The sequence below is a fragment of the Ictidomys tridecemlineatus genome, chromosome 11 (genome assembly GCF_052094955.1).
Source record: "Ictidomys tridecemlineatus isolate mIctTri1 chromosome 11, mIctTri1.hap1, whole genome shotgun sequence".
NCBI lineage: Eukaryota > Metazoa > Chordata > Mammalia > Rodentia > Sciuridae > Ictidomys > Ictidomys tridecemlineatus.
In genome coordinates, this window is record NC_135487.1 from 102,736,507 (window position 1) to 102,878,481 (window position 141,975).

Consider the following 141,975-nt stretch of genomic DNA (forward strand, 5'->3'; position numbering starts at 1 on the left):
TTCTGCCCAGCTGAGTATCTGCTGGCCCAGGTCAGAGAAAGGAATAAGGAGAAAGTGAGAACCATTGTCTTTCTCCTCCTTCCTTCCAGCACCTCTATTCCCTGAGGGTCAGAGGATCCCCTGCCATCTCCCCACCCCACAGGAAATCAAACCCAGCTGAACCCAGGGGCACAGAGAGGTGGCCCTGGGCCAACAGAAGCAGCTGTCTTAGGTGTCATCTTGCTGTGGGGGTGGAGAGGAGCTGGACTTTTAAGGTCCCCTCTGAGACCAGGGTAGGTAATCCGAGCCTTTTCTGCCCTTCTTGATCCCCTGTGAGAGAAGTCTCTAGGGTTCCCTGTGAGCCAGGTCAGTGTCAGCCTACAGGCCATCTCTCCAAGCTCCAGGACAGGAAGGGTTGAGGTTTCAACTCAACCCTTGTATGAACTCCAAGGAGCTTGGCCAGTGCTGCAGCCGCAGCCCTGGAGAGAAACATAGCCCAGAGTGTCAGAGGAGGCAGCCACCAGGCACTTCCCCCACAGACAGACTGGGTATTGATCCTGCTTGCTCGCCCCCTCCCTCTCTCCACTTCATGGCGCAGCTAATGGCCTGGAAAAGACTGGCCAGCTGTTCCCCAGCTGTGACATAATGAGCCCAGGGACGATCAATGCCCGTTCCGGTCTCTAATTAGGCCGGGAGCTGGCTGGGGTGAGCATGTAGCCTGTTTCCTGAGGGCGCCACTTCCACTCCAGTCCCCAGCTGCTGTCTGCTGGCAGCCACCTGGGCCCACGCATCTGCGCCCTGGAGGAGTGGGCAGGGCCCTGGAGTGACCCTTGGGAGAGTTTCTGGCCCAGAGCTCCCTCTCCAGCAGCAGAAGTCAGTACTCCAGAACCATGCTTCAGGGAGAACCTGACCTGAATATGAAGCCCCCCACCAATCCCCTGCAGCTTGTTGGCACACCCCTCTCTCTGTCTGTCACTGTACAGTGGCCTTCAATTCTGACCCTCCAGTTTCCTTCACTTGAGGCCTTGCCCAGGACCTCCACACCTTACGTCCTGGATACCCAAGCCCCAGACTGCAAGGAAGAGACTGGAGGCAAGTTTGGCTGCTAGCCCAGCCTCCCTCTGCTATTTATACCCTCAGTCCAGGGAGGGATGGATCAGCTTCTCTGTGTACTCACTGCAGAGGAGGAAGTGAGGGTGGAGAGAGAGATGGCAAGCGGAAGGTGTACATTGAGGCAGACTCAGAGCGGTGGGGGAGCAGGGGCCCACGGCCAAGAGGCTCCAAGACTTGGAGAGTTTTGAGAACAGGATACAGAAAGCAAAGGAGGGAGAGAGATCAAAGGAGGGAAACCAAATAAGAGGCAGAAAAAGGGAGAAAATGGGGCATCAAGGAAGAAAGAGGAGATGAGATAAAAGAACCAGGACACACCCTATTCTTGGAGGCTCAGGCCCCAGGTGCCCGGATCAGATGCCATATCAGGGAAGCCGAGGTGATGGGTAGACAATGTCCAGAGGCCTGCTGTGAAATTACAGGAGTTGGGAGGGAATGATTGGGTCAGAGAGGAACAAGAAGCAGCTATAAGGACATGAACAGAGGCAGATCTGAGGAGATGGAGATGAGCAGGGCAATCCAGAAACAGAAAGGCCAGACAGGCACCTACCCTGGAATTGAGGCTGCAGGCTCCACTCCTTGGAGGCAAGATTTTGTCAGGGGGCTAGGATCAGGAGTCAGAGCAATTTGTGGAGTAGAAGAGACTACTGGGGAGTCTGGGAGTTAAGGAGACCTGGGAGGGAAGGAATCTAGGCTTTCCTCCTGATTCTACTACAGTGCAACCCAATAAGATCCCATGGCTTTTGGGGTAATCTGGCCTGGCAACGGGACATTCTTCACCCAGGCTCCAAGTCTCCTGCCCAGTCAAATGCAAACCAATCAGATATAACTTGTCAGAGGGGTCTTTCTAGTATTCAGCCAAACCTAGTCATCCCTTTCTAGGTCCCTTCCCAGTCCTACCATTGCAATTTTTTCTGACCATAATTCCCAGAGAATGGCCTGGTTTGGAGAGATCAGAAGTACCCACAGACATTTCCTGCACCCTCCCACCTGCCTAGACCCTGAGCCTCTGAAGCTGTCAGGGCGCTGGAGAGAGAAGCCATGCAAGGACAGGAGCTGCTGACTCAGACTTGAAATCCAGAGCAGAAAAGAACCTCAGAGAAGGTATGGAATCCTAGCTCAATTCCTCATTTGAAGTTGGGGATCAGTGAAACTAAGAGAGGAGCCCCCAGTGCACTACCCTCTTCACATGAATGCACTCTGCACTGACTGCTCTGGGTTGCTTCTTGGACCCCAGTTGGCCAGATCTGCCTCATAACATCCTAAGAATAGGAGGGATTTTCTTTTTGGACCCATGACTTTACTGCCTGCCCACCTTGCAGCTGAGACCACAACAGTGTAAAAAGATCAGGTCCCACAAGATGCAAGTCCCTAGGAAGGAGAAAGCAGGTGGGGGTTGGCAGGAAGATGCCTGTTACTAGGATGCTGACTCTTTGCAGCTCTGTAGCAACACTGTCCTCTTGTGGCTATTGTCTGTTAGTGCAGCCTAGAGGTCCTGCAGTCTGGAGACCCTGAGATGGAGCAGGTGGGTCCTCTTTCCTTCCCAGGTCCTCCCCATCCAGGGATTCCCTGCTGGAGTATGAATTGATTTAGACCCTTGAGGGCTAGGCCCCTAGAGAGACAACTCACACACGCCATTCTAAGAGGGTCGCAGGAGGGTGGGTGAAGTCACCCCTTTGTGAGGGTTCACTCATGAAGCCATCTGTCCATCCCAAAGGAGCCTGTGAGAGTTCTGAGTCTGGGGGGTATAGCCCTCCCTTGAACCAATGGGCATTAAAGTTGAATAAGGGGTCTTCCTGTCTTTATCTGGGCCAGAGATCCAGGGACAGTACTTTGGAGGGAAGAGGAACAGCTGGGAAAGGGACTACAAGGCCAATATCACGGAGCCCAGCAGTGTCCAAGGAAGGAAAAGTCAGGATGCCCTAGGGCTCAGCATAGACTGGCCTTCCTGAGGATGAGATGCTTAGGGACAGCTGTCCAGAGATGCCACCAGACTGAGAGTCTGAACTTTGTGGAGTGCAGCTCTTTGTTATCAGTACGAGCTAAGGAAGTTGAGCTTGAACTGCCATCTCAGGCTGGAATAACCAGCTGAGTGGTCCAGGGTGCCATGTTCCTGCAGATCAGGCTGGGTAGCTTCTAAGATACCACCAACCCACAGGGAGAATTTCCAGGTACTCAAGTTGCCACTCCACCCGTCTCCACCTCCTCCCCCCAAAATGGGCATGCAAGTCAGAGAGCCCCGCCTGGAAAAATGAGTATAATTTGATCTCTGTATCTCCTCATCTGTATCTCCTCATCTCTGACCTGCCCTTCCCTCTGAGTTCACTCTGCCATACTTTCACATGCCTTAGCTCCTTCATGACTTATAAACTTTTGTGCTCTTCCTCTGGGCTTGAACAACAAGGAAAATTCCCAGTCTCTAGTTCAGTTCCTTGCTCTGGAACTTGTGGCTTCAGTAAACACAGAACAACTGACTTACAAAAACACAGGAGATGGACACATCTGTGGCACTGTGACTCTCTGCTCTAAACATTTTGCCATGCTGACTTCCCAGGCTAGCTTGCAAGGTCTTCCAACAGTCCCACAAAAAAGTTTTCTCACCTTTCTGTGAGAAAACTTCTCTCTTATGCACAGATTATTTTTCAGTCAAACTGGACAACTCATAGTGCCTGATATTTCTTAAACTTAGCATTCTCCATGATCTGGGATACTCCCCTTCTTAGCCTCCACCTACTGCTCCCAGTTAATATCCCATACCAACGAGGAATTTCTAATGTTCTATATATAGCAAGGAGGATGACTGTGGTTGACAACAATTAGTTGAATGGTTCAAAATAGTTAATAGAGGGGATTTTGAATGTTCCCAACATAAAGAAATGATAAAAATCTGAGATGATAGGCCAATTACCCCAAACTGATCATTACACACCATACATGTATCGAAATACCATACATTACCCCATAAATATGTACGGTTACTATGTGCCATTAAAAATACATATTAATAATAATTAACAAAATAAAATCTTAGCCTTCTTTTAAGACCCCCCTCATGAAGACTTCCTAGACTTCCTGAAGGAGCAGTTTCATTTTTTCCTTTGAATCTCTCCAGCAATATGATTATCCCTTGAAACTTATAACCTGCTTTGACCCATCGTACATTGTAAGCACCAAGAGGGAAAGGTTTGTATTCATTTAATCTCTGTCTCTCTTTCCCTCACTCCTTCTACAGAGCTTTGCATGTAGCAGAAAATTGATAAATATTTCTGGACTTGAGCAAAATATAGCCTGTAGTTAGGACTGCTGGGAGCAGAAGGAGTGGGTGGGTGCCCCTAGGTTTCAGTAAACTATATGAGTGTGAGCAGAACAGGGAGGCGGGGACTTTGCACAGAGAGGTGACAGGGAGCCTGAACCCCTTCAGAATCACACCAGGGAGGAGAAGCATATTGCTGAAGAGCATGGGAAACTACAGGGCCTTGGAGATGGGGTGGCTTGAGGAAGGAAACTAAGTATTGGAAGGGACCCCAGGTTACCCTGAGACAGGTCTGTGAAAACTTACAAAAAGAGGAGGTAGGGTTTTTTTGTTTTTGTTTTGTTTTGTGTGTGCTGAGGATTGAACCTAGGGCCTTGTGCTTGTGAGATAGCACTCTACCAACTGAGCTATTTCCCCAGCCCCAAAAGAGGGGGTAGGAACCTGGAAGCTTTGTGGGGGCATGGGGTAGAGCATATGGAGGAACAGGTTAATGAGGAGAAGGTTCAGTGGTCTTGCTCAAGCTGCCCCTGATAGCCAATGAGGGTGGCCACTCAACCTGTAGGCCTATTTATGGTGTTGCTAAGGGCCCAGGAACTGTTTGGAACTTTCCTTTAGGGGTCCATGGTTGAGGCCTGGCTAATGGTTAGGAGGTGGGCAGCATGGCCTGGTCTGCACATGTGCACTGTGGATGTTCCTGCCACTCTTTTGAGCCTGGTTCATCCGAGGCCCCCAGTTTCTAATCTGGTTGGGAAGGATTTATTTTTGGGTCCCTGTAACCTAGCAATGGGCTCACATGACCAGTGGCAGCTGCCGGCTGAATATACTGTTGGATCTCTGCTCCTGGCAGGGGGTGTGGGCCAGACTGTGGGGGAATAAAGAGAACGGAAAGGCTCTCACCTCAGTCTTCCTGCACCACCCCAGTGCCTCAGCCTGGCCCCCAGATGAGGACAGGGGAAGGTGGGTGCCTGAGGAGCAGGCCCCGTGGTGCCGAGCTGTAGTGGAAAGGCCCCAGCTGTGAGCCTACTTCCTGGGTGGGAGAGTTGGCTGTCCAACATGGATGGAAGTGGGTGCTGAGGGGACACAATGCTTGCCTCCTGGGGATGAGGCCAGACTGGGGAGTGCTTTGTATTTTGGGATCTCAGGGGCTTCCCTGGTTGCTACTGGAATCCCAACATCTTGCTTCTTCCCTTTGTTTCTTGATAAATTGTTAATATTCCTGGGAGAGAGAACACATTAAACTGCTATCATTACCAATGGATTTATCAACCTCTTTCCTCAGAGCAGGTTTTGACAGAAGGCAGAGAGAACACAGAGGGAAGACAGTGGTTACCTCTAAGCAGAGGGGCTACAGGGAAGGAGTTATGGGCTCACAGAAAACATTCAATATTTAATAAATGGATACATGGATGAAAGGTAAACTTGGTCAGTTGCAGTATCTCATGTTGGCAGGAAAGGGTGGGTGGAGTGAACAGAACACTGTCAAGAGGGGCTTGTAGGCAAGGGTGGGATAGAGTTGTTTCAAGAAGCAAGCCTAGGATGGACAGACCAGTCCTCAGCACCAAGGGCTTCCCATGACACTGGGAGAAGGGGTCCTGGTCTTCATCCTATACCAGGGAACCTGGGCGTATGTGGTGGACCATGGATCTCTGACATGGTTTGAGGGACCTTACCCAGTTTTTCTATCATGGTTTTCTCATTCCCTTCATTGTGCTAAGCTCTAAAAGGAGGGATTCGCCTGGTTGTGGTGGTTGGGTGATGTGATGTCAACAGCTACTCCAAACCCTGATTGAGATAATCTAGTGATGTATAGCATAAGAAGTACCTCCCCAGACTGGGCCCTCAGGAAGTAGCATTAACCTGCATGCCTGTAACCCCAGGGACTCAGGAGGCTGAAGCAGGAGGATCACAAGATTAAGGCTAGCCTTTGCAATTTAGCAAGACCTTGTCTCAAAATAAAAATAAAAAAAAGGGCTGAGGATGTATCTCAGTTCAATCCCCAGTATAAAAAAAGCAAGCAAGCAAGAAAGAAAGACAACAACAACAACTAGCACTATCATCATCATCATTGTTATTAGTAGTAGTATCAGTGGCCACTGAGGCTTGGCCAGGCAGTTCTCTCCATGCCTACCCACCTCTCTTTGTCTCACTCTCTCTCTCCTCTGAACCAAGATGGTTTCCGACATCCAGGAGGAGCTCTGGGACACACCACCTCCTTGGTACCACCTTCCTCAATAGCTCTCTGGGAGAGGCCTCATGACCTTGGCTGTTGGCCACTACACCATCTGTTTGGCCAGCCATGGCTACCATATTAGCTCCACCAACCCTGAGCAGCAGCCGTGATAGGGTGGGGAACCCTATCACCCTACTAGATAAGCTGGGGAGTGACAAATTTTGCCCATCTTATAGGTAGGAAAACTAATGCACAGCTGCCAACTCGCAGGTTTTCCAACCAACCAGTAGAGCAGAGACAAACTAAAACAAAGTTTTCTGACCACAGTCCAGTGCTTTTTCTATAACCCCATTCCAAAGAGCCTTGTTTGCTCAGATTCTCCCTGAACCCTCTTGGAAGAGGGCCACGCCAGCCTGAGGTCCTACCTAATGTGTCATGTCAGAACTCCATGGAGGTTATGGGGAGGGAACAAACACTTTGATTTCAAACAGACCTGAGTTTGAATATTGACTCTGGCCATATTTGTGGAAAGTCACCTCACCTCTGGTACCTATAAAACAATATATGAGTATGGGGGTTGAAAATGCTGTACTTTAAAGGACTTTCATAATAGCTCAAGAAATGGTAACTAAGGATAGCAGAAAATGGTTCTGTGAGCTCTGAGCTGGCCAGTGGCCTCTTCATTGTTGATCAGGGGCCTGGGCAGCCACCCTTCCCTTCTGAATTTGCTGGGTAGTTCGCTATTCTTATGACTTGAGTTGAGTTTAGTAAATAGTTCTAGAATTCATGTTCTTCCTTTTTAGAGACAGAAGGAGTTCCTGGTTGGCAAGCATAAGGTTACGAGGTTCTGGAGTCAGTAGCATGTCTGAATTTTCTGCATAGGCTTATGGCTCTGCCAGGTGGAACTGTGTGATTTTGAGCAGTCTCTTTATCTCAGGAATGTGGATGCTTTGGTTTGTAGAATGCCTGACAGCTCTTGCTGTGTCAGAATCTGACCCTTGCTATCAGTCATGTACCTGAGAAGCTGTAGTTTTCTTCATAGTTAGTGGGAGGTCATGTCCCTAGATCATCTCTAAAGTCCATCACATGGATAGTGACTCTCCATGGATGATGTTCCTCCAAGCCTATAAATCTAGACCAATCTGATCCTTTCTGAATACCTGGCTCCCACTCTGCCTCTAGAGAGCAGTGTGGTTAAGGTGCATTCTCAGAGAAATGTTAGATCCCCTATCTCCACCAATCTTACAGCTCCACTCCAAATAAGCATAAAATCTAGGAACATAATAATGTGCTTTTTTCAGGTATGTGTGAAGGGGAAAATGTAGGGTTAACACAAAACCTTCAGCTCCCCTTTAAACCTGACTGCTACCCTTCAATCTGTCTACTGTATACACTTGGCATGTTCCAAAGGAATTAAACTTTGGGCCATTCCCTGGAGCCTCCCCTTCCCCGTCCTAACCTTGGAGTCCTATGCATGCACTGACCTACCTGCTAAAAAGCACATTGGTCCCGATGTCATACAGAACCATGAGATGACAAGGCTGTCAGGAACCTCAGGGATCATCTATCCTATAATCCCTTTGAACAGATAACAAACAAAGTCCAAAACTGGAAATGATTTGCCTAAGGTCATACAGCCAGTGAGTGCCTTAGCCAGGCCTTGAATCTGAATTTCTTGACTCCAAATGCTCTCTTTACTTCAGGAAGGTCTCTCCTGCCTGTCATCACCTGGTCCCATGAAACTTTTAAGAAGCAGTCCAGCAACCTGAGAGAAGTGAGAAGCACTGGGCTCACTCCAGAGCACTTCACCTGGGGCACTGATGCCCAGCTGTTTGCTTCAGAAGTGGCTCTAAGGGGCTGGGTGGGAAGCAGGAGGCCATTAGGACCCAGAAGCATTTCGAGCATCCTGTTCTGCCGGCTGCCTCTCACGCTCACTGCAGTGGTTCAGGCTTCAGCAGCCTTGGAGAAGCATCAGCTGAGAGGAGCTATCACATGGGAGCCGGGAGCTGCTCAGCAAAGGTAGGAGTTGCCGACTAGGCCAGGAATGGGCCAGACTCAGGGCCTGGTGGTGAGTGCTACAGCACCCTACGGAAGGGTAGCATTCAAAGGACTAGCTCATCTTACCCTATGGTGGGCAGTTTTGTTAGGGGATGGGCTCCCAGGTATCCCAAAGGCGATAATAGGGTGTCGGCATCTCTGGAGCCTAGAGATGGGGGTTTGATGATCTCCTGCTGGTGGGAGTAGCCACATTCTACAACAGACAGCATTCTCCATCTGTCTTGTTCCATGTCATAGAGATGGGCTCCCCACATCTTAGGAATTGGTTCTTTGGCATCTAGGCTGATGGGAAACTGTGCCCTGGGTGTGGGCAACTCTGCTTGGGAGAGGTGTTGAAGCTTCCTAGAAATCTCCCCTTGGCTCAGGAGGGGTATGAGCTTGCCTGAAGGAAGACTGGGCTCCGATCCTTGGGAAGGAAGCTCTGTATCTGAGAAACAGGTACATATGAATCTCAACAGCACTTCTGTGGCCTTGGGCTGGGCACTTGTGTGCATCCTGCATCCTGAAACAAGGGTATTTGTTACTTGACTATGCCCCTGCTACAGGCCAGACCTCAGTCCCTATGGTGGCCAAATCTTCCAGGAACTAAGAGGTCCTGGAGGTGAGGTGGGTGATGTTGGAAGGAAGCAGTGGGAGGATGAAAGCATCTGTTGGGGTAGAAGGCATGATGACATGAACTGGAAGTGGAGCAAGGCTCCCTGGACTACCCCTATAAAAGATTACACCAAGGCCCGGCCCTCTATAAGGCAGATGGTCAGAGGGAGTACCCAGTTGCCAGGTATATTGGTCTGTCTCTTAGGAGTTAAATAGGATTCCTGGAGTTTGGGAGTCATTGTGGAAATACTAGTAAGACTGAAGGGACTCTGAGAAATGTCCAATGCTTGTTACCTAGGGCTCCATCATGGCTCTATGCACCCCTCCACGTCCACATGGAAACCATGTCTGCCTCTCTCATTCTGGGACCCTGGCTGAGCCTTGCTAGATTAGACTCTTGCATGCAATCCACCCATGGTGGATCTTTCTATTATTAGTTACCATGGACTCGGAGTCATGTCTTCTGGGCCCCTCATAGGTAGAAGAGATGGGTAAATTGTGGCATAAGAGGCAAGGATGCTTCCTCTAGTATTTCTGGTGTTTTTCCTGGTAGACCATCTTAACAGAAGCTGACATCTCCACTTTTCTGCCCTCTCTTCATGTTCTCTGCAGACCCTGAGTCTATGTGGCCTTCTCAACTGTGAAATGAGCTTTCTGCTATCTCTGGAGAGAGGCATGTCTCTAGGCAGATGTCCAAAGTTAGGGCAGTCTTGAATCCAAGAGCCTGGGTTATCCTTTCCAAAAAAGAGTCCCCTGGCTGGCACACAGATGACTGACAGAATATTCTTGGAGTTTGTACTAGGAGGTAGGGATTCACTTTGAGTCAATTTGAGTCTGATTCAGTTCACAAAATTACATTGAGCACCTATTGCACAGTATGTTAGAAATTGGATTAGTGTGAGAGTCATGGTAACACCAAAACCCATGATTATTTTAAGATGATAACTGGAGAAGAGTGGGCCCTGGAGGCCACATTATCTTCTTCATATAAGTCATGGAGATGGTAAGTTTAAAACTTAGCAACCACCAGGCCCTCTGTATCAGGGAACTCACAGAGTAATCAAATGTTATCATGTGTAGGATTTTGGAGGTCATCTAGTCCCAGCCTCCCATTTCACATATGAGGAAACTGGCCCAGGAAATTTTTAACTGGTCTACAAAAAGACCATCTGATTGGGCTGCTGCAGTTTGCCTCTAGGTTGCATAAGTCATCATACTATATTGAGGGAATCTGCACTGCAAGAATGATATGTGTAAATGAAAAAAAATTTAATTACATTGGGCAACCCATTTCAATTATATGAAAACTCAAGATGGATAATGACACACATAAAACAGATGTGATATTGACATTTGATAAGGAGAAATGAGAGATGCTGGTTTCTTCCAGTCTCCATGTCTGCTTTATGCTCACCACTTCATGATCATGCTGCTATCTGGGCATCTTCACCTCATGCCTACTCCAGTACCTATTCCTAGTCCTTGTTCTGTGACCCTGGTGACAGTCCAGAACCAAGAAACCCTTGGGCCAGGGATCCTCAGAGGGTCAGTCCAATGACAAGATATGGGAAGCTGGGAAAGTGAGAAGCAGTTCTTCTTCCATCCACAGTGGCACAGTGGCCTTGAGAAGCTAGAGTAGGTAGAGAAGGGCAGCTTTCAAGTGAACCAGTTTCCTTCCAGCTGGGACATTCTATTTTCACTGTTTCTTTTCAACATTCCCAAAGTGATAGCTCTTTGTCTTGGGAGTGGTGATGTCAGAAGAGACAAAAGCACAGTTCTCTTTTTCAGGTGACAGCCCTATAGCAGTGAGAGACATTTTTTAGAGATAGTTCATATTCAACAATCACTAGAATCCTACTGTATTTCAGTTGGTGTAAAGGGCACCTTCATGCACATCAGGGTACCAGACTGACCAGGTAGGTACCTAGACCTGGACATTTACTAGCTGTGTGAACTTGGGTAAATGCCTTAACATCTTTAGCCTCAGGTTTATTCCTGGAAAAATGGAGATAGGAATACTATTTGTTTTATAAGGTTGTATGAGGACTAAAGTGAGTTAATATTCATCGAGAGCTTAGAACAGGGTTGGACATGTGGGAAGCCTGTGATTAGAACTGTGGTTAATGAATCTTGCTGGGCCTGTAAACACAGTTGTGAAGTAGGTACTATTCCCTTCATTTTACAGATACCTTTATGAGGAAACGAGTCCAGAAGAGTTGCAGAGTTAGTAATGCCCAGACCTGGAACCGGAAGCCTAACCTTATGCTCCTTCTACTCCCTATTTGGAGATCAGAAATCGGGAAATTCACATAAGCAGCCCTAAAACTGCGCACTGTTCCAGAACTCAGCAGGACCTGGGAAAGGCAGACAGAGGATTCAGAATCTCTGGATAACAGCTCTTGAAAGGGGAGAAGGGTATGGAGAATGGAGGAAGGAAAGTGGAAAAGGAAGAGCCAGAGGTCACTCAGGAGGGGGAGTGCTATTGAGTGGTCAAGGCTTCATCTCTCTCATGTCTCCTGCATCTTCCCAGTTGTCAAGGCCAACCTGGGAGCCACCTCCTGCCAGAACAGGGATAGGAATTCCTAAGACTGCAGCTGCCTGGCCTGGTGCTCTGGCCACAGAGCAATCCAACTTTGAAGGCTGGTGATAAGAGGCTCCAGCAGGAGCTCCACTTACAATATTGGAAAGCCTGAGTCTGGGCTCACCATCCCAGGGTTGTGAACTAGAATGGGGGATGGGCCTGTGACAGGAGGTGCCCTGGGTGTCCTCTTTCGGCCCCATGGAGTCCTCGCCCATCCCTCAGTCATCGGGGAACTCTTCCACTTTGGGGAGGATCCCTCAAACTCCAGGTCCCTCTACTGCCAGTGGGGTCCCAGAGGTGGGACTGAGAGATGTAGCTTCAGAATCTGTGGCCCTCTTCTTCATGCTCCTGCTGGACCTGACTGCTGTGGCTGGCAATGCTGCCGTGATGGCCGTTATCGCCAAGACACCTGCCCTCCGAAAATTTGTATTTGTCTTCCACCTCTGCCTGGTGGACCTGTTGGCTGCCCTGACCCTCATGCCCCTGGCCATGCTCTCCAGCTCTGCCCTCTTTGACCATGCCCTCTTCGGGGAGGTGGCCTGCCGCCTCTATTTGTTCCTGAGTGTATGCTTTGTCAGCCTGGCAATCCTCTCTGTGTCCGCCATCAATGTGGAGCGCTACTATTATGTGGTCCACCCCATGCGCTATGAGGTGCGCATGACACTGGGGCTTGTGGCCTCAGTGTTGGTGGGTGTATGGGTGAAGGCCCTGGCCATGGCTTCTGTGCCAGTGTTGGGAAGAGTCTCCTGGGAAGAAGGAGGTCCCAATGTACCCCCAGGCTGTTCACTCCAATGGAGCCACAGTGCCTACTGCCAGCTTTTTGTGGTGGTCTTTGCTGTCCTTTACTTCTTGTTGCCCCTGCTCCTCATCCTTGTGGTCTACTGCAGCATGTTCCGAGTGGCTCGTGTGGCTGCGATGCAGCATGGGCCACTGCCCACGTGGATGGAGACACCCCGGCAACGCTCCGAGTCTCTCAGTAGCCGCTCCACTATGGTCACCAGCTCGGGGGCACCCCAGACCACTCCACACCGGACGTTTGGGGGAGGGAAAGCAGCGGTGGTCCTCCTGGCTGTGGGGGGTCAGTTCCTGCTCTGTTGGTTGCCCTACTTCTCTTTCCACCTCTACGTTGCCCTGAGTGCTCAGCCTATTTCAACCGGGCAGGTGGAGAGTGTGGTGACCTGGATTGGCTACTTTTGCTTCACTTCCAACCCTTTCTTCTATGGGTGTCTCAACCGGCAGATCCGGGGGGAGCTCAGCAAGCAGTTTGTCTGCTTCTTCAAGCCAGCTCCAGAGGAGGAGCTGAGGCTGCCTAGCCGGGAGGGCTCCATTGAGGAGAACTTCCTGCAGTTCCTTCAGGGGACAGGCTGTCCCTCTGAGAACTGGGTTTCCCGGCCCCCACCCAGCCCTAAGCAGGACCCACCTGCTGTTGACTTCCGAATCCCAGGCCAGATAGCTGAGGAGACCTCTGAGTTTCTGGAGCAGCAACTCACTAGTGACATCATCATGTCGGACAACTACCTCCACCCTGCCCCCTCACCCCGGCTGGAGTCATGATGGGACACTGGACACTTGGAGGGAGATGGGGCTGGAGGCCAGTTGTGATTGCAAAGACCGCCTTGTGGGACCACCTTTTTCCCAGCTGGGCTGCGACTGGGGTCTCCGCATAGTTTTTGCTTAGTGTTTCCTGGGTCGAAACCAGAGCCAACAAGAGGGATATGTGGCAAAAGTCATGGACTTGGCTGTGATCTTTGACTACTGGGGGAGGGAACCTGGGTATGGTGAGACAATGACGAGAGAAAAGGGTCACAAAGGTGAGGTGAAGCTTCTCAACCAGTGAACTTTCCATGCCTCAGGAAACAGGGAAACTCTATAGGTGTAGGAGCTGGAGGATCAGGGTAGCAGGGAAGGTTGGGAGTTATTCTGGGGACCACTGAGGATATTTTGCCTTTCAATGTAATTGTCCGAGGCAGTAATTTCACCCAAGCAAAGGTAAGAAAATAACCTGTGTCTCATTCCCTATTAGGTTTAAAAAGACTGAAACTTCAATCAAGGGTCATGAGTTAATAGATGATTTTTTAGTTTTATACTTGAAGTTTCCTTAACACAAGAGGAAAAACAGGGTACTTTCCCCACAGAGTTTAGGCAGGAACAAGGGGAAACAGCAATTAGGGTACATGGAATAGAAGACAGGAAAGGTGACTGCAGCTCTCTTTCTCCCATTCTTCAGGAAAAGCCTTCTGATTTTTCTGCCTTTCTCTTGCATGTAGAAGATCAAGCATGGGAACTGATCTCAGCAGAGATAATAAGACAGGCTTTTTCTCCCTATCTTTTCAGATGAATAACTAGAATGATTAAAGTTTGGATAGTTGAGAGTGGGGGTTAGCATTTTAATTAGTAAAGTGGCTGGATACAGACAGATCAAGTAAATTACCCTGATCAATAATATTGCAAATCTTCTCTTTCCAGGACTGGCCTCCCTGATCTCTCTCCTCATGGCAGTGACCCACCTCCAGCCCCCTGGACAATCGGGTACAAGAGACTAAGGTTGGGCATGGGAAGGGTGGGGTTTCCATGGTCCATTAAATGCTTCCCTACTCTCATTCATCGCTCTCAAAATTAGCTTCAGTAACAAAGACTTAAATCTCTTTCCTATTTGCAGCCCTGGGTTGGAGAGAGGGCACATGAGTTGGGCTGAGTTATTTACTGATTGAGACTCTAGGAACTGTGTTGATTGGCTTTGGTGATGGTATTTGCAACAGAAAGGGAATAATTGCAAACTGGACAGGAATCTGGGTCCACCTGTCTCACTTCCCTCAGTTGAATCAGGTAACACTAAAGGGTCATGGCAGGGCCCAAGGGTGGTGTGGTCTATATTTGAACAAATTCTTGTTCTGAGCATCACAGGGAGAAAATGGCTTGGTGGGAGTGGGGCTGTCTCCCCTTTGAACAGCCAATAAATAATTTTATGATAAAAATTATACTGATACCAACATTGACTCCTTCAGTTCAATTCAGTACATAATAGTTTTAACACCCATTATGTCCTGGGACCCACACAAAGAATGTGTGGGCCCCTGCCTTCAAGGAGCTAATAATCAGATACTTTGTATCTTTATAGAGTATTTGAATCTAATAAAGCATTATAAAATATTTCTAAAATATGCTTGAGAAATATGTTAGACTATATCCACAGTTCTAATTTCTGAGAGTTCATTGCAGTAGTACATAGAGGTTTCCTGCAGATTGTGGAAAGTGTGGGAGTTGTAAATGAAATGAAACTGGGCAAACATAGATTTTCCCCTTTTGAACTAGAAAAATTTGTAGGTTTCTGTCTTCCTACCACTAGACTATCATTCTAGTACAGTGCCTATTACACTGAAGAAATCCCTTAGGAAAAAAATGTATATATAGCAAAGGAGTGTCCTTTGTGATTCAAAATCTGTTTACCTCTATTTCCTTTTAAGATAAAGTCATAGGAGGAATCTCCTTTCTAGACAGGGTAAAAACTTTTCAATCACTAATCATCTAGTAGATCTGAGGTATTGCCAGCAGATGGCAGTGTGATTCTGGTGGAAATAGGAAAGGCATATGAGGGGGGGAGGGAGAAAAGGGAAGGCATTAAATATTGCTTGGCAGCCATTTTGTAAATTTATTTTGGCTTTTCTTTTGACATTGTCCTCCAACCCTTCCTTCACAAACATCAAAGAAGAAAAGTTTTAAGTGCAAGGATCTCTCTAATTTAGACTGGAATTACCTGACACTGTGAACTCACTGACATTTACTACAGAGTTTGACATAAATAGATTCATTTGCAATTTGTTTTTCCCTGTAGGAATGGATCATGAAGGAAATTAAAGAGTTTCTTTTATTATGATGAGAACTTCCCAACATTTTCTGCTATGACCAACTTCCAGGAGTTTTCTAGTCACCAGGATGGCTTGGTAAAGTTCAGTGTGTAATTCTTAGCTCTGAAAGCTGTTCCTGGGTAAAACCTGACCTCCCTAATACACTGAAGAATCAGCAGGCTGAGGAAACCAGTCTGTCAATTACTTTTTCTTACATTCTAGTGATATCCAGGTGACTTCCAATACTAAATGAAAACCTTAGGCCTTTTGTTGTATGATGTCCCCAGAGCAATATCTTCTAGGGGGCAATGTAGAAAAGGGGTTAATTTGTAGTCAGATCTACTTACTCACTGTTTGAACTTGGGAAAGCTGCTTAATTTCTCTGAGCCTATTTCCTCATCTGTAAAAATGGGGATCATAATAACCTACCTCACAGGGTTGTTGTGAGGATTAAGAGATGAGACATGGAAGCGCCTAGCCATAATTGGTAAATAGGTACTCAATAAACATTGGTTTTTCTTCCCTTTCCTCTGGCCCTTTTTCCCCAGAAGTGTTGATAATGGAAAAGTATCACAAAAAACTCATTTCATTCTAACATCAGTTAGAAGCAACTGGGGACTTTAAAAACTTTTAAGAATTAGCATAAGAGTTATGATGCATGAGGCTGTTTAAAGTGGTTCTAATTTTCTAATTAATGAATCATCATTATATAGACCTTTCTGTTGGGACTTTGTATTCTTTTAGATTCTTTATTCCCAAGTGATTTTTAATCACAGGAAAAGATTTTAGGGGCTGCAAAGAAGTCCCTCTCCCTAGAATGCACCATGACAGTACCTGTGGGGCTGTCTATCGGTAAAGCTAATTCAGAACAGGCGCCACAGTACTTTCTAAGGTTATCAGTGAAAAGGTATTCGTATGGGGCTTTCACAGATTTATTTTCAGGTGACAATAAAGCCGAGAGGCAATTTTTACCAGAACTTCCCTTTTTGTGTGGTATCACAACAGAAAATTTTAGGAGATTAAGAGGATGCACTGATTTGTTTCCGGGTGGGGATGACTGGACAAACTACACACCTTTCAACTGGCCTTTTGTAAAGCCCACAGCAACTTAGAAGTAGTACCATAAGGACCAGAATATATTTTAAGAGCAGGAAGCAGTGGGCCAGAAGACAAGGCTTGTCTTAAGTAGCATTGGTGTTACAGATCTCAGATATTATCAGGCATGGCCAGAGCTTAGGCAGGGCAATGTGTTCTTACTCGATAGATCAGACTGAAGCAACTTAGGCAGAAAAATGTCCAACACCTGGGCAAGTGCTCTGGGCCGCCAGAACAGAACCTGAGACCAAAGGGGTTTTAAGCCCAGCGAGAATTTAACAGTAGAAATGGACATGTTGGCTGTGGGTTCTTATTTGAGAATCCCAACCCCCAGCCTCCAAACCCGCTGTGAGACCTCAGAAGAGCAAATGAAAAGGAGACCCCGGTTTTTATACATTTACCCAACAGGTAAGGGGGGATTAAGGTTAGGAGGTGCGCACCAAGCTTCACAGAACCTGACAGATCCGCGGAACCCTCGCCCTCCCGGGGCCTTCCGCTTTCGGTCTCATCTCCTCTCTTAGAGCGGGAGTGGTTCAAGTGGTAACGGCCGCAGGGCGTCGCCGGAAGTGTCGTAAACGCCGGATATCCGGTTTCTCGGATCGCTAGTGAAGCTGACGGAGAGGGCCGCCGCCCAGCAGTAGACGCGCTGTCTGAGCCAGCGGAGAAGCACTTTCAGCAGAGTGTGAGTGAGGCCGGGCCCGGTTCCCTCTCCCGCCGCCGCCATGGGCTGCACGTTGAGCGCCGAAGACAAGGCGGCGGTGGAGCGGAGCAAGATGATCGACCGCAATTTGCGGGAGGACGGGGAGAAAGCGGCCAAAGAAGTGAAGCTGCTACTACTCGGTGAGGGGCTGGGGGCGGGGTTGGAATGTGGTCGGGAGAGCCTGGCTTTTCCGAAGCCTGAGAAGGGTCTAGCCTGACCGGCGGAAAGTACCCCAAAGGGATCTGGAGGGCGTGCCGGGGTATTGAAGTTGGTGGCTGAGGCCCGAGAAGGCGTGTTGAGGGGTGGAGTTTGAAGTAGTAGGAATTAGGCTGGAGAGGGTGTAACTCCGGACTGGTATGGCTTTTAAGAGAGTTTGGGAATACGGAGTTTTGAGACTGTGTTAGGAATTTGTGAAAAGCTCGTAAAGGAAGAGCCTCTATTAGGGAAGGTTTTACCTTGGGTTGGAGCATGTTGGTAACTCAGAGGACGCGGAAGCGTATATGTTGGGTTTGTACAATGGTTTGGGAGTTTGAGCGTGGTGATACTTGATGACAGAATAAAGCTGCAAGACTTGAATGTTTAAATGGAGAGGCTTGGACAGAATAGTCACATAAAGACCTTGTCATTTGTTAGAGTATTTTGAACTGTTATTAACGTGTTCAAACATGAAGGTATCTATGTATTGAGATAAATGGTAAGTTCTTAGATATAAAGGAAAGGAGCTTGGGTGCAGAGGCAGACTATGCTTTTTTTTACTTTTTTGTACCATTCGTATTCTCAAGATTTTATATCTCCTTTTGTAAAAGGAGGGGGATGGTATGAATTAAGGAAATTCAAAGAATGGCTTGAGTTTTGTGGCTCTTTGGTGGACAATAGATTACACATTGGAAATTGCTGAATAGTTGCTATGGGTGGTGTGCAGTGGAATGGAGTTACTTTAGGATAAATTATGGAATTGGACATTTACTGTAAGACTAATAAACTTCTGGGGAGCTGGTTATCTCTTGTGTTCTCTTTAAAGGAAAAATACTGCCTTTAGGACTACTTCATGTTACCTGATATTTATTTTAACTGATTTTATGTACAGTCAGAAGCATTTTACTTAGCATGATTTAGTTTTAAACTTTTATAAATCATATGAAGTACTCTGGTATTAACTTATCAATAAATCAAGCCATGTTTCTTCATTGTTAGTATTTTATAGGGGTCTGTTAGAGTAAGTAGGAGTCATGGTTTCTGTAAGCAGTAAAACTTTACTTTTTAAAATAAATTGATTTTTTGAGAAAAAGGAGTTACTTTAGGGAAGTGCCAGATTTTCACAATGTAAAGCTCCAAAGGACAGAATACAACTTTATAACCCAAGACTCACTTTGTACTCCATTTTGTACCAAGTACTTCTCCTAGTCTCTTTATTTTATTTATTTATTTATTTATTGAGTACTGGGAATTGAGCTCAGGGGCACTCCACCACTGAGCCACATCCCCAGCCCTATTTTGTATTTTGTTTAGAGATAGTGTCTCACTGAGTTGCTTAGTGCCTTGCTTTTGCTGAGGGTGACTTTAAACTTGCCATCCTCTTGCTTCGGCCTGTCTAGCTGCTGGGATTACAGGCTTTATACCGTCCATATCTCTTTGTTAATGTATTTGGTTGTTAGTAGATTGTAGAAATATTAGTGACAGCTTCTTTTGGATACAGAGGAAAAGTTGTACATTGAAAGGAGCTTCCAGTTTGAATACCAGAACTTCCAGAAGGCATGAATTTGAATTGTAGTTTTGGACTGTCTTTGTACAACAGCAATCTTCTGTGGATGATCATTTCCTTGGAGCATAGTAGAAATTCCTTAACTAAGTTAATGTTGGACATTTGTCTTTGGGGCCCCTAAGAAGTTTGGTATAAAACACAATATCCAGGACATTAGCATTTTCTTTATTGATCAGTTGGTTATGAAATTAAAGGCATATTCTCATCTTTTGTAAGTGATTTGATTTATTTACATTGACCATAAGAGAGACCCTCAGGACACTAGCCTATTGTAATATAATTGTAAACTGTGAGGCTTTTTAATGGCATGGTGTAGCAGTCAGAACTTGGGCAAGCAGATCTTTTCCAAATGTCTGGAAAATTTTTTATTCAGGACTTTACAAATAGTGCATTTAGTTAAAAACAAAATTAAACACATGGTGACTTACAGAACTTGAAAAGCAATAAGTAAAAATCAAAGTACTAAAACTTTGCTTTTAATTTTTACCAGCTTCATTGTTTTTCAAGTGTGATTTTTATACAGTATTCTTGAGTAAGTTAAATCAATAAATTCAAATAGGTTGTAAAAACAGCTGCTCTCACTTGAGCCATATCATAATACATATCTTTAAGTTAAAATTATCTTTCATGCTATTTCTATAAGCATAGTACACCAACATAGTATCCAAGGTTTTTTTTTTTTCTGTAGAATATCTCCTTTGATGTGCATGCAAACCTTTTTTATTTTTACTTCAATACTATGAAAGTATCTAACTTAGTTTAAGTTGAATCTATCTACTTATCCTTGTCTCTTCTGGCTCACAATAGATTTTCTTTCTTACTGGGATATAGTTTTTTTTAATATTTATTTTTTAGTTGTAGTTGAACACAATATCCTTATTTTATTTATTTATTTACTTTTATGTGGTGCTGAGGATGGAACCCAGGACCTTGCACTGCACATACTAGATGAGAGCTCTACCGCTGAGCCACAACCCCAGCCCACGGATGTAGTTTTGAATAATGATGGATAACATGGGTTTCCAATCTTAATTCCCATTTGCTAGATATAAACTTGGAAAAGTTATTTACTTAATTTCATTCTGCCTCAGGTTCTTTAAAATGGAGAAAATAGAGAATCTTCATGGTGTCGCTGTATGGATTAAACATGAAAACAATGTGAGGCAGAACACAGCCAGGCATATAGTACTACCTCAGTGAATATTACCTGTTACTGTTATGAAATTAAAGTGTATGTTACAGACTATAGGTAACACAGAAATTTAATTAAGATGCTAGTATGGGCTAAATTAGCTAAGACTTGAGTATTGTAATTCTTCCTTGATTACTTTTGGTTTGAATTTCTTTCTAATTGAAAAGATCTCGGATATGCCAAATTAGTGTTTAATCACAATTTTCTCTTGAAAGAGAAAATTATATTATGAAAAGCTTCCCAATCAGTGTGTAGTAGATAAGATGGCATACAGATGAGCTGTTTGCAATTTTTTTGTAATTTTAAATTATTTTTATAATAGTTGAAATATTTGAACAATTCTGATGTGATTCTCTAAACTTCCTGAAGTTAGTAATTTGAAAAATATTTATTAGAAAGATTTATTCCAATTTAATAAATTGTAATACTTTGTATTTTTTTTAGTCATAATTTCATAACAAAGAATATTTTTCACCAAACCTGTCCAGTTTATTCCAATGAGCCTTACAAGTACTCCTTCTCTTCTTCCCCCTTGACATTGGGGATTGAACCACTGAGCTATATCCCCAGCATTTAAACATTTCTTATTTTGAGACAGGGTCCTGTCTTTAAACATTTTTTTTATTTTGAGACAGGGTCCTACTAAATTGCCCAGGGTGGCCTCAACCTCACTGATAGTTGAGATTGTTGGCATGTACCACCACTCCCAGTTTATCATTTTCAGTGTGCACCTGATATAACTGAAGTTGGGAAGCACTAGTGTGATTAATAAAGGCACTACTTTTGAATAGAAATAAAACTGAATTAAATTTCTACCTTTATTTACCACTATGAGATCTAGAACAAGTAACTCAACCATATGCATCAGTATATTCACCTATGTAGAGTTGGGATGATAATACTTGTTTCATAATGTGCAATGAGGTAATATAAAATGCTTACCATTGTTGCCTTCCAAATAATATTCACTCAATGACAAGTTTTATTCCATGTTTGTGAGGCTTATCATTTTAGCTACTTTTTCCAGAGATATTTCAGAAAAATATTCAATTATTTTTCATATTACTGTGTTCTTTCCCAAGCTTTTCAAAGAATTTTATATTCTTGGGGTGAAAGGAATTAAATCTATGGCAAGAATTAAGTTGCATGCAGATAATTGCATTAAAAACCTATATTGTAGGATATTTGAATTTATCTCTAATCCTGTATTATATAATTGGTCATATTTAAATTTGCAAATTACTGACTGAGTGTGCTGGAAATAAGACTGTCCTTTGATACATATGCTATTATATTCTTCTATAGGAGGGTATTCATTATAACATTTGCCATTTATTTGGGATAAGGTTTATAGAAGTTAAATTTATTGTGAGGATTTGTGTTATATTGGGACAAAGAAAGAAAATGGCATAACAGATAAAAGTACGTGTTGCAAAAAACTTTTTTATAGGCACTTTCTTGGTATCTTTTTTTTTTTAAGTTGTTGATGGGCCTTTATTTTATTTATTTATATGTAGTGCTGAGAATCGAACTCAGTGCCTTACACATGCTAGGCAAGCGCTCTACCACTGAACCATGACCCCAGCCCATCTTGATATCTTTTACATAAGTGCATTCTTTTGCAGACTGAAATATGGTCCTTTTTTGGACACATGTCATAATGTGATCTTCCCTGACCATGATATTCTTGTCATACAGTGATGACCATAGAATAGGGTGCTCAGTATTTAGATTTGAAAGGGCATGTGACTTTATAATCAGGGCTGCAGCTATATTTCCTTTTTCTTTTTTGGAGGGGGTTGCTGGGAATATTGAACCCAGGGGTGCTTAACCACTGAGCAATATCCCCAGCCCTTTTAAAAATACTTTATTTAGAGACAGTTTCACTAAGTTACTTATTAGGGCCTCACTAAGTTGCTGAGGCTGGCTTTGAACTCATGATCTTCCTGCTTCAGCCTCCTGAGCTGCTGGGTTTACAGAATTACTGGATAGCAATATTTCTTAATAATAATAATAATTTTAGCTCAGTATACTTATTTGCACTATTACAAAACTTTGTTTAGATTTTAGGCACTTGTTTCTGATAACAGTGGCTCCTGGTCAGGAGTCCTCTTTGGCAGGTTTGTGAAATCTGAAGCAATATGCTGTTTACTCTGTCCCTCCTCTAAACAGCTGAACTGCTTCACCTTCTTGTTTCTCAGGGAAAAAGGAGTTGGTTGATCTCTGAGATATTTCCTTTTTTTCCCTACCATCTTCTCTGTTCCTTCCTTGGTTTCTTCCATAGCATGCTTGCTTTTTTAAAACAACAACAACAACAACAAAAACATGGGATGCCTGCTACTCATTAGGGCATCAGAAGATCCATGAACTTTGAAAAAAAAATTATTAACACAATTTATGGTTATATATGTTTTCGTGAGGAAGGGAACCATTTTATTTTTTCCTATCAGGTTCCTCCTGGGAGTTTTTGAGAAATCTGTTTTCCCCCAGTGCATAATAAACTTGCTGCTACTTATTCCCAAGTCAGTACATCCCAGAGAACTAGCCTTCCTTCTTTACTTCTCTTCTCAGATCCACTTGTTGCAAACTTTTCTCTTCCAACACCAGCATTCACATTCAACATTATCTATACTTGGGAAGGTTGTGGCTCAGTGGTAGAGCACCTGCCTGGCATGTGTGAGGCACTGGGTTTGATCCTCAGCACATATAAATGTAAATGAATAAAATAAAGGTAATGTGTCCATCTAAAACTTAAAAAAAAAAAAAAACATTATCTAGACTGAAAACTGGATTTATTTTCAACTCCTCTCTTGCTCCCATCTCTTTATTATCTGTCAGTTGCCCAGTTCTGTCACTTGGTCGTTACCAGATTCCAAATTCTCTAGACCAGCAAAATTTAGAAGAAAAAAATGTTTTTGGTAGACCTAGGATTCCAGTTTTCTTTGTAAATACATTTAAAATATGTTTCACACACTATTGTCCACTGTGATTACCATTTAGTTCCTTTTACCATGAAACCTTTTTGATATTCTGAATTGGATATGATCTGTCCCTCTCTCTCTCTTTTTTTTTCATTTGTTAATTGTTTATTTACCAAGAAAAACTATTCTTTAGGCCATATATTCATGTTTTATAGTTCTGGAGCACAAATCAGTAACAAACTTCCAATGACCACAATCCAAAGATTTTTTTTCTCTTGATAATATATTTTATTTCAAAATTCAAGGGATAGTTTATACTTTGTAAAACCTCATTGTGCATTATTTTGATTTTTCAAGTTAGAGCATATATATGAAGGAAAAGAATTAGTACCATCTACAAATAATCATCCCATTGAGCATTTGGACATTAAAAAATTTTCAGATGACTCTAAGTCACAATTGCCTCAGATCTACAGTATACAAAGAGAATTCCTCATTAGATCCGTTTACAGTTCACTTTTTCAAAAGTCAATAATCCTGCACATAGTCTCATAGGTTTGCATAATTGAACACATAAACATGTAAAAATATGTCTGGAGAGAGACCAGTAAATTCATCAGTGTAAAATATACACAAAGATATTTTTTATTTTTTTAAATTTTTATTATTGGTTGTTCAAAACATTACATAGTTCTTGACATATCATATTTCATACATTTGATTCAAGTGGGTTATGAACTCCCATCTTTACCCCGTATACAGATTGCAGAATCACATCGGTTACACATCCACTGTTTTACATATTGCCATACTAGTAGTGTCTGATGTGTTCTGCTGCCTTTCCTATCCTCTACTATCCCCCCCTCCCCTTTTTTTTAATTCCAGGATCACTTTGCACTTTGAAAGATACCAGCATTCTTCATCTCCTCAGAATCTTTTTTTTTTTTTTTTTTTGTGCTGCTAGGAATAGCCAAGTACTCCACCAACTATGTTACATCCCCAGCCCATCCTTAGACTCTTTCATAGAATCATAATTTCTGTAGAAATCTTTACATGATTTCTTTCTTGGTTCAGTACACCAAACTTATAGAGGGCTGCAACCTCCAGGGTGACTGAATGCTCCAGCAGTATGAAACCCCAGATGCTTGGCCAGAAGGCTCTGCCTCTGAGGATTTGTCCAAGTGCTGGAAGCTGTGGCAGCTACTTTCCTTCACACCAGCATCCCTCCTGATTGATGGAGAAATGAATGGTGTCCCTCTTCTTGAGATTTCATGGTACTTTTTTTTGCCAATTAGTGTCTGCCTTATAGCATAGTTATTTATATATGTAGTTGCTCCTAACTATATATGGTTCTTAGTTCAGGAGAACTACATATTTCTCATATATGTGTATTTCGGGACCTGATATAATGTTAAGAGCCTGTAAGAAATAATATCACTCATATCATACAAGTAAAAGGGAGTTCTATTGACAGAACACAGTAGATGACTTCTTAGGCATTAGACATCTCAGGAGAGATAAGAAATTAAATACAAGCAGGTTGCATTCTCATGGACTGTGACACTATTCCCCACCCCCATTTCTCCTTCAGGAGAATGGCCACTTGCTGTGTTCTGTTAGCCAAGTCATCAGTTCGTATCAGCTTTCTCTGCTCACTTCTGATACTCTCCCAAACCCACCAGTATTCAACTTTGGCTTATTCTTACACCTTCTGTGGCTCACATGCCACCTGACCTGGTATGTTAAGTGTTATCTGTCATCTGGCATATACTTCCAGGATCCCCCCATTCCAGGATCCTGGGAAAGAATATCAGATTGGTTCAGCCTTGTTAGATCCCACCAGTCTAGTTTTGAAGCAGGCAGGGTTGTTGGGGTATTGTGAATTTTATAAAGCTGTACTTTATAAATTTTTATAATTTTATAAGAGCTAGGGTGGGTCACTATTAGAAAGAATTAATAATTAATTAATAGATGTCAGTGCCTACCACTTAGTAGACATTCACTAAATATAAATTGAATATAGTGAAATTAGATGGAAATATTGAGGAACTAAACATATTACTGCTCTAATTTCTCATTAATTCATGAGAACATGTCTGCTCATTTTCAATATGGTTATTTTGTATAGTTCAGAGAAAACAGTTCAATTCACCTTGAGGTAGGGTGTAGGATTCTATTTTAAGCTCCTGTTATCACATATCCAATTGAGAATACTTAATGTAAACTGAATTTAATTACCTTCTATTTTACTTTAGAAATGTTTAAAATATACATAATCAAATGTATTTTGGGAGGTTCATGCATCATCATCACCCCTGTTTTTTCTTGCTAATTCCCCCCGTAAACCTTTTATGAACACCAAAAAAAAAAAAAAAATTGTTCAAAAGTAAGAAGAGAAGTAAACAGGTTATTTTGCTGGTTATATTGTATTTCTAGGTTTTTCATAAGGAGTAGGTAAAAACATTTGGCAAAGTAGATTTTGGTGTGGATAGGCTTTAGCTGTTTTGTGCTGTTTTTTGTTTAGTTATTTGGCTTAATTTCATTGGAGATTGGGACTTTGGAGGGAAAGGGGAAGAGGGGATACTTTAAATGTTCAGGAACTAGAATATTAGCTGCTGCAGGCTGGACGGCGGGGCCCGCGTGAGCCTTGGCTCCGCTTCTGCCCGCTGCTGTTTTCACCTGCTGCCTTCCTGCTGGGCGCTTTCGCGGGTCGCTGTCAGTGCACGCCGGCTTGCGATGCTGCAATCCGGCTGAGCACAAAAACACAAGCCAGATGGAACTGAAACAAAGTTTTATTTTGTGAGAGGCCGTGTGCGTCCCCCTAACAAGCCGGTCCACACACCCACACACGTGTGTCCCTACCGGACCCGGGGGGCTCCACTTCCCCCGGAACACCCTCCTACCATCCTTCCCCAACCAATGGGAACTCTCCAGGAGTCTTGTAACTTGAGTCCCCAAATGGGCCTAAGTGAACAGTAGGAGCCCAATTTCCATATGAATGTAATACTTTGCAGTGGCTCCTAGCATCTGCCCCCTTCTGTTTAATTAAGCAATGGCAATGTGGCTAGGGACCGTGCCTGGTAGGTTGTCCAATTTAACATGTGGTTCTTACCCGTCATGGGAGAACTGACTTTTACACGTCAGTTTCCTGTCTTAGGTTGAATCCACTGTAATCAGATCAACCCGTCACTGACTACCGGTCTAGCATAGCCATGCTTGTGGATAGGCCTAAGCACCAGTGGGGGGGTGAGGTTCTTGCCTCACCTCTGTTGGCCCCCAAATTTAACTTTGGTGCCAGTGGGGGGGTGAGGTTCTTGCCTCACCTCTGTTGGCCCCCAAGTTTTAGACCATCACTAGTAGAAGGGAGGAAGATACAGAAATGCCACGACACCAAGCCAATTGACGGCTCCTTAGGAAGAACAGTAACACTGGTGACACAGCAGCTAAGATATTTCAGCACTACCATAATTCACTGTATCAACAAATAGAGCACAATGCATACAGGTGATACATAGTCCAGGCAAGTTGTGTAAGCAGTTCAAAGTGGAGGAGTCTATCAATATGTCCATTTCCTCCCAAAGTAAATTAAGTCCTTGATTGAGCAGTTCAAAGTGGAGGAGTCTGTCAATATGTCCATTTTCTCCCAAAGTAAATTAAGTCCTTGATTGAGGATACTTATTGAGTTATATTGATTGATGTATCAGTTTATATAGTTTACTGTGATAGCTATCATAGAAGTTGTAGTTTGGTTTTATCTTAGTCTTCACCGGCATTGGGATGGAGATGGGAATTCTGGCCATGGTGCTAAAGAGACATTATCTTGAACAGAATTGTTAAATATAATGAAAAGGAAAGGTGAAAGTAAACAAACAGATCTGTTAACCACCTTTAAAAGCAAAATTTATAACAGCTGTTTACCTAATTTAAATTAAACCATATAAGTCACGTGATTTTTTTTTTTTTTTTTTTTTTTTTTTTTGGATCCATTTATATCTATTTATACATGAGCGCTCCTTATAAATGAAATATGGACATACACACATACAGACATACAACACAAAACAGTGCATACATAACATAGAACATATAGGACAATAGTAAATAAAGGCCTTGTAGCTATACCTAGGTGAAATCTCCATTGCAATGTTTAAAAACTTTACAGTTAAAAAAAAATAAAACACAGTCAAAAAATAAAACTGATCAGAAAAACATTAACCTAGGTTTGTATGAGCTCAAAAAGAAAGAGAAAATAAATAAATAAATAAAATAGAACCTTATGATGTGGGAAAAATGTAATAATAAAATAGATATTGAAAAAGGCACCGTGGTAAATCACTGTTGTAGATGTAAGAATAGCCAAGCTGGAGCTCTGGATATCAGCTGTTATGGATTTGAGTCAAATCATCTTCTTTTTCTGTAGAAATTGTTTTAGTTAATCTCTCTGGAATCCAAATTGGTTGCTGTTCCTCCTGTGGAAAAACACAGACGGAGCCCCGACTCCAGACTATTACTGGGTCCGGACCTTTCCATTGTCCTGTTAGAATATCTTTCCAAAGTACCTTAGGCTTATGTACATTTTTCGGATACATATGTCTTTCCGCAGCACTAAGTCCTGATGAATCCAAATTTAGAAAGTTTAGAGTAAAAAGGGTTATTTTAAGTTTATCTTTGGGGGATATATACCCTTTTCCAATTCCTTCCTTTTGTTTTAATAAGTACATTTTAATAGTTTGATGAGCTCTTTCAACTATGCCTTGACCCTGTGGATTGTATGGGATTCCTGTTATATGAGTAATGCCAAATGATGAGCAAAATTGTTTAAAAGAGTTAGACGTATAACCAGGAGCGTTATCAGTTTTTAACTGTTTAGGAACACCCACAGTGGCAAAATTTTGTAAGCAATGAGCTATAACATCTTTAGTTTTTTCTCCGGCATGAAGGGAGCCCATTAAAAATCCAGAAGAAGTATCAACTGTAACATGTAAATATTTTAATTTTCCAAATTCTGGCAAGTGTGTAACGTCCATCTGCCAAATATGGTTAGGTATCAGTCCTCTAGGATTGACTCCAAGATTAACTTGTGGTAAAAATGTCACACAATTTTGACATTGTTTTATTATATGTCTGGCTTGTTCCTTAGTTATTTTAAAACGTTTTTGTAAGGTATTAGCATTGACATGGAACCTTTTATGAAAATTTATAGCTTCTTCTATTGTGGAGAAAATATGTATGTCATGTGTAGATTTATCTGCTAGTTCATTACCCAAACTAAGGGCTCCAGGCAACCCTGTATGTGCCCTGATATGTCCAATAAAGAATGGATCTTTTCTGTCCCAGATTAGAGTTTGTATAGCAGAAAACAAAGAGAAAACAGTAGAGGAAGGAGAAATCCTACCAGCATCTTCAAGGGATGCTATAGCATTAACTACATACTGGCTATCAGAGAATAAATTAAATACAGAATCTTTGAACATCATAAAAGCTTGTAATACTGCATTGAGCTCTACCTTTTGAGCTGATTGTTTGGGTACTAAAAATGTAAAAGTTTGATCAGGGGTAACTACCGCTGCTGTACCATTGTTTGACCCATCAGTGAATATATTTGGAGCATTCATGATAGGGTTTTTTTTTGTCATTTTAGGAAAAACTACAGGATGCTTAGACCAAAAGGACAACAAGGGATTAGATGGCAAGTGATTATCAAATGAGACACTAGATTTACACATGATTATTGCCCAAGTATTTAACTCATTAGCTAACTCATCAATTTGATCCATAGTATATGGAGTAATAATTTTATTGGGAGAAATCCCAAACACTCCCTTCGCTGCTTTTATCCCTTTGAGTATTAATTGTCCTACAGCCTCAGGATATCTAGTAAGAATAGTATTAGGGGAATACGATAAATGTATCCACAATAATGGACCTTCTTGCCAAAATACTCCTGTAGGAATATTTTTTGTTGGTAGTACAATAAATAATAAAGGCAAACTTATATCAATTCTATCCAAATGCATATTTTCCATATATGTTTCAATGATTTTTAATGCCTTTCTTGCTTCAGGCGTTAACATGCGGGGTGAATTTGGATCTGATGGACCTTTTAGGATATCAAATAAGGGTCCTAATTCTCCTGTTGGTATGCCTAGGTAAGGCCTTATCCAGTTTATGTCTCCCAATAATTTTTGAAAGTCATTAAGTGATTTGAGTTGATCTACTCGTATTTGAATTTTTGGTGGACGGACCATGGTTGAGGATAATAAAACTCCTAAATAATTAATTGGAAAATTTAATTGTACTTTATCTATTGCTATGTCTAGATTATAATTTTTTAGTAAGTTTGTAAGTGTGGCATAACATTCTAGCAATGTGTTCTTATCTTTATGTGCTAATAACACATCATCCATATAGTGAAATATTTGTAGTTCAGGATTTTGATTTCTAAGTGGCTGGATTGCTTTATTAACATAAATTTGACACATAGTCGGGCTGTTCGCCATCCCCTGGGGTAAAACTTTCCACTCATATCTCTGATCAGGACCTTCATGATTTAGTGCAGGGATAGTAAATGCAAAATGTGGACTATCCTCGGGATGAATTGGAATTGAAAAGAAACAATCCTTAATATCTATAGTTAACACATGCCAGGTTTTTGGTAAAGCAGACAATTGGGGAATCCCTGATTGAGCAGGTCCCATAATAACCATCTCATTATTAATGGCTCTTAAATCTTGTAATAATCTCCATTTACCAGATTTCTTTTTAATGACAAAAATGGGAGTATTATGGGGAGATACGGAAGGTTGTAAATGTCCTTCCGCTAATTGTTGTTTGACCAGATCGTGGGCTACTTGTATCTTTTCTTTAGTCAGGGGCCACTGAGGAACCCACACTGGTCTTTCTGATTTCCATGTAATTTTGATTGTCTCAGTGGCCCTTTTTGAAAACCCAATCCATGTTTATTTATTTCTTGATCTATTTGAATTGGTGCTATCATATCTTGATCTTGTTTCCTTAATCCTTTTTCTTTTCTAAAGCCTTGTTTAGCCCTACTAGTGGGCGCGTTAGAATTGACGTTATTTGTTAATGTCAATCCTAATTGATCTAGGACATCCCGTCCCCATAAATTTATGGGAAGATGGTCCAATACATAAGGCTGTATAGTTCCTTCACATCCTTCAGGATCCCTCCAATCTAATACCATAGCACTTCTATGGGGGTTAGTTGCCACTCCTAGGCCTCGAAGCGTTTGAGTGGCTTGTTGCAATGGCCAGTGCTTTGGCCATTCCTGACGAGATATGATGCTGAGGTCAGCACCTGTGTCCAGCAGCCCATTAAAATCATGTCCTTGAATATTTAATTTTAGCATTGGGCGAGAATCTAAATTTAAAGAAAGCATAGCCCAATCTACACCTGTGGAGCCTAATCCCTTGGAACCTCTTTCTACATTACAACTGGAAAATTCATCATGTAGGCTGGGTATTATTAATAACTGTGCTATTCTATCTCCTGATGAAATTACGGATATACCTCTTGGAGAACTGGCTATAATTTTTATTTCACCCTCATAATCGGGATCAATTACCCCAGGACTTATCATAAGTCCTTTTAGTGTAGAAGAACTGCGTCCTAATAATAAGCCTACTGTTCCTTGGGGAAGAGGTCCTTTTATTCCTGTGGGAATGATTTGAACTCCCATCTCTGGAGTTAATACTGCTCTGGCAGAGGCACAGATGTCCAACCCTGCGCTCCCTCTAGTTTGTCTGATGAGGGATCTGATGGATAGTGCGTCCTGGGCACTACCTTGATGGTGCTGCTGGGTTCCTCCATTGCCCCGTATATTTGTGGCTTTGGGCCCCGGGGCATTGGGCCCTCCAATTCGTTTTTTGACAACGGGGCCTGATACCTTTCTCCACGATATTGTGGGTAGACACTTGGTCTTTGTCCATTTTTTGATAACGGAATACCCTCTATGGTGGTTTGAGAACGGCATTCATTAGCCCAATGTCTCCCTCTATGGCATCGTGGGCAAATACCCGGGATTCTACTCCTTTGATACCTAGCTTTGTTAAACCCTCCTCCTATGGGGCAATTTCTTTTAAAATGTCCTTTCTGATTGCAATTATAGCATGTTTTTGGTTTGGTATCTAAAGCCTGTTTTACTTCAGCTGCCATGACTTGTCCTTGTTCATCAATGTCGCTACATAATTTAATATATGTGTTTAAATCTCCATGTTTCCACGGTCTAATGACCTCTTTGCAGCAACGATTTGCTTGGTCATAAGCCAGTTGTTTTATAAATGGCATTGCCTGTTCTGTATTTTCAAATGTCTTAGAGGCTGTTTCAATAAGTCTAGCTACAAAGTCAGCGTAGGGCTCATTAACTCCTTGTGTTATCTTAGATAGTTGACCTTGTAAATCCCCTTGTCCCTTCAAAGTTTTCCATGCCTTAATTGCATTCATAGTGATCTGAGCGTATACGCCAGGATCATATCTAATCTGTTGCCTCTGACCCTCATAAGGTCCTTTCCCCAATAGCATTTGAGAATCTCTTTCAGGATAACCTGCTGCTGCATTTCGCCTAGCTGTCTTCCTGCAAAATTCCTCATTGGCAATTTTCCATAATAAATATTGTCCTCCATTTAGCACAGAGTGACACACGCTAGCCCAATCTTCTGGTGTTAAGTCCCAGCTGGTAATAGATTCGACCATTCTGACAGTAAAGGGAGCCGCAGGCCCGTAGGTTTGTACAGCTTCCTTTAATTGCTTTACTATTTTGAAATCTAAGGCACGGTAAACTCGTTCCCTTTCTTCTCCCCGCTCAACTACAGGGCATGCTAACTTTTGGGGTCCTGCCTCAGGATTCTGTTCATCACCTATGGAAACTGAGGGCTGCTCAGCTACAGGTGAAGCTGTTGGTTGAATTACGCCCTCTGGTGATGGAACGGAGTTAGTACTAGCCTCCCTATCTGAGGGTCGTTTTTTCCCTAAGCTTGCCTTCTTCAATTTTTCTTCTGTCTGACTAGCTTGAGGGACCTTTTGTTTTGCTTGACCTAATAAGTTTTCTGCCATAGCCTGGACCTCTAACAATTTACTTAACAGTCTTTCGGTTTGTTTTTTACTAGATTCTAATCTACTATAAAGGTAACGTAACCCAATAAGGTAGGATAGAAGAAAGCCAAAACAGAATGAAACAGAAACGGAGAGGAGAAAAATGATTATATCAATTTTTTCTTTCTCAGGGCCGAATAACTTAAAACCTTGAGCCAACCATTTTTCCCAATTCGCCTGAAAAAATTGTAAGGCTAGAGAGCCTGAAATAAAAGCAGAATAAATCAAAACAAAAATACCCATTCTGTCGCCTTTCCTTAGGGGCGAGCGATATCACTCACCTATAAATTTTGGGCGTTCCCCGTACAAGGGCCACCAAAATGCTGCAGGCTGGACGGCGGGGCCCGCGTGAGCCTTGGCTCCGCTTCTGCCCGCTGCTGTTTTCACCTGCTGCCTTCCTGCTGGGCGCTTTCGCGGGTCGCTGTCAGTGCACGCCGGCTTGCGATGCTGCAATCCGGCTGAGCACAAAAACACAAGCCAGATGGAACTGAAACAAAGTTTTATTTTGTGAGAGGCCGTGTGCGTCCCCCTAACAAGCCGGTCCACACACCCACACACGTGTGTCCCTACCGGACCCGGGGGGCTCCACTTCCCCCGGAACACCCTCCTACCATCCTTCCCCAACCAATGGGAACTCTCCAGGAGTCTTGTAACTTGAGTCCCCAAATGGGCCTAAGTGAACAGTAGGAGCCCAATTTCCATATGAATGTAATACTTTGCAGTGGCTCCTAGCAATTAGCAGTAAATACCAAAAAATAAAAATGTTACAAATTTCATTATAAGAAATGTCTAGACCAGTGGCACTAATTTTGTTTGGGATTACTGATGTTTATTTTAAATGTATTTTCTAGCCAACAGAATATAGTATAACTAAAACACATCCCTGATTATACAATTCAAAATAGGAGATTCCATGTTATACAAGGCAAAGAGCCTGAAAATTGAAAGATTAGTCCTAATCTTTGAACTTCATTTTTCTTTCACTCAATTGGTGAGGGATTTAAATTGATCTTAGGGTCCCTTGATGGTGAAGTTAATATGATTAATCAGATAGAATATTTAAGTTATAAAAGGGTTATTTTTGTGTTATTTTTCTTATTCTTGAGTGTGATTGAAATCCTTTTAACCCTACAAAACTTCTTGAGAAGATAGTTAAATTGAAGTTAGAAAAATGCCTCTGATGTAAATGTTCAAAAGAGAATACAAAGAAAATAAATTCTACTAATATTTGGATTTCCCTCAATTTTAATTGTCTTCATTTTAGTGTAGCTCTTTTGCAGTGTTTAGCAAGTTGGAGTTATCGTTAAGCTTTTATCTATCCAGACTATCCTGTTACCTGCTTAGTGATCAGCTGTATTATTTCTGTAATTCAAGCTGCTTGAACTGAATAACATTGTGGTAGGATTGCTGGTTAATTGTTCTAGTTTTGATATAGTGCTCTATGTAAATAACATATTCTGAAATAGCCTATTTTTGTTCTTAATGTTTAACAGAAATTAATACATCTGATGTAAACTAAGCCAAGAACAAGGGTACCCAAAGACCAAATTTGTTTGACTGTACCTGAGTGTGGCTTAGAGATATTAGAAATAAGTTTTTAGGAGAAGCTAGTTTTTAGTCTGAAATTCCTTTGATTTCTAAATTTAACTTGAAAGATACTTAAAGGTTTAAGGAAGATTGTTAAAAATTAGCTGAGATTTTATCATGTTTATTGATCCTTTACTGTTTTGCTGCTGTGGGCTTTTCTTTTTGTCACTGAGTCATATTTTTAAATTGATAAAATTTTAATATTCATGTAAAAAAGTTTTTTGAATGATGTATTTTAATGTCTCAGAAATTCTTGTTATTTAACTCAAAAAGTAGATGATATTCTGATTTTTTTCTAGCTGCTCTTGTAAATCTACAACTGTTGAATTGGACATGTCTTGCTATGATCCAAACATTTGTATACTTTTATTCACTTGGCCTGCAAATAATACTTACCAGACTGGTCATATAGGGATCATTTCGACTGGATATATTTAAGATTATTAAGGTAATTTGATTCTGGTCATCTTGTAATTACTTTTCGTATAAATATTGATATGTAACCTATTTTTACTAGGTCAGGTACTAAAAATTGCTTTTATTTTTTCAAGCTGAATTTAATTTTTTGTTACTGGATTGAGCCCAGGGGTACTCAACCACTGAGTCACATCTCTAGCCTTTTTTTGGTGGGGTACTGGGGACTGAACTCAGGGATATTAAACTGCTGAGCCACACTCCCAGCCCTGTTTTTAATTTTATTTAGAGACAGGGACTCACTGAGTTCCTTAGCACCTCACTTTTGCTGAAGCTGGCTTTGAACTGGCGATTCTCCTGCCTCAACCTCCCTAGCTGCTGGGAGTACAGGGTGTGCACCATGGTGCTGGGCTCTAGTTATTTTTTATTTTGCGACAGGGACTCTCTAAGTTGCTGAGGCTGGCTTTGAACTTGGGATCCTCCTCTGCCTCAGTCTCCCAAACTGCTGGGATTATAGGCATGCACCACTGTACCTGGCTCCCCTCTGTTTTCTCTATTTCCCCTAGAACTGGGGAATCATTAACTTCAAAACAGAGCACTGTTTGATGTAATGACATAATTACGGCTGTTAAGTTACTTAGAATTTCTGAAAATAATAATGTTAGTACTACTTTAGTTTATTGGTGTAAATCTTTTAAACCATTTTGCAGCATTAATAAATTCTCACATATTTGGTTCATCCCAGAATATGATCCAATTCTAGGGTACTGCATCACATTTAGCCAAGGCTACTTTTTATTGAGCTTTTTGATTTTCATTGTTGTGCCATACAGTGGGAGGCTCATTTATTATTTATGATTATGTATCTCTGATTATCTTATGAAAAAGGCACTTTCATAGCTTAGTGATACAAATAAGAAATAGACAAGACTCTTAAGCGGGAGGTAGATGTACAATTAAACAATAGAAATATATGTGGGATGTGATTTGAGAGGGAGTCAATTTTGTAAGGTGGAAGAAAAAAGATATTCATATCAGGAAGTCCTCTTGGAGGATGTTACATTTGAGAGGACCTTGAAAGATAAACAGGAATTCTTAAAGCAGAGACAGGAGAGAATTGTATTCAGACAGAGGGAATAGTATGCATTAAGGCTCAGCATGAGTGAGCAAATAGATTTGACAAGAAGGATTGGTATAGGAGGAGGATAGGAGATGAGGCTGGAAAGATATGCAGGAGATTTGGAGAGTATTTATTTGAAAATTTTAATAGCTGTTTTTTAAGACATATTTTATTATATACACACAAACAGAATTAACATATCAAAGTCTTTAGACTTTGCTTTGTTTTTATTACTTACTTTTAAAAAATAGAAGTAAATACATATGTGAAACCCAGTTTTGTCTTAACAACAATGGTGAACATTTATATGTTAAAGGAAATTGAAATAGGCCCTTACCTGGCAACTCAATTTGTAATGTTTTCCTATTGGTGAATTTTTAAAGTGTGATATATTAATTTACATTTGATTAAATAGATATGTAGAAAAGTGTTCTGTGCTGCTATCAATGTTTCTGGGTCCTAGGATTTGATTCTGATATTTTTAAAGGTGAAATTATGGGATATTGGATTTTTTTTGTTTGTTTGTTTGTTTGTTTTGTACCAGGGATTGAACCCAGGGGAGCTTAACAACTGAGCCACATCTCCAGTCCTTTTCTCCTTTCTCTATTTTGTTTAGAGACAGCATCTCGCTGAGTTGCTTAGAGCCTTCCTAGGTTGCTGAGGCTGGCTTTGAACTCATGATCCTCCTGCCTCAGCCTACCAAGAGGTCTGGGATTATAGGAATACGCCACCTCTCCTAGCAGGATATATGGATTTTGATGAATGGATTTAGTGTTACTGTTAACTTTGGAGGACATCCTCCACTATAATGGAATTATTTGTATAGACTAAACTAGGTCTTTGGATTATTTGTACATTATGTTGTTCATGGCATTTCTGTTACTTTTTACCCTAAATAAATGAATGTTTTCAGTCATGTCATATATAAAGACCATATATAATTTAGTATTATTAGCAAAATGGCTTTTTGTTGCTTTGCTTTCAAAGAAATGAAGAAACTTACTCACTAGAGGCCAAAATTTGAATATTAAGGCATGCAGAGGATAATCATCCTCCTTGCTGACAAATGGCTGCTCCTTTAAGCATTCTTCTGTTCTGCATAGTTGAGGAAGAAACTTGGCTTCTCCTCCTTCTTGGCCAGTTGTCATTACTAAAGTTACTTTGTTCATATTCTCAAGAGGTGATATTTTGGTAATATTTTGGGAACTGAGTGAACTAACTGTTTCTCTTTTAAAATCAAACCAACAGCTTCCTCAAGTGATTTATGAATGTAAAAATGGTTGATTAGTGATCTATTGCTTGGTTTTATAAGGCTTGTTACAGGTTCATGTTCTTGTAATTGGCAAAACACATCAAACTCTGAACAAATCATACACTGCCATGTAAGTTATGGATATATTTTAGTTGGAGTTTTTTTTTTTTATCTGCCCTTCCCTCCTTGCATACTTACCCTCTAGAAATATTTAATATAACAGTAATTGACATTGAGCATACACATTGATGGCTTCAAAGATAAATGGTAATATTTAATTTTTTTTGAGGAATAGGTACACAGAAATTTGTTTTATTACACGTAACAAATATACCCTTTTATTAGCATTTAATATTTAATAAAAACAACAAACTTTTTAAAGGCTCTCCCCAAAAGTAATACTAATTTCCTTAAAGCCAATTTCATCCAGTTTCCTTTATTTACTTATTTTGTTGTAAGGAATAGAAAACTCATTCAAACTAGCTTACAAATTGTTAGAATATAGAGAGATTTTTGTGGGAATACAGAAAATTTGAAGAACTGGTTGCAGGAGCTGAGGCACCCGTTTTTCTTCTTGCCTTCACTATATCTGCCTCCTTTTGCTTTCTTATCTTCACTTGTTCCCCTCTGCCTCTTTCTCTTTTTTGGTCCCTTTGGTCCTGTCCATTCTTTATTTCTTTACTAACTTTCTCTTGGCATGCTCTCTTTTTACTCTAATGGCTTCTTTTTTTTTAAGTCTTTCTGCTCATTTGTCTAGACACTTTCCAAATTAACCTTTCTCTGAATCTTTTCCTTATGACCTTGGTGTAAATGAGGCTCTGTAAAGGTAGTGTGAGCATGTTTTTTCTTTCACATATTGTGAGCTTTTAGTTTAGGATAAGGTTTTCTGTATCTTCTGGCACATATTTCTCAGATAACTGATTTTTCCTGCTCACCTTTTGGAGGTAGGTTTCACAGGTGTAAGCACCTGACAGCCTATGATTGGGTGATTACTCTGTCAGGCATTCATTACTGATCCAATCATGGAAGGAAATTGGCCCAGATTATGTGGATGATTGACTACTAAGGGGAGTTAGGATTTTTCTAGAAGGGAGTTTATGGGCAGGCAGGTATTCTGAAATTCTGTCTAAATGAATGTGGTGGTGCATGCCTATAAACCCAGCAATTCAGGAGGCTAAGGCTGGAGATTTGCCAACCTCAGTAATTTAATGAGACTCTAAGTAACTTTTTTTTTTTTGTACTGGGGATTGAACTCAGGGGTCCTCGGAACAACTCCCCCCCTCCCATTGTAAAAATTTAATTCTTTTTAAAAAAATATTTATTTTTAAGTTGTTGTTAGACACAACACCTTTGTTTCACTTATTTTTTTATGTGGTGCTTAGGATGGAACCCAGGGTTTCTCACGTGCCAGGAGAGCGCTCTACCCTAGCCCCCATTGTAAAAATTTGAGACAAACTCACAAAGTTGTTTAGGGCCTTGCTAAATTGCTAAGGCTGCCCTTGAACTTGTGATTCTCTTGCCTCAGCTTCCCAAATTGCTGGGATTACAGGCCTGTATCCTGCTAGTTAAGTTTTATAAAAATTTTCTTATATATATCCACCATGTGGCCAGCGCAGTGGTTTCATTAATGAGGTTCTTGGCATAAAAGTTAGCTAGCAGAGATCAAAATAAAACACACAGACTCAGTTACCTTTTTCTATGGCCAGGTCCGACACGGCTCCCCTCTCTGGTTTACACGTCTAACCGCCCGGTAGGGCAGCAAGGATTACTCAGGGCTAGCAGGAGAGAGAGAGAGGGAGCACGCCAGGGAGTAGCCTTTTATTGGGGAACAAGAAATTCAGGGGAGAATTCCATCCAATGAAGGTTGGGGGGGGGCGCACTCCAAGGTCAGGGTCAATGATTGGGCCCCCCGGGGTCAGTGGTCAGTCACACCCCCACACAGACGGGTTCTCTCATCAGGAGAGGGCCAGGAAAGTTCCCACATAGCCGGAATGCCTCAGACCCAAACCGGGAGTCGCCCAGTCATGTGTGAGAATGGCTCCCCACATATATATCCTTTAAGCCTTTTTAGTGATTGGTATGTGATTGCTTCCTTGAAAAAATCTTTTTTAGAAGAGAGCTCCATCATCTCTGTCTTAATTGAAAGTTCACTGACTTACTTAACCCATAAGATACTTATTCATTCATCCACTAAGCGAATATTTAAAGAGTGCTCATTATATTTTTTGTACTCTTGTAGGTGTTGGGGTTACAAGGAAAGATTTGTAGCAGTTTATGCTACTGGAACAGAATGGTAGTACATGCACGGGAGCTAGGACAGGGTTTGAGATTAAGTTTAGAGGGAAAGGAGGCTGGTGAGTCCAAATTTATTCTCATTATAGTAGTGGGCTGAGAATTGAAGGCATAGCCAGGAGTGGGTGTAGAGTTGAGTAAAGATAGCCAAGGAATAGAAATCTGTTTCTGTTAACTGCCCACATTAAAAATTCCATCCATCTCAGCTGGCACTTAGAAAATAAGATTAGGCAACCACTGACTATCATAGAAACTTGAGCCATTCATCCTACAGATAATTATTAAGTGCTTATTCTGTCCTAGTTTTGGAAGAGGGGGCTATAGAAAGAAGGCAGTTGTTTGTACTTTTAAGAATTATCCTTTTAAAGAGTTTAAGGATAAGTGGAATTCTAAACAGGCATAGGTTCGAATAATTACAAAAAAATTAACCAAATACGAGTGTAACAGTGTTTGATCCTATCCTATAGAGCCAGGTTAGGCCTGGTCAGGGTACTCTTAAGGGTGAGGTACACAGGCATGGAAGGGTTAAAGATTTCATAATTATTTTAATCAAAATCAAGAAGACCATTTAACCGTTTATGAGAAGCCAGGAGATGAGGAGCTAGGAAGATAGTCATATAGTGTTTTTAGAATAGCCAGAGCTGGGCTAGAGATAAAATTGAGGTGCAGTGACTGGGAGGGACGATCTGCAGTTTAATTTTGGAAATTAGCCCCTGGGACTGATACTGAAAATGGATAATCTTTGCCAGCCATTGGGATGGCAGTAGAACTGTAGGAGAAGTGAAGAAGACTTCAACAATAAATTGGAGTTTGACTTGAATAGGGGCATCAGGAGTATTTATACATACAAGGCTTAGGATGTTTAGTTAGAGAAACAGTGAGGTGAGTAAACAATTATTCTGTTATTTTGGACTAAGGAAACTTGAACTTTGAACTTTTGATGACCAGCAGTTCTGGGCACAGAGGAGGCATATTTGTTGAAAAAAAAAAGTGAATAATAATTTTTATTTGCTCAATGACGTTTTTTCCCAGCTGTGATTCTTCTAATCTTTCCTTTTAATTAATTAAAAAGCAACTGATTTTTGTAGTTAGTACCTTGAAAAGCACTTACATGATATGTCATTGTTAACCTTTGTCTGAATTTTTACTGTTAGGCTACTTACTACCTATTAATATGAAGGAACCAGCGAGAGCAATAGGTATTCTCATTGGAAATAGCATGGACTGTGTTCCTGTGATCCTTAATTGTAGGTATTTACAATTCTTTTCTTTTTTTCTCTTTTTAACCATAGCAGTCTAACTTGAAGGCTCTGCTAGTTTGAGTCTATATATAAAGTACCTTTGAGCATGAATAATAGGAGTTGACATCCCATATAACTCATCCTTACTGTCATGTACTCTGATTCTGTCTGCTGTTGGTCCCTTCTGGAGCCAGGAGTGCATGTTGGAGAACATGCTAATAACTGCATTATGGTAGCTGTTGTAAATTGAGTTGATAGGAAAGTAGGGAGCCATGGTTTGATTCGAGACTTCTGTGTGTCAGAATAAGAGATTTAGTCAGCTTTTAGTGTTATAGTAATTATAGTCATGGAATAATAGAATATTAGAGTGCAACTATAGATCACATGTAGGCCTCCATGTTTTTAATTTTTTTGTAGTTGTGTATGGACAGAATGCCTTTATTTTATTTGTTTATTTTTATGTGATGCTGAGGATCCTCTATCTTTTATATATAAGGACATAAGACATTGTGAAGTTAGGTTATTTGCCCAAGGTCACCCAAGTAAACTTGGTAGAGTTCGGACTAAATTTCACTCTTCTGTTAGAGTTTGTAACATGGTGTCATTAGCTTTAAAAAAGGAGGAAAAAAAATCTTCTTAACTGCCTGTGTTTAAATGAAAAGTGAGAATATGTTAGGGGAAAAAAATCTAGTTAACTTGCTTTAGAGGAGGGGCTGTCCATGCCTATTCTAATTATTTTTCCATATGTATGATAATGGACCTATACAAGAGAGAGAGTCTTGGTCTAGCATTGGCTAGAAGGTTATCCAAAAATATTGTTATTCTGGTACTTCATTGTGCAGACCTCTGGAAGAGGGTTTGTGTTCCAGTTATAATTCTGAATTATTAAAATTTTCAGTATTTCTCCACAGTAACAAGTATTTATTTAGAAGCAAAAGGAGGTGTTTCAGGTGCCACTGGAATGCCTGTCTCTCAGGTGGTAAGAGGTATAAAGGAAACTTTAAGGAAAAGCAATAGAGACAAAGGTGGGTTAGAAAACTGTGAGATAGGAAGCTGTAGACAGAGCTTAAAATATATTTAAGGGGGGGGTGGTGGAGAAAATAACTAATGCTTTGACGTAGTTTGCTGTAATTTTTAGGTTATAAATTGTTTATGTGTGTGAATTCAGATCTGATCTAGGGTTTTATGAAATAGTGAAATAGCTGCTGAATATTATGCCATTTCTACTGATATTTTGAACTAACATCAATATCGGAGTTCTTATTAAAAGAAACTTTGGCAAGCCTTGACATTTCTTGATGATATTCTGAACAGTGAAAACACATTCATAAATAATAGTAGGCTAATATTTATTGAACATTTACTACATGTCAAGCACTTTTAAGCTTTTTCTATTAGTCCTTGTTTTGTGCTTGAAAGACATGAATGGAAGAGTATAATATACTCAAGTATGTTATAAATATACTCAAGTATAAAAAATAAGTGTTTATTTTTTTAGTTGTAGTTGGACACAATACCTTTATTTTATTTATTTTTTAATATCAGGCATTTAAAAAAATAGACTGATTTTTTAAAACCCATAGTGTTATATGTGTGGAAGGGGCAAATAATATGATACCTGTTCTTAAGGGATTTCTTTAAAATTAAGAATATATTTAAGTAAATACAATGATTCGACAGTAGAGTATGTACTGGTAAATTGTTTTTCATCTTACAGTGATGGTGATTATGTGCATATTCCTCTTGTTTTACTTGATTATTTATAATTTTCTAAATTAATTTTACTTCTTGATTCTCTGCAGATTACTTTGCCTTTTTTATTAAGAATGAGACCATCTAACATAGCTTTTTTTTCTCCTTTTTCTCTCAAAAATCTTGTCATTTTTATTTCATCCTTTCTTTGTATTTATATAGGATGCCCTTTAAGTAGATACACTTTTAAGGATAATGTTTCTAAGTTTAACTGATCCCGTTCCCTTTTGTTTCTGGGACGTTCCCAATGTTTTCTCCTACCTATAGTCTAAACCCGGCCTAGTGCCATCCCTTCTGCCTACAGAATCATCTTCATTTCCTCCTTCTCTAAGCCATAAATTGTCTCTGAAGTAGTCTTTGCATCTACCCCATTTTTAAAAAAGTTATTTATTTATTTTTTAGTTGTAGTTGGACACAGTACCTTTATTTTATTTATTTATTTTCATGTGGTGCTGAGGATCGAATCCAGGGCCTTGCATGTGCTAGGCGAGTGCTCTACCACTGAGCCACAACCCCATCCCCAACCATAACCCCAGCCCCATACCTCCTGATATTACTTTCCTTGGTGGGAATATAGGCAACTTTTTTTTTTTGAGAGAGAGAGAGAGAGAGAGAGAGAGAGAGAGAGAGAGAGAGAGAGAATTTTAATATTTATTTTTTAGTTTTCAGCAGACACAACATCTTTTTTTGTATGTGCAACTTTTAATGAAATTTTGAAGGAGTATGGCCAAAAAGATGTAGATAAAATAAGAAGTCCTAAACACCACATATGTAGTGGGGAAAGGGGTGGGACATAGGAAAACAACTTGGGGAAAACCTAAGAGTGAGATATTTTTGGAGACCCTACTACTAGAACAGTGGACTAGGGGGGCTGAGGTAAAACAGAAGAGCCTAGACCTAATAAGAAAGAATTATGAAAAGTGTTTGAAGAATTTGGAAACTGTTAAGCTGATGCTATTTGGAAGTAATTGGAGAAGGCCTTTGAATTTAAGTTTGAGAAAATTACAGCAGTAGCACATAATAGGCTGAGTGTCAGGCTCCATCAAACATGAGAAGTAGAAATTTAAGAAAAACAAAGGAAGAGAGAAGATCTTGTTACAGCTTGATAAGGAGAAAAAACCAAATGGGTTCTAGATGACTCTTATATTTCGTACTTGGGAGATGGATGAGATGGTAGCGCTTTTCATAGTGATCTTAGAAGCTTAATGGGTTAAAGATGTTTAGTAAACAGTGATTCACTTTTTTTTTTTTTTAGTTATACATGGACACAATATATTTGGTTTTTTTTTTTTTATTTTATGTGGTTATGAGGATTGAACCCAGGGTCTCTCACATGCGAGGCGAGTGCTCTACCACTGAGCCATAACTCCAGCCCCTGATTCACTCTTCTTGTGTATAAAATACCCAGGAACACCCATGAAACAAATCCTATATTTGGTTTTGTGAGCAGTAAGAAGTGCCTTCTTTCATGAGATGGAACTGGATGCCTAATAAAAGCTTGTGGGAGGCATATAGTGTAATAATAAAGGGAAGAACAAGCCAATACTTTCTTTCTTTTTTTCTTTCTTCCTCTGTTTCCCTCTTTCTCTCTCTCTTTGTTTTTGTTTTGTGGTGCTGAGGATTGTACCCAGGGCCTTGCATGCGCTAGCCAACTGCTCCACTATTGAGTTGTATCCCCAGCCCCAAACTGATGTTTTTTAAGGGAGCCTTGGAAAAGACTTTGTTTTGTTTTAAAGTTAGCACTTTAATAGAGTAGAACTTAATGAGATAGGTGGATACTGATGCTAAGATTGATAAAATTATTGATGGCCATTCAGAATAGTCCAACATGAAAGGCAGAAATGCTGTTTTCAATATATAAAAGAATGGTACACATTTTATTAACCTATACTTTTTTAGCATATAACCACTTATTAGTATAGAATGATCTGGAAATAGTTTTATACAATTTAGACTATAACTCATATGCATTTGTATTCTTGTTTTTGAAATTAAATCATTAGTTTTCCTAGATGTATATATGGAAGAAATTCACTTCTTTCAAATAGTATCTTAAGAAAGTCACTGTGTGCTGCTGAATATTAACTGTATTGTTCTATCCCTGATTATGGACCATAGTAATAAGAATAAAGTCATATATAAATGTAAATTTTTTTCTTTTTTTTTGTATTGGGGATTGAACCCAGGATGCTTTACCACTGAGCCACATCCCTAGCCCCCCCCCCTTTTTTTTTGTATTTTATTTAGAGACAGGGTCTTGCTAGGTTGTTTAGTGCCTCACTAAATTGCTGAGGCTGGCTTTGAACTTGTGATCCTCCTGCCTCAGCTTCACAAGTTGCTGGGATTACAGGCATGCACCACTGCACCCGGTTTAAGTGTACTTTTTAATTCTGCAAGAATGTAGCTTGTTTAAAATTTTTATATGGTTTAAATTATCTTTTAATTTACATTTTTGGTTGATGAAGTTGAAATATTTGGTAAGGGTCATACTTATTTGTTCAATAATATTTAAGTAATTTATGTCAGGCTCAGTTTGAGGCTCTAGAAATATAGAGATAAATAAGCCTTGACCAAGCATATATCTTAGTAGGGAAGACAGGAAGTAAGTAAATCTGTTGTGTGAAAAAATGATATATTCTGTGAAAAAAAATGTAACTGGGTAAGAAGAGAGTGTGATGGGGTGGAAGCTATTTAGGTAGATTAGTCGGCGAAGGCTGTTGAAGGAAGCAGAAATATGAGTGAAGAAGAAAATCTTGCAAAAATATATTCAGTTGGTGGGAAGAGTAAATGCAAAGAATGAGTCAGGATCTGGCTCAGTGAGAACCAGTTTGGTATGTTGGAGGAAAAGTAAGAAAGCTGGTCTGGCAAGAGCAGTGAGAGCAAAGTGGAGACTAAAGGAGATGAGGGTGAGGAGGTAGGCAAGGGCTATTGAAGGTTACTGCCATGCATTTTAAGTGTAAATGGAGGCCTTGGGCCAACTCTGGTCAGAATTGTGACGTGATCTGATTTACTTTTTTTATATATATATATATATATTTTTAGTAGTGAACACAATACTTTTTATTTTACTTATTCATTTTTTTGTGGTGCTGAGGATCAAACTTAATACTTCACATGTACTAGGCAAGTACTCTACCACTGAGTCACAACCCCAGCCCCAGATGAACTTTTTACACAGTTTATTCCAGCCACTAAGTGAAAAACTATAAGAAAGGCATGGTCTGAAGCACTGGCCCACTTAGAAGCTTTCATTGTCATCTAGGCCATGTTTTCAATGTGCAAGGAACAAACTGTTTTTGTATGTTTTTATTTTTTTAAACAAACTAAGCTTTACTAATATTTAATGTATAGATCAGCACTGGAGCTCCCATTCTATGTGCATGTTAGTTATATTTCAAGTTAGTTCACTTGCCATTTTTAGCCTGAGCAACTGGATGAATGCTGGTGCCATTAACTGAGAAGATGAAGGGAAGAGTAGAGATTGTTTTAGATGGGGGTGGGGAATTAGTAACTCAGTTTTGGGCATTTTAAATTGGAGATGCCTATAAATATCCATTGTAATTTATTCAGTAGGTGATTTAACTATACGAGTACAGATCCAATATTAGAAACCAAGATTACAGATCCATGTTTGGGAGTAAAAGAGGCAGCATACACCACTTTGGAGCCAAATTCTGTGAATGTACATTACAGTTATGCAATTTACTGTATAATTGTGGGCATGTTATTTGATATCTCTTTGCTTCATTTGCCTTGTCTGTAAAATGAGGATAATAATATCAACCTCACAGGATTGTTGTGAAGGTTAAATGAGCTAATAGGGCAAACTTCTTAGAGCAGACTGACATAATTGTTAGAGGTTAAATATTACTATCGGCTTATGAATGGTGTTTAAAACCATAATTCATAAGATTAGATGAGATAACTTAGAGTGTGGATATAGATAGAGAAAAGGACTGAGGAAGAAGCCTTAAAGCAATACATTTTTTAGAATTCAGGAATTGGAGAAGAGAAACTGAGGAGTCAAAACCAGAAAGGTGTGGTAGCTGGAAGCATGCCTAGAAAATAAAGTATTTCAAGGGAGAGAAGTCATCAACTTGGACAAATCCTGCTTGAGAGACTGAGTAAGATGAGAAATGACTATTGGGTTTGTCAAGATGGAAATTGTTGGAGACCTTGAGAAATGGTTTTAGTAGATTGGTGAGGATAGAAGCCTTATTAGAATGGGTAAAGGAGAGAATTGAAGGTACAGAATATTGAAGGTACAGCGAGTATATATGACATGTTAGAGGAATTTTGCTGTAAAGAGGATAAATGGAGTAGTAGTAGAGGAAAATAAGTGAGGTCAAGGAAAGGTAGAGATGAGTGTGGGTGTGTATTGACTAAAGATGAAAAGTCAGTATAGCATACGATTTGTATGAGCTGATCAGGATTGACCCAGTTAGCGGAGAAAAATTATCATTTGAGTAATTGATAACATTAGAGCAGATTGACATCATACTTTGTTAAATATTATTATCAGCTTATGAATGGTGTTTAAAACCACAGGAAATTGCAGCAGTCGTGACTGTGAGCAGGTAAAATGAAGTAGTGTATAAGGAGAGGGTTAGTCTCTAAGACATCACAGAGCCAGTTCATCCATTAATGAGGGTCAAGAATACTAGTGGAAGTGCAGATGGATTGGTACATATGGTTATGGGAAAATGAGATAATTTTTCCTGGTTGTTTTAATTTTTACAAGATGGGGCAGAATCATCAGGGATAATGTTGGAGAGAGAGGCAATGGTGTTGGGGCATTTCGGAAGGTGAGAGAATGAATTGACTGGGGAAGATCTGGAAGGCAGATTGTCAAGGAGTTCAGAAGGCCTATTTGACATAGTGATTGTTAGCTGAAAGTGATTCTGGTTTTGCAAGGAGGGAAGTGTGGTTTTAAGGGTCTGGAGGAGATATACAGTGAAAAGGTGGTGAAGGCAATACTTTTAATTCTTCTGTTTTAATGAGAAGTCAAATGTCTCTTAAGTCCTATGATGAGAATATTGCTTTTGAAATGTTCCTCCAGTTCATGGGCATGGCAAGTAGTCAACAAAGGAATTAAATAGTCATTAATTTTTGCCTATGTTCAGTGTATAATTATGTTTTATGATGAGTTACTAGAAATGCTTCTGGAATATGCCTGTTTTACACAAATTATAGCAAGCAGGCCCTTGTCACTTTGAGTAGATTATACTTTGTTGCTGAGTTACATGAAGAAAGTAAAATGTTTTAATGGAGAAGCTCCATTGTTTTTTCCTGATAGACATAACAGTCTCACCCAGTTACCCTAGGACCTGTGGTTTTCATTAATTTATAGTTATCACCTATGTTGATTTCATACTTTTATGTATGAATTCAGAGAAATTCAAAGTCTGTTTTTGTTTTATTTCAGGTGCTGGAGAATCTGGTAAAAGTACCATTGTGAAACAGATGAAGTAAGTTGGAACATGGCTTTTTGTAAGGCTAGATTTCCTCCTAATGGGTAAAAAGTCCATAGTATCTTTTCATTTTAGGTCCATGGTATTGACTTGTGGTTTTCTTTTTAAAGAATCATTCATGAGGATGGTTATTCAGAAGAAGAATGTAAACAGTATAAAGTAGTTGTCTACAGCAATACTATACAGTCCATCATTGCGATCATCAGAGCCATGGGACGGCTAAAAATTGATTTTGGGGAAACTGCCAGAGCAGTAAGTGTTTCTCTTTTCTTCTTCACTTGCTTTTATTTAGTATGTGCAAGTTAAGCAAAATTTTTAGGTCATATTTTAGGGAAATAAATTTAAGTAACAAGGTAAGATGTAACAAAATACCGTGTGTTCATTTGAACAGCATTAGCAATCTACTTTAGAAAATATTAAAACCACCATAGGAGTATAGGAAATGGGATTTTGTAGATATACTATAGATTTCTGTGATAACTTCTATTCAGTTGCTTCTTTTATAGCACTGTTGACATTTATTTTTTTTAAATATTATTTTTTATTTGTAGTTGGACACAATATCTTTATTTTATTTTTATGTGGTGCTGAGGATCGAACCCAGGGCCTTGCACGGGCTAGGCGAGCGCGCTCTACCACTGAGCCAAAATCCCAGCCCCAGTTGACATTTATTTTATAGTAATTAATAATAATAGTAAATTAAAAGGAATATTGCCATGATACATAGCTCTATTTTCTGAGGTATAGAGATTAAAAGCAAAATCGCTTTTACAGAATAAACTGTAAAGACACGAGCACTAAGTCCATTAATTTTGGGGGGCGATTTTAGAATTCAGGAATATGACATCCCTATACTGCATTGAACCATAGGCTTTAGAAATGTATTGTACAAAGTTATAGATATTCTTTAATGCCTTTCTCATATCAAATATTAAAAAGCTGTATTGATTAATTATATTAATACTTAGTGGACCTTGAAGGTCTAGTTTGAAAATTAGGAGATTAGATGCCAGTGGGGAGAGAACCACTGTGAAGGTAGGAGATCTTTTATTGTCAGCCAAATTTCAAGGAAAGTATAGATTATTTCCTAGAAATAAGGAAGTCTTTTTTTTATAAATTTTCTTTCTTTGTACTAACTTTTCTGTGCATTCGAGGCAAGAACACTACCAACTGAGCTATGTCCCCTGCCCTCTTCCTCCCCTTTCTAATTCTTCTCTATTACTCACTCTGCTTCTCTTTTGTGTTTGTTGTATCTGATAACTAGTTAGTAATACTGTATGTATTCTCTACCCTCTCTCTGTTGGCTTTTTCTCCATCTCAGTTATTTATTTCTCTTAGATTCTTCTTTTCCCTTCCCCCTTTTTCTTTCTTTCCCCTTTCTCTTTTATTTATTTCCTTTATCAAGTTAATGTTATTAATTTTTACGTCATAACACTCTTATATCACTGGATGGAATTGACATCATTATTTATTTCCTTTATCAAGTTAATGTTATTAATTTTTACGTCATAACACTCTTATATCACTGGATGGAATTGACATCATTAATTCCTGTCAGGCTCCTAAATCATCTAGCTTTCCAGTACCAATTATCCTACTCTACAATCCTATGTAGTTTTGTTGTTTTTCTTTTTTTTCTTTTACATATAAGGATTTATATTTGCAATTCCTCTGTTCCTTTAGTTTTTCTGTGATTGCCTAGAAAATGAATGGAAAGAATAGAGCTGAGTTTGGGATAGATTCCTTCTTCATATCTGCTTAAGGTTGAAAGTATGAAGCTCATTGTACATTGTAAAGAGGAACCTCTTTATAGACCTATAAAGAAGGTTTATTGTGGGGAATCAAGAGCAGGTTGGTGAGAGATTAAATGGTATGGGAAAAAATGTTTCTGCCTAAAAGTATTTTCAGAATCAGAACAGCAAAAATATGTAGTAATAGAATATCATTGTATTTAAAAAAAAACAGTAATGCTTCATGAGATTATTTGAATACCTATATGAGTATAGATAGGTCAAATTTCAAAATCAAGGGATTGCAAAGTTTTCAAATGTTAGGTAAATCATTATACCATATGTATAGAAGGGCTTGCTCACTGTTGAGTGAGTTTGACAATTTGTGTAATGCCCAAGTCTTTTCTCAGTAATTGATTCTTTGTTTTAATCTTTTATCTTTGAGGGCTAGAAATGTAACTCAGTGGTAGAGCACTTGCCTAGCATGAGCAAGGCCTGTGTTTGACCCTTAGTACTGCTCAAAAGAAAAAAAAAGTATATCTTTGAAAAGAGAGAAGGATAATATAGATCTTAAATGAATATCTTTAAAGACGGTTCTGCCCTAAGTGTTACTAGAGATGAAAGAACACAGGATAGGATTTTTTTTTTTAAGTTAAAATAAATACCTTTATTTTATTTATTTATTTTTATGTGGTGCTGAGGATTGAACCCAATGCCTCACACATGTAAGGCCTCTACTGCTGAGCCACAACCCTAGCCCCAGGATAGGGTCTTAAAGGAGGGGATATTACTAGGCAAAAACCATTAATACCAAAGGCCCAACCAGAGTTTGGCAAAATTGTACTGTGGGCAGTTTGTTTTGCTTAGGTTGATGTACAAGTTCAGATAATGAATGGTCAAGTTTTAGGAGATTTGGTTATGATTTTATCTGTGATTTGAAATGCCTTTTACCTATTTATTTTGTCTTGATGATTACTGAAAATACAAATGTGATTGCTCCCATTTTCCCTTTACTTTTTCTTTATACTGTATGTGTGTATATATATATATATATTTTTTTTTTAAGAGAGAGAGAATTTTTTTTAATATTTTTTCAGTTTTTGGTGGACACAACATCTTTATTTTTATGTGGTGCTGAGGATTGAACCCAGCGCCCCGCGCGTGCCAGGCGAGTGCATTACTGCTTGAGCCACATCCCCAGCCCCTGTATGTAAATATTTTTAATATCTGCATTTCTCTATTATCTTGAGGTAGACACTAGGTTTGGGTAGGAAAATAATTCTGTAAGAGCCTTTTTATTTTTAAACTTATAAGGAGGGATAGATAGAATGAAGTAAAACTTAATTCCCATAGCTCTTTTCTGACCTCTATACCTCTCACATATTTTTGCTTAAAAGCTATGATTCATTTAAAACACTGTGTGCGACTCATGACATTTTGTTCACATCTTTCTTTGTTCCCTTCTCTTAGGGCATTGTTGTTATTTTGTGGGGGAAATCTATGGATTTTTAAATTTTTTCCCTGAGGGTTTTATTCTTCCCTCTATTCTTCTAGGCTTTTTAAATGCCTCAATCTCCTCTGCCTGTCTGTTGTCTGGACTAAAAGGGAAGAAGAAAATAATTTTTTCTTTAAGTTTGATTATTTTATATTCCCTGTAGCATGTTAAAAACTTTAGCCCCCCCACTCATTTTTTTAATGGTGAATTGTACCCTTACATAATTATGGGATTTGTTGTTACATATTTATACATGCATACAATATAACAATATAATTTGGTCAGTATGGCTCCCCAGCTTTTCCCCCCCTCCTTCTATCTACTGACCTCCCTTTGATTTTCATGAGACCCCCCCTCACCTTTCTTTTCCTTTTTTCTAGCTTTCACATATGAGAGAAAACATGACCCTTGACCTTCTGAGTTTGACTTATTTTGCTTAACAAGATGATCTCTAGTTCCATCCATTTTCCTGTAGGTGACATTATTTTATTTCTTTGTGGCTGAATAAAACTCCATTGTGTATATATACTACTTTTTCTTTATCCATTCATCCATTGATGGACACTTACGCTGTTTCTGTAGTTTGGTTCTTATGAATTCTGCTGCTGTAAATATGGATGTGCATGTATCACTGAATATGATGACTTTAATTCTTTAGGGTAAATACCAAGGAGTGGCTTAGCTGGGTCCTATGGTGGTTCCAGGTCTAGTCTTTTAAGGAACCTCCATACTGATTTCCATAGTGGTTGTACTAAGTTCCATGCCACCAACAGTGTAAAAGTATTTTTTTCCATCCTCTTTAGTGTGTATTATTATTTGTATTCTTGATGACTGTCATTCTTATTGTTGTGAGATGAAATCCCAGTGTAGTTTTTTAAAAATTTACTTATTTTCATTAGGTATATATGACAGCAGAATGCATTTTTGATTTATTGTACACAATTGAAGCACAACTTTACATTTCTATGGTTGTATACAATCTAGCGTCACACCATATATGAAATCATACATGTACCTAGGGTGATGATGTCTGTTTCATTCCACCATCTTTCCTACCTCCATGCACCCTCCCTATCCTCCCTCCCCTTTGCACAAAGTTCCTTAATTTTTCCCGTGCCACCCATGTCTCCGGTATGGATCAGCATCCATTTATCAGAGAGAACATTCAGCCTTTAGTTTTTTTGGGATTGGCTTACTTTACCTAGCATGATATTTTCCAACTCCATAATGCAGCTGCATCAATGTTCATAGCAGCTCAGTTCACAATAGCTAAACTGTGGAAGCAACCTAGATGCTCTCTAATAGATAAATGGACAAAGAAACTGGTATATATACACAATGGAATCTTACTCAGCAATAATAGAGAATAAAATTATGACATTGCAGGTATAAATGGATCTCAGTTTAGTTTTGATTTGCATTTCTCTAATTGCTAATGATGTTAAACTTTTTGATATATTTGTTGGCCATTTGTATTTCTTCTTTTGAGAAGTGTCTGTTTAATTAATTGCCCATTTATTAATTGGATTATTTATTCTTTTTTTTAATTTATTTTTTCTTTATATATTCTAAATAGCAACTCTCTGTCAGAAGAGTAGCTAACAATGATTTTTCCCCATCCTGTGGGTGCTCTCTCTCTTCACATTCCTAATCATTTCTTTTGCTGTGCAGAAGTTTTTTAATATGGTGCTATTCCACTTATTAACTCTTGGCATTATTTCCTGAACTTCAGGAGTTCTACTGAGAAAATAGTTGCCTGTGCCTATATATGCTGGAGTGTTGACTCTATATTTTCTTCTAGGAGTTGCATAGTTTCTGTTCTAATTCATAACTCTTTGAGTCATTTGAATTGATGTTTTGTGGAAGGTGAAAGATAAAGGTCAAGTCTCATTCTGGTTTTATGCTAGCACCATGCAGTTTTTGTTGCTATAGTTCTGTTAGTATAATTTGAAGTCAGGTATTGTGAAACTTCCAGCATTACTTTTTTTTGCTTAGAATTGCTTTGACTATTCTGAGTCTTTTATTCTCCCAAATGAATTTTAGGATTTTTTTTCCTAGTTCTGTGAAAAATGTCATTGCTATTTTGATTGGGATTGCATTGAATCTATATTACTTCTAGTAGTATGGTCATTTTAACAATATTAATTTAGCCTATCCATGAACATGAGAGGTCTTTCTATCTTCTGAGGTCTTCTTCAATTTTGTTCTTCAGTGTGTTCTATAGTTTTCATTTTAGAGATCTTTCACTTGCTTGGTTAGATTTATTCCTAGGTCCTCCCTCCCCCCAAGATTATTTTGAATGGAATTGTTTTTCTGATTTCTATCTTAGCAGATTCATTGTTGGTATACAGGAAAGCTATTTATTTTTATGTGTTGATTTTGTAATCTGCTACTTTGCCAAATTTTTTTATTAGGTCTAGCAGTCTTTTGGTGAAGTTTTTTTTAGATCTTCTAGGTATAGGATCATATCTTTTGAAAACAGTGATGATTTGACTTCTTCCTTTCATATTTTTTATCCCTTTTATTTCCTTCTTTTGCCTAGTTGCTCTGGATAGAATTTTTAGCACTATATTAAATAGGAGTGGTGAGGATAGACATCCTTGCCTTGTTCCAGATTTTAAAGGAAATGCTTTCTTTTTCCCCATTTATTGTGAGGTTAGCTTTATGGTGTTGAGTTAGGTTCCTTCTATCCCTAGTTTCTTCAGTGTTTTTCTCAGGATTGGGTGCTGAATTTTTCAAGCTTTCCCTGCCTTTATTGAGCTAAGTGATTTATGACCTTACTTCTTTTTATGTGATAAATTACATTTATTGATCTTTGTATATTAAACCATCCTTGCATCTCTGGAATAAGAACAAGTTGGTTGTGATATACGATATTCTTATGTTGTTGAACACAATTTGCTAATGTTAAGTATTTTTGAATCAAGTTCATCAGAGATATTGGTGTGTAGTTTTCTTTCCTTGATATATCCTTATCTGGTTTGGTATAATATGATACTGGCTTTATAGAATGAATATGGAAATGTTCCATCCCTTTCTATTTTATGGAATAATCTGAGGAGTATAGGTATTAGTTCTTTAAAGGTTTGGGAGAATTTTGCTGAGAATCCATCTGGTTTAGGGCTTTTTTTTTTTTTTTTTGGAAAGCTTTTTATTACTGCTTCTATCTCATTACAAGTTATTGGTCTGTTTAGGTTTTCTGTATCCTCTTGATTCAGTTTTGGCAGATTATATTTGTCTAGAAATATCCTTTTCTTCTAGGTTTTCCAAAATTAGAATATGTTTTCATGGTAGTCCCTAATCTACTGGATATCTGTGATGTCTGTGGTGATTTCTCCTTATTCATCTCTAATTTTATTAATTTGAACTTTTTCTCTTTTTTCTTTTGGTTAGTTTAACTAAGAACTTATTAAACTTAACCTCTTAATGTGCTAGTCTTTTTTTAAAAATATTTATTTTTTAGTTTTAGGTGGACACAGTATCTTTATTTTATTTTTATGTGGTGCTGGTGTCAGACCCAGTGCCTCATGCATGCTAGGCGAGCACTGTACCACAGAGTGGTGTACAATTCCAGCCCCAATGTGTTAGTCTTTTCATTCCTATTTTTAATTGTAGGCTTCCCTTAAAAGAATGGGCATGCCATTTTCTTTCAGTAATCATGAGTAACCAAAATGGTTATTTTTCTGAGGAGGGTGGTATGGTGAGGAGAAATAGGGAGCAATAAAATCATTCCTCAGCTCAGTTCTGGACTTAAGACTGTAGTAGAGTGAGAATGGGAAAAGAATTAATTATAAATTCTCCCATGGTGCCTTGCTAGAAAAGGTCTTTGTAACACTTCTAAAGTATGACTCTGTGTGTGTGTGTATGTGTGTGTGTGTGTTTAATGAGACAATAATCAAGTTTTAAAGAATGGAGAATCATCTCTCTCTCTTACCTGCTTTCTTCAGGATGATGCTCGGCAATTATTTGTTTTAGCTGGCAGTGCTGAAGAAGGAGTAATGACTTCAGAATTAGCAGGAGTGATTAAACGGTTATGGCGAGATGGTGGGGTACAAGCGTGCTTCAGCAGGTCCAGGGAGTACCAGCTTAATGATTCTGCTTCATAGTAAGTAATTTTGCTTTATGAAACCGTAACAGAACAAACATCATGGCCCTAGAGAAAGTTCAGTGCCCATCTCTAAAGAAATGTTTAAGTAATAGAAACTCTAGAAGTTTATAGGATCCTTTATTAAAGATTATCTCAATTTAGGAGTATAGAGGACTTGGTCATTTATATGATTTGGAGAAAAGAGTTCCCTCATGGAATATAAATGGGAGATTTGGCACCACAAAATTAGCTTCATGGTATATTTATAACAAGCAAGCAAAGGAGAGACATCCAGTGTAGCTGAGCCTGGATCTCTTCCAGCTCTATCTAGTAAGTTCCCTGTGCATAAGGGCTTGGCACTGATAGCAGCTAGAGGGGTAAATTAGAATTGTGACACTCCTTTTCATGCAGCCAGTTGTCTGTGTATGGGCTGCATGCTATGATTTCTCTGGTACTAGTCACCACTTACAAATGTTTTGCCAGATTACAGTAATAGACTTTATTATAGAAAGAGAACATTGAGTCATAAAATGAAGTTTGAAGCCTTTTTTTGTTAAGGAAATTTTCTTAATATTAGTTTTAGAAAATTGGTAATTAATACTTAGGTTGCCTATTATATGTCATTCCATTTTGACCCTGTACACATTTGTTTTAAGATCTATAGTTATTGGTTTTTTTCATTAAACTTTTTGGGGGAACTTGTTGAGTACTTGATATCTGTGTCCTTCTCTGTACTAGATAAGAGCATTTAAACATTAGGTAATTCCTCCATTATTATATTTTCCTATTTTCCTCATTCTTATTTTATCATATATTGTTATAAGAAATTAAATGATGTTTGAGAAGCTTGCTTATGACTTTGGAAATATTTCAGGATTCTTGCCCAACTTTTAATAACATTTTTTAGTTGGAGATATTAATTTAAATAATTCTCCCATGGTCATCAGGGATAGATTTTTTTCTTTTTTTTTAAATTTGTTTTAATTAGTTACACATGACAGTACAATGATCTTGACATAGGGGTAGATTTTAATTGCTTTTTTCTATCATAGATTCAGTAAGCTCTGGATCTTCAAACTACATGTAATTTACAAAGTTGGGTTTTTCCCTCCATAATTGTTCATCTAAGCTTGACTCCTTAACATTAATGGTAATATTTGGTTACATAGAAGATCTTTAATGATTCAGTTATATTGGTGCCATGTGTTCTTCAGTTTTTCAGCCTGGAAATCGGTGGAGAATTTGGCTTTGTGTCCCCCTGCCCACTACCACCACTGGGATTGAACTAAGGAGCACTCAGCTATTGAGCCACATCTCCAGCCCTATTTTGTATTTTATTTAGAGACAGGGTCTGACTGAGTTGCTGAGTGCTTCTCTTTTGCTGAGCCTGGCTTTGAACTCTCAGTCCACCTGCCTCAGCCTCCAGAGCTGTTGGGGAGAATTTGACTTTGAAGCAATCTTTTAGTTATTCCACTGAACAAAAATTAAAATTTTTTTTTTTTATAATTTGTTTTTGACTTAGTTTAAAAAAAACAAAAACAAGCTAGCAGCTGTTTTCCCAGTGGTAAAGCGCTAGTATACAGGAGGCCCTTGGTTTGAAAACAATCCCTACAAATTTATAATCCTGCTTCCTGAATTAAAACAGGAAATGTTCATTCTTACTATAGTTTTCATCATTCAAATGCCATTCTCTAATGTTTCATCAAGAGGTTAAACATGCAAATAACCTATTAGGCTTAAATGACAACTTTTGACAACTTTGGTTTTTCTACTGTAAACTTCAGAAATTTTTCTTGAATAACATTGTCATATTGTTTTATAAATTGGCCTGCACAGTGTAATTCTGTAGAATTAAAACCACTTTTGTTAGTGTATGCATAACCTACTTTAAATGTCCTATGCTAGGTTTATAGTTTTCCTGATTAATATTCCATGATACTGAAGATCTGATTTTGTTTTGCTACTTTAGTAACAGGTTCAGAATCTACTTTTGGCAAGGAATTATTTAGTCTGTTGACTTGCTATACACATGATTTGCTTCATCAGGTAAAAATAAATGTATTTATTTTTTAGTTACCTAAATGATCTGGATAGAATATCCCAAAACAACTACATTCCAACTCAGCAAGATGTTCTTCGGACAAGAGTGAAGACCACAGGCATTGTGGAAACACATTTCACCTTCAAAGATTTATACTTCAAGTAATTATTAGCCTTTTTGCTAAATAAGCCTAACACAAACATTAACCTTTCTTACATTAAGTAAGCTTCTAAGATTTGTCTAGGCAATATTCCTTTGTTTAGAAACTTATCATATTATTAGCCATTATCTGAATGTTTTAACTAATGGGAGCCCAAACATTTCTTTTTTTGTCCAAGTAGAATAAATTATTTGATGCATTTGGAGGAAACTAAATTCAGAATTAAATTGTAGTTCACCTACCAATAGAATCAATCATGTGATTACCAATTTGTATTACTTTTAATTTTATTCTCTTTAGCTACTTTTTGTTAGTCTTGAAAACAGACATTGAATCTTTAGAGTGATAAAAATACTAAATGAACATAACTTTCTGAATAGTTATAAGGCTTCGTTCTGCCATTTTTATATTAAATTTGAAATAACAGTGTCATTCCTTTCTTACTGGTTTCCATTTTACTTTAAGGAGATAGATCTAATATTGTGATGGGTCTTGGATTGATGTGTGCATAGAACTATCAACTAAGTTCTTAGTATAGCACAGAAAGGAAAAAGAACTTGAGGGAATAGGTCTTTAGGGGCAATATAATGACATAAACAGTGATTGGATTGTTTTAGAGAGTAAATTCTAGTATTCTAAAACAAAGAATTTTCTTATAGAATTAGTAATTAATTCTAAAACAAGCCGCAGCTTGTCTCTGTGTTAATGGTCTTTTATAAATAATAAAACAGTCTCTTTGATTCCCATTTTCCTTTGAGATTAGGAGTGAATTTTTCCCCTTTGATACATGATGTACTTTTTGGTTTCTTCATGCTTATAGGTAGAATAGGATAGCATTATTCTGTACAAAGGTAAATAACTACTGCCACAGATCCTTTTAGTTTTCTTTTCTTTGAAATAGTTGCCTTCCAGAATTTGTGAAATCCATAGATATTTATGTATTATTGGGTACCAGTTGTGGTCTTGAAATTGTAATACACCAAACAGATTTAAAACCTGCTGTAGTATATTAATAGTTAAACTGAATGTTTTTAGAATAGGCTACTTATCATTCTGATGAATTTATTTAACAAGAGCAGCAAAACCCACATGGAATAGCTAGTGAAACCATAGGAATGAGATGTCTCTTTGTGTACTATAAAATTAGCAATTTTTTATAATTAAGTGTTCTGACTATTATTTGTTTAGTGTGGGAAACTTGTTGATGTCATAGATTGTTCTTTAGTTAAGTAAATCCTGTCTATCGGATCAGTAGCAGATTGAATAAAAGTGCCACACCACTTTATTATTGGCATGTAGAGATATCTTGTTATGAAGTACTATCATTTCTTCCTTTTCCTCTTCTCTCTAGGCAAAACCACTATCCATTTATTCAAACATTTATTGAGCATCTACCATATGCAAGGCATTGTGTAATTGCTTACTTGCCTCTCAGTTATGAGGTAATGTTTATAAAATGTTGATCTGTCAGTAAATGATATTGTAAATGTTAATATGTACTAAAAGCCCACCTTGGAACTTCACAGTGTTCTACCAGATTTATGGACTTTATGGAAGAAATGCGGGAGTAAACTGGAATTATTCGTGCACTGGTCTCCCCTTGAAAGAGTTCCATGGTGAAATATGTGGTATTAACCTTCCTACAACCTGTGATCTGACCCTTTGTTAAAGCCCGCTTGTTATTGCATCATTTCAGGTGTCATGCATGACCAAAGTTGAATAAAGAACTGTGCAAGAGCTGGGTGCGATGGTGCACACCTGTAATCCCAGCACCTTGGGAGGCTGAGGCAGGAGGATTGCGATTTCAAAGTTAGCATCAGCAAAAGCAAGGCAACTCAGTGAGACCCCCTCTCTCAATAAAATACAAAATAGGGCTGGGCATGTGGCTTAGTTGCCAAGTGCCCCTGAGTTCAACCCCTTGTTCCTTCCCCACCAAAAGAACTATGTAAGATCAACCAAAAGAAGGGTTGGTCACAAATAAGATGAATATTCCCTTTCAAATGTATATCAAGAAAACACTAACTCTATCTTATATCTTTCGATCTCGGGGGGTGGTAAGTAATCCTGGAAATTTAGGTCCTTAGATATTGTAGATCTGATACAATAAACCAGTATAGCAGAATTTAGCCTATAAAGTTGTTATCATTGTTATCAAATATAGATTTTGAGAGTCTTATTTATCTATTTACATGCATACCTCATCAGATCCAGGTGGCAGCTAAAAGACATTGCTGAGTATAGGTGACCCTGGCATTACAATAAATAGGTGAGGACACTATTCACAGAAATTCAGCACTTTACTAGAGAGTGGTGGACTAAAACTAATCTGTGGTGAAACAAAGTAGTTGAATAATTGAAACTTCATGTTATTATTAATTAGTTTCAAGAAAGACTTGGAGCTGAGAAATAACTGGTTAAGGAGTTTTTAAAAATACCAGGTTCTTTGTCCCACCATAAAATATAATTTATTATTATTTTTTCATAATTTTTCTCTCAAATATTTTGACTTAACACAGGGAAAACTAACTTGTGAATCAGTAGGAAGATGTTGGAAAGCCGAATACAAATTGGAGACTTAGAGACAAATCATTCTGAGAGGCAGGGTGGTGGGATGGATGAGTATAGATAGATGCTAGAATTCTTTAGAGTGCTTGAGTCTAGATCCCCAGTCCCCATCTTTATAGTAGTGTGCTTTTGAGAAAACTATGACATATCTATGCCTTAATTCCTTCATCTGTAAAATGAGGTTGATAACAATAGTACTTTTGGGATGTTAGGACAGTAAAGTGAGTAAATGTTTTTAAGGTGTCTAGGGTAGTGTCTGGCACAATGGTAAACACTCAATAAATACTGGTTTTATTATGATTGCTGTTATCTTAAGCTGTATTGTTCAGCTCTTCATTTTTTCCTTTCTTTGTCCTCTCTTTCCTTTAATTCATTTCTGTGCTTATTCTGCTGACTTTTGGCATGTCCAATAAAAGATTTTATAGGGAAGAACCTCAACTATATCTAAATGAGAATTTAAATTATTCCTAAATTTTATTTTCTCATTTTGCTGTTTTTAACTTTTAGTCACAGATAATTATTTTGACTACATTTTATCTGCTCCTTGTTTGTCTTTTCTATTACAAGTGAGATTTTGAATATGTAATAATGGAAATATTTTTAATCATTACAGTTTAGGGGTTGTATAAATATGATCTTGTTGAATTTGTGCTTTTTTCTCCTTGCTCAGGATGTTTGATGTAGGTGGCCAAAGATCAGAACGAAAAAAGTGGATTCACTGTTTTGAGGGGGTAACAGCAATTATCTTCTGTGTGGCCCTCAGTGATTATGACCTAGTTCTGGCTGAGGATGAGGAGATGGTATGTTGAAGCTTCTGGTTAAAAGCCTGTCTCATGCAGTCAGGAAATGGAAAGTAACTCTCAAAATAACTGGGTGTATCCATTTGTTCACTAAAGCATAACTTAAGATCCTTAGTTTTTCTGTGTGTCAGTGAGAGTAGATTTTCAAAATTAATTGTTACATCTCTTAAAAAGATGTAATAGCCCTCATTGAGTATGTGGTCAGGGATAAATGGTTTTCTTGGTTTTTCCTTCTTCTCACCAATAATTATAAAAATGAGGAGTGAATCATGAATCCCTTTCACTGCTTTAAAACCTGTTAGTCTGGTTTTTTATTAAATTAAACCATTTTTTAATCCTCTTTTTTACTTCTGACCTATTCTTCTTTTGGGGGTACTGGAAATTGAACCCAGGGGTGATTTACCACTGAGCTTTTACCACTGGAGCTACATCCCCATCCCTTTGTATTTTTCATTTTGGTTGTAAGTTCTGTGTCGAAGGAACCGCTGAGCTAGAGCCAGTCCTCATTTTGGGATAGGGTCTTGCTATGTTATTGAGGCTGGCCTTGACTTTCAGTCCTCCTGATTAAGCCAGTCCCCATCTTTTTAGTCTTCCTGCTTAAGCCAATCCCCAGTAGCTGGGATTACAGGCATATATCACCATCCTGGTTTGATTTATCAATTTTTGATTGTTTTTCAGAACCGAATGCATGAAAGCATGAAATTATTCGACAGCATTTGTAACAACAAATGGTTTACAGACACTTCAATCATTCTCTTCCTTAACAAGAAAGACCTTTTTGAAGAAAAAATAAAGAGGAGTCCATTAACTATCTGTTATCCAGAATATACAGGTATGGGTTCATGAAAGATTTTATTGGCTATACATATCTTAGGTCAATACTTCAGTGACATTCATCCAACCAGCTTTTGTTGTGGGTGTTTGTTTATTTGTTTTTGTGGTATTGAGGATTGAAGCCAGGGGCCTTTACTACTGAGCTACATCCCCAGCCCTCTTTGTTTTTTATTTTGAGATGGGGCCTTGCTGAGTTGTTTAGGGTCTTGCTAAATTGCCTAAGCTGGCCTTGAACTTTCAGTCCTCCTGAGTCAGCCTCCTAAGTAGCTGAGATTACATGTATGTGCCACCATACCTGCCTGTTTTTTGTTTTAAATGTTTCATATATGCCCTTAGGGAGAGTATTCACTAGTATTGGTATCAGCATTAAGCACAATGATTAAGATCCCCTAGGAGCTGGGGTTGTGGCTCAGTGGTAGAGTGCTTGCTTAGTGTATATGAGGCACCGAGTTTTATTCTCAGCACTGCATAAAAATAAATATAATAAAGGTCCATTGACAACTAAAAAATATTGTTTAAAAAATCTCTTAAGTTGAGTACTATTGACATAATCAGGTTTTCTATGTTCACCTTAACTTTCTAACCTCATTTTTTGAGGAGAGTAAACAAGGATAAATATTAAAATTTGGTATATGTTCACAAAGATAAGATGCATTGTGTTCAAGAAACTCAATCTGGTTTTAGAAAGAGAAACATAATTTTATTGTAGTGCAAAATGTGCATTGATAGAAGTAGAAAGGAAGGAAGGAAGGAAGGAAGGAAGGAAGGAAGGAAGGAAGGAAGGAGGGAGGGAGGGAGGGAGGGAGGGAGGGAGGGAGGGAAGGAGGGAAGGAGGGAAGGAGGGAAGGAGGGAAGGAGGGAAGGGGTTCCCTCCTATGGAGTCAGCATAGTCTTTTCTTAGAAGAATGGCACTTGCATGAGCTGTTAAGAAGATGAATTAGAAGTCATCAGGCAGACAGGAATAAAAGCATTTTTTAAAAAGGAAATAGCATATTTGACAATATGGAGGTTACAAAAATGACAGGACTTGTTCTGGAACCTTGTGTTATTATAGGAATTTAAAGTTAGATGGTCAGGAATGAGCTAATGGAGAGACAGTGAAGAACAGTCGGAAGATTTTAACTGGGGTGCATAAGGTAGCATAAATACTGCTTTTGAAAAACTATGCAATAAATGATAATAAATATAGCTAATAGGGGAGCTGAATTAGGAAGAACTTTGCCAGAATGTAGATAAAAACTTTTGGTGGGGACCCAGGGATCGCTCATATAAGCCAAGGCCAAGAATATAGATAGGTCTTTGAATGAAATTGGAACTAGGAAATATAAAGCTGTTAGGTATGCAGGAAGTACTTTTTATCCTTATCTGTTTCCCTCCTGCGTCTCTTCTTTATTCTTCTCTTTCTCTATTTATCAACTTTTTGTTTTACTTAGTTTTACAATAAAAGATGGCCTTGCCTGAGGTTTTGTTTCTTCTCCCATTAGAAAGGTTGTGTTGGGATTGCTTGGCCTTAAGTTTGAATTCCTGAGATAGAAATTCTGGCCATAGTTCAATCAGGCTAAAATCTATGGGCTTAGTCATTGGAGGTGGGTGGTACAAACATGACTACCAGGGCTTCACCACTATGAAACTTGGAGGTCAGAGTCAGGTATTCCCAGGAGAGAACTCTTGTTAGCTGAAGCACTATATGTGCTTTCTATAAGAAAGGGAAAGGGTATGGCAAGGGTGAAGAAATGGGAAGAGTTAAAGGAACCCATGTTTCTGTCTCAATTGGATATATGTGCTATGATCTGAATTCATATTTAGGATAGTTATTTTGAAATATCTATGGAACATCCAGATGGAGATGTGTATTAGGTGGCCTAGGAACTTTGGAAGAAGTTGAGTTAGATATGTGTGTGTGTGTGTGTGTGTGTGTGTGTGTGTATCCATTTTGTTGTTGTGAATTTGACAATCCTAATTTCTTTTGTGCAATTAGTGAAATTAGGTGGGAAAAGAAGGAATTAAGAGTCTAAGAAGGATGGATAGATAAACAATTGTGGCATATACATACAATGAATGTGATTTAGCCATAGAAGGGAACAAAGTACTGATATATCCATCTTGGATATATGTCAAAAATATACCAAGTAAAAGAAGCCAAACATAAAAGATCACATATTATGTGAATTCCTCTTATGTAGAATATCTAAAATAGTTAAATTCATAGAGATAGAAAGCATGTAGGTGTTTACCAGGGGAGGAGATATGGATAGCATGAGGAGTGATTACTTAATGGGAACAGGGCGTTTCTCTGGAAGGTAAAAACAAGTTTTGAAACATTAGAAGAATGAGAGTATAACATTATGAATATATCAAATGATATGAAATTGTATGCTTTAAAATTGTTATGTTGGGTGAATTTTCCTTGATAATTAAAAAAACAAAATGTGTAAGTAATCTTTTTGTTTGGGTATTGGGGATTGAACCCATAGGTGCTTAACCACTGAGCCACATTCCCAGACTTTTTTGTATTTTATGTTGGGATAGAGTCCCATTAAGTTGCTTATGGCCTCACTAAGTTGCTGAGGTTGGCCTTAAACTAGTGATCCTCCTGAGTCAGCCTCTTGAGCTGCTAGGATTACATGCATGTGTTACCTCACCTGGCAGAGTCATTGGTTTTGGACAGAAGGAAAGACATCTCTAAGTCCAGAGAGCAGATATTGGTAACTTTTAAAACTAGCTGGTAGGCTAAAAAGTTGAGGTATACTTTAAATCTCATAGCCTCTATTTTCTCAAGAAAGTAGGAATTGACATCTGTTCAGATTAAGGAACAGAGGGAGGTGAGAATTAGATGAGTTTATAGAAAGGAGCCAAGTTTTTAGGATGGGAAGAGAAATCATACTGAAGTAACAGGGTTAGCATTAATTATGAAGGGCCTCTGGGAGACTTCACCAAGGCAAAGAGCCTTCATTATCATATCCATTTTGTTGTTGTGAATTTAACAATCCTAATTTCCTTTGATTTCATTAAAGATTCTCACAGTTCTGCTGAGCATGGTGGTGCTTGTAATCCCATCGGCTCAGGAGGCTGAGGCAGAAGGAACATGAGTTCAAAGCCAGCCTCAACAAAAAGCAAGGTGCTAAGCAACTCAGTGAGACCCTGTCTCTAAATAAAATACAGAAAAGGGTTGGGGATTCAGCTCAGTGGTCAACTGCCCCAGAGTCCAATTCCTAGTACCAAAAAAAAAAAAAAAAAAAAAAAGATTCTCATAGTCCTGATTTACCAGTTACCCATTTTGACTGAATATGATTTACATGTCACTCATTTGCGTCCTTTAATTTACTGTGGGTTTCCTAGTCCTGATTTACCAGTTACCCATTTTGATGAATATAATTTACTTGTCACTCATTTATGTCCTTTAATTTACTCTGGGTTTCCTACAGAGTTCAAGAAACCTACTATAGACATTTACAAAGTTGTCTTCCTTCAGTTCTTTAAATATTTTCTTTAATTTTTCTTTTTTTGATAAATTCTTCTTTGTTATCAAATTTTCTTTGTATTCTTAGTGGTTGATACTTTTGGTCATGCTTGATGTCATTGAAAACATCCTCTGGTTTAGTGGAATAAAAGTGTGTAATGGCTTTGTTGAGTTTCCCTGACCTTGTATTCGATTTAAAAAACTACTATCTCCATAAAGGGCACAAGATGGTGTAAAAGGCAAATATTTTGGCACATGCCTGCAATCCTAGCAGCTTGGGAGGCTGAGGCATGAGTATCTTGAGTTCAAAGCCAGCCTCAGCATCTTAGTGAGGCACTAAGCAACCTAGCAAGACCCTGTCTCTAAATAAAATATAAAAAGAGCCTAGGGATGTAGCTTAGCGGTTAAGTGCCCTGGGTTTAATCCCCTATACCAAAAAAAGAAAAAGTTATAGATGTTACTGAAAACAGGGTTTACTTGTGGTTTCTGATCCCTCCTAAAAATAACAGGCTTTATTAAAATATAATTCAGAAACTATAAAATTCATCTTTTAATGTGTATAATTGGGATCCTCTTACCTTTTGCACCTGTTGGTTTATCCCTTTGGTTGTTTAAATTATTACTTTTAACATTCTGAGGCTAGAGGCTGGGATTGTGGCTGAACGGTAGAGCACTTGCCTAGTACTCATTTACTCAACATCCCTGACCCCAGAGGCCCTGGGTTCGATCCTCAGCACTACATAAAAATAAATAAAATAATGGTCTTGTGTACAACTACAACTAAAAATTAAATATTAAAAAATGGGGGGCCAGGGGCTGGAGTTGTGGCTCAGTAGTAGAGCACTTGCCTAGCATGTGTGATGCACTGAGTTCAATTCTCAGGACCACATATAAATAAATTATAAAATAAAGATCCTTGGACAACCAAAATAATATATATTAAAAAATAAAACTCTGAGGCTAAGCCCTCTTAAAACTGGGATGATTTTGAAAAGAAGTATGCCTTATCCTTTTGAATTGTTCATTTTAAGATCTTTCCAAGTAGCACAGGCTCTCTTTGACCTTTTCAACAATTATGTTTTCTAGAAATGCACCCTCCTACTTCCTTTGGTTCCCTTTATACTTTCTAGATTTTTTTCAGCTGAAATATGTAAAGAAAGGGGATAGAAAAATTTGTTATTTTCCTCAGTCTTTGTGATTATTTTATTTTAGTTTTAATGGGAGATTGCACTAATGAAGAATATAATGAAGAGATATAAAATTCTGTTGCATCATGTTCCTTTTTTTCATAAGGAAATGGATGGCCTGACTTAATTGAGTTCAGCTGTTATAATTTGCACTGATAATATTGAGTATCTGTTTTAGGTTCTAATACATATGAAGAGGCAGCTGCTTACATCCAGTGCCAGTTTGAAGATCTGAACAGAAGAAAAGATACCAAGGAGATCTACACTCACTTCACCTGTGCCACAGACACCAAAAATGTGCAGTTTGTTTTTGATGCTGTTACAGATGTCATCATTAAAAACAACTTAAAGGAATGTGGACTTTATTGAAGAGGGTGGATGTTAGTAAAAGGTAAAAACATCATACAGTTTTGCTAAAGTGCTATAGTATAATCTCTTGGCTTTGTAAACTTTTTCTAATTAAGAATGTTCTTCTTTTCTAGCTACAGCAGTGTGGAGTGTTGAGACCAGACATCTTTTGCTGTCTCATGGGGCAGCTGCAAGCATGACGGGACCAGGGAATGGCAGAAGCATGCAGAATCTTAGCACTCTTTAGCACAATTTTCTGTATTAGGGAACTTTTAATTGACATGAGATACTCAAGTCAGACATTGGAATTGGGACAGCTGTAAAGCATGGTTTCATCATCAAGACATCACTTGGATTTTATAATCTTAAATTTTAGGGCAGATCTGAAGTTGAGGTGCTGCATTCCAGAACTTCAATATGTGGCTTACTTTTTTTTTCCCCCTTCTTAACAAATCACCAGTAATTCATTTCTGAAGTTTTTTTCATCAAGAGAATAACTCATTACTAAATTTTACTTCTTTATTTGCAAAAGAATCTTTATTAAAACACAGTCTTAACTATGCATATGTCACCAGATTATCTTGAAAATATTCCTCTTAATAGGAACTCTGTTTTTAATTCCTGGTGTGGTCAGAATATACATCAATAATTACTTAAAATTCTGTCCAGTTATAGGGGCTATAAATACAGCTTTTTTGAATGCAATATTATACTGTTGTGTTCAAAGTAAACTATGGTGGTTTCTAAATGGTAATTACATTGGAGAGGTCGGCAATATGATTCTAGCTCTCTTTTTTCTTTAAGCTTATGTGGTTGAAGGTTAACCTTGTTTTATGCTAATTACCAAATTACTAGGTACATGCTGATGTAGTATGATAAAGTCAGCTTCTTGGATATGGACACACCCAGGGCAGCTGTTAATTAAAAATATAAATTGCTAAATTCCAAACAGAACCAGTGACTTTGCTGCTACATATCTCTAAATTGACCACTTTGATATTCTTGCTTGTTTGTCTCAGTCATAGGGAGTTTTATATAAGGTGTCCCTTGTTTTCCATCTGTGGTCTTTTTTGTTGAGAGACATCTATAAAGTATCTTAACAGTGCATGCTTTTACTTTGTAAATGTGGTGCCAAATCCCTGTTTGCCATTGTTTTACTGAAGTAATGTTAAATGTAGTAATCCTTAGTAAGTTCTTTTACCCAAACTGTTGCATTTTAGGACTTTTCCACTTTGTCATATGTACAGATTTTAATCTGTTATAGTTGGCAGCAGTATTAAAATGGTGAGTAAAGAGTCCAGGTTTGCTCCTGTTTGTAACCAGTCTTTTTTCTGGAAGCATTGTCTTCTGTTTATTTTTACCACTGCTGAGTGTGCTTCGCCTTTGTCTGAGTGGGTTCAGGTAGAAGTGTTCCTTCATAGATTGTTCCCTTGGTGTAATAGTATTGTTGAATCTTGACTTTATGGATGAAGGTTATATGTCCTGTCTGTGTACAAGTAATATGCAGTCATAATCTGTCCTCCAGATTTGCATTTTGCTGGCATAGAGCTATATTTACTTTAGCCTAGAGGTCTTTTTTGTTTAATGTACAGCAAATGTCATTAAATACTGAGCAGACCATTTGAGAAAGGCAAATGAAGAGAATGCATTTTGGGCATTTCAAATCAGTAATTTGAGCAGTGCCTTTTGGGGTCCAATCATTTTTAATTGGATTCTGTTTCATCTTTTGCTGTGGCCTTATTCATTGAAGGTTGGTGGTTATCAAAGCTGCTTCAAAAAGCAAGCCATAGCAGTTCAGGGTCTTCAGTGGGAATTTTTTTTTTTTAAACTTCTTATTCTTTTTGGAAAATCATAACTAAGCAGATGGTATAGCTGTATTATGAAACACAGTTTTCATTAGGTGTAGAAAACTTGATCTGAAAGAAAATTATTAGCTTCAATTGGTGTTTGACTTAATGTAAATATGGGTTGATAGGTCTAACTCGTTTTAAATATTTCCTTTCCTTACTGTATTCTTCTGTAATATAGGATCATTTAGTAATTAGTACCAGTGAAATACTCTTTTTGTAGTTTTTCTATACTCTGGGTTTAATGGAATGGTATTGTTGAAAATCTAAAATAATAGATAATCCAAAGTTAATTTTACTTTGAAATGCATTTTGTATTTTCATTTGAATGTCTATCTGATGGGTGTTTTTTTTTTTAAGCCCTTCTATTAACAAAAATAGTCCTCCACTTTTCTGTCTTGACAACAGTCTCTATTTGCTTGAAGATCATTCCTACCATACCATCTCAAGTAACTTATCTAAATATACATCCCTTGAGGATAGATGAGAGGCAGTTTAAGCCAGCGGTTTTCAAGTATGACTTGAGTCAAAATTACCTGGACATATCTGAAAAGATTGAATTTTGTCTGGTAGAGTAGTAATTTGTAACTTTCAAAAGATGATTCTTATCAGCTAGGCATTCAAATTACTAATTAATATTTTGAAATAAAAGATCTTTTCTTACAACAGAGCCAAAAATGTGGGGGAAACATCACATCTACTAGCCTGGACAGAGATTGCAATTTTTAATCAGAGAAGTTAAAAGTTACTCTCCTCCTCAACCCGGAATGCTAGAGATTTGTAATGGATAATGTTTCTGAATTTGGGTGACCAGACTTTTGGGCCATCTAAGAAGTTGGCATAATTAAGAAAATTAAAATTTGAACCATAAATACACCCTGGAGGGCTGGGGTTGTGGCTCAGTGGTAGAGCACTTGCCTAGTATGTGTGAAACACTGGGTTCAATCCCCAGCATCACATTAAAAATATAATAAATAAATAAAGATATTGTGTCCATCAACAACTAAAAAATATATTTCTTAATAAGAACACCCTGGAAGGAAGGATTGCAACAATAATTTTGTGGATAGCCACTTCTTCTCCTGATTAAACATTGGACAGAGAGATGCATTCTTCTTGATGGACAGGCCTCCCTAAACTTACAAATTCAAGCTTAGATTGATTCCACCTCCTGGAATGAAAATTCCAATGCCCATTATTCATCAGTAGGTAATGATGATATTTTCATCTTGGGACAGTTCAGATTCTAAATTTCTAGTTCAGTATAGCATTTTATTATTTTTTCTGGTAGACTTGGGACAGTTCAGATTCTAAATTTCTAGTTCAGTATAGCATTTTATTATTTTTTCTGGTAGACTGTTATTTTTCACAAGGTATTATAATCATAGGTGAAACAAAATTTTTAAAACTTTGTTTTTTTTATGTTCACATGTGTTCATATGTTACATGTGCATTTTTAGACTAAAAAACCTGTTAGAAAATTCTAAGTTATTACTCACCCTGTATTCTTTTTTTGGGCAGGGGCTGGGATGGGAAGGTACCAGAGATTGAACTCCTGGGCACTTGATCACAGAACCACATCCCCAGCCCTATTTTGTATTTTATTTAGAGAGAGGGTTTTACTGGGTTTTTTAGTGTCTCACTTTTGCTGAGGCTGGCTTTGAACCCATGATCCTCCTGCCTCCGCCTCCTGAGCCTCTGGGATTACAGGCATGCGCCACTGCTTCTGGCAGTCCTATATTCTTATATCCTGGTCACTATTCTCCTGTTTTGACTGAGACTTATTTTGGACTTTGCTTTCATGGCCTGATTAGTCACTTCATGTGTTTCTCCATTTGTTTAACCTGTGTGACATAGTTCTGGAATTTCATGTTGCAGAAGTCCTTGTATTGCAGTTACATGTAAGTTTAAGTTCATCTTTCCTTTCAGTTAAAAACCTGCCCTTGATTTTTTTCTCCCTTTTCAGTTGTTAAACAATAACAACAAAGTCCTCTCAGCAGCACTGATTTCCTTCAGTGTTACTACTTGTGGAATCCTTTTCCTTTGCTATGTAATGCTTTAAGAACAAAGTTATCTTAATTTACCAGTGCTACCAGGTAATCATTGGGTTCTATTTCAGACTTCATAATACAAATCAGATCTGACCTGAACAGGCACAGCTCTCCACACAGCTTTATGACCATCATATTTTGTTATATAGTTCTTGTAATCACAAGAGCAAAAAGTTGGTTGTCTAGAAGTCTGAAATTGATGTTGGTTTTTCTGCCAGCTATCTGGGAGTAAAAAGGTTTTTTGAGGCAGTAAGGAAGTAACTTCTAGGTCAAGGTCTTTGTTCCCTTATCTTTGTATAGCTTTTAAAAGTTTCCCCCCAATTTTGTCATTGCCTTTTATGAGTTACTTCTGCTGAGGATACATACTTTAGAACTAGTAAAGGCAGAGCAGTTATTTTCTTTTTGTGTGGTGCTGGGGTTTGAACCCAGGGCTTTGTACATGTAGGTAAGTGCTCTACATGTGTTGAGCTACACCTCCGGCCCTTTTTATTTTTTATTTTGAGGCAGGGTCTTACTAAGTTGCCTAGCCTGGCCTTGAACTTTTTATCCTCCTGCCTCAATCTCTGGAGTAGCTGGCATTACAGGTGTGCACCAGAACAGATTTTTTTTTTTAATTTTTATTTTTTTTCAGTTTTAGAGATTGAACCCAAGGATGCCTGTCATTGAGTTATATCCCAAACCCTTTTTTAAATTTTATTTTTGAGGGTCTCATTAAGTTACTGTGGATGGCCTTAAACTTTTGATTCTTCTGCTTCAGTCTCCTTAGTGTCTGGGTTAAAGATCAGCACAAATGTTAAACAGTAGTACATGGATAACCTTAATTAAAATTACTAGTGAAGTGACTTGAGTTAATTTCTATTTGCCAATAAGAAGTACTTTTTGTACTTAAAGTGCCTTCCAACAGAAAAATTAATCTGAGGACTGGTTGTGAAAGACATTCCTACAATGTAGATACAGAGAATTTAGTTTTTATACAAAATTAAAACAAGAAACCAGTATCTGAACATTTTTATTTCATTTATTTCATGGCATTTATTATGCAGTAAAGATTGAAAGATGTACATCACATTAAAGACAAGAAAATTCTGTATCAGAGGTGATTATTTGTAATAATATGAATAGTCAGAGTTGGTGAAATAAAGCAGCACTGGCTAGCTCTAAACTATTGATGGGTCAAATGTAAAAAGTCTTTGTCCAGTAGTAATGTTTTCTTTTCCTGAAATCTAATGGTAATCATAAGATGGCAGAAATAATCAAATATTAAAATATGCTGTGGGATATACTATCTAAATATATTAGCCATTCAGTAACTAAACTGTTAAAATCTTTGATAGCTGGAATATTAATTCTGTACAACCTGGTTAATTGTCTGCTCGTAGCCTCTGCCTCTGACCTTAATATTCAGAATATCCAGAATAACCCCAAAGACTTTTATATGCAAGAGAGATTCCCAGTAGTTAGAATACAAGAAGTTACCTGTTCTTTCTGTTTATCCTTGTTCATCTAGGATAAAGGTGCAGAAACCTCTGAAAGTCTCGTGAGATTGAAAGTTGTTCGGAGTGATGAGTTCTTGTCCTTTTTCTGCTATTTGCCATGAAACCTTGCATAGGTTACTTTTAGTCATATCACTCATCTGTTCTCTAAAGATGGACTAGACTAAATTATTCCTTCCTGCTATAATCTGAGGTTCTGATCAAATGGAAATAATATATTTGAAGATGTTTTATAATGTTCTTTGTGATACTCAGGATTATACTGTACTGCAGAAAAGTTAACATCCTGTGGCAGCACCAACAAATGTATTCATTGTAGCTGGTGGTCTTTTTGTAGCATTTCCCTCATAGTCATTCTGAAGACCTGAAATGAAGGTGAACTATAAATTACCCTAAATTCGTGAGGCAGGGTGAAAAGTTGGGTTGCTTTGTTTTACATATCAATCAATCCTTTCTTTTCTGTTCATACTGGTGCTTACTTTTTCATAACCAAAAGGCAGAAAAGTTCCCTCCCACAGTCTCCAATGTGTCTGTCTGACCTCACAGAAACGTCTTCACATATTACAGAGCAGGACCACCAGAGGCTTTGGCACACTTGCAGTCCCTCGCCCAACATGGAAGTCCTGCTGGAAACTGTGCTGCGGGGGCTGTGCCGGGTAGAGAGGGCAGTGGGAGGTAAGAGCTCTCACCCTTCACCACCTTCTCCACCCAGCATGGCCAGCACACTTTGGTCTACGGCATATCTCCAAGTAGAGAATGGGCTTTGAATGCTGTTGTTACCTTGGGGATGGGGGATAATACTCTGATTTGGACTATTTGGTGGGGGGAACAACATGAATTTTATCATCAGAATAGGAATTGTTACAAGTAAATGTGTCTTTTATATTACTTTTAAGACTGAATTATTGTGTTTCTTTTATCCACTGTTCCTTTATTCACAGAAAACAAAAGCACACTTCTGTCTCTTCCATTTTTTAAATTTAAAAATTCAGTATTTTAAATTTTCTTTTTCATGTTAAGTATATGTAACATCCAATTTACCATTTAAATCATTTTTAAGTATATAAAAAATATACCTTCCATCTCCAGAATTTTTTTTCATTTTGATTTAAAACTCTACGTGTTTCCCACCTCTCAACCCCTCTCTTTGAATTTTAGGTAATTCACATAAGTGGAATCATGTAATATTTGTCTTTTTGTGTCAATTGTATTGTATTTTGTTAAGATGGAGAAACTATCATTAGATATATGTGAAATGTAGCCTAATTTATATTTGGTTTATTGTCATTAGAGTCTGTGGTAGGGAAGAATGTTATGGTGTCTGCCTCTAAGGATATGAACAGAAGATTATGCCTTCAACAGACAAATTTGTTTATATTTTTGTGATTTTTTTTTTTTTTTTTTTTACTAATTTCATATTCCGTTTGGGGACTTCTGCTTCTTAGTTTTCAGATGGTTTTGTTAAATATCAATGATTTGGAGGTGGCCTAACTAAAAGTTAACTAAGACTTTGTTGAGAGTAGTTTAGAAGAATGGGAAATTGATTTTATAGTATATGATAGGCTATTGGTGGCAATGTCTGTAGAAGGACCACTTGCTTTGGATTCAGAAGAGCAATTAGAGTTCAAGTTCTACTTGCTAGCAGTGTGGATCTTGATAAGGACACATTGCCTCTCCAGGCCTGAACTTCATACCTATAAATTGCTAATAATGGGCCCAGAATATTTTTTTAAGTTCCTTCTTACTTTAGCATTCTAAGAATTAAGGTTGCAGTGTAAGAAAATAGGGTTGAATCTATGTCTATGAGTTTGTTACAGAAAATAATTTCAGATGGCTTGTAAAGAAAGGTATGTAAAATTCAGTACTGTACATGTAAATTTAAAATGAGGCAAAAGAAGAATAATGATAGACTATATGGCATAGATTTAGTTTGAGCTTTCTTAATAGCCATTTTATGCAAAAGAAAAAAACTTTTCATGCACACAAAGGGTCCATGAGATAAAAATTAGCCATTTATGTAGAAGTACAAATGCATTTTCTCCAGTTTTACATAGTACAAGGTTTGGGAATGATGTCTGGGCTTGATGACTTAAGCTGGGATAAGAGGTTAATTTTCTTTGTTTGGGGAAGCTTATTGAAAATATTGAAGAAGCCCTCTTACCTTTACTTGGAGGAGAGCCCATTCTGGGCCAGGAGTTTCAGACTTTTTGTTTTACTTGGTTTTAAAGTATAGGTGAAAGGGGGTACCCAGGGCAGCAAAATTTTATTTTGTGTATACTCATTAAAGTAGTTTTAACTTGAAAACATTCTAAGAGGGGCTGGGAATGTGGCTCAAGTGGTAGCGCGCTCGCCTGGCATGTGTGCAGCCCGGGTTCGATCCTCAGCACCACATATAAACAAAGATGTTGTGTCCGCCGAAAACTAAAAAATAAATATTAAAATTCTCTCTCTCTCTCTCTCTCTCTCTCTCTCTCTCTCTCTCTCTCTCTTTCTTTCTCTCTCAAAAAAAAGAAAGAAAACATTCTAAGATAAATGTAACCAGATCGTGTCAACAGTTGTGGGACTCTTGCTTTAAGAACTGCTCTTTCTCCCTCATCCTCCACTCTTTGTGAATTTGTTTATAAAGCAGTTAAAAGTTTGAATATCTGTCAGAAAAGAGAACTAAAATAACAATCCTGTTTCATTCTGCAAGAGGTGTTTTAATTGTTCTTCCAGAAGACTTGTTCTACTGGCCCAGCTTCCATACTGGTATTGGAGAGAAGGTTCTATATGAACATTAATAACCAAGCAACTTGATTTAGACTTCTGTAATTTGACTCATAATCTATTTCTTCATAGAGCCAAGGATGAAGGAAAAGCTAATAAGAAGCAGCTGGGGCTGGGGTTGAGCACAGTGGTAGAGTACTTGCCTCGCAGGCATAAGGCACTGGGTTTGATCCTCAGCACCACATAAAAATAAATAAATGAAATTTGTTTCCATCTACAACTAAGAAAATTAAAAAAAAAAAAAAGGAAGAAGCAGCAGCTAACAGGCTGGCACAATTAAAATGAAAATCTGCTCTGTGCCAGAAATACCCATTCACACTTAGGCTGGGGAAGTGCGGCCATACTCTATAGAAGTGGAATAAATGGTATAAATTACGTTGTGGACCTGAATAGACAAGATCATAGTTAAGGGTTCTTTAACCTGAGGCTTCAGAGATCCAGCGATTCTATGCATAGACTGTATTTAGTATGTTAGTTTCTTTTGTAATTCTCAAGTGTTTTATGTATTTAAAAATACTCTGAGCTGGGTGCTATGGCTCATATATGTAGTCTCAGCTACTTAGGAGGCTGAGGCAGGACAATCATTTGAGCCAGTGAGTGGGAGGCCAGCCTGGGCAACATAGTGAGACCTCATTTCAGACAAACAAACAAAATATATTCTGTTAAGAGGTCCATAGGTTTCATCATAACTGCCAGAGGGATCCATAATAACAAAACAGACTCAAAAATCCTTGCTTAAGTTTTTTAATTGTCAGTAGATATAGCCAGATTAGTTTTTCCTGTAATTTTCCTCATGAGTTGTTTTTAAAGGAAATCAGAAAGACTTAATTGGATTCAATTTTAACAGCTGCAGATTTATTCTTCATTGTATATCAAGCCTTATATGCCTCTCTAGTATTAATATTGATAGTAGCAGCCTAAGTGTGAATGGGTGTTTCTGGCACAGAGCAGATTTTCATTTAATTGACTCTTTCTTTTATATGTTAAATCTTGGTTGCCAAGAGCTTTTCTCACTAGGAGTTGTAAATGCTAAATCTATACTTGACTTCACCACCTCCTGTCAAGATAAATGCAAGCTTTGTTTCCTCTCAAAGGAGTTCAAAGGAATAATTTACTCCTTGGTGGGTTTGGGGAAATATTGTTCTCAGCCAGTATCACATGAACCTAACAGCAAAGATTTCCAGTGCCTAAAGCAAGCTCAGCTGCCTTTTTGTTCTCCTGAAACAAGCAGCAGTTGAAATGAGAAATTAAAAATTGCTCACTTCTAAATTCTATGATAGAGAAATGGCAGCAATAAAATTATCTTAAGTGGGAGTATGTTGATGTCCTCCAAGTTTAGTCATAAAGTATCTTATATAGCTCAACATCATTAATACAGATACAGGAAACAGTCTTTTTGGCAGCCTGAGGGCAGAGAGATAAGCTGTGCTTATTAAAGATAATCATTTTTGGATGTATGCCTTAGAAACTAAAAAACTCACATTTCTTACCCAGCGATCTGTATCTTTGAGCTAAGGCACATAGAGATCTATTAGTAAAAAAGGGGCTGGTAGGTTTATTCAAGTTTTGTATTAAATAGTTTTTTGGTGGACTGTAGGGCAGGCTTGCTGTTTTACTTGGGGTAGTTTGTTGAGATAGTTTATTTTAAAAGCCAGATGGTGAATTTCACAAATTTTGCAGATTTATATGGGCTTGCTTTTTGTGATTAACCATAGCAGCTTTTATGTGCCTTCCCTTCAGTTATGTTTGTGCTGCTCAGAGTAACCCTGTGAAATAGGTTTCGAAGTTAGCTTCTTTTTATAGATGAGAGATTTGAAGCCTAGAGAAACGAAGAGTTCATAGTATTCAATTCTTTAAGTAGAGTCAGTCCTGAAACCTGGATGTTATGAGTCCTAGCCTTGCACTCTTTAAATTGCACCAGCTATCCCACTTTAAAAAGATAATGCAAGATACTGTTGTAAGTCTGCATCATTCTCCGTATCCATTGGAGAATGGATTCATTTTTCATGTTATAGTATTTTGACCCATAATTTTCTGCTTAAAATTACCCAGATTCCAAGCCTGTTTACAGAACGTATACCTGAGAACTGGTGAAGATTAGAAGAGCCCGCAGTCCTTGAGGTTTTCTTTGATGATGATATCTGTAACTGCATCAAACACAAATTTGACATTCTGTGTATCTGTAGCACAGGTCATGTGACTGTAGATTTCTTTGACATCTTTTCGCATATTGAGGTCAAGGAACTGGTTCTTGATATAATTCCCCGCATCCTCAAAGGAGTTGTTCCCTGGTTTTCCAGAAAAATAGTAAAGAAGTGGGCTGAATAAACCCTTGTCTATTGCTTGTTCACTTTTTAGGTGGCCAATTTGATCCTTAAAATGTTGTATTAGACAAATACAGTTGGGGGCCTGTTTTTGGAACAGGGGTTCAGCCTATTGTCATCCAGTGTTTCTCACTTGAGTAGACCAAGGAAATTGAGGAGGGAAGTATCTCTGTGTCTCTACCTTTGGTTTCTGGTAGGTATCCTTTGAACAGTCAGTGCTCTCATGCATCTAAAATTTGCTGTATTTCAGGCACATCTTTATTTTAAACCTCTAACTAAATGCCCAAGCTTCCCGAGACAAGGTCCTTTATATCTCCTTAGCATAGGGAATGAGGCAGTTAGTTGCTAGTTACTACAAAAAGGTGTCACTGTTGTCTGGAGCCCTTGACACTTACCTTCATACTCTGGAAAACAAATACTGAGATGGACTTTCTTGATTTTTTCCTCAAAAAGATCTTTCTTGTTGAGAAAGAGCACAATGGAAGTAGCCGCAAAGAACTTGTGGTTACATATGCTGTTGAACAGATGCAAAGACTCATGCATACGATTCTAGTAAGAGGAAACACCATTGAAGATATCAGATTGGGTTTATGGGTTGGTTGTTTGCTTTCATTTTTGTTGCCCTTAGATAACCAGTACTCGAAATGTAAAAGGATAGATACAGGAACAATCTTTCTCTTTTTAATGTGGAGTAAAGCCAACATATCTGGGTTCCTTCTAACCTCATTTCTATCATTTTAATAGCTGTATAACTTGGGGAAATTATTGAGTTTCTCTTGAGTCTCAGTTCCCTTATACTGTTATCATGAAAGTTAAATGAGGGCATATATAATGGTATCTGTATAGTGGCTAGCATATAGGTATACAATAAATGTTATGCACCTCTTTGGCAGCCAGGACACCAGCAAGGACTTCAACATCCACAAATACTGCCAATAATAGGGTCCTAGATCTCAAGTTTGGACAGGAACATGACAGGTATACTTTGGTTCTAGTGCCACATGATGAAGGCTAGAGAACTTCCAATGCACACCACAAGCACTTCTGCTCTTTTTATTTTCTTCTGTGATTGCTACTCTGAAAGAGTGAGAGGTGGTGCTATATATGTGCAGAGTCTGCAGATTGCCCACACTAGCCTGCATGTAGGAGACAGGCCTTTAGGGACCTGAAGTAGGTTGATACCTGACTTGAGCTCAGTCATCTAATAAAGCAAAAAAGATCAAATTTGTAGCATTATCTCACTCTTACTACTCCTACAAAATTCTTTAAAAACCTCAGAAATCAAGGTTAAAGATAGAAGAGACGTTAGAAACTGAATAGTGTTGTAAAATATTTTGGCTGAAGATGTAGAGTGTTCTAATGTGAACTTGAGCTTCTAAGGGGAATGGAAAAGACCTGAAGCCGAAGTGAGGAATAGGAGGATAGAATGTTTTCAATGAGTAGGTTGCTGGCTTCCATTTGTGAAGCAGATGTCTATGTGAAATTAGTGTTTTCAACACCTTTGACATCCTTTATCTGTCTTATACTCAGAGAATGTAACTGCCCAGGATCTGATACTTGTCCTGCAGTACTCTTACAGAACTTCACAGGTTGAAGGAAACCACCTCAGGTGGTTCCCCAGCGGTCAGTTAAGTTGGCAAGTGAGAAACCCGGTCTACTAGTGTCACCTTACTTCTGTTGATACACAGTACATTTCTAGGCTTCTGAAGTGAGGTTAGTAGCTCAACATCTCTATCTGGGAGATTTATACCCCTTACCTTGTTTTTTTAAAAAAAATACTGAAATCCTCTGGTGAGCTTTGTGATAGTTAAGTAATACTTTGATGTCTAATCTGAGACAATCTCATTCTTAGTAAATCTAGAGCTCTAAAGTATTAACCTAGAACCTGCAGAAGAGGTATTTTAGAATTGCTTACATGAAACATTCATTGGTCTGCGAGAGGTCAGCTAGATTGTTAGAGTTCCCTGAAGTCACTCAGTTTGGGGCATTGGGATGACACAAGCTTAGAGAAAGGGTTATGGCAAAAATTTGTCCTACTAAAGCTGGTTGAAAGGTCACTTACCACTTCATCATCTTCCACCAGTACCATGTCGTAGGCACTGAGCGCTGCACAGAAGATGATGCAGGTGACACCCTCAAAGCAGTGGATCCACTTCTTTCTCTCAGATCTCTGCCCTCCCACATCAAACATCCTGTGGGAGAAAGCAGATGTTCATAGGTATGCCCAGAATATAACCCACATGCCTTTGGTGTTAATCCCCCAAAGTGGCTACTTTGGGGTCAGTTAGCAGCAAAATGAGAAGTAGAAAGGAAAAGGGAAAGAAGTAGGACAGTAATTTAGATTGGGTTTCAGCAAAGGCCTAGAAGCATGCCCATGTCCCTTTTTAGGATTACACATGTGTATCTGAGATGCCCCAGGGAATCATGTACTCACCTGAAATTCAAGTCTTTGACAGAAAACTTGGTTTCAATAATGCCTGTAGTTTTCACTCTAGATCTCAAAACATCTTGCTCATTAGGAATGTAGTTGGGGTCTGTAATCCTGTCCAGTTGGTTCAGGTAGCTAGAGAAAAGTGGTTTGTATTGATAACATTACATTCTCCACAACCAAGGTGAAGAAACGTAAAGCATCTTGCCCACAGTCACACAAGTAATATGATGATGGAAACAGAACTGGAATCCATATGAATTAAATCTAGGATTCTTTCTTTCAAACCATTATGTGTCCTTCAAAAAAAAAAAAAAAGTAAGCAATGGGCTAAGGGACTGCCCATTTGAGGCAGGAGTTCCATCCAATTTAAATCAAATCAGATTAAGTTATCCTTGGATTTTTTTTTTTTTTTGCATGAGTGCAAGCTTTTCTAGACTGAATGAGATTGACTGGTTTAAATGGGGTAACCATAGTTCCATCATGAGGCAAGAGTAGACTGAAAGAAACTAGAGACACAAGACATGAAGGCAATACATAGACTTCATCCTGAATCATGTTGGGGGAAAATCATTTGAGCTAATAGGGGAAAATTGAACACTGATTTGGATATTAATTATATTAAGGTATTATTAAATATTGTGATGTGATATTGTGCTTTTCTTTTTAAAAAATCCTTATATTTTAGAAATAGTTTATAGGATGAAATAATATCTGAGATTTGCCTTAAAATATTCTAGTGAAGACAGTGCAGTGGCACATACCTATTATCCCAGCTACTCAGGAGGATGAGGGAGAAGGATTACAAATTTGAGGTCAGCCTGGGCGATTTCAATAGACTCTGTCTCAAAAAAGGGTTAAGGATATAGCTTGGAGAACTTCTGGATTCAATCCCCTGTACTGCAAAAATAAGTAACTGAGTGTAGGGGTAAATGAAGAGTTGACCATGAATTAACTATTGAAACTAGGTGATTCATTATTTTAGTCTACTTTTGTATATCTTTGAAAATTGGCATGAAAAGTAAGAGTTTTTTAAAAAGGAGAGGAAGCTTGGTGCAATGGAGCATGCCTGTATTCCCAGTGGCTCAGGAGGCTGAGACAGAAGGATCAAAAGTTCAAAGTCATCCCTAGCCACTCAGCAAGGCCCTAAGCAACTTAGCAAGACCCTCCCTGTCTCTAAATAAAATACAAAAAACAGGTTGGGGATGTGGCTCAGTGGTTGAATGCCTCTGAGTTCAATCCCCAGTACCAAAAACAAAAAAAGAAAAGATAGGAAGAAGGCAGATGTGAAATGAAATGACTGAGATAAACAGGGAACGAAAATTAACACTAATGCCTAATGTATGCCAGGTACTTTAACTTTAAAATTCTCATTGAACCTCATACACCTTCAAGATGAATATTCCCATTTTATAATTAAAGGGAAAATTTAAAGAGTTAAATAACTTGCCTGAGATCAAAAGACTTTGTGGTATGCTGTAAGAAAGTTTTGTGGTCAAGCTGAACTGAATGCAAATCTAGCCTCTGATAGTTACATATGTGACCTCACTGAAATGGTTTTTCATTTATAAACTAGGACTAGTAAAAAGTATTATCTACCTGAAGGCTTATCGTGTAGATGTGTAAAGGATCTCAAGACAGTACACATGGTACAGCTAGCAGGGACTGTGCCTTGGAAAGGGAGCAATCTAGAGAGAGTAAATGATCCAAACAGGAATTTAATGCAGGTCTGTTTAATTGCAAAATTCATGCCCATCTATGACATCTGTTACAGACACACTTGATAACTCAGTCTCTGTCTGTGTCTTTTGGAAGCAGCTTTGCAAAGTTGCTAGTCTCTGATTCCTGATCACCTTCTTTTGGTTTGCCCTGGTGGTTTCTAAGTCCCCTGCCCTAATATTCTGACATAGATGCTATGGTGAAGGAAACTTTGATTCCTGCTTGGTTATCTAGTAGAGCCTGAGTAAACCAACTTGAAAAATCAACCCTGAAAGAGCCTTCAATGCATTACATGTCTCCTGAGAGAGTGTGTGGCAGAACCACAGAGCTATCTTTTGATTCTGAAGGAAGAGGCTAAGTGTTCAACTTAAAAGAACAGAGCTGAGGGCTACTAGGCAGAGCACCTCTGTTTTGAATTTTGTCTCTTCTGCTTTGTAGCCAGTGTGTGGTAATGCAGAGTGGTGGGAACTGGCAGATACCTGTGTGGCATTAAATTTATTGTGTGGGTCTCCAGCTTTCTATGCCAGAAATTTAAGGCAATCCTGGAAGATTGCCTGAGCATCATCCTGCCTCCTCCCCAGTCAGAATCTTACTAGGATGCTGAGTCATTGAGCTGATATTCTGCAGCTCTTTCGAAGCAAGCTTGAACTCCACCATCCTTCCACAACTTTCTGATGACCTCCACCAGCTCAGGAGGCATGGTCCCCTCCTCAATGGAGTCGGCCAGGTTATTGAGCTGTCGCCCATCATCCTGTAACACAGAAACCTGGCTGAGAATGACATGAGCAATGGCTTTCCAGGAACACTGCTGAATGGAAAGCATTTTGCACTGCCACCAGTGGTTAAATGTGGCAGTCTCTAGTTAAAGCACCCTTTAACTTTTAAATGTGCTCCTCAGATGTAGAGTAGGCAATATATCCAGCCCTGGGATGCCTATAGGATAGCTGAGATCAGAGGTGGTGCTTCTCTGTTATTCCCAGCTTCTATCCTTAGTCTGAAAGTGGACTGCCACAAAATGTGTGTCTTTTCCTGTAGGGAGACTGGAAGTTTAAAGGCTACATTGACCATGAAATAAGATGGAAGATAGGCCTTTGCTTTTTCAATGGTTTAAATTTAGGAAAAGGCTCATACTAGAACTAGGGGTTTAGCTTCTAAAAGTTTCATGACTAGGGCAAGAAGAGCAATTTAAATGGTAAAAAAAAAAGACAAAAAGGGAGAAGAAGCCGGGCGCAGTGTGCATACTTGTAAATCCCAGCAACTCAGAAGGCTGAGCCAGGAGGATTGAGAGTTCAAAGCCAGCCTCAGCAACAGAGTTACTAAGCAACTCAGTGAAACCCTGTCTCTAAATAAAATACAAGAAAGGGTTGGGGATGTGGCTCAGTGATTGAGTACCCCTGAGTTCAATCCCTGGTACCAAAAGGAAAAAAAAGTAGGGGTGGGGAGAAGCTGAGAACAATTTTATAAATATAAAAATGAGGTTTGCTTACTTCTCTGGACTAGGATTTAAAATTTGGCATATGGGATTTTAGTTAAACAAGTTTTTTTCTTACCCAATTTCCCTCATTGTTTGTTGGTCTTTTGTGTGTGTGTGCTTTTTTTTTCATTAGCCTTTCTTGCTTCCACCCTTAACCACATAAGATTAATCACGTACCGCGCAGCTTGGTTCAGCATAGTCAATGCCCAGTGTGGACATAGCCCGGATGATAGCCAGGATGGACTGTAACACATTCCCATAGATGACAGTCTTGAACTCCAGGCATTCTTCTGCTGTATACCCATCCTGGTGAATGATCCTTCAAGAGGCAGACACCCAGCTTTTAAATAACCAGACCTAAGGGATTGGGAATCTAGGGGGACTTAAAAGGTCATAAGAACCCCATCTCTCTAGTTCTGCTATCCCAAAGTGCAGAGTGGGAATCAGGTTTTTATACTCAGTTTCCATGAGGCTGAAGAGCCTTTCACTCTGAGTACCTCCACTGGTTCCTCTGAGTACTTCCCCCAACCACAGTCCTTTGGGGCTTTGTTCCTACTCACTTCATCTGCTTGACGATAGTGCTCTTTCCTGACTCCCCAGCACCTGGAAGGAGAAATGCTTATGCTTCCAGTTTCCACCAGTTCTCCCCAACATTCCAGTAGATGGTCTGTGAGGAGTCAGAGCCATTGCTTGCTTGGGAGCCTTGTAAGGGGAGAATTTGTTAGAGGAATGATTGCTGCCCTCAATTTCTGTCTCCTTGAGCTCAGGCCATTTGCCCTGGGTTGAGAGCAGAATTTCTCAACTTCAGCACTTATTTACATTTTGGGCTAGATTTTCTTTTAGTGGGTACTGCCCTGTGCATTGCAGGATATTTAGCAGCACTCCTAGCCTCTACTCACTACAGATCAGCAGCATCCCATTCTTTAGTTGTGACAACCAAAAATGGCTCCAGATACTCCCCAAATGTCTCCTGAGGGTCAAAAACCTCCCATTGAAAACCACTAATTGATTCAGGGGAATTCCTTGGACACATTTTTTCACTGTTTTTGACTCAGGTAAGTAATCTTGAGTAGGACTGGAGAAAGCTAGGCCTCTTTACTGGAATTTTTTTTTCTCTATGGTTCCCTTTATTGACTAAAATATCCTAATATTTTATTCTCTATGGTTCCCTTTATTGACTAAAATATCCTAATGCTCTCCTTCTCTTTCCACTTCAAAAATTCACCTTCTGGGCAAACAGAATCAAATGATTATTGGCAGAGGGGAAAAAGTAGCATTCTGTTCTAAAAACATTCAATAAAATAATATCCACATTTTTGTTTTCTCAAACATCTAGGCAATTGCTCAGATCCTAAATACAGACGAGTTTTGCATTTCACAATGTACCTTTCATTCTACATAGATTTGTAGCAAAATAAACACCATACATGTAGTTAAAAAAAAAAAAATTCACCTTCTGGGCTGGGATTGTGGCTCAGCGGTAGAGTGCTCACCTAGCACGTGTGGGGCCCAGGGTTAGATCCTCAGCACCACAAAAAAAATAAATGAAATAAAGGTATTGTGCTCAACTACAAATAAAAAATAAATATTAAAAAAAACATCACATTCTGGGCTGGGGATATAGCTTAGTTGGTAGAGTTCTTGCCTTGCATGCATAAGGCCCTGGGTTCAATCCCCAGCACCACACACAAAAAATTCACATTCCCTATGACCCTCCTTTACTCCATGCTACCCTGATCCCTCAACCTCCTACCACTTAGCCTGTACTGGTTCCCTCTAAGCTGCTTATTCTGAACCTAGAATTTGCTTTAAGCTTAAAATGTCTTTCAGTGGCCCCACCACCTCCATTTCCCCTTGTGTAACTTCTGAGCTTCTCGGAACCTGGGTTGAGCTTATAGAGATGCTCCTCTAGTGTGTCCTTAGGCTGTGCCACAGTAGGCTGAGAAAAGGACTTGCTTTAGCTTGCTGCTTCAATTCCCAGGCTCCTTATGAGCTTGGAAACCCAGCCCAGGTATCCAGGCCCCACTTGCTCTAGCTAGCCTACTCCTGTGGTACTACTGGTGCTTTTTTGTTTTGTTGGTTTTTTTTCCTTAAGCCTGTTGTCAAATTTTCTTGTCTTGGTTCTATTTATGGTCATGAACAATTTCCCTGACTGACCCACTGAGATGCTTTTATTTTCTCAGTACAGACCAGTGATCTGCTTAGGAGCTCATCAAGTTGATGAACCTCCCATCTGTCGGGGGTTTTAGAGGCAGTTACCTAATAGAAAACAGGAGGGGACTTCTTTGGATAAAGATCCCATTCCTCCCACATCAGGATTCCCTACTTCCAATTTTTTACTGAAAGCCAGAAGGAACCAGTGTACTTGGCAAGAACCAGTGGATCTATGCCCGGGACTATGTAGGAGGATTGTATGGCAGAACTGCTGAATCCATTGGTAAGGGAAGGTCCTGTCTGATTCTTTGAACCAGAGTTCTCTCACTGCAGATTGGGTAAGTGTCTGCAAGGTTAGGGTTCTTGGATTTGCAAAATCGAAATGAAGTGCTACATTTGGAGATGGTGGGTTTAACCTCACTCTTGGATTATTACTAGTTCAAGGAAGAAGAGAAAAATTCCAGTAGCTTTGGTTCCCTTGGAGTGGCTATATAGACTTCACATAAATGGCCCTAGAGCTCCCTAACTCCTAGCTTGAGACTGGATAGGGAAGAGGGAAACTGGCCTGCCCTCCCTCCTCCCTTGGGGTGGGCTGAAATACCTGCCCTCCAGGAAAACAGGAAGAAGCATTACCTTCCCCCTTCTCTGGCTCTTCTTTGCCTCTCACTCACCCAGCAATAGCAGCTTGACAGTCTTTGCTTCCTTGTCAGCATCCTCCTGCAGCTTCTTTTCTAGCTCCTTGGACCTCTTGGCCAGTTCTTTGTCCTCAGTACTGGCTCCACTCCCCATCTCTGCTGTTCCCTCCTCAGCTATGTCCTTGGCTTCTAGGCTTCTCCTGTAAACTTTCCTATATGTGAGATGGAAGAAAAGGAAAAACTAAGTCCAGATGGAGTATCGATCTCTTGCTTCCCTAAAATTGATTTACATGAGGCTGGGTAACAGAGTGGGCTATAGGTTGTTGTACCCTGCCTCCCCTGGTTGAGACTCCCTACCCCAACTGGACACCTTCGTCTTAGTCTAGGGATTGTAGTCTTTATGTCTAGCAATGTGATGGGTCAAGCCAATTAAGAGCTTTGCCAATAAGCAAAGGGCAAAGACTCAATCAAAGGTTCTGTAATGAGAGAAGTGATTCAGATTCTGACACAGGAGGGAAGGGTACAGGTAGGTACTGGAGCTCTTTGGAATGAAATATGCCCACCTCCATCCTTTTGTGAATCTCGTCTCCTGAAAGCCACCTGCACCCTTGGAATTACTTGTATTGTAGAGTTATAGGTTAGGGGCACAAATGTAGGAAGCATTCCTCATGCTGGGCCTCTAGATTACAAGGTCTTTGTTTCAAGGGCCTCAATAAATCAAAATATACTCTTGCATCAGAGCAGACTGGTTCTGGCAAAGAATTGTTGTTCGAGATTGAAAAGATTGAAAGATTAGGACACTTTAATGCAGCTTTTCCAGTGGTTGTTGCTCCAAGAAGATACTACCATTGTTCTTTTGTGTGGGCCCATCTCTTGTGTTTCTGTTTTTAGCATTTAGCTCTTCGTGTTTAAGGATCTGTTTGCCAGTGTGAATTTCTCCCCCTGAAGGTCAGTTACCTAAATCTGATTCATCTCTGAACCCCTCAGAACTGTTAGTTTATTAGTGCATTCTCATCCAAGAGTTGGTGAATGAATAAGTGAAAGGAAAGGGTCCGTGATAGAGAGAATAGGACTGCTTCCTACGACCCATCAAGGCTGCTTGATGCCCAACTTAACTTGGCAAGTGAACGTTGCTGGTATTTTTTTTTAAATATTTTTATTTTTTAGTTTTCCGCTGACACAACATCTTTGTTTGTATGTGGTACTGAGGATCGAACCCGGGCTGCACGCATGCCAGGCAAGCACGCTACCACTTGAGCCACATCCCCAGCCCACATTGCTGGTATTTAGAGAAGGGTTTGTGTTGCCTCACACAATAAACTCTGCTTCCTGTGGCAACTGGAGTCTTGACTTAGTCTTCTGAGGCTGGGGCAGCTCTCACTCTGGCCCTCATCCAGTTGCCTTAACCAGGGAGAAATGAGGGTGCAGTCACCTCACAGACATCGAAGAATTTCCACTGGTCATATAATCAGTCATGGTTGGAGCCTCCTCAGGCCAAGATTCTTTAGAACTTTTTGCTACTCAAAATGTAGTGTAATGACCAACAATATTATGACCTAGAATTTTGTTAGAAAGGCACAGTTTGGGGCGGGCCTAAATCCAGATCTTCCAATTCAGAGTGCATTTTAACAAGATCAAAAGTGACTTTAAGGGGCTGGGATTGTGGCTCAGTGGTAGAGTGCTCATCTTGTATGTGCAAGGCCCTGGGTTCGATCCTTAGCACCACATAAAAATAAGTAAATAAAGGTATGGTGTCCAATTACAACAAAAAAATAAATATATAAAAGAAGTGACTTTAAGGATATTAAAATTGGGAAGTACTGTCCCAGGGAATTGTTTTCCCCCCAAGCTTGCCTCATCCTGAGAATTCACCTGGCATGATTATTTCTGTTTCATGAAGTCTTACAGGCCACTGACTGGAAGATCACCTTGCTTTCAAAGATGTTTTAAAAGTACTCATATTTTAAAAGGGTATGTCTTAGAATCAGTAGGTGTCAGTAATTATGTTAATTCCAGAGCCTGAGAAACTGTATTTTAAATTAATATAAATAATTTTTGTCATCTGGCAAGTTTGGAAAACCCTGGCCTACAACAGTTCTCAATTTGGGCGTACGTTGGCATTTACTGGAGAGCTTTTTTTAAAAAAAAACATTGATTTAATTGGTGTAGGGTACAGTCCAGGCATGAAAATTTAAAATTTTCCCCAGGTGATTCCCATGTGTAGCCAACCTGGAGAACCATTAAGTTAAGAAGATTTAACTTGCTCTTCCCTTGAGCTGGAAATGTGCAGCTGTGACCAGTGGGACAAGAAAGTGGGAGGTAGAACCTGGTTCTGCTCCCTACCAAACAACCTGAGCCCTGGCTGATCTCCTCCCCTCTGCCCTCTTTCAGCTGGCACCTGGCAGGCTGGTCTCTGGCATTGGTGCAATAGTGTTTTCCCAGTTGAAAACTGGCAAGTGTTTATTGACTTAAGGGAAAACAGGACTCTGAAATTGTGACATCTTGGCAACTTGGTTATAAGGTTTCGATAATTATACCTCACCACCGTCCTGCCCTGCCCTACCCACAATATTGGTAACTTATACCTAGGCCAGAGCTGTGTTGAAGGCTGCACCTTTCAAAGCAAGGGACTGCTAGGAACTCTGCTAAACCATTTAGGTGGCTCATAGCAGTTAATTCTCATAATAACTTCAAGGTAAGTGCTGTTTTCCCTAGTTTACAGACCAGACAACTGAGACTTGAGGGTTCCGTAACTTGTTCAAGGTTATGTATCTCAACAGACAATCCAGTGATCTTCCTTGCCACTACCCACCCCCTGCCCCTCAATAAGCAGCCATAAAGGCAAATTGGGAACCCAGGAACAGCAGCACTTGCATTGTAAGAGGAGCCACAAACTTGTTTCACACGTGAAAAGATGCTTGAGTGTGTTCCTTTGTCAGCCTCCACTGCTGCAGACTTCTGTGTCCTGCTTTGTTAGCTTTCTCACTAGTTCTTAGGGAACTCTTGGCCCTTGCCTGGCCTAAGAGCATGGTGGGATCCACCACTGTGGCACCATACTGTGCCAGGACATATTCCCCAGGGATCTCTTACCAGCTCTGTGCCTTCCCTATGACTGTTCTGGTAAAACAGTGAAGGCAGGTAGTGCAATTTCCATTTTAGAGGTAAGAGAAGTGAAGCACAATTTTAGTATTTCTCAAAATTCTCACTTTGCTGACAAAAGTCAGAGCTATAGCTCAAGTGTTTGGTTCACATCCCTTTATTACCACATAATTTTGAGAGGAAGAGGAATCACTGTTTCTCAAAAAATTTGGGCATATTTCTGAGTTAAGGGGAGAGCTCAGGATCTGACATTATCAGTAGTAAATCTTGTCCCAGAGACAGTGCTGGGATATGACACAGGAGGGAGATGCCTTTAGGACCTTCCAGTCCAAAAGAGGAGGAGGAGGAAATTCACAAATTAACAGTTTAATTAAAGGGACACTACTAATGCTGGGGAATTCAGAGTTGTTTAAAACCTAGCCTTCACCCTAGGAAAGGCAGTTATATACACATCTAACTGCTGGACTGGTAGGTTCTGTGGTAAAAGAAAGGAAGGGGTGATTGTAAAATGGACAGACTTTCCCTAGAGAAGCAGAACAGCCATAAAAATGGGGTTATGCATTTGGGGAGGGGAAAATCCATGAAAAAGGCATAGTGGCACATGAGGTATAAAATGTGCTCAGAGAAGATTGAAAAATTTGATGTATTGGAGCAAAGAGTGCATGGAGGGTAGGTAGAGCTAGGAGATGAGGACAGGAAAGAGAAATCGGGGTCAGCCAGTGAAAATCCTTGAATGACAGGTTAAGGGGTTTGGCTAAAATCCAGTGGGGACTTATAAACAAGTACAGATGGATACAGCTGCACGGTACTATAAACAGTGCTGTGTGACTGAGGTGACAAGGTAAGAGGAGGTGGCTGCTGGGAGAGGCTGAGAAATGAGCAAAATGACTTGGTTATAGAAGGATCTGGGCGTAGGATGGGACTTAGGAAACTGTCCTGACTAAGGATCTTTTTGAAAGTTCAGGTGTCCTCTTCTCCCAGATATAATGTCTGCTAGGAGTGGTGTGGCCTAGGGAGGCTGGCATCATTGGCAAGCCAGAAGGGAAGAGGAGCAGTTCTTCAGAGAAACAGGAGTGCATAGAAATTGGGGGCCCTCAAGGGCCTGGGTTCCAGGGGTAGGGGGCAATTAAAGAACCATAGTGGGAAGAGAAGTAACTGTTTAGAGGTAAGAAAGACCCCAAAGGCTCAAGATTAAGACCTCAATGTGAAAAGCAGAGGCTGTCGGAGGATCACTCCTTCCTTTCCCAAGCTCTGTTTTTTTTTTTTTTTTTTTTTTTTAAGACAATGAAAACCCACCGAGATTCTTTTTGATGTTGAGTAGGTGGGAGATTGATGCTTAGCTGTAACCAAGGCAGACTTCCTAGCAGCCACAGTACACCACCAGATGGCCAGGAGTACCAGGGATGGAGGGGAGGGTTATATAGAGAAGGGAGTAATGCACATGGGACAGCGAATGCTCATAAAGGACTAATGAACTGGTTTGCCTGGGTTGGTTGGAGGGCAGGGATTGCCACCTATTGGCTAAATAGGGTGGGTAGATCCAATGCTAGACAATTTTTAAAATGCAGATAGGTAAAAAGAAAAATATATATAACCCATAATTCCACCACTCACAGATAATAATTTTTTAACTTTTTGGTGTTTCTTTTCTATGCATATACATCACTTAATTAGGACCATATCATATGTATATAGCTTTTTTGCATCAGTTTTTTTCAATTTCATATTGTAAACATTTTCACATCATTAAAAAATTGTTCAAAAACAATTTTAATGGCTGTTTTTCATTTTCTGCCTGACAATAATTTAAACATTTCCCTAATGTTGGACCTTTAAGTTTCCCAAATTTTAACTGTGTGATAAACATTGCAATGATGAACAACTTTGTGCATACACATTTTTCTGGCAGTGGTTTTTAGAAGAACAATTTCCTGAAGGTGGATTACTGAGTCAATTAGTAAGAACCTTTTTGAGACTCTTGATTAAATATTACTAAATGGCTTTTAGAGCAATTCAATGTTTATGGCCACCAGTTGTGTTTGTGTGTGTGTCCCTCATTTTATTCACCTTGCTTGCTCTGTTAGATATGTATTTATTTGCTATTTTTGATACGCAAACATTATCTTCTTCATAGATCCTCCCACCCCCTATGTGTACAGAAGTCTTTTTTTTCAGTTCTGGTGATTGAACCCAGGTCTCTGAAAAGTGCTAGGCAAGAGCTCTGAGCTACACCTTAGCTCAAGACCCACTTTTTTTTTTTTTTTTAAGTTTGGGGTGAGGAGTAGATCAGGGGTCAGTGGGGTGGACACCAGAGGTAGGTACAGAATAGGGTTCAGAGTCCAGAATCCAGGGTGGGGAGAGAAGAGAAAGCCAACTTTGGGAAGGAACTCTGTGGGGGAGGTGAGAACTGGGAGGAGCTGGACAAAGAGCTTAGAACAACTGGGTGTGGGGGCAAAGGGCTCCCACAAGGGAGAGAATAGGGAAGAGACTAATTGCTCATACACTAATTACATTCAATGAAGTTCCCTTTAGGTAGGATTCTCTTCCCACTCCCAAGGGGCAGAAAATCCTACCTAGTTGGATAGGGTGTCTGCAGTCCTGCAAAGAGTCAAACTCCACTTCTTTATAGAATGCAAGATGAATCAATAGGATGTCAATAAGGATCCAAAGCCCAAAACCAAAGCAATGATAATACATGATCATAGTAGTAACTATAGGCTAGACACAGTTCTAAGTACTTAATTTATATTAACTCATTTATCTTAATCATCATATAAAGCAGGTATTCTTAAACTTACAATGAATGATGAAACATAAGCACAGAGAAGTTAAGTAACTTGGTCAGTGTCATTCAGGAAGTAGTTGGAGGAATCGGAATTTGAACCCAGTCATTCCAGCTTCAGACTTTAAGCTCATTAACTATCAAATATATAAATTAATGTCGGAAGGAAAGGTAGCATTGCAGGGCACACCCTGACTACCAATGCCTGCCAGAAAAAAAAAAAATAGACGACCCAGGTGAGAATGCGAAGAATGCAGAAACAGAACGTCTCAAAGTGAATCCCAGGACGAAATAACTTCATTGGGCCTTGCCTATGTGCCAGGCATTGTGCAGAGGGGCTTCACAACATTCCTCACAATAACCCCTGTGAGTGAGGTACATTCATTACCCCCAACCCACTTGACTGATGAGGAAGCTGACTCTTGGAACTTGCCAAGACCCAGGGGCCGGCCAGGGCAAACGTGGCGTGGACGCCCACGTGGCGGCCGGGAAGAGGAAAAATGGCGGGGGCGGGGCCGCCGGGCGTGGACGGAGGGGGCGGGGCCACGGACCTGGCGGGGCCTACGGCTGCGGAGGCTGGCGCGGCGCCGGCGGGATTTCGGTGGGGTAGCACCTGTTGCTTGACTCCCCCACGGTCCAGCCGTGGGAGTCGGATCTCGAAAGTCCAGGGAGTGTTGAAAGAAGCCTAGACGAGTTCCGGGTACCGTTCTCTGGTGAGCACGTGGTCTGCCCGCTTCTGAGTGCAGGACTGGGGGTCGGGACGCCTGGGTCTCAGAGGCCAGTCCGGCTGCCGTCGTCGGTGGGGATCCGTTTCCAGCCAACTAGCAATTTTGAAAAACTGCCTTACTTCCCCCTTCTCAGTGCCCGGGTGGGGGCCCTTGGAACAAGTTGGCTGGGTTTGGGCCCCATCCCCTCTCCTCTCCCTTACCACCCGGCCTTCCCTTCTGGGCAGACCCTCGTGGGAGACTCCCTGGTGCCCCGCGGGACTCTGCCAGCATGGCCTCAGGTAAGTGTATGCGCTTGTGTTGCGGGAGGGAGTCTGGGACAGAGAAGTGCTGTGGCCAGGGCGACAAGAGGGTGGGGGTCTCGGTGCATCACCGCCTACAGAACTCAGGGACTGCGACCAACTCCTTCTGGAAGGGCCTGGGGAAGCTGAGCCTGAATGTGCAAAGACTGAAGACCAGTCAAGAAGAGTCTGGGGTCTTTTCCCTGGATCCCAGACTTGCCCCTGCCTCTTGGCCTCCCTGCTTTCTTAGAAGGCCGTTTCTGGTGGACAGTGGAATTTTCCCAGGACAGGCCCCTCCCTTCTGGACTGGGATTCTCAGTTCTGCACTCTCCTCCCAGAGCTGGACTACCCCTGGAACTGGAGGTCGGGTGGAGAAGAAAAAGGGGAACTCTGTCCCAGAGGCACTGGGTTTTCTCCAGTATACTTGCGCTGCCCCTAGAGCAGTGTGCTCTGAGCTTGGAGGAGCTCAGGCTGGATTCCTGTTTATTATTATTATTTTTTTTTCTGCCAGGCTGGCTGGACCAGATAGCCTGGACTTTGGTCCATTTGCTTTAGAGTCTGGGCAAAGGATGAGGGTTCCTGAGCCGGGTTAGTGCAGAGCTGGGGGCTGGCCCTGACACATCTTATTTTATCCACCGTAACATCCATCAGGCACAGCCACCGTCAGTCACGTCACTGCGGACCGAGGAGGGAGGGGAGGAATAAGGGGCAGGGATGGAGGCCCCACTCCGCGAGGTTGCCTAGACAACATCGGCAATCGTGGCCAGGGCCTCTTCCGCCTGCGGGGTGCTGCTTCCTGCATCAGTCACTCCCGCTGGGGGCGGGGCAGAGGAAGGGGTTGGATGTGGCAGAGCCGGGGCCCAGCCGGTGCTGCTCAGACTCCTTCGTTGTCGCCTTGGCCCGAGCCATGGCATCGTATTCATCTGGCCCTGGCAAGTCCAAGGCCAAATATCCCTTTAAGAAGCGAGCCAGCCTGCAGTCCGCAGCTGCAGTTCCAGGTGAGTGTGTGCTTGTTTCTGGCCTCAGGCAACTGGCTGTGCCCCAGCACCTTCTGCCCAGGTCACTGCCCCTCTCAGGAAGGGGCCTTTTTCCTGCACTCTTTCTGCAGTGGTGCCCCTTGATCTCGGTCCCAGAGATGTCTGGCTTGGGAGGTGGGATGCAGAGAGAGACTGGGTGGGGATGACCAAGGTTTCTATGTCAGGGATGCTGTCCTCTGTAACAAGGAGTGGGTGTGGGTGCAGCAAGAGGTGTGTGTGCACACGTGTCTGCGTGTGCAGATGCTAGGACTGCGTGTGAAGTGTGTGTGTGAATGGAGTGGGGGTGTGTGGGACTGACTGGTTTGTGGACTGGCCACCCTGATTGGTGCTTGTGTCTTTCCCAGGCAGACTCAGGCTGTACTCCTGTGGCTGGTGTATCTTTCCAGGACCCCAGATCTAGGACTCCCTCCCTGGGGTTCTGACATCTGGGCACATCCATTGCTGGCCAGCATTCCAGAGCTCCAGGCTTGACTCTCTCTGCCTTCTGTTGTTTGCTTGTTCCTGGCCTGTGTTGTGAGCCTCCTTAGGAGAGTGCTGCCCTTGGGGCAGACCTATGTGCTTTGTACTCTGCATCCTTTGGTTTGGTTCCCATTCTCTGGGCATCTCTGCACTGTTTGGAGCCTGTGGTGTGATATGGTTGTGTTCATCTCAGTGAGGGCTCAACCTCCTGGGTGAGTGCTTACTGAGGACAGATTCCAGCAGGCAGGAACTTGCTGTCTGCTGCCTCTAGGCCTTGTGGCTAAGCAATGACCCTACTTTGGTGACCAGGTCATACCAACCCTCCCAACCGCGGGCAGTTGTTCGTACCTATAGCCCAATTATAGGTATGGGGGTGGTACCAGGTGGCCAGAATCTTGGAGCTGGTGGAGTAGCCCTCTCTGGTTTTGGTTGACTAACGTGTGAGTGTGGGTGTGGATGTGTGACACTATCATCAGGAACCTCTGGCACAAGTCCCAGGAGGAGAGACAAGTAGGTGCTGTCTTCTAGGCCTGGCCTCAGAGACTGTCCCCTTCCAGTATTTTCTTGTGCTATTGAAGATGCCTGGTTTGAAGTTTGTAATGTCCTGAGGGTCTGTTTCTCTGTGCCATTCAGAAGGTATATGCCCTGAGGCTAGCTCTGTATATGCTGCCTTTTTGTTGAACCAGGTGGTGGCCAGGTGGTGAGAGCATCTGTTACTTGGGGCCCCAGCCTGCCAAGGCAGTGAGTGGGGGGCTCCTGGGTTAGGGGGGTAACAGGTGGCCAGAATCTTGGAATTGGTGAAGTAGCCCTCTGATTTTGGTTGACTAACTTGTGAGTGTGGGTGTAGATGTGTGGCACTGTGGTCAGGAACCTCTGGCACAAGTCCCAGGAGAAGAGACCAGTAGGTGCTATCTTCTAGGGCTGGCCTCAGAGATCATGGAGGTTACTGCCTGTGTGTCACCTCTAGTGAACCCCAGGTGGCTCTCTGCAGTGGCCTGGCAGGCAAGGGTGGCTCTGCCTGCTGGAACCTGTTCTGCACACCCCAGCGTTGCTGTGCAGTCCCCAGGTCACCCTGCTAGGAGAGAGGATAAGATTAGGACCTTTGACTCCACTCCTGCTGAATCAGCACAGACCAGCCCTGGAAGCCTATGATCTACTCTTCTTGAGGGGTTAGAAGTGTTCTGGGACCTTATCTGGGGAGTAGTATATAGGCTCCAGGCTCTTGGGCAAGCAAAGACCTTACACCCTGAGGGTGGGGTAGGTGCCCATCTTTTCTTCCTCTTCCTACTGTGCCCTCTTCCAGGTAAGACATGGTGTCATACCATCTCTGCCCCTGTCAAGTTTTGCTTTCTTCACTGTGCTTCTTTGCTCAACTGCCTTGGTCTTGGCCTAGGACTTTATAAAACATGTGCAGAGCATTTTCTCTGTGAGCCCTGGGGCTGTGGCTAGGCAGTGCAGGGGCCCCTTCTCATTGTTTACAGCCCACATTCAGAGATAGAAGCCATGTCATATGTGAGTCCTCTAAATGCTAGTGCCCTTTCCCAAAGCTCTCCTCCTGGAGGGTTTGTCCTGATCCTGACAATTAGATGTAGAACAGGAGTTGGAGGTTTGGGGGCCATAAAGCCTCAGTATCTGGCTCCTACTCAGAGTGGGCCACTCCCCCAGCTGTTAGTCAGCTCTTCTTCCCACAGAGACCTTTTTTTTCCTCCTGAATGACCCCTTAGTCAGGGCCAAGAGGATAGTGGTGGGCAGAGGAAGCTGACCTGGGGTTGCTGGTTTCAGGGAGGAAGAGAGCTGCTGTCCCTTTTCTTTCTTCCTACCCTTTGGCCAGCCAGCCCTTGCCTGCTTCTGTCCTCTAGGGCAGTGGTTTTAAGGAGGCTTAGCCCCTCCCTGCCAGCCTGCCCTGGCCGTATCAGCCTGCCTTGCTTCTTCTCCCCCTTGGGAGCCCTGCTTCTGGCTAGGCCACCCCAGTCCTGTAGAGTTTAAGCCTCCTACAGTTCTGGACTTTGTCTTATCTCCCAAATCTGATGTTCCTTCCCTGGGTTTCTGGGCCCCCCTGAGCTCCCCCAACCCTCTACTCTGGCCATCCAGGGTCTCCCCTGCTTGCAGCTGCACTTGGTACAGCCCGTGCCGGCCCCTGAGCTGTCCTGGGGGACTGGCTGCAGCTTCACTCGGCAAACAGGCGGGCAAGGGGCACAGGGCTGCTGGCTGGAGCAGCCTAAACTCTGCAGGTAGGGTTCAGGCAGAACCAAGGTGAGCAGGGGAGGTGGGCTTGGATCTGGGACAGTCACCTCTTTCTTCTCTTTGTCCAGCTTGGAATCAGACCCAGAGTACTGGGAAATGGGCACAGAAACCTTAAGGCATGCTACCTGGGCAGAGCCTTTAATCCCTCCCCAAGTCAGGATAGAGAGGAGAGAGAGGGTGCTGGAGGGGTACACCTGCACAGCTGTCTGAGAGAGCCAAATTGTCTGTGAAGAGCTCCGTATTGGGGAGGCTGGGCTTCTGAGCCCAGGGAGGGTCCTTCCTGGTGGGCCGAGAGCTCAGTCAGTCCCATAAAGGAATAGCTCCAAGGCCCTTCAAGTCGTGTCCTTATGCACATGAAGAGTTTTGCTCTTACTGGAGTAAGACCCCTGGCTTTTGAGGCTCCCTTCCCCAGGGCTCTCCTCCGGCCCAGATCCTGGGGCCTCTGAGTGGCGCAGACTGTTTGTGGCAGCTTCCTTTGGAGGGGCAGCCAGCAGTGGGAGGGGCAGGTTGGGGCCAAGCCACATCTTGGCAGCCCTGGGGTCCTGGGGAGAGGGCAGGCCTCCAGGGAGAAGCCAGGGTTCCCTGCCAACCAGGCCTTTCCCTTCCCTGAGGACTAGTTCCCTAGGTCAGAGCTGAGTGCCTGCTGTGGCCTCCCCTGTGCTCTGTAGGTCTCAGATTGCAGGGGCCTTCTGGCCCCTCTGAGTAGAAGATCTGCTAGTCCAAGGGCCAGTCTGATCCTGGATCAGCTGCTCTGGAAGCTGTGGGCTAGAATCCTGGGTGTAGCCAGCTACCTGGTCCTTAATGAGTGCCTGCTGTATGTCTCTCTGTGTGTGTCTCTGTAGTGTATACACATGTACACGTGTGTCTGCCTCTGGGGGATAACATGGTAGATTCTCATGACCCCAGGGAATGCGCCCTTATCTGGGCCTCAGGTGAATTGAATGAATCCACTTGTCCTGGGGCAGAAGCAGAACCTCCACCCCTGAGCCTGGGATGGTGAGGGGTCCTTCCTTGTACTGGGCTGTGGGTGAGGTCCTTCAGGAGCCACTCACAGGCACCTTCCTCAGCCTCTGTGGAGGGACTTCCCACGGTCCAGGCCCTGGACTCCCTCAGGGACTGGCCTGGGGCAGGCAGCAGCCCTTGGCATCCAGGGCACCCAGGCCCTGCCCATCCCCACCCTTGACCCTGACATCACTGTCTCTGCAGAGGCTCGGGGTGGTCTGGGGGCCCCTCCGCTGCAGTCTGCCCGATCCCTGCCGGGCCCCGCCCCCTGCCTCAAGCACTTCCCGCTCGACCTGCGCACGTCTATGGATGGCAAATGCAAGGAGATTGCCGAGGTATCGCCTGGCACCCCCCTCCCCTCACCCCATGCCCCGCCTCTGTTCCCACACCCCTCTGTCTCAGCTGCCTCACCTCAAGCTTGGCTGTCCCTGATCCTCAGTCTCTCCCAGGAACCCCAGCTCCTGCTGCCCACACCCACGCCCAGGTTCTGCAGGGGAGGGCTGGGGCTGAGGGCCCAAAGGAAAGGCCCCCTGACCTGTGTTACCTCCCTCCTGCCAGGAGCTGTTCAGCCGCTCGCTGGCTGAGAGTGAGCTCCGAAGCGCCCCATATGAGTTCCCTGAGGAGAGCCCCATTGAGCAGCTGGAGGAGCGGCGGCAGCGGCTGGAGCGGCAGATCAGCCAGGATGTCAAGTGAGCCTGGCGCAGAGCCTGCCCAGTGCCCCTCTGGCTTCTTTCTTGTTCCATCCTCCCTTTGGGATCTACCTGGGAGCACAGGCTTTGAGGCCAGGCTGTTAGGTTCTGGTTTTGTCTTCTGACTACTGGGGTGGCCTGGAATATGCTGTTTAACTTCAGGGTCTGCTTTCTTACCTCCAAGATTGGGTGAGCACAGCATAGGGTCCTACAGTCTTGCCTGTGAGGATCACATGTGACAACCTCTGCATAGCACCTAGTGCAGTACTGGAGCCTGGGAGCCAGAGCCACCCTCCTATTCTTCTGACCTCTTTCTCCTCTTTCCTCTAGGCTGGAGCCAGACATCCTGCTTCGGGCCAAGCAAGATTTCCTGAAGACGGACAGTGACTCAGACCTACAGTGAGCAGGGCAGGGGTTCACATACAGGGGAGGTGGAGCTGGGGCCTGGCTGCACGAAGTGGGCTCCAGCCCCTCCCTTGTATGCATCCCCCCATCTGTAGGCTTTATAAGGAACAAGGTGAAGGCCAGGGGGACAGGGGCCTGCGGGAGCGTGATGTGCTGGAGAGGGAATTTCAGCGGGTCACCATTTCCGGAGAGGAGAAGTGTGGGGTGAGTGTGGGGCGGGGTTTTGGATTTCCATCTCTTTCTGTCATGTCCTAGGGAGCTCCCAGGCTGGGGGATCTCCCAGCCTGGGGAGCTGAGGATAAGGCCTGCAGAAAGTGTTTCCTCATTCCTAACAGCTGGCGGGACAGAGGGTCTGGCTGGGAGCTCCCTGATATGCTGGGACTAGAGTGGGCTACCTGTTCCTGGGTCTAGGCCTGCAGGAGGTGGGGATGTTGTGAGGTCTGGGGAAAGCCACAGGGAAGAGGTGCTCGTGAGTCTTGAGTCTGGGTCAGAGACTGAGGAGAGTGACTGCATGTGTTCCCCCCCAGGTGCCATTCACAGACCTACTGGACGCAGCCAAGAGTGTGGTGCGGGCCTTATTTATCCGGGAGAAGTACATGGCCCTGTCGCTGCAGAGCTTTTGCCCTACCACCCGCCGCTACTTGCAGCAGCTGGCAGAGAAGCCCCTGGAGACACGGACCTTTGAGCAGGGCCCTGACACCCCTGTGTCTGCTGGTGGGACTCTTATCCCTGATGTTCCCCAAGTGCCCTGGGCTCCTGCCTTGCCCATGTCTCCCCATACCCAGGATAATTCCAGCTTCTTGAACACCCAGAGGGTGGAAGTTAGAGCTGGAGCTGCACTATAGGACCTTTTTTTTTAAAATATTTTTTTAGTTGTCAATGGACCTTATTTATTTATTTATTTATTTATTTATATGTGGTGCTGAGAATTGAACCAGTGCCTCATACATGCTAGGCCAGCGCTCTACCACTGAGCCATCACCCCAGCCCTCCCTCTGGGATCTTTGATGGATGTCTCATTCCCTCTAGAGCCTCTGGGCTGGGTAGCAGCTGATCTGGAGGAGCCCTGGTCCTAACTCCACCGTTTCCATCCTTACAGATGCCCCAGTGCACCCCCCTGCTCTGGAACAGCACCCATATGAGCACTGTGAGCCAAGCACCATGCCTGGGGACCTGGGCTTGGGTCTGCGTATGGTGCGTGGCGTGGTACATGTCTATACTCGCAGGGATCCTGATGAACAGTAAGATGGGTGTGGTGTGTGCTAGGGGATGGGGGAGATGACATCTGGGAGGTGCATAGCTTCCTTTCCTTACCCAAGCTTCCCCACTTGCAGTTGCTCTGAGGTGGAGCTTCCATACCCAGACCTACAGGAATTTGTGGCTGATGTCAATGTGCTGATGGCTCTGATTATCAATGGCCCCATGTGAGTTCTTTCTGGTCACTCTGCTTGCTTCCTAGCCCAGATTCTCCAGCCCTAGCACTGCCCTGTTCTGTTCCATATCTGTTACCTGGGTTCTGGTCTCCCCACCCCACCCCAGTCACCAAGTCCTTGGCCTTCCCTCAGTCTGCAGCCCTCTTGGCCGCCTCTGTCCTGGACCCTCCTGCCTCTTCTTGGGCTCTGCTGCCTGGGCTCTACCCAGGTTCTTCCCTCAGGGCCTGAGTCCCTGCCTTGCTGCCTTCCTACTGCCCAGAAAATCATTCTGCTATCGCCGGCTACAGTACCTGAGCTCCAAGTTCCAGATGCATGTACTGCTTAACGAAATGAAGGAACTGGCTGCTCAGAAGAAAGTGCCACACCGAGATTTCTACAACATCCGCAAGGTGGGTCTTCACCTGTGGCCCTCTTTGTGTCCTGACTGTGCACCTCTACCCAGCCTCCCTATCCAGGGCCTGGGATCCCCACTCAGCATCCAATATGGGGAGCCCTCTTTCATCTCACTGCGCTGGCCCTAGACCCTCTGGGCATTTGGTAGGCTCAGCAGTGCCCTGTTCTACTCTAGGTGGACACACACATCCATGCCTCATCCTGCATGAACCAGAAACATCTGCTGCGCTTCATCAAGCGGGCAATGAAGCGGCACCTGGAGGAGATTGTGCATGTGGAGCAGGGCCGTGAGCAGACTCTGCGGGAAGTCTTCGAGAGCATGAATCTCACTGCCTATGACCTGAGTGTGGACACACTTGACGTGCACGCGGTCTGTCCCCATGCATGAGCTGGGGGGTTGGGTTAGTGCAGGAGGTGAGGGTCAGGGGTGACCTGGGCCTGCCCATCTCCCCCCAGGATAGAAACACCTTCCACCGCTTTGACAAGTTCAATGCCAAATACAATCCTATTGGGGAGTCTGTCCTCCGAGAGATCTTCATCAAGACCGACAACAGGGTTTCTGGGAAGTACTTTGCTCACATCATCAAGGTATGGAGGCAGCCTAACCTACTGAGCTGCAAGTATAGGTGGGGTGAGGGGACAAGGGACTTAAGAGGTCTGACTGAACATGCGTGGCAGGTGTGCAGAGGGCGGGAGAGGAGCCTGGGTGTGGCAGCTATTCTGCACATGTCTAGGAGGTGATGTCCGACCTGGAGGAAAGCAAATACCAGAATGCAGAGTTGCGGCTATCCATTTACGGGCGCTCGAGGGATGAGTGGGACAAGTTGGCACGCTGGGCCGTGACTCACCGAGTGCATTCTCCTAATGTGCGCTGGCTCGTGCAGGTGCCCCGCCTCTTGTGAGTGTCCCTTGAAATGGGAGGAAATACCAGGGCAGTATTCAAGGGGGCCAGTCCTGCCTCCTGTCCTCCTGGGACTGGGAACCTCTCCTTGCCCAGTGGAGCCCTCCAAGTACAAGGAGAGGCCTCCCCAGCCCATCCACAGTCTATCCAACCTGACCACCCTGGCATCCCCACTTTCCCAGTGTAGTTCACACATGCTTCTGTGTTCTTGGGCCAGCTCTGACCCTTACCTTCTTTCTGGGTTAACTCCTATTGGCTCTGACCGATTGTCTCACCTACAGTGATGTGTACCGCACCAAGGGCCAGCTGGCCAACTTCCAGGAGATGCTAGAGAACATCTTCTTGCCATTGTTTGAGGCTACTGTGCACCCTGCCAGCCACCCGGAGCTGCACCTTTTTCTGGAGCATGTGAGGGAAGGGTGGCAGGGGCTGGGTGTGGGCAGGACAGCCAGGCTCAGGCCCAGCCACCAGCTTTGGGATTGACCACGAATTCCTATACCAGGTGGATGGTTTTGACAGCGTGGATGATGAATCCAAGCCTGAGAACCACGTCTTCAACCTGGAGAGCCCCCTCCCTGAGGCTTGGGTGGAGGAAGACAACCCACCCTATGCATACTACCTGTATTACACCTTCGCCAACATGGCCATGTTGAACCACCTGCGCAGGTACCTGTGCCACCCAGTGCTGATCCTCTGCTAGAGGTCACGTGTGTGTCGAGGTGGGGCTGTGGAGCTGACCCTGTCTTCATGCCCCCCCCAGGCAGAGGGGTTTCCACACGTTCGTGCTGAGGCCACACTGTGGGGAGGCTGGGCCCATCCACCACCTGGTATCAGCCTTCATGCTGGCGGAAAACATCTCCCATGGGCTGCTTCTACGCAAGGTCAGGGTCTATACCCCAGGCTCCTCTCACAGTTGTTTACCTTCCTTTGAACCTTTGGACTCTTTCAGCAACTGATCCTCCTCACCCTGACCCACAATCAGATTCCTCCTTCCCACTGTAACTAATGTTCTATACCCTAGACTAGGCCCTTCCAGGCTAGGCCCCTACTTGGGTTCTGGCTATAACTTGAATTCTCAAATCAGGTCTAACCTGGACCCATCCTCCAACATGCACTACCTGCTACTGTGGCCCAGACCCCCCCCCCCCATCCCCCAACCAAGCCTTCTCTTCTCTGCTTCAAAGCCATCTAACTGGTCCTCCCTCTTTTGTGTCTGCCCAGGCCCCAGTCCTGCAGTACCTGTATTACCTGGCCCAGATTGGCATTGCTATGTCCCCGCTCAGCAACAATAGCCTCTTCCTCAGCTACCATCGGAACCCACTACCTGAGTACTTGTCCCGTGGCCTCATGGTCTCGCTTTCTACTGATGATCCTCTACAGTTTCACTTCACCAAGGTCAGAGACCAGCAGGCAACTTGGGACACTAGGGTATCTGGGTTGGTGCTGCCTCCTGCTGGGGTCATGCTACAGCCTAAGTGGAAGTTCTATAGGATAGGGTGGGAGCAGGGAGGGGCGGCAGGGCCAGGTGCACCTATCTGAGGGATCCTGGCCTATGCAGGAGCCGTTGATGGAGGAATACAGCATTGCCACTCAAGTGTGGAAGCTCAGCTCCTGTGACATGTGTGAGCTGGCCCGCAACAGTGTGCTCATGAGTGGATTCTCACACAAGGTACTAATACCTGCCTACCTGGGCCTTGACTCTGCCTTTCTCTTCCCTTCCTCCACATTTGGGGTCCTGACCTTGTCCCTGGGATGATTGGGAGTAGGCTGCAGCCCTGCCCTTTACTCACATGTCCTGCAGGTAAAGAGCCACTGGCTGGGACCCAACTATACCAAGGAGGGCCCTGAGGGCAATGACATCCGCCGCACCAATGTGCCAGACATACGTGTGGGCTACCGTCATGAGACTCTGTGCCAGGAGCTGGCACTTATCACACAGGCCGTCCAGAGTGAGATGCTGGAGACCATCCCGGAGGAGGCGGGTGTTGCCACAAGTCCAGGGCCTCAGTGAGCCTGGCCCTTGTGGTGCCTACCCCATCTCAGCACCTTGACCATGTGTTGTTTTCAGACCCCTCCCATCCTGTTGTAGTCTGCATGTCTCCATCCTTCTTTGTTTCTGTTCTGCATGTCTCTGACCATGTGCTGTTCCTGGGCCACCTCAGTGAACGTGATGCTCAGGAATTTGCTTTACTGTTGTTTGACTCAGGTGGTACCCGATGGCCAAGATTTAAAGGCTGGCCCCACTGGTGGCCCTGTCCTAGGATCCTCAGAAACCTGGCTGTCCTTTGGGTACCTCTAAGTGTCCACAGGGACTTGGAAGGGTTGGCCCCTTTAGCTAACCAAGGTTGAAGCAATCAACCAAGGCAAGAGGAGCTGGTCCCTTTTGCCTCTGGGGGCCTGCCTGGGCAAATCCGAGCTTTGGCTAGAGTTGAAGTTTAGTCCCCTGTCCTGTTACGTGACTGAGGGGCCATTGAGAGGGCCCTGTACACTCTGCTGTAGGCACAGGTTCCTGAGGCCCTGTGGAACTCCAGCAGCCATGTCCTGGGCAGAGCTGGGCTTGAGCTCGCTCAGAGACTGGACTGCCTGGCCTGAGGTGATTGGACTTGGGCCTTGGAGGTGCTGGACCACTGCCTCTGCCAAGTCACTGCCCAGCAGCCTTTTCTGTTTTTTCCCTGATCCATGTGCTTCTCTGGTGTTAGCTTCCTATGCCTCTGTGGGAGGGGGCAACTGCCCTGTGCTGTGTCTGGGGCCACTGCAGCTGGAGGGTGCTGGATCTGCCACTAGCCCTGGGGGGTATCCGTTTTGTAATCCCCAGATCTTTGACCAGCCCAGGATCCCAGCTGGCCCCCTATGTTGTGTTCTGGACCGAGGCCTTTGCTGTGAAAAGCAGTGTTTCATATGACCCATCTTTCCTAGTGCATGAGAAATAAAGGTTATTTAAGTAACAAGGCAGGAGGAGTCTCTGTTGGGAGAGGGAGAGCTGTTGGGGGTGCTGTGTTTGGGTGCCAGAGACATTCTGAATAGAGGACCAGCACATTCTGATGGGAGTGGCTTGTACACTTGGACATGGACAGAGGGAGCTATAGGACAGAAGAGATGCCCAGTGGGCCTTCATCCAACTTGCCTCCTCTGAGTCTGGCCCCAGGTCTGGGGCACATTCGTGTCACACCAGTTTGAAAGATGATGGCCCTTCCTACCTTTTATTTCATGTGCATTTGCAGCCCGGTTGATGTGAGCATACACCCTTACAAGCCACCTGAGATCAGGACTTCTGAGACATCAGGATCTGGGGAGCTTGTTTAAAATGCCCTTTCTAGGTCCCACCTTTAGAGATCCTGATTCAGAGGTGGAAGTTGTGGTGCAGATACCAGCAATGCCCCCACAGATTCAGGGCTTCAAACCCAGCCTTAAGCAATTCTGCTTGTGTCTTGCGCCCACTGTACTGTTTTCAGAGGACCTCCTTGGCGTGGAGGCTGCTGGAGCCTTTTGCCTGTTTGAGGAAGGGAATTGTAATGTGCCCTGGGCTGTGCAGGGCCCTGGGTGGGCAACAGGGAGGCCTGTCATGGTTGCTGCTTGGCAGGGAAGGAACTGGGGGCTGGCTGCCTCAGAAACAATCAGCCCTAAAATAGCTCAAGGCTATAATTGAGGGTCTGGATGCTGGAGGCTGTGGGCCTCTCCTCCCCTCTGTCAGTGGTTCTGCCCCTTCTGGCCTCTCTTGGCAGGGGATGAGTGCTTGTGCACCTGGCCCCAGCCTCCCCAGCAGGTGCCTTGGGCACCCTGGGCAGAGCTCTCCTGATCCTCCTGCCTCCCAAAGGCTGCCAGCCAGGCCTCTGGTGAGGACCCAGGGCCCCTGTATACAGAGGCATCTGTTGCCGATTCTTTCTAGGCACTTGCATACTAAATGTTGGCCCTGGGGGATAAATGGAAGGCTCTACAACTCTGGCTGGATTCTGGCTGGAGAAACAGGCTCAGGAGGTAAAAATGGCCAGTGGTAGAACCTAAACTGGAGCTTGGGGATTAGGGCTCTCTTCCACCCAACCCTGGGCCTTCCCTACCTCCCAAACAATACTTTTCAAGGGTAATGGGAGCTGACTTTTCAAGGATATATTTAATATAAATAACCTGTATCTTAGCTTTGTAAAACAGGCAAGCAGGATTAAAAGGGAGGGTGTGTGTGTGTGTGTGTGTGTGTGTGTGTGTGTGTGTGTGTGTGTGTGTTTCGGTATTGAGGATCAAACCCAGGATATCGCGCATCCTAAGCAAGTACTCTATCACTAAACTGGATCCTCAACACTTCTAAATTTTTATTTTGAGACACAGGGTCTTGTTCAGTTGCCTGGGCTAGCCTCTACCTTGAGATCCTCCTGCCTCAGCCTCCTGAATAGCTGGGATTACAGGTGTGCACCACTGTGGCCAATCCAGAAGAGCTTTCTAGATTAGGACTAGGACTTATTCTAGAACTTTTTGAAGTTCTTAAAGGCCAGGACTTCCTGTCCTCTGCCAACATTTAGGACTTTTCCACCAATGAGAACTCCCTATTTACTTATCATTGAATTTGTCATTTAAATCAATCCTTTGATCCCCTTTCTTGTCCCTTGTTTTTGTCAGTGTGTGCTCAGGGCTAGCCTTAAGAATATTACAAAATTTAAAGAGTTTCTTAGCAATCTCTCCACAATTTTTTCTTTTCTTTGTTTTTAAATATTTTTTAGTTATCAATGGACTTATATTTATTTCTATGGTACTGAGAATTGAACCCAGTGCCTCGCACGTGCTAGGCAAGCGCTCTATCACTGAGACACAACCCTAGCCCTCCAATTTTTTTCTTTTTAAAATCATTATTAAAACATTGTACAAATCAGTGGGTTTCACCGTGACCTTTTCTTACATACGTTTTATACCTTAATCACATCCACTTTCCCTTCTGCTCTCTCTTCACCCCCACTCCATCCTCTTCCCCTGAAAGTCCTTCTTTTGCCTTCAGGTTGTCTTGTTACTTTCTTAGTTTTCACCTATGAGATGTAATATGTGATGCTTGCCTTTGAGTTTGGCTTTTTGCTTTACATGATGTCCTCCAGTTTTATCCATTTACCTGCAAATGACATGGTTTCATTCTTCTTTATGGGTGAATAATGCTTTGTTCTGTATATATACCATATTTTCTTTTAAAAATACCTTTAATTAATTAATTAATTGATTGATTTTTATGTGGTGCTGAGGATCAAACCCAGTGCCTCACATGTGCTAGGCAAGAGCTCTACCACTTAGCCACAACCCCAGCCCTACACCATATTTATCCATTTATCTGTTGACAGGTACCTAGAATCAGTCTTGATTGTTCTGGATAGTGCCACAGTAAACATGGGTTTGCAGCTAATCTCTTTTGTATGCTGACTTCATTTTCTTCAGGTATCTAACCAGGAGTGGGATAACTAGATTTTGTGATAGTTCTATTTTTGTTTTTTGGGGAATCTTCATACTGTTTTTCATAATGTCTATACTATTTACATTCCCATCAAAAGTGTATAAGGGTTCCTTTTTTCCACAGCCTTGTCCAAATTTATTGTTATTATTTTTTTCTATTAGCCATTCTGACTGGGGTGAGATGGACTCTCAAAGAAATTTTGATTGTCATTCCTTGATGGCTAAAGATAGTAAGCATTTTATCATATCAGCCATTTGTATTTCTTTTGATAAGTGTCTACTGAGATTATTTGCCCATTTTTCGTTTTGATTACTTGTTCTTTGGTCAGTAAGTTTTTTGAGTTCTTTATGTATCTAGATATTCAACCCTGTGTCAGATGAATGGCTGGCAAAGAGGATCTCCCATTCTGCAGGTTGTCTCTCAACTCTGCTGATTGTTTCCTGTGTTGTGCAGAAGCTTTTTAATTTGATGTGATCCATTTGTCAGTTCTTGTTTTTGTTTCCTGGTCTATTGGAGTCCATTCAGCCAGCTTAGAGTGTTTCCTCTATATTTTCTTCTAGTACTTTCAGTGTTTCAGGTCTTATGTTTCAGTCTCTGTTTTATTTTGAGTTGATTTTTGTAGGGGTAAGAGACAGGAGTCTATTTTCAGTCTTGTTCATATAGCACTTTTTGTTTAGGAGGCTGCTGTTTCTCCCATGTATGTTTTAGTTCTTTTTTCGAACAATCAGTTGTCTGTAGCTGCATGGGTTTATTTCTGTGTCCTCTCTTTGGTTCCATCGGTCTGCAGGCCTGTTTTTTATGCCAGTCCCATGCTGTTTTGATTACTGTGGCTCTGTGGTGTGTTTTGACACTGGGTATTGTGATGTCCCAGCATTGCTCTTTTTGGTCAGGATTGCTTTGGTTATTTGGAGTCCTTTGTGTTTTAATCTTAGAATTTTTTCCCCAGTTCTGTGAAGAACATCATTGGTATTTTGATAGGGACTATATTGAATCCATAGATCACTTTGGATAGTATCTCTGTTTTGACAATATTAATTCTCTCAATCCAAAAATATGGGAAGTCTCTTTATCTTCTAGTGTCTTCTTCAGCTTCTTTCTTTAGTGTTTTGTAAATATCACTGTGTAATTTTTATCTTCTTAGGTTTATTCCTAAATATATAATTTTTTGAGGCTATTGAGAATGACGTTGATTTCCTAATTTCTTTCTCAGTTCACCATTGGTGTATAGAAAAATCTCCTGATTTTTATATGTTGATTTTTGTATCCTATTTTGCTGAATTTGTTTATCAATTCTCAGAGTCTTTTAGTGGAATCTTTAGGGTTTTCTAAGTATAGAATCATATCAGCAAACAGGGATAATCTGACTTCTTCCTTTCCTTTTGTATCCCTTTTCTTTCTTTCTCTTGTTTGATTGTTCTGGCTAAAATTTCTAGTACTATCTTGAATAAGAATGGTGAGAGTGGATACCTTGTATTGTTCCTGTTCTTAGAGAAAATGCTTTCAGTTTTTCTTCATTCAGTATGATGTTGGCTATGGATTTATCATACATAGCCTTTATTATGTTGAGGTACAAGCCTTCTATACCTTATTTATTCAGGACTTCAAATATGAATGGATGTTCAGTTTTATCAAAGGCTCTTTCTGCATCTACTGATATGATCATGTGATTTTATCCTTAATTCTATCTTTGCTCTGTATTATGTTTATTGATTTGTGCATATCGAACCATACTTACATCCATGGAATGAAACCAACTTGATCATGGTGTGTGATCTCTTTAATGTGCAATTGGATTTGATTTGCAAGTACTTTGTTAATCAGGGATATTGGCCTATAATTTCCTTTTTTCCGTTGTATCCTCATCAAGTTTCGGAAGCAGGATAATATTGGCTTTATAGAATGAATTTGGAAGGTTACCCTCTCTTTATATTTTACAGAATATTTTGAGAGGCATTTGTGTTAATTCTTTTTACGAATCTGGTAAAATTCAGCAGTGGATGCATCCAGACCTGGGCTTTTCTTTGTTGAGAGACTTTTTGTGTTTTTTGTTATTGTTTTGGTATTTGTAATTGAACTCAGGGGCACTTTACCACTGAACATCTCCAGCCACCCCCGCTGTCCCCCCTTTTTTGGGAGGGGTACCAGGGATTGAACTCAGGGGCACTTGATCCCTGAGCTACATCCCCAGCCCTATTTTGTATTTTATCTAGAGGCAGGGTCTCACTGATTTGCTTAGTACCTTGCTTTTGCTGAGGTTGGCTTTGATCTCATGATCCTCCTGCCTCAGCCTCTGGAGCTGCTGGGATTACAGGTGTGTGCCACCATGTGCAGCCCCATCCCTTTTTATTTTTTGAGACAAGGATCTCTCTACATTGTTGAGATTGGCTTCTAACTTGTGATCCTTCTGCCTCAGCCTCCCAGTAGCCTGGGATTACAGGCGTGTGCCCTTTTCAATCTTAGGAGAGTTATTACTGCTTCAATCTTATTACTTGGGATTTGTCTATTTAGGTTTTTTATACTTTCTGGTTCAATTTTGGCAGGTCAAATGTATCCAGAAATTTGTCCATTTCTTGTAGAGTTTCCAATTAATTCACGTATAGTTTTCCAATGAGCCTTTGAATTCCAGTGGTATCTGTTAATGTATCCTTTTTCATATCTAATTTACTCATTTGGGTCTTTTTTTATTAATTTGCTAAAGGTTTGTAAATTTTATCTTTTCAAAGAACTGTGTTTTCTTTCATCAATCCTTTGCATTATTCTCTTAGTTTCTATTTCATTTATTTCTGCTCTGATCTTTATTATTTCTTTCCCTCAACTGATTTTGTTTGGTTTGTTATTGGTTTTCTAAGAACTTGAGATGCATCATTAGATTACTTGAGGGTTTTTTTTTTTTTTTTTGGCAGGTACTCATTGCTATAAACTTTCATACACAATTTTTTTTAACAACTTTTTCTGTTTTTCAATTTCTAGAATTTTTTCTTTCAAACATATATCAAAAGCAAATAATCTTAAAACATCAAAAAAGTCTAAAAAGAAAATCAGTTTCTTAAATAACTTGGAAAATATAGAGAAATGGGAATAAGAAAAAAATCCCACTCATACTCTGCCAGTTTCACCAAATATTTGCTAATTCCCTGTGTCTGAGGTATATGTATATATTTAATACATTTTAAACATTAACATCTTCCTTTGGTTCTTTTTTCAAATGGCATTTTTTAGTTGAGATCATATATATATGTGTATACACACACACACACACACAATCTTACACTTAAAAATTTATTTTAACATGCCTTTCTACATTTCACTAAAATACTACATAAATAGGAATGGAATTACTGTGCCCTGCTTTACTGTCATTTACCATGACAACTTTTCTCTGTTAAGAATAATTGAGCTAACGTTGTGGCTACCATTGTGTACTCTGGAGCCAGAATTTGTGGGCTTGAATTCTGGCTTCACCCCTCTCTGGCTGTGTGAACTTAGGCAAGTTAGTTCCTTCTCTGTGCCTCAGATCTTTACCATTGGATGGGGATAATAATAGTGCTTTCCTCATGGGTCAACTAGATTCATTCAGTCACTGAATGAAGTTATAAGTAAGTACTTAATAAGTGTTAGCTATTGTCTTTGCATAAGGCCTTAGAGATTATTCCCCTAGACTAGATGTCCATGAAGGAAGTTACCAGGTAATTATAATTATTATTTGGTACTAATAATGGTTATTATTACTGTTACTGGTACTGGTGATTGAACTCACAGGGACTGAGTACATCCCTAGTCCTTTATTTTTAAATATTTATTTATTTATTTATTTTGACACAGGGCCTCTAAATTGCTGAGGCTGGTCTTGAACTTACCGTTCTCCTGACTCAGCCTCCCGATTTGCTGGAATTACTGACCTGCACCTTCAGCTGCTATTATCTTTTATTTTTATTTGATTAGATTTACAGCTTTCGATGGAAATCAAAGCCCTTCCCTCTATATCTTGCGCACAGCTCCTACAGGCCCCTCCTCCTTCCCTCTCTTGGGGTTCCACCAGGCCCCTCCTGGTGACCTGTCTGGTTGGTGTGTGGGGCTCCCTGCTCTGTGCTCTGGGGCCCGCGGGAGGGAAATGACAGTGGCAGCAGAGGGATTTAAAAATTTGCTCTTAGGTTTAAAGGCCCCAAACAGATAGCAATAAAACGGGTACAAGAACCTGCCTCTTTCCAGTCCTAGGGCTGGCCCTGAATGAAGGCTACTCGGGGTCTCCAGGGCCTTTGGCTAGACCCCTGGCTTCTCTCCCTAGCGCCCCCTCCTGGTGTAGGTGGGGAACTGCTTAGGATGACAGTCCAAAGCCTCCATCAGAACATTTCCCAGGCCACAGCATTGCCTCATTCGTAAATTTACTCATAGGAAATCCCAATAAAGCTATAAGCTAACCCAGTGCTTTTGACAAACCACTTTTGTTTTTAAAACAAGAGTAAAGTTGCAAGGTGGGATGCCCTGGTCAATCTGCAGTGGGTGATCTCCCCTGCCTGGGTGTCTGGAGTTGGGATGATCCAAGAGCACTTGCTCTGTGGCCAAACCTGTCCTTTGCAGGGGGCAGGGAGGACTTTGGAATGCCCCCAAATGTGGGAGAGTCCAAAAATAAACTTTGGGTCTGCAAAATATGAAAAAAAAGCAAAGTCAAAATTGACAAATGTTAATGGAAGGCCTGCAGAAAACAGCATGTCAACTTTCATATTTGTTCAGTTTAGTATTCATACAAGTGTCATTATATTTGAAAACAATTTGTAAACTGGATTTTTGGCAAAAGCTCCTGAATACACAGAATGATTGAAGAGGAATCATAGCCAGTAGTAAATTAAATGAGTTACTCATAGTCAAGTAATTTCAAAGGCAAGTTTATAAGAACCCTTTTAAATTTAAAGCAAAGAAGAGTTGCACTGAATGAGGGACATGGGTGCATTTTGATGCTTGTTACTGTGAGACTGGAATCCCCAAGAATCAGACTCAGGGTCTGTAAAGGTCTTAAAATGGCTCAGCCCTGCAGTCCTGCTCTGGGCTAGGAGGATCAGCTCAGCTTCTGGTCCAGCCCTACCCCATCCCTTCCTGGATTTGCAGGGATAGATGCAAAGAGGGGTGAGTATCAACCCATTCTCAGCCTGTGTTCCCAACAGACAGGTATGTTTCTAGTGGGATAAAATACCAGTGCACATGCTGGCACCGGGTGAGCTAAGTGCTATGATGGGGTAGCCAGCACCCTGACAGAGCAGGTTCCTTCCCAGGAGGTGTGAGCTGCCTGGGAAAATAAAAAAGTCTGAAATAATCAGTGAGAAATAAGACAAGCCAAAGATTAGATTTAAAAAGTTGAGTGCTTGATGGGTCTTCCAGTCCTGATAGGAACTGGAACTGAACAACTCAAAAAGGCCCCAATTCTTTATTTAAAGGGGAGTACATCAAAGGCAGGGATAAGGTTTTAGTGGGAGGAGTTTTGTTTAGGTGCTTACTTCTCAGTGTGGGTGGGAGTCTTGCTGTAAAGAGGTCATTTGGCCTTTGGCAAGCTACATCTGTAACCGAAAGGCTGTTTGGCTTTAGTGGGTTACTCCTCTACGGACCTGTGTTTGAACTTGAACATTGATCTAGAACAGGGTGCCAATGTGAAGTGGGTTTTCTTTCACCAGTGAGTTCTCCCTGGGAGTTACCAAAACCGGGCTTCCCTGCCTAATGGCTCAAACATTGCTCGGTTCACACACGGGTCATAGATGGCTTCCCACAAGGTGCAAATGCATCTAATATACCTGAGGACTCTCCTTGACAGCTATCATCATGAGCAAATGGAGGGAGGTGAAGTTGGAGTGATTCCCTCTCCTAAAAAGAGAAAATCAAGTTTCAGAGAGGCTACATAATTTATCCAAGGTGACTCATCTAGTCAGTATTAGGAGGTGGGAATTTGACCCCCACAACAGTCTGCAAAATCTTTGATGCCCGCCCCCCATGACCCTTGAGGCATGTGTGATTGGGGGTATCTCTGTTGGGGTGGAATGATCAGGGAAGGGGCAATGTCTGGCTCTGGTGAGCAAATGGAGGGAGGTGAGGCTGGAGACCAGAAGGTCCCTGGACAATCCTGCCACATCCTGGGTGTGAGTGATGAGGACTTGGTTGGTGGCTGTGGGGGTGAAGAGCAGGGGGTGGTAGAACTAGCCATAGTGTTGTGATTGGCTGGCACAGCTGATAAAAGGTTGAGAAGGTGAATCCTGCCACTCGACATTTCACACGCTGCCTGGGAGGTAGGAGTTTGGGATGCCTGGGTTAAAAATCACCATTTAATGATACAATTGTCACTTATTAACATGAACTCTTGGGCAAATTATATGAACTCTGAGCTTTTTTTTTTTTTATCTGTATAAGAGAACAAAATTAGGGTGTGTTTGTCAGCTTTGTGACGTTGTGAAAAAATTCCCTGAGATAATCAACTTAAAAGGAGGAAAAATTGATCTTGACTCACAGTTCATGATCACTCACAGTTCAACTTAGCCCTGTTGCTTTGGGCCTGTGGCGGCAAGCCCATCAGAGTAGAAGCATATGACAAAGGAGGCTGCTCACCTCCTAGTGGCCAAGAAACAAAGAGGAAGTGTCCAGGGTCTCAATAGGTCCTTCAAGGGCACACCCCCAATGACCTCACTTCCTTTCCCTGGACCCACCTCTTAAAGGTTCCATCACCTTCCAATAGTGCAGTGGGGTGGAGACCAAGCTTTTAACTCATAGGCCTTTGGGGAACATTCCAGATCCAAACTATACCACAGGCCCATTTCAGTGGTTTATAGTGGAAATTAAATATTATATATAAAGCTGAGCTCAAGCCAGGGAACTTGGACAATTTTGGACTTGTGGCAGAGTCTCCATTGGGGAGCTGGAGAAGTGTGGGTTAATTCTTTTGGGGGAGAAAAATCACAATAATAGCATGTTTCTTTTGTGCTTCCTGATTTTGCACTCTTCATTTTCACTAGCACCTATGGGTTCAGCAGGAGAGTGATTATTCCTATCAGCAGCCTTAGATCCTTTTGGAGCAAGGTGGGATCAATGCTGTATAAACAGGGTATAATGGCATGGACTACCAGAGAGGCCCGAGACTTGGCCTGGTCACAGGGCTAGGAGGTGAGCTTGGGTCACACTCAGCATTGGACTCCTGGCCTAGTGCTCTCATTTTTAAGCTTGCTTTGGGACCTGCTGAAGATTTAGGGCCCTCATCTCATGGAGAGGTGGCTAGTTCTAGATGTGTGTGAAGCTGGGGTTGTGGGGTGTGCAGGGAGGAGCAGGAATGAAGTAAGACTTTCGAAGGCATACGCCCATATATCTCTTTAATCCCTGCAAGCCCTTCAGCTCTCAGCTCATCCCTGCCTTGGGCTCAAGCACCTTCTGGGAGAACCCCCACTAGCTCTGATCTTCAGACTCCAACTGGATGGCTGTAGAGTCTCAGGTACTGTATCCTCCTCTCAGTTCCTTCTCTCCCAGCCCCGATCAGCTAACTTCCTATTTATCAAGTTCCTTTCCCAGAATAATTTTCCTTTAAAAATTCTCACAACACATTGTACAGTACTGTTACATTTTTTTAAAAAAAATTTTTTTAGTTGTAGATGGACACAATATTTTATTTATTTTTTAAGTGATGCTGAGGATCGAACCCATTGCCTCACACATGGTGGGCAAGTGCTTTACACTGAGCTGCAACCCCAGCCCCTATAGTACTATTATTATTATTATCCACTTTTCAAGATGGGTAATCCTAATGTACAAACAAATTCAATAATGGCCCAGTCACTCAGCTGATACAAAGTGAAGTCAGAATTCAAACTCAGAAAGGCAGGAAACCAGCCAGGGCAGAGTCACCCTGCCACAAGGCAAGACACATTTCCCAAAAGGCACAGTGAATGGGCCACCATGTCTCGAAGAGGCCAAGGATGCTGGTGGGAGAACTCGGAAGGGGAGACTAGCAGGGCAGTCTGGAAGCAGTGGCAGAAACTCAAGCATGTGGGACAAGGGGCTGTTCAGTGAAGAAGAGGATGACAAGAAGATGCAAACTACTTCATTAAAATGTTCTTCAGGGCCAGGCCTGGTGGCGCATATCTGTAATCTCAGCTATTCAGGGGGCTGAGCAGGAGGATGGCAAGTTTGAGGCTAGCCTCAGCAACTTTGGGAGACCTTATCCCAAAAATAAATTTTTTTTAACTGGTAGGGATATAGCTCAATGGTAGAGCATCCCTAGGTTCAATCCCCGATCCACCAAAATAATAATGAAAAATAAAATAAAATACTATTCAAGGTGACCCCTCCTCCCTACTGGGTGAGTAATGCCATTCTGCTGGCTTCCTCCCTGGTTCCATCTCTCCTCTGGCCACTCCCATTACCTCAGGACAGTTCTGCTGTAGGCGCCCAGCCCCAGGTTGCTCATCCCTTAGATCCTCGAGTCAGGAAAGAGGTCTGTTGAGAGCTAAGGATGTGTGGGGAAGAGGTGGGGTGAGGAGTGTAGGAGCACCTTCACATTCCTCCTCAAGGGCCTGGTTGGGTGGCTATGTTAGCAGATGCCATGATGGGCAAGGAGATGGTGTTCAGGCGTCCATTGGGGGGAGTGACCCTGCAGGCCAGATCCTCTACCTGCCTTGGCGTCCAGGGGCAATCAGTCCCTAGGAACTGACTCCCTCTCACACCCAGCTCACAGTAGATACAGAACAGACCTGCTAAGCTACTTACCATCTTATAATATGGGCTCAAAATATCAAGCATAGGATTTGTAAAAGGTCAACTGAAAGTGGCATGGGAAGCAGAGAGTTGGCCCCAGAGTTTTGAACAGCCTGAGTTGGCCCAGGACCTCCTTTTCCTTTGCACCCTTGTGCCCCCAGGGAGATCCATGCTAATCTGTAAAGGGCCTTTGTGTTTTGAGAAAGATGCGCCTTCCTGGGGTGAGCATAGCCTCACATTAGGAAGCACGTCATGGTGAGCAGAGCAGAAACTGGCTTCTAGGTCTGGCCACCCAGGAGCTCTCTGCAGAAGAGAACCTGCTTGATACATGTGGTGGCCTGGCCCTGGAGTCCTGGGTGCCTGAGCCTGTGATACAGGTGCAGCTGCATTATCACTGATGCCACTGGCTCTCATGCCTGCCCTTGGACAATGTCAGCCTGCTGGGTGTAGGATTGTAGGCAGCATCCTACAAGAGCTTACAAATCAGCTGAAGCTCCAGCCACCCCCACTCTACCCTAATCCTGTCCTGTTGATGAACAAGGCTCAGCGCCTGCAGAGCTGCCTGTGCACTGCTGTGGGAGTAGTGTATTTATGCTAACATAACCCTGGGAAGTCTGCCTTTGGTGCCAGAGCCCCCACCTGAAGAATCTGGGTGCATAGCTGTCTCTTTCCCCTCTGCCACATTCTGTCCCTGTGCACCAGTTCTTTTTTTTTTTTTTTTTTTTTTTTTGGTACCAGGGATTGAATCTAGAGATGCTTACCCACTGAGCCATAACCCCAACCCTTTTTTGTATTTTTTATTTAGAGACAGGGTCTTGCTGAGTTGCTTAGGGCCTCGCTGAGTTGCTGAGGCTGGCTTTGAACTTGCAATCCTCCTGTCTCAGCCTCCCGAGCTGCTGGGATTACTGGCATGTGCCACTGTACCTCAGTACCAGGTTTCTTGCTGTACTGCTTGAGCTTCTGGGTCGCACGTTAACCCAGGGCTATTGCTCACCCCCATGCCACGTGAGTTAGGAAATGGTGACCCCTCTGGGCAGACATGACTCTGATAGCTCAGGAACTGATGGCATATTTTGGTAAAGAAGAGTGTTCTCCCTTCTGGGTGGTTGCAGCTGTGCAGTGCCAGGAAAATTCCTCCATGAACTGCCAGGTGGAGGTTGGATATCAGCTACCATTAGTACCTTGGCTTGTAGCCCTTGTGCAGTTCCCAGGATTTACACAGGTGGCAGTACTGACACCTTTCTGAGAATAGCTGCTTTAGCCCGCAGCAAGAACTCAGGCTGCACTGGCTGGCTGGGGCACCCTCCCCAGGCATCGGTGCCCACTGACACATGTAGTGGGCGCCTGTGGGACGGAGACAGACTAGCTTATGTACAAATCCCCCAGTAAGAGATATGACTTAGGTTCATGCCAGGACTAGGATAGCTGCCCAAGGGCCCACTGATTTGTACACTTTTGTCCTGGGCAAGGTGGGACACTCACATTCTGTCCCTTTGGCTATGCTGTTTTAGACCTCACTGTATCTGCATTATCTCACTACCCCATTCTTCCTTTAGCTATGTGGGCCTCAGCCTCCCAAACTGCTGGGATTACAGGCTAGATCTTTATGTTGGCAGATCTTAATTGGGTTTCTGGGTTCCCCTTGCTCTTCATGTGGAATATCTCTTAATTTTTAGATGATTTCTGCAGGTGTTCATTTTTTCCCCATCTCTGGGTTTTTCCTGTAATTCTCAGAGCTTTGAGAAGGCCAGGTTTTCACCCCTGTGTTCTGTTACACTCCAAGCCTGGTCATGGCAAGGCGTCTTGCTGAGAGCCCTGGCAAAGGCTCTTTGAGTTGTGGGTGGTCAGTGCAGTTGAGGAAACTCTGGGGTCTGGGGTAATCAGGCAAGTCTTTAAGAAGAGGTAGGCTTTGGCCTGCTCTCAAGGATGGGGAGAACATGCACAGAGGGGACCAGGGAGGAAGGTATGCTGGGACTATACTGGGGGCATCTTACCCCCATCTTCTGGTGTGGGGTCAGTATCCCAAAAGCCATGGTAGAAGGGAGCAGTACTGCCCTTGGCCTTTGGACCAGTGCCTCCCTGGGATGGGACTTTGGAGGTTCTTCTTTCCTCTCTCAGGGGTAGGCTCTGAGTCTGCTGAGTCCGCATGGGGGCCTTAAATATTCCCAAGCACATGAACTTGTTTATGTTGTGACTAGAAACACCAAAATATAGGACACATGTAGTGGGCACCTGTGGGTACAAATCCCCCAGTGAGAGATAATGACTTAGGTTGGAACTAGCCGCAGCCCTGAACCAAATTCCTTACACCCCCATATGAATACCGCGCTCCAACCCCTTTATCATGGACATACCCAGGTAGAACTCCATCCCTTTTCTTGCTGTCCACCTCCAGGATAAGCTAAATCACTGTTATGTAGTTCTCATAAATGTTTTGGACTGATCACCCTGGTGGCTAGAGCCTCTTTCTTGGGGATCCCAATCAGCCCCCTCTTCTGACAGTTTGGCGCCATCCCTTGTGGGAATTCTCTGGCTGTTGCCTCTGTTGCAACTCCAGTGGTGGGATCCCCAGAACACATACCTACAGCAAAGTCAGTCCCAGGTGTGTTGAAGATTCACTTGTAGAACAATTCTGCTTTTAGAGGAAGACAGGGAGGGCCATTTGATGACCTTGGAATGCAAAGATTTCTTAAACAGGACACAAAAAGCACTAATTGTGAAAAAGAAAAAATTGATAAATTATATTAAGAAATTCAGTTTCTGAAAGACACGGAATGGGATTGGATTAAAAAATGGATTATATCCAGACTAGATAAAGAAGTCCTACAGATCAATAAGAAAACTACAAATAAAATTTATTTAAAAATTATAAAATAAAAAAATTATATTCTTTCTAAAAATAGAAAATAAGCAAAGGTCTTGGTCAGATGTATCACAGGAGTGTTCAGAGATGTTCGTCTTCACTGCCAATCAGGGAAGTGGAAATTAAGCCTCTAGGTACACATCAAGACAGCATAAAGGACAAATCTTGTGCTGTAAGAAGGTGAAGCAGAACTGTGGGGCATGACTGGTGGCAGTGTAAATTGATTCAACTGTTTTTCAAGGCAGTGACCCAGAATTCTGCATATCCTATATTATAGCAGCTCTTTCCTTATTGCTCAGTCATGTCTGACAGGCACCCATGGAAGGACTGAATGCACGTGGTAGAGTCATACCATGGAATACCAGGTAGACATGAACTTGACACGTTACCATTGTACACAAAGCCTGAATGAAGGTTGTGTGGAAGAAGCCCAGCACCATGTAAACCCCAGACCAGGCAGAACTGGTCTATGGCATTAAAATCCAGGTTAGTGGTTACTCTTGGGGTAGCACAGACTTTGGGGGGATATTTAGGGGTGCTGAATGTTCTGTTTTTATCTGTGTGCTGGTTACTCAAGAGTGTTGCGTTTCTGAAAATACTCAAGCTCTATGCACACTTATAACTTGTGCACTTTTTCTGCATGTATTTTATTCTCCAGTAAGAAGTTAGAAACAAAATAATGATCATGATGGGACTAGCCCAGGACCTGCCCTGGGAACCCTGGTGATCCTGGGTAAAGGAGTTCATGGGCACAGGCATGGTAAAGCCTATGAAGAGGACTAAGAGCTCCATGGTCAGCTGCTGCCATTGAGGTGAGGGACACATGATGGCCCTCTGACTGAGGAGATGTTCCCTAAAGAGAATGACATGAAGCTCATCTTGAGTCTCAAAGTAGTAAAGGAGATTTACTGGGGATGGGGTTGTCCTGGGTGGTGAGAGGGGAGTCAGCACCAGCCAGTGGAGAGTAACAACCTATTCGAAGTTCACCTTTTTTCTACTCCACACTGTGGGCCTTGGGCTTCCCAGTCTTACTAGTCTGTCCACATGCGGCCATGCCATTTTCTTAAAATTGATTTTAAAGAATTTCACTTTTAAAGCTCAGTCACAGTACAACTCTAGACCCATTAGGACAGCCATGAAAAGAGGGAAACAATGGAAAATAACAAGTGTTGGTGAGGATGTGAAGAAACCGGAACCCTTATAATTGTTGGTAGGTCACTGTGGAAAGGAGTTTGGTGGTTCCTCAGAATCTTAAACACAGACTTAATGTGTGATCCAGCATTTCCACTCCAAGGTATGTTCCCAAATGAACGGAAAGCTGGTACCCAAAGAATTACATGGGCACACGTATATACTGCAGTGCTATTCACAACAGCCAAAAGTCAAGATAGCCTGAGTGGATCCAACAAATTAACGCATAAATAAAATGTGGTGTATTCATACAGTGGAATATTCTTCTGCCATAAAACGGAATGACAGTCTGATACAGGCTCTGATGTGGCTGAACTTTGAAAACATTATTCTAAGTTATAGTAAAGCCTCTTCATAGGCTTTACCATGCCTGTGCCCATGAACTCCTTTACCCAGATATATTGTGTGACTCCATACACATGAAACATCTAGAATAAGTAAATCCACAGAGACAGAATACAGATTAGTGGTTTCCAGGGGTTGAGGGGAGGGGACTAAGGGATGGGGAGGGGACTAAGGGATGGGGGGGTGATAAAAAACTAGATAGATAGAGGGTGGTGGTTGCTCAACATTGCGACCCTGTGAATTGCCAATGAATTTCTCACTGTAAAGTGGCTCGTTTATATAATATGTGAGTTTCACAGAAATGAAAAAAAAAAAAAAAAGCCTCAGTATTTTGTTGTTTTGTTTTGAGCTGGATCTTGCTAAATTGCCCAGCCAGGCCTCGGGTTCACCATCCTCCTTCCTCAGCCTGCCAAGTTGCTGAGATTACAGTCATGCACCACCTCACCCTGCTCAGCCTCTTCTCACTGGTAAAAAAAGAGGCTAATAACACTACTGTATATCTTAGGGGCAGGTGGTAAGGAATAGAAAAATAATGAGCAATGAGGTCAGCCAGCAGCTATTCCATAAATGGTGGTTACTATTCTCTAATGCTACTTCCTACGGGGGCGGGGATCCAGTCTTCCTGATCCTGTGGCTCAAGTTCCTGGGCAAGAAAAGGGAAAAGCACAAAGAACTGTTACTGCGAGGCGGTGCCTAAGGGGCTGTCCCTTCCATGAGGACAGAGGAGTGTCTCTTGCAGTGCAATGGAGCGGATGGACAGCGCTGAGATCACGCGGCACGTGGAGGGAACCCGTGGGTCCTGTCCCTGCCGGCGACCTGCAAGTTCGGGCACCAGGGGGAGCCATAGGAGTTATTGCGAGAAATGGGGCGGGAACTGAGGCTTCTACCAGGAACCTGCTCCTCAAATCTGTAACCCAGCCAACTGGTAACCATGGAGCCCAGTCAACGTGGGAGATGTCGGGGTTCACCCCTCTCCCCACGTTGCTGAGGGGCAGGCGTGGGTCCCTTAAGGTTTCCGCCCTTCTCTAGCCTGCATCCTTCTGGAATAGAGGAAGCTGTACCTTCTGCTGGGGTCCTGCCACCCCCAAATACTGCACCAATGGCCGTGCCTCTGCCTTCAGGGCCGGGCCACCGGAGTCAGGGCGACTGAGATAAGGCTCAAAGCGGCAGGTGGGTTGAAACTTTTCCCTGCTGAAGCTTCCAGGAGCTGGGGATCTGAGGCATGTCGCGATCCCTCTGGGCCACGTCTGCACGCTCCGCATCACCTCTGCTTCCCTTTAATTGGTCAGTTCTCAGCCGGGCTGGAGTCGGCCTGGAGTCAGATTGTTGCCTGAATCCTTAGTTTCCATTGTCCCTTCTGTTGGGTTAGGGCAGTGGCAGGGGGCATCCCCAACCCCTCATGCTCCACCAGGGGCAGAGCTGCCAGGACCTCACCATCACCATTTTTGTACCTGAAGGTTCCTCCTTGCCCCCACCCCAGGTCAGACCACCAGAATGTATAAATGGCCCATCTCCAGTCTCTTGGGGACATCCCTATAACCTGCTTTCAATTCCTGCCAGATCCAACTCATTGCCTCCCTTGCTTGACCCCATTCTCTCTGTACCCTTTTTATTTAGGGAAAGAAAAATCCAAACGGTCTTACACAGGGAGGTTGTTGCACATGGTGATGGTTTTGTAGTCCTGGCATACAGCTCTTAAGCTTTCTGACACATTCTTTCTGACTTCTAGACTCTCTCTGGCGTACCTGTTGCCTCACTTACCCCAGACAGTATGTGTTTATATCTATGTTATACTGAAATATTAGGGCTCTATGAAGTTATGTTTCTTGCTGATAATGAACACAAGGACACAAAGAATTCTAGGAAATGTCCACTCTGCCTGACATGTGCCCAGTTTGTCTATTTTCAGCTCTCCTGGTGTTTGAAACAGTCTTGGATGGTGGCTGAATCTTGGGGCCCTTTGATTTTGCCCTGCAACCCCCTGCAGGCAGTGTGGTGTTCTGGGTGGAGTCAGGCCTTGGGATTGACTGGGCTGGGTCAAATACAATTTGGTGACTTGTCAGCTCGGTGTCCTTGGAAAAGTTATTTTGTTTCTCCTGGCCTCCCTGTCCTTATACATCAAATGGGAGAAGAAGGAAGTCACAGAGATAGATACTTTGGAGAATTTGCCAGCAAACATTTGGTGGACATGTAATAGGCATTTAATAAATATTGACTGGGATTATTAGTAAAAGCAAATAAAGAGGGACATAGCTCTTTCCTAAGCACCATTGTCATACTTACGTTGGCTGTCAAGAAATGATCATTCCTTCAATCAAATACAAATTAATAGATAAATGAAAGGAAGACTAGTAGACTAGAGGAAGGAGAAGGGGAGTAGGGGGAGGATGGGAAGGGAAAGGGAGAGGGAAAGGGGGGATCATAAAATGAAATCAATTTCCATGCGTGTATGATTTTTGTCTGGATGACCCCAACTACTATATATAACCATAAAGCTGTAATTAAAAAAAAAAAAAGGTGACAGTAAATATGAACTGTTAAAGAACAATGTAATTAGTGACTATCATGAGAGTGGGTTGTCATTTCTCTCTCTGCCATATTGTGAGCCAGGGAACCCCTCTTCAGAGATGGAGGCCAGCATTGTGTTCTTAATACTTCCCAACTGTCTGCTAAATCAACCTCTTTCCTTTACAAAAAAAAAAAAAAAAAAAAAAAAAGAAAAAGAAAAGAAAAAGAAAGAAAGAAAATCATTACCATTCCTCATTTGGAAATGGTAGTGCATGCCTAAATTCTCAGCCGCTTGGGAGGCCGAGGCAGGAAGATCATGAGTTCAAAGCCAATCTTGGCAACTTAGTGGGGCCCTAGGTAATTTAGTAAGACTATGACTCAAAATAAAAAAATAAATAAAAATGGCTGGGGACGTGTCTCAGTGGTTAAGCGCCTCTGGGTTCAATACCTGGTATTAAAAAAAAAAAGAAGAAAGAAATTATTGTTCCTCAAGACACCCAGGAGCAGAGGCCAAAGGAGGAATATTGCAGGGTGTGGGAGATTTGCACTCACAGGTCAAAAGTGGTTAAAAGACTCTTTTCTACCTCTGCTAGCTGGTGGTGGAGCTGGGCCCTTTATCCAAGCAGAGTGAGATCCTGCAGAGGGCAGGCTGCCCGTTCTAGTGTCTGGGCCAGGGTAGCAGAGGCAGAATTATTCTCAAGGGGAACAGATAAAAGGCCTGCAGCCAAGTGTGCGATCAAATCTCCAAATAATAAAGCTGTGAGGGACCTTAGATGAGAACTCATAGCTGAAATATCATGGGGACTGCCAGAGGTCTCACAGCTAGGGCACAGATGGAGGGTGGTATACTTTTATCAAACGCTGCACATTTATGGTCAAAGGTCTTGTCACATACAAATGGACTGAATCTCTGATACAATCCCCACTGACTAAAATTTCTGTGAAGTGTGGACTTTGTCTATTTTGTTCACTGCTGAATTTCACATGAGTGATTGGCATATGTGACATAGTGTTAGATATCTGGTCAAGACATGGTGAATGAAAGAACCCTGTGAGGTCTGTGCTACTGTAATCAAGAAAATTCAAGGGGGAGCATGGGAGGAATGGAGGAACTTTGGATAGGGTAAAAGGGAGGAAGGGGAAAGGAGAGGGCATAGGGGTAGGAAATGGTGGAATGAGGTGGACATCATTACCCTAGGTACATGTATGAAGACACCAAGGGTGTGACTCTACTTTATGTACAACTAGAGAAATGAAGAATTGTGCTCCATTTGTGTACTATGAACTGAAATGCATTCTGCTGCCATGTATAACAAATTAGAAGAAATAAATTTTAAAAGAGGGGGGGGGAAAGAAGAGGAAATTCAACAACAAAGGGATTAAGCAACTTGCTCAAGTTCCCCGAGCTGGTCAAGGGCAATCAGGGTTTGCACCCAGGTCCCTGTGAGAGGTTGCCTGTGAGCCTCCAGAGTCCCAGTCTGCTCACTGCCTAGTTTAATATTCCATCTAACCAGTTTCTTTTCTTTTCTGAGATCCACTTATCTGGAATTTCTCCTGTCATGGCTGTCTGTAGATATTTATATAACTTAGATGAATTACCTTTGGACATTTAGCCATACCCACTGCTGGCTTCCCCATTTCATGAAGAATTTTCTGTGGTTGAGTTTAACATTCATTTACTTGAATAAGTCATATTCAAATACAAAGGCAAAATATGACATATAAATATGTCTGATTTATAAGTTTCCAAAGTTTTTTGAGAAGTCGAAGGTGGGATGGCATTTCCAGGGTTGCAGGTACAAGGATTGACACCCAGTTGGAAGTCCAGAACCTTCCTGATTTGTTCTGCTTGTTTCGCGAGGATGTGAGACACAATAGTGACAGTGTTTGAACATCCTCCTCCTTTCAGGCAGCCTGTAACGAGCCATCTCTTTAGTGACAAATAATGAGGGGCAAGCCAAGAAGTGACAGCCATCAGTGAGGCTGGGTCTCAGGAACTCTTCTGTTCTCTTCCTCCACTTCCCTCCACTGATTCCCATTTTCACTCACCACAGAGGCTCATCTGTGGTTCTTGAGCTTGAAGGACTTTGGGCATTGTCATTTTCACCCTGGGGGGCTGTCGATCACTGGTAGGACTGAAAGCAAGCAAAATATATAAAAATCTAGGAAATTTTATAAAAATGAATGTTAAAGTATGTATACTGACACGTACACACAAGTGCCCTGTCCCACCATCTCGCTTCCCAAGATTCCAAGTCAGTAGATCTGGGTGAAAGCCCCAGTACCTTGTCTTCAAGGGGCAGCATGGGAGGAATGGAGGAACTTTGGATAGGGTAAAAGGGAGGAAGGGGAAAGGAGAGGGCATAGGGGTAGGAAATGGTGGAATGAGGTGGACATCATTACCCTAGGTACATGTATGAAGACACCAAGGGTGTGACTCTACTTTATGTACAACTAGAGAAATGGATTCTTAAGTGCAGCCTTCGATTGACACACAACTGGTCCAGTCTTGCCAGCCTTAACTTGGTGTCATATGAAAAAAATAAAATAAAATAAAGGTTTAGCATTACTGTACTCATTTGTGAAGAAATGAGTCCAGAGGCCAATAGCTTCCCATTCTGACTATCCTGAGATGGAGCTTCATTTTTATCCTGATTTTTGAATGTCAGGATCCCCCTGTGACTCTATAGTGGCACCTCCTCCTCCACAGAACAATCTTAATTAAGCTTCTTTAGAGATCCCCACCAAAATGGTTCTTCTTTTTTTTTTTTTTTCAGAGTAGAAATTAGAAGATTATTAAAGTTACAGCAGAAAAGACTTCTCCTGGAGGAAGAAGGGGACCCAAGAGATGGAATCCCCCAAAATGGTTCTTAGACTCTCTGTAAAAGAATTGTCAGGCAGGGGATATTCCTGCAGAAACACAGGGTGATGAGAAAAACTAACCCAAGGCCTTCACAGAGGCACCTGCATTTCAGATTTAGGTCCTTAAAGGGCAACTGGTGAGAGGAAAGGAAAAAAGAAAAGGAAAACTGTCTCTTTCCCAGGCACTGATTTTCAGAGAGAAAGTAGAGAGACTATCCTTGGGGTTATTTTTGTAAAACCAGGCCTGATCTGGGAGAGGAGGAGGAGGAGGAGGAGGAGGGGGAGGGGAGGGGGAGGGGGAGGGGGAGGAGAAAACTAAAACTGTTGCCATGTGAACTTCTGTAGATTATGAACCTCTGAGCCCCTCCGCCTAGACACGGGGTATAAAGTTCTAAAACTTCCTAAACTCAGGGTCCAGAGGGATTAACTGATTACAGCAAGAGCTTTTCCCTCTGGACCTGGTTGCAACCAATAAATAAATAAATCTTTTCCTGCTATTCCCTGGGTGTCTGTCCTTGTCTGTCCTACTACAACCCAAGTGCCACATCCTATGTCCTCTGTCTCCTCCAGCTCCCCTGCTTTGACCCCAGGGTGATGGTCACCAGCCGGTCACAGCAGGCTCTTGTAGGGACATTCTTGTCCACTTTCTACCTCAGAGCCTAGAACTTAGGTGGAAAGCAGTTAACTCGACTGTCTTCGGGGCAGGAGGGTAATGGAAAGACTTCTCATCTTCCTCATCTTCATAGCCAACACTGTGTCAGTGGCTCCAACTGCTTCCCTGTATCTCATCCTCACAGTGACCCCATGAAGTAGGTACTGTTATTATTCCTGGTTGACAGAGGGGGAAACTAGTTCCCCCAACATGAGGCAGCTAAGAAGATGGTCGTGCCTGCCCTTAGAGCAGCCACACATTGTTTTAGTCCCACATAGCTCCCAGCAGTTCCCAAATGGAAGATTCCCATTCAGTCTTCATCAAGCTGGATCGTGGGGGGGAGGTCCTGGCACAACAGGTTCCAGGCTGATCGCTTATCTCCCCCTTCAATCCCTGCCCACCCCTCTCCTTCAGAGGCAAGCCTCTGTTGGTGAAAACAAATATCCCCTTTCAGGGAAATCCTGTCCCCCTCCCCACTCAAGGTGCAGTCTGACCCCAAAGACTCATATTTGACAAGTGGAATCATTTGCCATTACATTTCTTAAGGTTTGTGTTGGTCTATTTGGATTGCTTTGGCAGAATACCCTAGACCAGGTAGCTCTTGATCACCAAACAGGTGTTTCTTGTGTTTCTGGAAACTGGGACGTCCAAGATCAAGGCCTCGATAGATGTGGCCTCTGGTGAGGGGATTGTCTTTTCACTGTGTCCTCACATGGCAGAAGGGATGAGACCCAAACACTGATCTCTGGAAACACCCTCAGACACCAGGTTACCAGGTTTCCCTTCCCACTAACAAGACGCAACTAGCCCACATATAATCGAAAATGTGCTTATCCTTTTCTCAGACTTGGCTGCCTACCCTCATTTATAGAGCCTGTTTTTTCAATGGAATTGTGGTTTTCAGGATTTCAGCTTTCGGGATTTCAACACTGGGGATTTTAATCTTTTGAAATTGTGATTTTTGGGACTTTAGGGTGTAAGAATGTCGATCTTTGGGGATGTCAACATTGAGGATTATGGCGTCGGGGATGGTGGTTGCAGGGTGCTCCACAGTGGGATAGGCTGCCTTTTAGTCTGTTGATTGCTTCTTGTGTTGTGCATAAGCTTTTCGGTTTGGATGTGTTTCCCTTTGCTTATTTTTGCTTTTGCTGCCTGTGCTTTTGACGTCATATCCAAGAAATCATCGCTTCGACTAAATGTCATAAAGGTTTCCCCTTGATTTCTTTTAGAAGTTTTATAGATTCAGCTCTTGTATTGAAATCTTCAGTCCATTGTAACTTGATTTCTGTGGATAATATAAGGATCCAATTTCAATCATTTGCGTGTGATTTCTGAGCACAATTTTTGAAGAGATTCTCCTTCCGCCATTGTGTATTCTTAGCACCTTTGCAGAAAATCAGTTGACCCTATCTATATGAGTGGGTTTATTTCTGGGCTTTCAGTTTCATTCCATTCATTGATGTGTCTGTTTTTATGCCACTGTAAGATCTGGAAAGTCTGAAAGCAGGATGCCTCCAATTTTATTCTTTTTCAAGATAACTTTGACTACCTGGCATTATGTTGTGGTTCCATATGAATTTCAGGATATTTTTCTACATCTGTAAAAAAATACCATTGGGATTTTGATAGGGATTACATTGAATCTGTACCTCATTTTGGGGAGAATGAGCATTTGAACAATAGTCGGTCTTCTAATCTATAAACATGGGATTTCTTTCCATTTATTTATCTTCTTTAATTTCCTTCATCAGTGTTATGGGGCTTTTAATGTAGAGATCTTGGTAAAATTTATTCATAAGTATTTTTTCTTTTGTTGTTATTATTATAAATGAGATCTTAAAAATTTTCCTTTTAGAATTTTGTTGTTAATGTTAATTTTTTGTATGTTGATTTTACATCCTGAACCTTTTTTTCCATTTAAAAATTTTTTAAAATTGATTTTTTAAAATCAGAATGCATTACAATTCTTATTATACATATACAGCACAATTTTCCATATCTCTGGTTGTATATAAAGTATGTTCACTCCAATTCATGTCTTCATACATGTACTTTGGATAATGATGTCCATCACATTCCACCATCCTTGCCAACCCCCTGCCCCCTCCCTTCCCCTCCCACCCCTCTGCCCTATTTAGAGTTGGTCTATTCTTCTCATGCTCCCCGTCCCTACCCCACTAGGAATCAGCCTCCTCATATCGGAGAAAACATTCAGCATTTGTTTTTTTGGGATTGGCTAACTTAGTATCTTCTTCAGTGCCATCCATTTACCTGCATTGCCCTGATTTTATTCTCTTTTATTGCTGAGTAATATTCCATTGTGTATATATGCCACTCATCTACTGAAAGGCATCTAGGTTGGTTCCACACTTAGCTATTCTGAATTGTGCTGGTATAAACATTGATGTGGCTTATCCTGCATCTTTACTGAATTCATTTTTTAGTTTTAACAGTTTTTGTTTTACTTTGGGTTTTTGTTTGTTTATTTGTTTGTTTTGTAGAAATGTTAGGCTTTTCTATATGTAAGGTTATGCCATATGCATGCAGAGGCAATTTTACTTTTTTTTAACCTTTATTTCTTTTCTGGGAAGACTTCCAGTACTGTATTGAATAGAAACGATTAGATTCAGCATCCATTGCTTATCTTAGAGGAAAAACTTTCAGTTTTTTTACAGCCGACCATGATGTGGGCTTTTCACATATAGCCTTTATTATATTAATGTACATTTATTCTATGACTAGTATGTTGAGTTTTTATCATGAAAGTTGTTGAATTTTCTGAAATGGTTTTTTTTCGTCTATTGAGATGATCATGTGATTTTTATACCTCACTCCATTAATGTGGTATTTCAAATGAATTGATTTGCATATGTTAAACCATCCTCGCAAGGGACTTGAATAAAGATTTCTTCAAAGAAGACAGGCAATTGGCTTACAAGCATTTTAAGAAACTCTCAATATCACTCATCATAAGGGAAATGCAAATCAAAACCACAATGAAATATCATCTCACACCTGTTAGAAGACTTGTCAAAAACAAAAACAAAAACACAAAAACCCCTAAAAGGAGACATTGGAACTCTTGTATGCTGTTGGTGGAAATATAAAATGGTCCAGCCACCATGGGAAACAGTGTGGTGATTCCTCAAAAACTTAAAAGTGCAACTATCACAGAATCCCAAACTTCCAATTCTTATTATAGAAATCCTAAAGAATCAAAATCAGCCTCTTAAAGAGATATTAAAACTCCATTGTTTATGGCAGCATTATTCACGATAGCCAAGACATGGAAGCAACCTAAATGTTAATCAATGGATGAATGGATAAAGAAAATGTAGTATGTATGTACAAGGGAATATTATTTAGTCTTAACAAAGAAAGAAATTTTTCAATATACAACAACCTGGATGAGCCTGGAGGACCTAATGCTAAGTGAAATTAGCTAGTCAGAGAACAAATATTGCATGCTTCCACTTATATGAGATATCTAAAATAGGCAAACTCATAGAAATGGAAAGTAGAATGGTGACTGCCAGGGCCTGAGGGAATAGGAAATGGACAGCTGCTCTTTGATGCAGAAACTTGCTGTCATCCAGGATAAAGCTGCTGTACAACATCGTGTTTGCAGTTAGCAATGCTGGCCTGGGCACTGAAAATTTTGTTAAGAGCAAAGACCTCATGTCACATGTTATTACATGATAAAAAAAAATACAAGCTTTAAAGTGTTACCTATTTGTATGTTTATATAACTGTGCATGCTTTTTGAATATATACAGATAGGAAATATTAGCAGATCCTTTATTATTATTGGTTACAAAAATAGGGTACTAAAGGAGCAAAATTAGAATTTGGGTCTTGCATGTGAAATGACTCAGTTGTTTTACATCCAGGTAGTACAGTTCTTTTTTTTTTTTTAATTTACTCATTTTTATGTGGTGCTGAGGATTGAACCTGTGCCTCAAGTGTGCTAGGCAAGTGCTCTACCACTGAGCTATAGCCCCAGCCCAAGTTCTTTTTTTTTTAAAAATCATTGTGAATGTGAAGTGCTTTTTCACACATTCTTAAGCCATTTTGTTAGCAATTCCCTTGGGTAGTCCTGACCTAATTTTATTTATTCATATTTAAAAATGTTATCACAGACCTATATTCACCCATAAAATACCTACTACTCCAGAACTGAAATCTGAACGCTAATGTAATTGTCCTCATCTGGTAAGATACAAATAAGCATGTGAACTTAGGGCAGATGTACATTGGGGGAAGTCTGTGAATTTGGAATGCTTTGGAAATGAAGAGTTTTCTGACCTTGACAAAAGCCATGGCAAAACCCTATGACATTGGTTAAAATAAAAACCTCCAGCTGCTTTGCTGTTACTAATGAAATAGCTTTAATAAAATTGTAAAGAACATTATTCAAGCACAGAGACCTAGAACCTCAGAGCAATGCTTTAGCTGACCATTAAGCTAAACAAATCATCATTAACCAGGATAGTTGCTCTTATAATCTCATAGAAAAGGGAGGTCTTGGAGGAATTCAAAGAGGCTATTTTTAACTATCCTAATAAACCCCTGATTCAAAAAAAGGGGAAAGAGGAAAATCACGAAGCCAAAAGTTTTGGATCCTGATTGTGTGCTCAGAATGACTGACTTATAATGTCAAGTAATTTAAAATGGATCTTAGCAAAAATGTTTTATGATGTTACTCATTATTGCAGGGATAAACTAGCAATAAAATAAATCAGCATAGATGGGGATAATTTATTGGTATTACCAAAACACATCTTACTGTCAACAATGTGATCCTAATAAATCTAAGTGTAGGATAAGGACAAGAACCAAGATTTTTTTGTTAATTTTTTTTAGTTGTAGATGGACACAATACCTTTATTTGTTTGTTTATTTATTTATTTATTAGTCGTATTTGGACACAACACTTTTATTTCACTTGTTTATTTTTGTATGTGGTGCTGAGGATCGAACCCAGGGTCTCCCACGTTGCCGGGGATCAAACCCAGTGCCTCATGCATGTTAGGCAAGTGCTCTACCATTGAGCTATAGCCCCAGCCCCAAGAATCAAGATTTTGAGGACCCTTCTAACCTCTAAATGCACTTTATACCTTCTGCAATGAATTTTAAACATGTTTCTGATTAGTTTCTGTTTTGGTATTTATTGCCCTTGCCATGCCTTAAAGTTTTTCCTTGCTGGAGAGCTATAGCTCTAAGTGTGGTTAAAAGTTTTGTTGTTTTTTTTTTTTTTTGCTGGGTGCAGTGTGCATGCATCCCAGCAGCACAGAGAGGCTGAGGCAGGAGGACCTGGAGTTCAAAGCCAGCCTCAGCAAAAGCAAGGCGTTAAGCAACTCAGTGAGACCCTGTCTCTAAATAAAATACAAAATGGGGCTGGGGATGTGACCCAGTGGCCAAATGTCCCTGAGTTCAATCTCCAAATTTTTTTTTTTGTTTTGTTTTCAATCCTGGAAATTTCCATTTATCTCTCCAATAAGACAGACACACTCAGTTTACTGGTATTGTTATTAAGGAACTCTGTAAAGTTTGTCTTTTACCCCCAAACTTTACTGTCCTTATCATTGACAGTCTTCAGGAAAAATAGAACTGATAGAATTGTAAAACTAAAATCAACAAAATGGCCTTAAACTCCTGTGGCCTAAAATATTACCATTAGCTTTAATGAGTACAAGATTGACCTTCTCCTTATGAATTAATAACAGGCTGGTCTATGTATTTGAAAATTTCACCCCCAATCTTAGATTCTCTGTGATTGCAGTGAAATTGCAAGGAAAATAAAGAAACTTCAAAGGATAATACCTCTATCATCAATAGAGCCAAATTGCACTGCCAAACTGCCTGCCTATGATCTACAACAGGAGATTCAGTGTTCAGGAAATACCTGACAAGAACTGCCCTTGAGTCTCATTGAAAAGGATTTTATCAGGTACTATTAACAACTGATAGCAGCGAGACTCCAAAGTACTGATTCTTAGGTTAATGGTTCTCAGCTAAAAATATATATATACAGACTACTAATGCACTCATTCCATTGGAAATCTTTGACGGAGATTCTTAGAATCTTCCTAAAATGCTTAGTTCAGAGGTGACAGCTTCTGCCCCAGATTTTCAACCAAGATTAACATTCTTATTCAACTCCCTTTTATGATTTCACTTTTCATCCCACTTTGAAGCCCTCTAAAACCTTATCTCACATATCTTCATCTTTCTCTTTCTGACCCCTTGTATTCTGCATCTACCACTTAAGAGAACACAAAACTTTCTTGTATGTTTCTCCCAGAGTATTGCTGCCATTCTAACAATTGCTAGACCTGTCGCTTTCTCCTGAGACTGCTGACAAAAATTTAATAGCTGTTCTTTTAAAAATTTCAAAAAGAAACTTTCCTCTCACAGGTTCCGTGTGGTAAATTATGTTTCTCCCATATCATTAATTCCAACCTGCACTCTTGCAGAACTCAACAACGCTCCTGCTGAGGTCATTACAGTCCTATTGGCGAGACCAATCGATAAGGACTCATATTGAGGCTATTCTGGTTGCTATAGTTGTTTGCTTTCTCAAAGACATCTCACTTGTTTTGCAGGAACTGCTTAATTCCACTTAGGGACTTTGTCCATCTCAAGGGATATAAAAATGATCCACTCCTTTTGATAACAACTGATCCTCCCAGTGCAATCTGTGTTCCACTAAGATACAACATTGTGTATGACATCAGGCTTACACCTTCTCCTGCACACTAATTTACCCCATGGTTCCAACTCCTTGTTAGAGATGTCCAGTCATTCAAAACTACCATTTCACTGATAATCAAGTTTACATGAAAAGGGTATCTAGAAGCCCGCTCCCTGCAAAATGAAGCAAGCAGATATTTGGGAGAACTTCTGGAGTAGGGGATTAGCTGATTCCTTTTCATACAAACTACAGGCTACATCTCTCACATTGGGAACAGAAAAACAAGACACAACAGCAAAAATTGGCAGCCTTGAGTGGAGAAACAGACAATAACAGTGGGAGGCAGTAATTATCCACTCTAATAATGTGTGGGACAGGCAGAAAGAAAATAAGCAAGGAGAGGACTTGAATAACAATAAACCACCTAAAACTCAACAGACATGAAGAATACTCTTCTCAACAATCACAGAACACACTTTATGATGAAGGGAACCACTTCCCAGTGTCCCTAATCTCAATGCTCCCTATTGGCTTTCAGAGACTCTTAGCAACCCTTGGGATGATCCTCCTGGCTCTTGGGACCCACCTTTGAGAGCCTGCTGGTCTAGTACTTCCCTTTCTTATATACAGTTGTCCTCCTTCTGTGAAGGAGCCTTTGTGCTCTGAGACCCATCTTACCTGCTCCTCAGAATTCTTGCTCTGGCCAATGTTAAGTTTAATTTGTGTTAAGCTACCTCCAAGCATAATGAATTGCAACCTAACTTGTTTGTAAACAAACTGCAACCTACCTGAAAGCGTATTCTTTTGATAGGTAGTTGCATTTCAGCCAATCGCAACAGCTGAGATTCAGTCAACTACAGGTGGCCAACTCATAAGACCATGTCCTTAAAAAGCAAATGCTGAACTGGGACCAATTAAATTGTTTTGTATTTCACTTCCATTTTCTCATGATAAATACTGCCTTGCCCACATTGCTGGGGTGGGGGTGCTCTCAGCCTCTCCTGATTCCAAGTGTTGCCTGTTCATAATTCATTCTGTGCTAAAACTCTACTAAGTTTAATATATCTAACATTTTTCTTTTAACACCAGCATGGTCTGCACTCAGCCTCTTTCCTCAGTTTATAAAAACACCAAGACATGTCTCATATTTTCAAAACATCCTCCCTGTAGTTCTTGTGTGACTTCCAGTCTCAAAAAGCCGAACTACAGGCAACTTGAGGGACTATCTTATCCATGGGGCCTATCTGTTGTAGGAACTCAACAACTGTGTGTGTGTGTGTGTGTGTGTGTGTGTGTGTGTGTGTGTGTATATATATATATATATATATATATATATATATGTATGTGTATGTGGTGGTGAGTACTGAAAGGTGCAAGGAGTGCTCTACCTCTGAGTTACATCCACAGCCTTTTAAAAATTTCATTTTGAGTCAGTGTCTCACTAAATTGCTGAGGGTGATCTTGAACTTGTGATCTTTCTGCCTCAGCCTCACAAGCAACTGAGATTATAGGCATGTGGTTGACGTTGTTTTTTAAAAAAAGGAGTGACCAAATAAATGAATACTAATGTAGCAATGTCTATTGTTTCATAGTTATTCTAATTAATGTTGGCTTTAAAAATCATTTTCTCAGTTGAATCTGGAAATTTTGTCTTTCCAAGGTCAAGATGTATAAAACTTTTGAAATGATACACTTAATATATGATAAGAACTATAAGTATAGTCACACTGTCACTTAATCACATTTTGGTCAAAGACCCCATGTATGAAGGTGATTCCATAGGACTATAATGGAATTTAAAAATTTTTATTGATTAGTGATGCTGTAGCTCTCTTAACATCATGGCACAATGCATTACTCAATAACAGTCCCTCCAGTTGACTGTAGTTTGGCTATTGAAGACTGGAAGTCAGGTAAGAACGACAGGAGCAGGTGTTTTGAAAATACAGGACATTCTTTAGTGTTTTTATAAACCAAGAAGGAGAGAAGTTGAGCGTAGGTCATGCTGATGTTAAAATAAAAATGTTAAGCAAATTAGATTTAGCAGGTATAACCAACCTATTGTGTTGTCAACTATATGAAAGACTAGCACATACATACCCATGGTGATAGCCTTGGCCTGTAGTCTCAGCTATTCCCCAGGCTAAGGCAGGTGAAATGCTTGAGTCTATCAGTTTAAGACCAGCTTGGTCAACATAGTGAGAATGTCTCAAAACAACCCCCCCCCACCTCAAAAAAAAGAGCACATACAATGTACACAGTACATAATACTTAATAATCATATTAAATGTTACTGGTTTATGAATTTACTATAGTCAGTGTAGATTATATTCTTCCAGCTTACATAAAAAATGTTAACTGTAAAACACGATCTTCTAGCAGCAGCCTCATTCATCTCATGTTCTCTCCTCTTGATTGAATCAAAAAGGCCACCTCAAGTAACTGACTTGCACTATCTAGGTCTGCACAAGTACGCTATGATGTTCACACAATAAAGACATTATCCAACTTCGTTAGGTGACACGTGGTTATTGGTAGGACTAAGCCCTAGTACTATCGTCTCACAGTGTGCAAACCTATAAAAAAATTCACTTTGAAGCTAGAGGCCGCTACTGAGGCAGGACCCAGACAGGTCTGCGAGATCCGTCTTGTCTGAATGGTGGAATGCATTTGCAATAGGGATTCATGTCTCAACAACCCAAATCAGCAAAACGTTGCAGACCAAGGCTTGTATGACTTACTGGGGGCGAAGTGCCAAATTAAAACTTTCAGGTGGGAGTAGCACTTATGGCCTGATCCTCCCACAACCTGCGGGAAACCGACAATCCAGGGGCTGAGCTTTGCGAGGAGGGCAAGGAAGGGAGAAGGGGTACTCAGCCATTCACCAAATACCGCGCTCCCAGCGCCATGCCTACTCCCCACGAACCCAGCAGAGGGTAGGGCTGGGAGCCGCTGGGCGGCGCTGGAGGCGGAATTGGATCTCATTCTTTCCGGATTTGAGCAAAGCGGCCCCTCGGGTGTGAGGGGCGGGGGGGAGGGCCGTGCGTAAGAGGGGCGGGGGGAGGGCCGTGCGTAAGAGGGGCGGGGCGGGACCGGCCACCAGGGCCCGCCCCCTCCTTGTCCGGCGCCAGCAGAAAGTTAAGGCTCAGCCCCACCGAGGCCAGTCCGGCTCCCCCACAACACCCGCACCATGCCCATGATCCTGGGTTATTGGGACATCCGCGGGGTGAGTTGGCGGGCCGGAGACGTGTGGAGCAGAAGGGGGCGGTTTCTAGGAGGCGAATCCTCTTCAGGATTTGCTGGAGTCCCCTGCCTGTCTGTCTGAGGCCCTCTCCTCACACAGTGAGCTCCAGAGTGCGCAAGCTCGTGGGAGGCGGGTGGTGTTAGGTGTGGGTGGGAGGTTCTAGAGGAGGAGGTGAAATCAGGGTCCCTCCATCTCTGACCTCTGCCACGGCCATCTCTCCCAGCTGGCTCATGCCATCCGCCTGCTCCTGGAATACACAGACTCAAGCTATGAGGAGAAGAGATACACCATGGGGGACGGTAATGTCACCCGCCTGTTTGGCCCCCTGTCCAGCTCCTGCTAATCGGTGCTCTGAGGCCCATGGCCTGGCCGCCTGTTGCCCAGCTCTGCAGAACTCCTTCTGGTGCACTTAGAGCCTGCGCCTTCCCAGAAACCTCCTTGAGGGTGCAGTTTGGTCTTACAAGGCAGGACTCGGGGAGTGGAGTGCTGGCTCCTTCCTCCTCTGTGATCTTGTTGGGTTCCCCTTAGCCCTTGTCTGAACATTTTGTAAGCCTCAATCATGTTGGATTCATAGCCCTTAAAAGCATTCATTACTCCCTGTAATCTTGGAATGTGAAGTGGAGTGTCTGAGATTCCAGATCTACCCTCTTAGGTGTCTTGCATCTGCCTCCTTGGGAGGGTGCGGGGAAGGAGTGTTAGACTCAGGGGAGGTTTGCTTTCACATCATCTTCTCCTCCACAGCTCCAGACTATGACAGAAGCCAGTGGCTGGATGAGAAATTCAAGCTGGGCCTGGACTTTCCCAATGTAGGTTCGGAGGACGCGGATAGTTTGGGAAACTGAAGGCATCCCTTCCTCATCTTTATGCTCCAGTTTAGAGTTTCGAGATCAGTGTTTCTGTTCAACTACTCTCAGTTCTGTGTGTCTACACTGTCTTTGTGTGATGGTCTGTGTCCCAGATCATTCATTTATTCTACAGTGTGTTTGTGTAGTGATTACCATGGGCCAGGCATACCAAGTACCAGATCTCCATGTCCCTAACTTAGGGAAGGGGAAGTGGGACCTTGCATCTCACCTGACCATCCCTGGTTGTCCATCCAGCTGCCCTACTTGATTGACGGGCCTCACAGGATCACCCAGAGCAACGCCATCCTGCGCTACATTGCCCGCAAGCACAACCTGTGTGAGTGGGGCTGGCTGCAGGGTGTAGGGGATGGTGGCCATGTCCCTGGCTTGGCTGGGGTGGGAGGCTGAAGGTGTGTCTCTATTGTGTGTGAGGCAGGTGGGGAGACAGAAGAGGAGAAGATTCGTGTGGACATTTTGGAGAACCAGGCTATGGACATCTCCAATGAGCTGGCTAGAGTCTGCTATAGCCCAGACTTTGTGAGTCATCTGCTGACCACCCCTACCCCCACTGGGCTAGACCCGGCAGGATTTGGATCAGGATTCTGGACTCCTAGAATCCCCTCTAGATGAGTCTTGTTTCACTTTTGAACTCCTTAGTGCTGCTTATCCTCCGGTACATTCTGTGTGCTTCTGTCAGTATCCCTCGTAACATCAGATTGTGTCAAATGAACACTTTTATTCAATCCCCACCATTACAGGGTACAGTCCAGACTCCTCAAGATGGACATTGACTTCCTAGAGCATAAAGTCAAATTTTGGAATTCTTTCCACTTTTCATCTCTGCCCTAGGCCCTCTCCCAGCTGGTTTACATCATGTGTCTTCTCATGAAATGCACATACTTAAGTCTATGAGAAAAGGAAGTACAAAAAGATGGATTGTTACAGAACTCTTGAGTTTTGACCTTCAGCCAAGTGTTTTCTGGCGCTGTCTCCTTCATACCCATATAAATAAATTTTTCTATTAGGCAACTAAGCGTCAGCCAGAGGTTCCTCTCCTTCCTTCTTATCAGCCTCAAATACTCCTTACTTTATGGGAAAAACTCAAATGTGTATTTCATTCTTTTGGAACCTTCTAGGTAGAACTTTCATCATCTCTCCTGGGCTCTTTCAGTTCATGCTTCTTTGATACCGCCTAACATCTGAGTCCAGAGCCTGGCAGGTGCTCAGGCCCTCATGGGTCAAAAACCACAGGAGGTGGTTGGTAATAATGTCTCGTTGGAGATAATGTTCTATTCTTCTTTGATGTTCTATCATTTCTAAAGGAAGAGGTCAGGTATCCTATAGGAATCAATAAATGCCAATTCATTAAATAAAAAAAAACTGGATAGTGATTTAATCCCCATTTTAGGTAAGATGGTTTCTCACTTGGGGCTAGCTGGGGCCATGAATAGCAATGCTGAGCCTCATCACTCTACCAGGGAACTTATTTCTTAGGATAATGACAACTATTTTCTGCCTCAGGAGAAACTGAAGCCAGAGTACTTGGAGCGCCTCCCAGAGGTACTGAAGCTCTTTTCACAGTTCCTGGGGAAGAAGCCATGGTTTGTTGGTGATAAGGTAAAAACAAAAGAATTGGGACTTTTCACCCTTTCCAGGGTACAAAATTTCATGCCCACTCATCCTTGGCTTTCTGCAGATCACCTTTGTGGATTTCCTTGCTTATGATATACTTGACCTGCACCGAATATTTCACCCTAAGTGTCTGGATGAATTTTCGAACCTGAAGGACTTCGTATCCCGCTTTGAGGTGATTCCTCCCACCCTCTTTCCTCTTGGCTATCAACTTTCCCTTCTCTCCTCCCACTGTGTTTTCTTAGTCATGAAGCTAATTGGAGAAGAGAGAGCATTTATTGAGCACTGGCTTTGTGCCAGGACCCGTGTTTATCACCTTGCATCTCTTGTTCAAATATGTCATTACAACATTCCTGCAAGGTACATAAAATTATCAGTCCCTCTGGACAGATAAGGAAACAGAGTGTAGAGGGTTAACCATTTGCTCAGGGTCCCAGTGCCAGTAGAGGCTGTGCTGGGCTCCATGTCAGCTTGTGGCTCCTAAGGACACCAGTCAGTGGATATATTTTGTGCTAGAGGCAGAATTTTTTGCACCAGTTGAACCCCCATCTGAGGACACACTGGACGCCAGAGCTGAAGTCGGTGCCGAATTGGGTACAGACACGGGTGTCTGTGTTAGAGGACTTTATCCTGAAGTGTTCTATGGTGTGGGACTTTCCTTTCCTCTCCCTTGACCTCTTTCTTCTTTTCAGTGTTCTAAGTGTTCCATATGCAAAATGGGGTCATACCCTTATTTTTCACTCATACATTGTGATGATTTCCTCCATGTGAGGTCTGCTGTCAGGTCCCGTAGGGCATGCCAAGATTCCCCATGCCCAGACTGAGTGGAGCAGGGAATAGCAGGTATCACACTATGAGGTGTCCGTGGTACCACTTGTGTTCTAGGAAGCACAGCCTGTACCTCACCTTAGAGCCAGTCATGGGTCACCGCAGGTTCCTTTGTTTTTCACCAAAACAACCTCTTGAGCAGATTCAGTATTTTAGCCTTTCCCCCTCCTTGTCTAGAAATGCGCTGTCTCAGCTAGTTGTTACCAGCTCTGGTTTTGGTCCAGGCTGAGTGGCTTTGGGGATTGTGTAAGGGCTGGATTAAGCCTGGGAGTGAGGAGTGTAGGAAGCTGAGGGCTGTGGCCTGAGCCCAGTGTGGGCTTGATCCTTTGGGCACAGCAGCCCTGATTTGCACTGAACCCCTTAGAAAGCGTCTGTGCAGTCCCTGTCCTCTAAAGAAGGCCCACAAGCACACTGCCTGGTCCCGTGGAGTGGGGCTAGAGAAGAGGTAGTTTGGAACACAGTGAGATTGGACTCAGGAATAGGGTGGAGAAGTTTGGACTTTCTGCTTCAGGGCAGTGATTAGAGTTGTTCTTTCTTTGTGGGTCCATTTCCAGTTACATACTATCATCCGGGTTTTGCCGAGTCACTGGGTGAATCATCTTGGACCTCTCCCAAGCTCTGTGTCATGCTCAGTCCTTCTTCTGTTGTTCAAGAAGCAAGAAGGAGCCTCCCGTGAAAAAGGAGATTGTTTGTGCAGATAGTGGGGACAGGGCCTCTGGTGGGAAGGGGAGGTGAGGAGTGCAGCCGAGAGGGCACAGAATCAGAGATACACAGCCAGGCTGCATCCAGTCTGTCCCACTTAGTAGCTGTGTGAGCATGAGGAAGTTGACTTAACCTCTCTGAACCTCAGCAGTCCTGAGTTCTGCTTTCTCTCTCCCACTTGCAGGGCTTGAAGAAGATCTCTGCCTACATGAAGTCCAGCCGCTTCCTCCCCAAACCTCTGTACACAAAGGTGGCTACATGGGGCAACAAGTAGGGCCTTGGAAGGATAGGATCAGGGAGTGAGGAGCCTGTTCTCTTCCTGCTGCCAGGGCCCCGGGAAAGGGCCAGACCCCCCTGTAGCTCTGGCACCATCTTCTCATTTTTTTCTCTCCTGTCCATCCCCCTATCATACCCACGGCCTTATTGGCCCTCCTTTCTCCCTCTAATCCTGAGATGGGAATTTGGAGATAGAGGAAAAGAAAGACTGAACGAGTCTCAAAAGAAACTCCAAAACACCCACGAGTCTTGGTGTCCTTAGCACATGTCCTTATCCCATTGTCAGTGACCCATGCCCTTGCCCGCAAATAGTTACATGAGGGCAGTATACAATTGGTAGAAAAACTGGCGTGAAATTGTGTTAACCTGTCCTGGCTCTACCTGCCGTCCAGCCCCTAGGTGCTGTCCTGCTCTAAATTATAGCACCCGACACCAGGGAGTTGCTGTCTGTCCTTCTGGAGATAGAATCCCATGATCCCTTTTGAGGGCCAGTCCCCAATGACCTGAGTACCTCTTAGTAGGCCCTGTCTCCTAAGCTTCCACTACCTCCTGATAGTGCCACCCTGATGACCAAGCCATGAACACATGAGCCTTTGAGGGACATTCAGGATCCAAACTAAAGCAGAGGCATTTAGGGAAGACTCAGGTAAGAGATACTGTGGCTTATCAAGAAAGTTCTCTTACCTAAGAGCTGTATTTCTAGAAACTTATATCCAAAAATGGTCAAGACTTCAATAGATGTTTCTCAAAAATGAACATTCGAATGGCCAAGAAACATAAGAAAACATGGTAAACACCATTCCATAGCAGAGTAGTTAAAAATACCATATACATCCAGGTGTATACTCAGATGGCTGACATTCTGTGGACGGACAGTAGTTTTTGAATTTATGGATTAGCTGTAACTCTCATACATTGCTGGTGGGACAACCACCTTGTAATGGTGGCAACGACATCTAAACCTAAACATGCAAGTACCTAGGACCCAGGATCCCTCCCAACAAGACCGAATGTTTTTGGTCTCCCAAAAGACAATGTTAAGACATGTGCAACAAGATTTGAAAGCAGCTTGATTTTAAATAGCCCACAACGGACCTCAACTGAAGAATGGACAAATAAAACCATTTTATTAATATAGTTCTACTATTCTTGTTATGACATGGTACGCTACGTTAAAAATAAATGCGCTAAGGCTGTGCATGACAACATGGATGAGCCTCACAGACATGATCCTGAGTCAAAGGATCCAGACTCAAAAGTACCAGTGGTATCATCATTCTATATAAAAATGGAGAACAAGGAAAATGACTGCATGGTGATAGGTGTCTGGTAGATGCTGACCTTGATGGGGTGGAAGCTTCCTATTGAAGGGAACTTGTAGAGTACTGGAATGTTCCATATCTCAAAATGGGTGGTGGTTACATAAAGTAGACACATGTCAGAATCTATAGAGGTATACACTGGTGATCTGTGCATCTCAGTTGTACTTCAGTGAACAGTACACATATCCAACATACATTATTTGTGTTTGTGTTCACCATCTTCTCCCTTGTGGAGGGAAGAAATCAATGGCAGGAGGCCATGTGGTTTTCTCCTTGTTCACTGGTATAATACCCAGAACAGCTTCGGAACATAGCAGGTGTTCATTCTATCTTTAGTGGCGCCACTTCAAATTCTCCTTTGATTGACGCTCATTTCTTTGGATAGGTGAGATTAGTGTGGACGTGCACTCTCAATATAGTTTGTCTAGTTATTCTCATGCTCTTGGAGGCCACCATGCCTTGTGACCTTTCCTGATCGGTCGAGGCTCTGCCGGTCACTTCCTGTGATCTGGCCACATCAAAGTGGCCGTAGATGGTGGCCCGATCTTTCTGTGGACCCTTAAGGTCAAAGGATCCATCACAAGACCCCCCCAAAGAAAAAGGTATCTCTGTCTCTTGGGTGGTTATTTCATGCAGCCCAGTTCCCCTGGAGTGACCCTGAGTGTTTTTGTCACCAGGAATGCAACATCATGCCATTAGATCTGTGCATTTAACCAACTTTAAAACTTGTTTTCTAGTATGATGATCATCTTTAAACTACTTGCCCCGATGTTTGGTTATTTTATCTGGGTAGGTCACCAAGCAGATACTATAAGGTAATGGGGAAAATGTTGTAATGATTATTATTAATAGACTATTTGATGATCTCTAGATAGAATATTTTAGTTTTTGGTGGCACTGTAAGTCATATGGACCTCTTTCTACATTATGTAGGCATGTGGGGGCCAACACTGCCATCTCATGATACTTTCATAGCTTTGTAATGCTTTGTAGTTCTCCACTTTACTCTTTGTAAATTATTCGTTGTGCATGTGTCCACAGAGGAATCACTGTCCATGAATCTCCCTGCATAAATTTCTCTGTTTACTCATTCTGTGTTGATTAGTCAATTCCTGTGGAAGGTTGAAAGATGAGCCTGCTGCAGTCAAAATCTTTGTTTCCTGTAGGGATAAGTAATCAACTGTGGTTCTGTTCTAGGTCCTGTCACATAATGTGATGGCCAATTTCACGTATCAACTTGACTAGGCTGAGAGATGCCCACATAGGTGATAAGACATTATTTCTGGGTGCACCTGCCATGGTGTTTTCAGAAAAGATTAGCAT

The 141,975-nt window shown here is 41.8% G+C and overlaps 5 protein-coding genes and 2 long non-coding RNA genes across 24 annotated transcripts in view; 4 read left to right on the forward strand and 3 right to left on the reverse strand.

The window, feature by feature from the left end:
• Positions 1–8,421: 8,421 nt before the first annotated feature.
• Gpr61 (G protein-coupled receptor 61) lies at positions 8,422–16,116 on the forward strand. 7 transcript variants are annotated; one of them, XM_078026953.1, is made up of 4 exons: positions 8,422–8,531; positions 11,350–13,734; positions 14,212–14,289; positions 15,578–16,116. In XM_078026953.1, exon 2 carries the CDS (start codon positions 11,944–11,946, stop codon positions 13,297–13,299), a length of 1,356 nt encoding a protein of 451 aa, XP_077883079.1. In that variant the 5' UTR covers positions 8,422–8,531; positions 11,350–11,943; the 3' UTR covers positions 13,300–13,734; positions 14,212–14,289; positions 15,578–16,116. The 7 variants fall into 7 exon arrangements, with proteins under 7 accessions (XP_077883079.1, XP_077883080.1, XP_021590810.1 ...); XM_078026954.1 differs by having other exon boundaries at positions 14,212–14,274; XM_021735135.3 differs by having other exon boundaries at positions 11,350–13,556.
• LOC120890541 (uncharacterized) lies at positions 10,410–17,287 on the reverse strand. The gene is made up of 2 exons (XR_005734798.2): positions 17,126–17,287; positions 10,410–10,961 (listed from the first exon to the last, which is right to left on the reverse strand). It is a non-coding gene; the product is annotated as an uncharacterized LOC120890541 (long non-coding RNA).
• Positions 17,288–17,391: 104 nt separating this feature from the next.
• Gnai3 (G protein subunit alpha i3) lies at positions 17,392–67,505 on the forward strand. Its single transcript, XM_005338091.5, has 9 exons — positions 17,392–17,525; positions 47,455–47,497; positions 47,611–47,752; positions 54,673–54,830; positions 56,886–57,014; positions 60,249–60,378; positions 61,057–61,210; positions 66,038–66,250; positions 66,342–67,505. The coding sequence occupies exons 1-8, from the start codon at positions 17,408–17,410 to the stop codon at positions 66,226–66,228; spliced, it is 1,065 nt and encodes a 354-aa protein (XP_005338148.1). The 5' UTR covers positions 17,392–17,407; the 3' UTR covers positions 66,229–66,250; positions 66,342–67,505.
• A 3,600-nt stretch (positions 67,506–71,105) lies between these two features.
• Gnat2 (G protein subunit alpha transducin 2) lies at positions 71,106–85,529 on the reverse strand. Of its 4 annotated transcripts, XM_078026955.1 has the most exons (10): positions 85,456–85,529; positions 85,135–85,310; positions 82,870–82,912; positions 82,487–82,628; positions 81,429–81,586; positions 79,123–79,251; positions 78,751–78,880; positions 77,084–77,237; positions 76,445–76,652; positions 71,106–71,962 (listed from the first exon to the last, which is right to left on the reverse strand). In XM_078026955.1, exons 2-9 carry the CDS (start codon positions 85,250–85,252, stop codon positions 76,462–76,464), a joined length of 1,065 nt encoding a protein of 354 aa, XP_077883081.1. In that variant the 5' UTR covers positions 85,253–85,310; positions 85,456–85,529; the 3' UTR covers positions 71,106–71,962; positions 76,445–76,461. The 4 variants fall into 4 exon arrangements, with proteins under 4 accessions (XP_077883081.1, XP_040143368.1, XP_040143369.1 ...); XM_040287434.2 differs by having other exon boundaries at positions 85,135–85,492; XM_040287435.2 differs by lacking the exon at positions 85,456–85,529 and having other exon boundaries at positions 76,445–76,511.
• Positions 84,543–103,496, forward strand: Ampd2 (adenosine monophosphate deaminase 2). 8 transcript variants are annotated; one of them, XM_078026947.1, is made up of 19 exons: positions 91,532–91,692; positions 91,932–91,985; positions 96,932–97,062; positions 97,286–97,416; positions 97,747–97,815; positions 97,917–98,025; positions 98,349–98,535; positions 98,921–99,062; positions 99,141–99,245; positions 99,514–99,643; positions 99,823–100,017; positions 100,104–100,235; positions 100,382–100,545; positions 100,830–100,956; positions 101,051–101,214; positions 101,309–101,429; positions 101,770–101,943; positions 102,107–102,217; positions 102,350–103,496. In XM_078026947.1, exons 2-19 carry the CDS (start codon positions 91,976–91,978, stop codon positions 102,557–102,559), a joined length of 2,412 nt encoding a protein of 803 aa, XP_077883073.1. In that variant the 5' UTR covers positions 91,532–91,692; positions 91,932–91,975; the 3' UTR covers positions 102,560–103,496. The 8 variants fall into 8 exon arrangements, with proteins under 8 accessions (XP_077883074.1, XP_077883073.1, XP_077883071.1 ...); XM_078026948.1 differs by lacking the exons at positions 91,532–91,692; positions 96,932–97,062 and adding an exon at positions 84,543–84,746; XM_078026945.1 differs by lacking the exons at positions 91,532–91,692; positions 91,932–91,985 and adding an exon at positions 92,022–92,983.
• A 7,809-nt stretch (positions 103,497–111,305) lies between these two features.
• Positions 111,306–112,583, reverse strand: LOC144368231 (uncharacterized). Its single transcript, XR_013428006.1, has 2 exons — positions 112,458–112,583; positions 111,306–111,820 (listed from the first exon to the last, which is right to left on the reverse strand). It is a non-coding gene; the product is annotated as an uncharacterized LOC144368231 (long non-coding RNA).
• A 22,285-nt stretch (positions 112,584–134,868) lies between these two features.
• Gstm4 (glutathione S-transferase mu 4) overlaps positions 134,869–141,975 on the forward strand; it is an 11,998-nt gene continuing 4,891 nt past the window's right edge. The window contains exons 1-8 of one of the 2 annotated variants that reach the window (XM_005338095.5): positions 134,869–135,029; positions 135,271–135,346; positions 135,789–135,853; positions 136,148–136,229; positions 136,329–136,429; positions 137,414–137,509; positions 137,589–137,699; positions 139,239–140,467. In XM_005338095.5, the coding sequence (XP_005338152.2) occupies positions 134,994–135,029; positions 135,271–135,346; positions 135,789–135,853; positions 136,148–136,229; positions 136,329–136,429; positions 137,414–137,509; positions 137,589–137,699; positions 139,239–139,328 (657 nt within the window). In that variant the 5' untranslated portion in view covers positions 134,869–134,993 and the 3' untranslated portion in view covers positions 139,329–140,467. Of the gene's footprint in view, positions 135,030–135,270; positions 135,347–135,788; positions 135,854–136,147; positions 136,230–136,328; positions 136,430–137,413; positions 137,510–137,588; positions 137,700–139,238; positions 140,468–141,975 lie in introns of those variants that run through there. The other variant, XM_078026957.1, reaches the window with a different exon arrangement.

What these genes read in the sequence shown, in the direction of transcription:
- Ampd2 (XM_078026945.1), top strand. Translation starts at nt 92,893, where the DNA reads ATGGCATCGTATTCATCTGGCCCTGGCAAGTCCAAGGCCAAATATCCC. An exon ending in GTCCGCAGCTGCAGTTCCAG is followed by an intron (nt 92,984 to 96,931) that starts GTGAGTGTGTGC and finishes CTGTCTCTGCAG; the next exon opens with AGGCTCGGGGTGGTCTGGGG. An exon ending in TACAGTTTCACTTCACCAAG is followed by an intron (nt 101,944 to 102,106) that starts GTCAGAGACCAG and finishes TGGCCTATGCAG; the next exon opens with GAGCCGTTGATGGAGGAATA.
- Gnat2 (XM_078026955.1), bottom strand. Translation starts at nt 85,252, where the DNA reads ATGGGGAGTGGAGCCAGTACTGAGGACAAAGAACTGGCCAAGAGGTCC. An exon ending in TGTCAAGCTGCTATTGCTGG is followed by an intron (nt 82,913 to 85,134) that starts GTGAGTGAGAGG and finishes TTCTCCTTCCAG; the next exon opens with GTGCTGGGGAGTCAGGAAAG. An exon ending in ACTATCGTCAAGCAGATGAA is followed by an intron (nt 82,629 to 82,869) that starts GTGAGTAGGAAC and finishes TGCCTCTTGAAG; the next exon opens with GATCATTCACCAGGATGGGT.
- Gnai3 (XM_005338091.5), top strand. Translation starts at nt 17,408, where the DNA reads ATGGGCTGCACGTTGAGCGCCGAAGACAAGGCGGCGGTGGAGCGGAGC. An exon ending in ACCATTGTGAAACAGATGAA is followed by an intron (nt 47,498 to 47,610) that starts GTAAGTTGGAAC and finishes TTCTTTTTAAAG; the next exon opens with AATCATTCATGAGGATGGTT. An exon ending in TGGCTGAGGATGAGGAGATG is followed by an intron (nt 60,379 to 61,056) that starts GTATGTTGAAGC and finishes ATTGTTTTTCAG; the next exon opens with AACCGAATGCATGAAAGCAT.
- Gpr61 (XM_078026953.1), top strand. Translation starts at nt 11,944, where the DNA reads ATGGAGTCCTCGCCCATCCCTCAGTCATCGGGGAACTCTTCCACTTTG.